This window comes from Mauremys reevesii, linkage group 4 (genome assembly GCF_016161935.1).
Source record: "Mauremys reevesii isolate NIE-2019 linkage group 4, ASM1616193v1, whole genome shotgun sequence".
In the NCBI taxonomy this organism is placed as follows: Eukaryota; Metazoa; Chordata; order Testudines; family Geoemydidae; genus Mauremys; species Mauremys reevesii.
The window spans coordinates 124,352,108-124,485,235 of record NC_052626.1 but is presented as its reverse complement, the minus strand read 5'-3'; the positions used below and the strand labels follow the sequence as shown (position 1 = coordinate 124,485,235).

General features: G+C 55.9%; 1 protein-coding gene across 3 annotated transcripts; it reads right to left on the bottom strand.

The window, feature by feature from the left end:
* Positions 1 to 19,766: 19,766 nt before the first annotated feature.
* CACNA1S (calcium voltage-gated channel subunit alpha1 S) lies at positions 19,767 to 130,800 on the bottom strand. Of its 3 annotated transcripts, XM_039535018.1 has the most exons (44): positions 130,477 to 130,799; positions 119,371 to 119,476; positions 102,517 to 102,656; positions 101,779 to 101,912; positions 100,554 to 100,706; positions 99,766 to 99,971; positions 98,600 to 98,703; positions 97,211 to 97,359; positions 95,998 to 96,079; positions 94,992 to 95,152; positions 94,279 to 94,504; positions 92,546 to 92,753; positions 92,207 to 92,327; positions 91,649 to 91,763; positions 91,396 to 91,489; positions 89,797 to 89,866; positions 88,780 to 88,912; positions 88,346 to 88,475; positions 85,777 to 85,836; positions 77,276 to 77,382; positions 75,986 to 76,073; positions 75,267 to 75,374; positions 74,354 to 74,406; positions 71,031 to 71,177; positions 70,521 to 70,722; positions 66,762 to 66,920; positions 65,618 to 65,728; positions 63,657 to 63,740; positions 59,582 to 59,638; positions 54,118 to 54,246; positions 53,380 to 53,445; positions 52,776 to 52,867; positions 47,483 to 47,642; positions 46,145 to 46,272; positions 44,531 to 44,627; positions 43,027 to 43,129; positions 36,520 to 36,621; positions 36,232 to 36,356; positions 34,474 to 34,602; positions 32,385 to 32,575; positions 24,416 to 24,492; positions 23,138 to 23,232; positions 21,978 to 22,115; positions 19,767 to 21,138 (listed from the first exon to the last, which is right to left on the bottom strand). In XM_039535018.1, the coding sequence occupies exons 1-44, from the start codon at positions 130,635 to 130,637 to the stop codon at positions 20,962 to 20,964; spliced, it is 5,478 nt and encodes a 1,825-aa protein (XP_039390952.1). In that variant the 5' UTR covers positions 130,638 to 130,799; the 3' UTR covers positions 19,767 to 20,961. The 3 variants fall into 3 exon arrangements, with proteins under 3 accessions (XP_039390952.1, XP_039390955.1, XP_039390954.1); XM_039535021.1 differs by lacking the exon at positions 21,978 to 22,115 and having other exon boundaries at positions 130,477 to 130,800; XM_039535020.1 differs by lacking the exon at positions 59,582 to 59,638 and having other exon boundaries at positions 130,477 to 130,797.
* Positions 130,801 to 133,128: the final 2,328 nt, after the last annotated feature.

Sequence of the window (133,128 nt, the reverse complement as noted above, 5' to 3'; positions counted from 1 at the left end):
CCAATGAAGAATAGTCTCCTGTGAAAATAGCCTTTAACGGTTGCCACACCACTGATGGTAGTTCACATTTATAGGGGGCTTTTTGTCCTGAACGTTACACACTTACACATGCAAGACTAATTCCCTGCACTCCTGAAATGCAGCCCCCTCTGGGTGGAACCCAGCAGCTGTTTAACAATGGACAGTAACACCAACACAGACGCTAAAAGGCAGTGAAGAACACCCTGGCTAGTTGAACTAGCAGGGGACTCTAGGTAGGCAGAATGCAATTATCCACAATGGACTCTTACCCGGAGACCATTCCAGCTGGGCACAGGCAGGTCTGGATCAAAGCCATACGGGGAAACGTCCCCCATAGCAACCACCCCAGCAGGAGACCCACCTCCTCCCAAAGCAGAGTGGGGGCCTGGGCTTTTCTGAGGCTGGGTCTCGGGCCAGCTGGCTTCCTCCTTGGTGTGAGCGGTTGCTGCTCTCCCTCTACTGCAGGCTGGCTGCAGACTCAGGCAGATGTCACGGTTACCCTCAGCAGCACGGCTAGCAGGAAGGCTAGAAACAAAACACAATGAAAGCTGAGATACTGGTATCACCACATGGACGGGGCTGGGGAGAGGGAGCACCTTGTTCTGGGCCTCTCTCGCTTAACCCGGCCAGGGGACAAGCACTTGTCTGTCCATCTATTGCTGTTTGTGGGGCACCCTTTGCTGTAGCCTCTCAGCCCCAGCTGGGCACAGAAAGCCGGGGGCAGCTCTGCAGACTCCATCCCAGGGCAAGCAAAGGAATCCAGGCCATGATCTCCTCCCCCAGATCCACGGGCAGCCCAAGGAAGACGGGTGCTGTCAGACAGGAGACAATCCCAGAGGGGATTTTGTTGGTGGGGAGGTGGGGGGGGGGGCTCCAGAGCCCACAGCTTGTTTCTCACAGGATGTAAAGCCTCCTGCTTCATGGTTTAAGCCATTCTAACTCATAGGGAGAAGGCTGTGTAGGCTCTGTAGACTCTGGGCCTGGTCCAATCTGGCAGCGTCTACGTTCCTAACAGTGGCTCATGCACTATCCCAGTGGCAGCCACGTCTACAGGCTCCGTCACCACCCGGGAGATCCCGTTCACACGGCAGCACGATGCGCCCGGGCCAGCTGGTGAAACGTGACCACGAGAGACCGCCAGGCTCAGAACAAAAAATAAACCAATAAATCAGATGTTACGGAGAATCTGGAGGCGAACACAAGAGAAAGAGCGACAGCTGGAGAGATCAAAGCGCCCTGCCGGACTCCACCGCAGAGCCGCTGCCCTGCTCCTGACCCGTTCTCTCGCTCTAGTGTAAGAGAGAGAGAAGCCGAGTGAATGAGGATAAGGGATGTCTGCAGGGGAGTAGCCCCCTGTGGCGTGTGCGTGGTGCTCACACACACCCCAGAGGTGGCTGCATTTTGCAGGTGCCAGCTGTACACAGAGTAGTTGGAAAGCGTTGTGTGTACCTACTTTTATAGAGCACCCAAGAGCTGCCATGTGTAGAGCCAGCACCCCTGAGGGCAGCCAAGAGGACAGCAGCAGAAGGGGATTTTCGGTCAGGACAGTGGGGCAAGCCCCTGGGTTAGGGAAACCCCCGGGGCTGCATGCCATCACTGCTGAATCAGTCTTGTCCCTAAGGCGCAGCAAGGAACTCGGCAACAGACGGGTGTGGAGGAAAGAACTGAAGCAGCCCTGCTATGGCACCTGGCACCCCCAGTGATGTGCCAGCCGGAGACGGTCTCTCCTCTGAGGGACCCGATCCTGGGCTGCTTGCATGCCCCCAACATCCATTGGCTTCAAGGCGAGCTGACTTTGAACATCGGCCTTCCTCACACTCTGTCTTTAGTGGCCAGGGACACTGCTCTCGCCTAGCAGAGCCCAGGGCAGTTGCTGGCCGTTCTCCTACCTTGGGAGGAGCCCCAGGGCTTATTGCAAGCTGCAGTTCTCTGGGCCAGGCACCCTCCATACAACTCTGCAACCCCCTCCCCAGTAACGGGCCTTTCCGGCCTCTTGGCTGGCGCCTGGCAAGGGAAGCCATTTGCAGGGCACAGGAACCAGGGGATTGTGTCAGCCCAGCTACAGTGCTGCTCCTTCTCCAGCTCCATCCTCTATTAACCCTTTACACAGACAGACGTAGCCTGCACAGAGGCTTAGATCCTACGTCGGGAAAGCCCATTGTGATCGCTAGCCTGAGCTCCTCCATAGCACGGGCCAGGGGACTGAGTTGAATTAATTCCTGCCTCAGTAGAGCAGGTCTTTCGGGAAACCAGCCAGTCTCGACTGAAAAATTGCCACTGCTGGCCGGGTAACCCGGGTGCAGACGAGCCAGCCCCAGCTGTGCCGAGGACTTGAAAACCGGCCCCAGAGCCCCTTCCTATTCTTAAATACCTCAGCTGAGCCCAATCCTGCCCGGAGTCAGACACCCACAGTGGGAGCCCCTCCGCACTGCTGTGCTAAGGTAGGGAGGGCACCTGCAGTAGCAGCCAGAACTCCTGGGTCCTCAGCACATGCGCTGCCTTGCGAGGTAAAGGCGGGGAGCAGACCAAGGGCCAGATGTCAGTGGGGATTCTGGGTGCTCAGCCCCTCTGAGAATCAAGTGTCTGGTGTTTCAAGTCACCGAACCCCAGGTCTGTGCGGTGACATACGCTCCCAGACAGCCCTTTGTAATGAGAGGTGCTGGGGGAAGCCCAGACATCAGGCAAAGCAAGCGGGCCTCATTGTTCAATATCACAGCAGCTGGAGGACCCAACCAAGAGTGGGGCCTCCCTGTGCCAAGCACTGCCTGGCCACACAGTGTGAGACAGTCCCTGCTCGAAAGAGCTCACAGGCTAAACTGACAAGACAGGCAAAGGGTGGGAGGGGAAACTGAGGCACGGAGAGGGGAAGTGACGTGCTCAGGGTCACCCAATAGGCCAGTGGCAGAGTCCCCTGTGACTCTTCTGTGTCCCCATCCAATGCGGTGACCGCCAGGCATCCCTGCCTCCCATCACCCCATGTATTTGCTCTGGTTAAGCAGCTCCCCCTCCCTCTTCTTAGCGTTAGCTTTGCAGATGGGCATATTGTATGTGTCTCTTTCTGGGGTACCTCTTGCCATGCCAGGGTTAATTACAGCCCAGCCTCAGCCCCTCAAATTCCTGAAACAACACTTGCTACCTTTATGGCCTTGGGACCCAGCAGGGGGATCAGACAGCAGAGCCTGTCTGCGGGGTCAATCTGGTTCAGATCACAAGCCTTCTCCAAGGCTGTGAGGTAGGCATCAATCTCTCCCCCCTCCTTGAACTGGGGCAGCAGTTTGGTGTCTAGATTCCCCAGAACACTGGCATCTCGGGGCCCTTCTCCACTTACCCCCCTGGCAGGCCCTCTTGGCCCGCCGCTCCTCCAACTCCAACTTGTGCTTCCAATGTTCGGCATGGTCCACCAGCCTCCACTTCTCCAGCTCCAGCTCCAGTCTCCGCAGCATCTCCAGAGAGAAACCTGACTGGGGTCTCCATGTGCTGACTGGGGAGTCAGGTCTGACACGCTCCCAGTCACTACACAGACTGCCCCCACCGCTACTCCCCGGCTCACCGGGCACCCCAGGAGCCCTCCTGGGGTCTGGAGCCTGTTCCTCAGACTGGTCATTCTCTACAAGCTGAGCCATCAGCCGCTCCTTAGTGAGCCTCCCCACGCTCAGCCCTCTCTCCCTGCACAGACCTGCCAGGTCGCTCTTGCGGAGTTGGTTCTAGGCCATTTCCAGGCTGGTTCCGTTCAATACCCTCGTTCGATCGCTGGCAGCCACTCACTGCAAAGCGCTTGCACTTGCAGCCAACCATCTACAGGGTGCATCCGCCAACCATCCTCTGCTGCCATGTTGTCACAGACTCACAGATCGTGCCCACTCGTGGCCCCGTGCAGTCCATGGGGGGTGCCCCTTTCAGTGCGACAGCCCTTCTCGGGGGTCCACTCTCTCTGGGGTCAGGCCCCTCCACCTCCTGAAGCTGCACCTCTCTGAGCCTTAGCACACCTGTCTCTCTCCGTGGGCCCCCTCAGGGAGTCCCCTCACTCTGGACCCCTGGGGCCTCCACCCCCGAAGGGGATGATGCAACCCTGATCTCTAGACCAGAGTGGCTCTCAGCCACTGTAAAACAGGAGGGTTTATTGAGAGTTGAACACAGCCCAGGAAACTCTCAGGGCCTCAGGCCTGGCCTCCCTCAGCACAGCACATCCCAGTCTCCCTGCAGCCAGGTGGGCTCTGCCTGGTCCCCCTCTCCAGCCCAGAGCCGCCCCTGCTTCCCAGCTGGGCATCTGATATCCCCGGCCCAAGCCCCGCCTCTGTCCATTGGCTTCTCTCCAGGTAAACAGGGTCATAAACAGGGTGGCCTGGGCCTCCTCTCCTCTCAGCCCTCCTCTGACCCCCTCTGGCTGGAACCGGCTGGTTAGGTCTCTGGGATCCTCTCTTCGCAGCCCATTGTCCTCCCACTGGCCAGAACCAGCTGTGACTCCTGAGCTGGGTCTGCTGGTCACCAGGTCACCAGCTGCTGAGGTCTCCATCCTCCAGGCCATTGGTCAGGGTCCCAAGTTCCCTCTTCGATCCTCTGTAACAACAAAGTCCCTCTCCCCTCACCTTGTTAAACCACTAATGCCCAGGGACACTGGGTCCCACTCCCTCCACATGAAACCCACTAGAAAACACACACAAAAATAAACCAAGAAAACCCCCCACTTCATCACACCGTCCTCCAAGGGGCCCAACGGGGAATAACTTCTCCCACCTCTGAAATGCAGCCAGCTCTGGGGTGTAACATGGCAGGCAGGGGAAACAGCATGCTGCCCCATAGGAGGGGAAATGTTGCCTGACGACACAGAGCCAACCCCCTTACACTTAAGAGAGGTGCATTATTATTGTCTGTGTTACTGGAGTGCCTCCATTGTGCGGGGGGGCTGTACAAACACACACCAAAGAGCTGGTTTGTGGGCCCAAGCGCCAACAGGCGGGTACAGAGAGAGCCAGGAAGCAATGAGACAATCCTGATCAGCACCATGGCACCTGGTGTGCTACACCTAGGGACCAAATAGCAAGTGTGAAAAATTGGGATGGGGTGGGGGGTTAATAGGCGCCTCTATAAGACAAGGCCCCAAATATCAGAACTGTCACTGTAAAATCGGGACATCTGGTCACCCTGGCTGAGCTCAGAGCTGGAATCATTGTCAAGTGTGTTAGCAGCAGCACAGCAAAGGAGGGAGCTGCAGGACAAGGAGCGGGTTTGTGGGGGTTTTCCGAGAGCTGTTGTGTTAATTTCAAATGATGAATGGCCCCAGACAGTCAGAGGTGTGAACATGAGCCTGTCACCACCCCAGGTTTGGGGTCCAGAGACCTCAGCCTGCTTAGTCCCATGGCAAACGTGCTCGAAAGTTCATGCCAAAGGCTGGAAATTATTGATCAGGGGACACAAGAGAAACAGGTTCAAACCCAAACCCAAAAGCCTTCTGCGATTGATGCGGAGTGATTCTGCAGGAGAAATGATCCAATGTATCACAGGGCATTGGCTAGAGTCGCTTATTCTGTCCCTCTTAGTGGACAGGAAATAGTTCTGCAGCCGGATTGCTGTGAATGGGGGTCACTTTCCTGGCTTTTGACCAAGAGACCGATGCAGAAGGAGGAGAAGAGACAGAGTAGTAAAGGTGGGGCGGTACGGCTTTCCACCACCTTCTCAGGATACAAGTCACTGGCCGATACCTGGGCTGGCAGGTCGGCCTCCCCCCGGCTCACTTCCCCAGACCAGGGTGTCATCCGGCTGGTCTAGTCCCTCTCCTTCGCCGGCAGGGCAGAGCCCGGGGGGGGGGGGGCTGTCTCCTCCTGTTGTGCTGGCGTTGGGCCGTGCCGATGGCCTCGGATCAGGTGAAAAGCAGAGCAAGAGAGGACAGGAGGAAGACGGTGGGAGGTAGAAAGGAACACACAGGGAAAGGGAAAGCCAAGCAGGCTCTCACCTGTATTAGGTGTGGTCCTTGCTGTCCAGCAGCAACGGGCGGCTGCGGATTCCCAATGATCGAGGCTCGCCAACCAAGGGCAGAGCGTCTGCGGTGTCTCTGGTATCACAAGAGAGCTCCTGCCATGCTGGCTGGGGCCATGCCACAAAGCACAAGGGCCCATGCAGCAGAGCTTTTAATGCCCCTGCAGTGCAGATGCGGTTTGGCCTCATTTGCAGGATCCCTTGCCTGGAAAACATTAGCTGGGAGTCAGTTTGTCCATCGCGTCTCTGGGAGAGGAATCCAACCTGCGCTTGTGTAGCGCGTTTTACATGGCCCCAGCCGTCGTCTTCTGCTGGGCTTGGGGTGGGTTTGATTTCTGGGCCCACTTCCAACCCAGACCCCTCACAATGACCCAATCTCCTGAGACCCCCCTCAGAGCTCTCGCCCTTTGCCTCCCTGACAGAGCTGGAGTCGTTTAGTCAGCAGCTCCCTGCTGTCGCTGCGGCATCCAGGCCAGGACGCAGGAGACACCAGAGAGAACCACTGGGTCTGGCTGTGTCCAGCAGCCTCAGTGGAGGGTCTCCTGTGCATCCAGCCCGGTCTCTCCCCTGCCCTGAGGGACACAGCAGTGCTGGGCGGTTGGCACCTATCAGTGAGTGTTGGCTTAGACTTGAGCTAGGCCTGAACCAAGAGCTGATCCCAGGCACATAGACAGTGGGAAGCTTTTTGCTCCCTGCTGACCAGCACAGTGGGGAACACACCAGACCAGGCTGGAGGCCAGCGACCCCCTGAGCCACCCGTCACCCACCTCCCCCACTGAACCACAGCCAGTCCCCAGGGCACCCGATACCTAGGCGCAGAGCCAGCACTTTGATGTCCCTGGGAGGAGGCTGATCCCCTTGGTCACATGAGCCCAGTGAGGCGCTGGGAGGCTCTGACAAAGCCCCATTGTGGGCCAGGAAGTGGGAATGGCCTGTCGGGCAGGGGGAGGAGGGGATCTGGCTGCACAGAGAGACCCATTCCTGGGAGTCAGCTAGAATGAGATCAGCAGGTCGCGGGTGTCCGGCAAAGCTCGTGCTACGGGACGAGCCAAGGGGAGACTCGGCAGCTGGAAGCTGAAGCTAAAGACATTCAGGCTAAACATAATAGGCCCCTTTTCACTGGTAAAAGGCCCTTAGCCAGTGGAACAACGCACAGTTCACCATCACTTGGAATCTTGGGGATCAGCTGGGACGGGCTCAGAAGCAGGCGCCAACTCTGCCAGGAGTTATGGGCTGGATGCAGGAATCACTGGGGGACAGTCTCCATCTGGGGCTGGTCACCGTGGTCCCTTCTGGCCTGAAGCTCTCGGAACCGGTTTCCTGCCCCATAGGACCTGCCCCTCCCCAATTTCTGGGTTAACTCCTGAGCAAAAGGGAGGAGTAACACTTGGAGTTGGACATCCGGCCCCCTTTAATGAGGATACGTCTGAATTACATCCCAGATGCCCCATCCACAAACATGGGCTAGTTCAGCTCACTCCCCACAGGTAGGTCAGGTGGGGAAACCGAGGCACAAAGCGATTGAGGCCATTAGTATTTGTATTTCACCTAGGGGTACATCTACACTGAAGCCCCCTTTCCCCCCATGACAGTAAGTCTCAGAGCCTGGGAAAATGGGCTCAGGCTTGTGGGGTCACGCTCTGGGGTTAACAACAGCAGTGTGGACGTTCCCACTCGGGCTGGAGCCCTCCCCTCTCGCCGGGTCTCAGAGCCTGGGCTCCCGCCCAAGTGGGAACAGCTGCCCCGCTATTAGCTCCATAGCCTGAGCCCGAGCCAGTTGACCCTGGTTCTGAGATTCGTGGCACGTGGTGTTTTCATTGCGATGCAGACATACCCCTGGAGATCCCAGGTGGGAGCACAGGTCCTGCCTGGATGAGCTAACAGCCTGCCTTGACAAGACCCCCCCGCAGTTTGGGAGCCCAGCCCAGCCCTGTTTGGGGCACCTCGGGCGGGAAGTGCCAGGGGTGCTGAGCCCCTGCAATGCCCATTGATTGCAGCTTGAGCAGAGGGCATTTGGCACTTCCTGACTATCAGGCCTCAAGTGTCTCTAACTGGGGCTCCCCAGAACGAAGGCTCTGGCAGTCAGCTGAGAGTGGCTGGCCTGAGATCATGCAATGAGGCAGAAGTGGAGCCCAGGCGTCCTGGCTCAGTCCACTAGACTCCAATTCCCGCTTCTGCGGCACAAGGGAGCCCCTGGCACCACCTGTGTATCATAGACTCAGAGAATCATAGAAGATTAGGGTTGGAAGAGACCTCAGGAGGTCATCTAGTCCAATACCCTGCTCAAAGAAGGACCAATTCCCAACTAAATCATCCCAGCCAGGGCTTTGTCAAGCTGGGCCTTAAAAACCCCTGAGGAAGGAGATTCCACCACCTCCCTAGGGAACCCATTCCAGTGCTTCACCACCCTCCTAGTGAAATAGTGTTTCCTAATATCCAACCTAGACCTCCCCCACTGCCACTTGAGACCACTGTAGAGTGCACCAGGCTGCAGCCTCTCGGCCAGCTCCTCCAGGGCCTCTCACTGCACTTTGCCCCTCACTAGCTCAGTCTTGCACGCCCATTCGGAGCCCCAGGAAATTGTGAGACCTCCTGGTCAACCTCCTGTGGGCGCTGGGCAGGACAACCGGCTGTCACAGCAGGAGGAGGACACTGGGCGGAGGCTGATCCCTCGCTGTGTCACACCTCCACGCAGCGTCCACCGACTCTCTGCAGGCAGTGGCTGTCTGGGGTTCTCTGCTCAGGCACCTGACCCGCAGCCCTGAGCTTCAACCTTTCAGCCACACTCCCAGAGCTGGGTTTTGCCTTTGCTGTTTCCAAAATTCAGCTGTGGCCTAAGTGTATTGGTGCTTCCCCTTGGCAGAGGGAGGGCGGCTGGCCCATCCCAGCACCTGCAACAGGTGTACCCCGAGTCCTTATCCCTTGTGCTGCTGGGATGTCCCAGCCCCAGGGAACGCACAAGGGCAGACAGCAAGACCTTTGCCCCGGAGGGCGTGTTTAAAGCAAGATAAGCTAGGACGCCCCAAAGGAACCCCCCCATTCCCCAGCCCTGCGACCACAGGTCCCAACCTCCCGCAGCCCAGCCCCAGCTCAAGGGGAGGGGAAGCGGGGCTGAGGTTAACCGCTTGTTTCCTTGGCACCAGGCGATGCTCCAGCCCCAAATGAGCTGCAGCGTTTGAGCTTTTTATAGCAGGGAGAGGGCCTCAGGTCAGCAGGCTGGGAGCATCGTAGTCCTGGCCGGCTCTTGCTGCACAGAGCCCCCGCGTTTGCTGGCAACCCTGCATCTCCCCCCCCCCCCGTTAAACATACAGCAGAAGCAGATTAAGGAGCCCCCATTGTTTGATGAAGCCTATTTTGCTCAGGTCCCCAGGAATCCCATTCGCTCTGTTCCATCTTCATGTTACTCTTTCCACCCTGCTCCAATGGCCCCAGCCTCCCTAGGTCCCCTTGCCTGGGCTCGGGTCAGCACACAGACTCACGGACTCACGGACTTTAAGGCCAGAAGGGACCATCATCATTCAGCTAGTCTGACCTCCTGCACATCACAGCCACAGAAACTCACCCACCCACTCCTGTAACAGACCCCTAGCCTCTGGTTGAGTTACCAACATCCTCAAATCAGGGTTTAATGACTCCAAGTTACAGAGAATCCACCACTGACACTAATTTAAACCTGCAAGTGAGGCATGCCCCATGCTGCAGAAGGAGGCGAAACCCCCCCAGGGTCTCTGCCAATCTGACCTGGGGGGAAATTCCTTCCTGACCCCCAAATATAGTGACCAGTTATGAACATGAACCACTCTGAACATGTGGGCAAGACCCAGCAGCCGGACACCTGGGAAAGAATCTGCAGTGTTGTCCTAGCTGTGTTGGTCCCAGGCGATGAGACAGATAAGGTGTGGGAGAGAATATCTTTAATTGGACCAACTTCTGTTGGTGAGAGAGAAGCTTTTGAACTACACCAAGACCTGTAGAAGAGCTCTGTGTAGCTCGAACACTCCTCTCTCTCACCCACAGGAGTTGGGACAACTAAAGATATTCCCTCCCCTTCCCTCTCTCTAAGAAAGAGGCTCACAGTGTCAGCTGGTGTGACGAAGTGGGACTGTTCTTAATGTTTCCTCTGAATACTGTCTGGGTGCCTCAGTTTCCTCTATGCATTTCTTAAGTCTATAGGGGGTGAGATTGTTGCAGAGCAAAGAGCCAGTGTGCATAAATGGCTGACACTCTGTCTCCTGGCAACTAATGGCCGGGGCCCTTCCCTCCACAAGGGGATAGCTAAAGGTGTTGGAGAACAAAGGAATCAGGTGACCTCCTGGCCCAGGAAAGGAACAAAGCAGAGGAGGAGGGGCTGGAGAGGTTTCAGTTTGGAGCTGGCTGGAGACAAGGAGTGAAGTGCAGTCATGGTTGTCTGGCTCACTGTCCCCCAAAATAGACCCGGCTGAGGGGTCCTGTTCTCTGTACCGACAGGGAGGAGTGGTTGATACGCTGGAGGGTAGGGATAGGATACAGAGGGACCTAGACAAATTAGAGGATTGGGCCAAAAGAAATATGATGAGGTTCAACAAGGACAAGTGCAGAGTCCTGCACTTAGGACGGAAGAATCCCATGCACTGCTACAGACTAGGGACCGAATGGCTGGGCAGCAGTTCTGCAGAAAAGGACCTAGGGGTTACGGTGGACGAAAAGCTGAATATGAGTCAACAGTGTGCCCTTGTTGCCAAGAAGGCTAATGGCATTTTGGGTTGTATAAGTAGGGGCATTTCCAGCAGATTGAGGGAAGTAATCATTCCCCTCTATTCAGCACTGGTGAGGCCTCATCTGGAGTACTGTGTCCAGTTTTGGGCCCCACACTACAAGAAGGATGTGTATAAATTGGAGAGAGTCCAGCGGAGGGCAACAAAAATGATTAGGGGGCTGGAACACATGACTTATGAGGAGAGGCTGAGGGAACTGGGATTGTTTAGCCTGCAGAAGAGAAGAATGAGGGGGGATTTGATAGCTGCTTTCAACTACCTGAAAGGGGGTTCCAAAGAAGATGGATCTAGACTGTTCTCAGTGGTAGAAGATGACAGAACAAGGAGTAATGGTCTCAAGTTGCAGAGGGGGAGGTTTAGGTTGGATATTAGGAAAAACTTTTTCACTAGTAGGGAGGTGAAGAACTGGAATGGGTTACCTAGGGAGGTGGTGGAATCTCCTTCCTAAGAGGTTTTTAAGGTCAGGCTTGACAAAGCCCTGGCTGCAGGGCCGGCTTTAGGCCTATTCACACACCCCCCCAAATTTGGGCCTCGCTAGAGGGGGCCCCCGCCCAGTGAGAATCCTTTCCTGGCTTAGAGGCGCCCTTTTTTTTTTACGTGGCGGTGCTCGGGTCTTCAGCGGGCACTTCAGCGGCGGGGTCCTTCGCTGGGCTGGGTCTGGGTGGGTGGGGGGTGGTGGGTCGTGGGCAGTGCTGAAGACCTGGAAGAGAGTGAAAAGCCCCCGCCACAACTGAAGCGCGCCAGGTGAGTGAGAGACATGGTTTTTTTGTTTTTTTTTTTTTTGTTTTTTTGTTTGTTTGGTTGGTTTTTTTTGTAGTCATCCCTGCTGGGGCCCCACCGAAACTGTTTGAATTGGGCCCCGCACTTCCTAAAGCCAGCCCTGCCTGGCTGGGATGATTTAGTTGGGTTTGGTCCTGCTTTGAGCAGGGGGTTGGACTAGATGACCTCCTGAGGTTCCTTCCAACCCTGAGATTCTATGATTCTATGATTCAAGCTCTGTTTTAGACCATGTTCCTGTCATCTAATAAACCTCTGTTTTACTGACTGGCTGAGAGTCACGTCTGACTGTGAAGTGGGGGTGAAGGACCCTGTGGCTTCCCCAGGACCCCGCCCGGGTGGACTCGCTGTGGGAAGTGCATGGAGGGGCAGAGGATGCTGAAAGCTCCAAGGTCAGACCCAGGAAGGTGGAAGCCGTGTGAGCTTCTTGCCCTGAAGACAGTCTGCTCTGAGGGAGAGGAGACCACCAGAGTCCTGACTGGCTTCATAGGGAGCGGTTCCAGAGCATCGCCTGGGGATTCCGTGACAACTGGTGGTAGAGATGGGATGTACTGCACCCGGTGGATGGCACTTCCTGCAGTAAGTGACTGGGGAGCAGTAAAAGGAAGCGGGGATAACGAGGACCAGGCGTGCTGAAGGCTCAGAGAGGTATGGTTTCAGGGAGTGATTAACCACTGACAGTGTGTGACCAGCGAGAAGGACTTTTTCAGTGACAGGGTACCCCGGGGGATTGCAGTGAGCGGTCCCAGGGGTGGAGGAGTCTGAAGCTCGACCCTGGCAAAGAGGTGGTGACCTCAAGAAGGGCTGGCGCACTAGGGGGGTCTTCCTGGAAACCGTGGGGGAGCTAAGAGCATACAGGCCTGTGAGTCCAAAGCAACTTGGGAACAGTGAAGTGATGGCCTATCACCATCTCTTCAAGAAGGACATTGTGATCCTGTGCAAAAAGAGAGGGTTACGCATGCGGAAGTTCACCAAGGCTCAGTTAATCGTGCAGTTGGAGGAGGAGGACCACACTAAGGAGCAGATTCCTGACCCAGATGGGGCTACAGGAGGATCTGGGAGCAGCTGGAGTGGTAGCCAGGCATCCCCAAGAGTCTGGTCCCCGACCAGATGGGGTCTTCACGATCGTGTTCCCCATCAGGGGATCAAAGACGGATGGGATTGGAGCTGAGTCCGAAAGAGTGAGAGGATTGTGAGAGACAGCAAGAGCCTGAGAAAGAGCTGCAGGAGAAGCAGCAGCAGCATGGACTGGTGATGGTGGAGCGGAGAGACATAGGAGACTTTCCAGGTGTGAGTGGGGATAGACCCCAGGGTGCCAGTTCCATAGGGAACCTTGATACTAAATTGCTGCCCCTGGTTAAGGATGGGGGGGGAGATGTGGATGCCCACCGCACTGCCTTTGAGCAGGCTGGCGATTCGAACCAGGGGACCCTGCGGAAAAGCCCCGGTATCTAGCGCCCTTGCTGGGTCTCAAGGCCATAGACGCTGTCAGCCAGATGGGTGGGGTGGTGGACAGGCTCCCACTCCTGGCCCCGGCCTATATGCAGTGATGAGCTGCCAAAAAATTAACAACCGGTTCCCTCCTCCTCACCCCACAAGGGGGTTGTGGCCCACCCCAGGACCCCTGCCCCATCCATCCCTCTTCCCTGTCCCCTGACTGCCCCCTGCCACCCCATCCAATCTCTCCTCTCATTCCTGATGGCCCTCCGGGACCCCGCCCCCATTCAATCCCCCTGTTCCCTGCCCTCTGACCACCCCGACCCTTATCCACCCACCCCCAAACTCCCCTGCCCTCTTCCAACACCCGTCCCCTGCCCCCTTACCGCACTGGAGACCGGGCCGGGGGTGCTGGGTCAGGCCAGAGCCGCTTGGCTAGGGGTGCCCGGCCAGAGTCGGGGCCGGGCCAGAGCCACTCTACCTGGCCAGCTGGAGTCAGGGCCGGAGCCAGAGCTGGGCCAGGACTGGGCTGCGCCGCCAGGACCGGAGCCAGGCTGTGCCGCCAGGACCAGAGCCATGCCGTGCCACTGGGACCAGAGTTGGAGCCAGGGTCAGGGCATGCCGCCCGGCCGGGGCGCCTGGCTGGGGCCAGGGCCAGAGGTGGGCCAAGCCACCAGGGCCAGAGGGAGCTGGGCCACGCCGGGGCCGGGCCACACCGGGGCAGGAGCCGGGGCCGGGCCACACCACCCAGCCGGGACCGAAGCCGGAGCTGGGGCCGGGGTGCACCGCCCCTCCCCGGAGCCCTCCTCTCCCCCCGCCCCACTCACTTGCGCAAAGCTGCCCTTCTCAGCCCTCCCAGGCTTCCCGCGTTCAGGAGAGGAGGCAGAGGTGAACTGGGGCCGGGGCTGGGGGCGGGGCGGGGAGCTGCTGGAGCTTTACGGGTTTTTAAATTTAAAAGCCCTTTTAGAACCAGTTGTACCGCGTGGGACAACTGGTTCTAAAAGGGCTTCTAAATTTAACAACCGGTTCCCGCGAACCGGTGGGAACCGGCTCCCGCTCACCACTGCCTATATGTCTGTGTGGAGTCTCCTGGGCTCAGGCCCCTCGGACGCCCAGTGGGAGCAGAAGGTGGTGGTCACTGGGGAGACCTGCCTGGGGTGGCGAGACCCTGGGACAGAGAGAACTGTTGTCAGGCCCTGGGTGGTGCAGCTGCAGCCGCAGATGCTGAGGGGCTGTGTGACCTGGGTGAAGGTCCCAGGGATGGAACTATTCGCCCTGCCTATGGCCCAGATCCCTGTGCAGACACAGGAGGGGTCGGGCTGGCTGGTAGTTGGGGTTCTTCAGGATATCGGCTGTGAGGTCCTGTTGGGGGGTGACTGGGTCTCTTTGGGACAGGATCCAGGCCCTGCACCTGTAACAGCCGAGGGTTTGAATTTGAATCCAGGGAACCAATTGGCTAAGATGGAAATGGTCAGTGAAAATGCAAATGACCTGGCTGGCAGGGGGGAGGGGCTGCTGGGCTCAGGATACCTGCCTACCTATAACCAGAGCCCTGGGGCTGAGTCGGACAAAGGGATGTTCCCCGGCCCCCTGCACACCAGAGAGGGGGCTCATGCTGGCTCTGATGCTGTGACCAGAGCAGAGAGCTCGCTGCCTGCCCCCTCTGGGACAGCAAGGGCAGTGCTGAGCACGGTGGGAGCTGAGACCCCAGATGAGCGGGGGAACACCCAGGCAGGGCAGGTTGGCTGCCAACCAGGTTTGCCTGGTCCAGACGTGCTGCTGGGAAGTGATTACACAGCAGGGAGGGAGCTACCAGGGACAGGACTCAGGGGGGCTGTGACCCCAGGCCCAGCCAGTGAGAGGGAGCAGGTCCCACTCCCTTCTCCAGCCGCTGAACTCCAGACCGAGCTGCGGAAGGATCCCTCCTTGGAAAAGCTAAGGGAACTTGCTGGCCACAGTGCTGAAAACCCCCTTGGGGCAGGCTGCAGGGACAGAGTCCTGTGGGAGAAGGGATTCCTGTACCAGGAATGGGCTCCCCAAGGGGATGTAGAGCTGTGGGGAATCGGGAGGCAGCTGGTGGTGCCCCAGAAATCCACAGGGTTCTTCCATTCGACCTGCTGAATGAGAGTAGAGTGAGGGGACCTTGGACCTGGAAAGGGAGGATTGGGAGGAGAAGGGGGAAAATCCCTTAGTGGATCTCTTCCCTGAGGTGGGAGCCAATGTCCCCATCAGGTGTTCCCTATTCAGGGTCACTGGGAAAACAGCCCAGAACCTGGAGAGAGAGGTCAAGGGGATGCTGGCTTTAGATGTGATCCAGCCATTCAACAGCCCATGGGCGTCACCTGTGGGGCTGGTCCCCAAGGGAGATGGGTCGATCTGGTTCTGTGGGGACTATCAGAAGCTTAAAGCCATCACCGTGTCCGATGCCTAGGCCTGGGGAGATTCTAGACAAGCTGAGGGGGATGGAGAACTTGGCCCTGGTGTACATCAATGACATGTGTGTCTTTAGCCAGACCTGGGAGGAACATGCGTCCCAGGTGAAGAGGGGGCTGGGCTGCCTCAAGGAGGCAGGACTGATGGTAAAAGCTGAAAAGTGCAAGGTGGAGATGATCAGAAATTGGTCCATTCCCCAAACCAAGTCCAGGCCTGTATCAGGATGGCGGGATGCTACCAGAGGTTTGTACCCCATGTTAGCCCCCTAGCTGTCCCCATCCCTGAGCTATGTGAGAGGGGTAAGCCAGACGAGGTGGTCTGGACCGAGCAGTGCCAGAGGGCTCTCTGTATACTGAAGGAGGCTCTAATCCAGGGCCCGGTAAATCTGGTAAACCCAGACTTTGCCAAGTCTTTGGCAGTGTTCACCAACACCTCAGACGCAGGGCTGGGCACGGTGCTGATGCAAGCAGATGCTGAGGTGAGGAGACACCCCATCGGGTACTTGAGCAAGAAACTGCTGCCCCGGGAGCAGAACTATGTGGCCTCAGAGAAGAAATGCCTGGCCATGGTGCAGGCCCTTAGAAAGCTGCAGCTGTATCTATTTGGGTGGCGCTTTACTGTGTATACTGACCACACTCCTCCGAGGTAGTGGCATCAAATGCAAGGGGCTGAGGCCGAGCTGCGGGAGACAGAGACACCTGTTCAGAGGGCAGTCAAGGTCAAGATGGGGGCTCTTAACCAAGAGAGCCCGAATTGCAGCCCTCCAAACTGGAGCGCTGGAAAAAGACCCAATCCCAGTTTAAACCCCAGGGGTATTGGGGTGGCAAAAGGGTGTGGGCTGCATAAACCTTCCCACATGCAGCCTGCAAGCGCCATCAAGCACAACGGACCCACAGAGGGCCTGAAACTGGAAGGGCCTGGTGTAACTCTCACCAAGTAATGGGAGAGATGATGGGGCATCCATGGGAGCGTTGGTGGGTTTGAACTTCCTCAGGTCACCAGCTAAAGTGACCTCGCTCAGTTCGGTCTCGAAGGCGGGGGGAGATGTGACAAAGTGGGACTGTTCTTAATGTTCCCTCCGAATACTGTGTGGGTGCCTCAGTTTCCCCTATGCATTTCTTAAGTCTATAGGGGGTGAGATTGTTGCAGAGCAAAGGGCCAGTGTGCATAAATGGCTGACACTCTGTCTCCTGGCAATGAATGGCTGGGGCCCTTCCCCCCTGCAAGGAGATCGCTAAAGGTGTTGGAGAACAAAGGAATCAGGTGACCTCCTGGCCCGGGAAAGGAACAAAGCAGAGGAGGAGGGGCTGGAGGGAGTTTCAGTTTGGAGGCGGCTGGGGACAAGGAGTGAGTGCAGTCGTGGTTGTCTGGCTCACTGCCCCCCAGAATGGACCTGGCTGAGGGGGGTCCCATTCTCTGTACCTACAAGCTCTGGTTTAGACCGTGTTCGTGTCATCTAATAAACCTCTGTTTTACTGGCTGGCTGAGAGTCACGTCTGACTGCAAAGCGAAGTGGGGGCCCGTGCAGGACCCTCTGGCTTCACCAGGACCCCGCCTGGGCGGACTCGCTGTGGGAAGCCCATGGAGGGGCATATGCTCCAAGGTCAGACCCAGGAAGGTGGAAGCCCTGTGAGCTTCTTGCCCTGAAGACAGTCTGCTCACAGAGAGGAGACTTCACCAGAGTCCTGACTGGCTTCGTAGGGAGCAGTTCCAGAGCATTGCCCGGGGACTCCGTGACAGCTGGGACAAGCGCTCACTGATTTAAAGAGCAGCTGAGCCCCTAAGGAGAGTTTGCCGGTGGGGGACTCTGCCCTACTGGTCAAAACATGGGCTCTAGCTTCGCTGTTCTGTGTCCCCAGGCCATCTTGCATGAAGACAGGAGCCAGCGCCCCCAGCTAATCATTTCTAGGATGGAAGGCCTCTCTCCAGGAGGTCATAATTATCTGACCAAGTGGCCTTGATCCAAATGGCTCATTCCAAAACTAAGGAGTGAAAAAGCTGCTGGAGCCTCATCCCCATGCAAGGTGTTCTCAGTAGCCTGCAGCCAGGACCAGAGGCAGATTAAGGTTTTGTGGGGCCCTGGGTCAGAGCAGGTGGGGACCCCTTCCCCCACCTCTTCCACCTGTAGTCCCATCCCCCCTGCACTCCTGGTGCTCCTGCCAGGGAAATGGGGTCAGGGTATGGGGGTTTTCCCTACCCCTAGGCAGGAACGCTGGGTGGGCAGAGCAGGTCAGGGGGGTGCCCATTTTTCCAGGGCCCTCCAATTGCCAAGGCCCATAGGCATGGGATCCATTGGCCCAGTAGCTAATCCGCCACTGCCCAGGACTTCAGAGCTACAGAGTGGAGAGAGGAAGGATAAGCATAATGCTACACTGGATTATTATAGATCTCATTCCTTATTGACAGTAGCAGTGAGGCTCAGGCACAGAACTGGGGACCAGGAGGCATGGATTCTGTCCCCAGCTCTGAGACTGACTTCCCTGTGAAAGACCCAGGGCAAGTCACTTCCTTTTGGCATGCCTCAGTTTCCCCCCATCTCAGCCACACACCCTTAAGATCTCTGGCTGGATCATGATTATTTAATCATAGATTATTAGGGTTGGAGGGGACCTTGAGAGATCATCTAGTCCAACCCCCTGCTGGAAGCAGAACCAATCCCCAAATGGCCCCCTCAAGGATTAAACTCACCACTCTGGGTTTAGTAGGCCAATGCTCAAACCACTGAGCTATCCCTCCCCCACTATATATGGAGATATACCTATCTCATAGAGCTGGAAGAGACCTTGAATGGTCATCAAGTCCAGCCCCTGCCTTCACTAGCAGGACCAAGTACTGGTTTTGCCCCAGATCCCTAAGTGACCCCTCAAGGATTGAACTCACCACTCTGGGTTTAGCAGGCCAGTACTCAAACCACTGAGCTATCCCTCCCCCTTCTAATGAAGTTTCACAACTCCCCCACAAGGCAGATGGGTACCATTATCCCCACATGACAGAGAGGGAAACTGAGGCATGGAGCAGGGCGAGTGATTTGCCCATGGGCACATAGTGTGCCAGAGCTGGTAACAGACTCCAGGAGGCCTGGCCCACGGTCCCCTGTTCCAACCGCTAGACAACACTCAGTTCCTACAGCTTGTGTCTGATTAAACACTTCGCAGAGGGAGGGCAGCCACTTCTTAAACCCCAGGGTTGCCCCTTGACTTCTGGGGGAAGATCCCTGAGTTCCATCTGAGCACAGGCCTCATTTTCCCTGCCAGCTCCCCAGCTCTCCATCCCCAGAGAGCCACTGAACGCCTGGCTCCTTTCCCCTCCCCCCCGGGGAACCCCCCTGCTGTCACTTGTCACTCACCAGGGCTTGCCCACAGATGGTCCCTGCGACAGCCACTTCCCGTTTATTAAGTTAACAAATAAACACCATGGCTGAGAGCAGACGGGCTCTATTGATTCACTGTGTCCCACGGGACCCATCATTTGTCTGCATTTTAATCTAGATTAGCCGGCGAGAAACCAGGGACTGGGCTAGCGATGGGCTTGCACTGCTTCAAACCAGAGTGTGCAGCCCGGGGGGCCAGAGGGAGAAGCACTGTCCAGCAGGGGGTGCTGTGCAGCCACCCACACCGCTCACCATGACAGAAGTGCCATCCTGGCAGCACTGGCTGGTCTCTGCCCCTCCTGGGCAATGCTGTCTTGGCTGGGGTGGGGTGTCTCTGGCCTTGTCTCAGATCACACCACGCTGGCAGGACAGCACTGACCCCTGGAAGTCACGGTGGGCCAGACTCTCCCAAGAGCCCAGTCCCCAGCAGCGGGCTCCTTGGGCAAGTTTGCACAGCGAGGGAGAGGACGAATTCAGCAGATCAGCCGTTCGCTACAAATCCCAACCCCGGCACATCTGCTCTCTCCACGACTTTCAAGCCCTATCGGGTTCCTTTCCTGGTACGAATGAATTTGGCTCCGGTTCGTCGCCCTAGAAGGAATGGGGCTAGATTATCAGCTAATTACAGAGAAGCCACATCCTCAGCTGGCCCAGCTCCATTGACGGCAATGGTGCAATGCTGATTTACGCCGGCAGGGACTCCTGTGCTCCTGACCCTCTAGTCTGACCTGCTGTTTAACCCAGGCTGGAGAATTTCAGCCCATTGTTCCTGCCTCAAGCCCCTGCCTTGTGGTTTTTGGAAGGAGCCATCCAGATGCAGCAGAATCCACCCCACTCAGAAAGTTGTTCTGATTGTTAATTTCCACCCCCCCACATACACTAAGAACAGGTGCTGTATCTGAGCTAGATTTGACCCAGAGCACTTATTGCTGCTTTGAAACAGAGTGAGGCAGCCTCACTTTTGAACCCAGCCAGGGAAATTTACCACAAAAGGCACCAAATCTCCTTTTTATTGGGCTGATTAGAACAAAACACACGTGCAATTTTACTCAGCGGCCAGAAATGCCACCTGTCCTGGGTGAAGACAATATGACAGGGGAGATCGACCCAGGGCTTACATAGTGAGCCGGCCTCTTAGGGCACTGACCTTCTTTCTGTCCTGTGTTGGCACAGCCCTGGGCATCACGCGGGGGCTCCTAGGCACTAGGGTAATAGCAATAATAAATCATTGTGGGGCAAGCTGCCCCTCCCAGCTCAGGGTCCAAGCAGGCTCAGGCCGTGGCTCCCGGGACAGGAAGGGATGCTGTGTCAGAGGAAGGGTGGGCTCGTGGTTAAGGCTCTGGCCAGGATTCAGATGTGGAGTCAGTTCCCACGTTGGCCACAGACTCCCCCTGTGACCTTCGGCCAGTCACCCCAACGTTGGTTTGCAAAGGCTCATGTGACAATGAGAGGCGAGACTTCCCAGCACGTCACAGAGAGTGACATAAATAGTGAAAATCTCCCTCTTCCCCTCGCTGGGCCTCATCCCCCATCTGTAGCAGGTGCCTTGTCTAGATGGCAAGGGCCGGCTCTGGCTATGTACATTCAGCCCGATTGGAAAGTGGCCACTCATTCAGCAGGCCTGACTGGAGACACCTGGGGGCTGGTGTTCAGAGGGACGGGCACCCACGGCTCCCACTGGCATTGGCGGGAGCTGCGGGTGCTCAGCATTGCTGGAAAGCAGGCCCCCAAGGGTCTCCGCTGGCCCCTCTGATCGAAGACCAGAGCACTGAAGGACAGAGCGGAGGAGTGCAATCGCAGTGCCAGGGATTTAATGACCCCTCCGGCGCAAACGTTACAGCTCTTGGGAGGGCAGGGGGCACACCCTGCCCACGCAGCACCAGACACCCCTGTAGGAAATGTCCCCGGAGTTCAGGCCCTTGCTGCTCCTCCCCAAACAGCCCGGCGAGTCCTTCTCTGGCTCCCATCTGCCTGGCCCGGGGCAGAGAGCAACCAGTCAGGGCTGTGCGTGGGAGGAGATGGCGCTGTGTTTCCACGGTAACCCTCTCAAAGCCCACAAACGGGCAGCACCTCCCGGCTGGCACCGTTGGCGAGGGGGATCCTCGGTGGTGTCTCACAGGCGGGGGCTGGAGATGGCCTCTAGGAGCCAGGCGTGCTGGGCCCAGGGGAGCTATGCAGGGACATGGCCAAGGCGTGTCAGCGGGTGGAACCGGCCTCCGCTCCCTCCGGGCTTTCCCTTCCCCTCAGCAGCTCGGCCGCAGCCTCTTCCATCACCACCATCTCCAGCTGGCAGGTGGCAGCCATCTCAGCTCTCATGGCTGTCACAAAGGATGGGTCGCGGGCCAGAGTGCCGAGGCCCCTGGAGAGCAGAGCCTGCAGCAGAAGAAAGGGATCAGCACGGCCTGGCTGCTCGGGCTGTGGAGAAACCACCCCTGGGTGCAGTGCAGCTGTGCTTCCCAGCTTAGCACAAACCCGTGGAGCTGGGAACGTTCACACTCGGGAGCGAACCGGGCCTAGAGCAAAGTGTGAGGAGGCGCTCGGCAAATTCCCTGTATGCAGCTCCACCGGTGCCCCTCAATCCCGACCCACAGCCCCTGCTGTCCCAGCCCTGGGCTCCCCCCAGCTCTGCCGGTGCCCCTCCATCCCGACCCACAGCCCCTGCTGTTCCAGCCCTGGGCTCCCCCCAGCTCCGCCGGTGCCCCTCACTCCCGACCTTCAGCCCCTGCTATCCCAGCCCTGGGGCCCTGGGATCCCCCCTGGCTCCACCAGTCCCCCTCAATCCTGACCTGCAGCCCCCTGCTATCCCAGCTCTGGGCTCCCCTCACAGATACAGCTCTGCTGGTGCTCCTCAATCCCAACCCACAGCTCCCTTCCTGCGTCTATCCCACAGCTGGCTTTCTGCCTGCCTTACCGCTGTGCCAGCACCACTACTGATCTCTGCTTTAACCCCATTCTGGTCCCTCCAGGTCCCCCCGTTGCCCTACTTTACCACCCCATGGATGACCTTCGACCCCTCTAACCAGGTATGAGCTCTGCTCCCATCCCATCCGTAGGCTCAGGGCTGGCAACTCCCCCCATCCCATCCTGCTTCTGCCCCCTGACCTCCCACTCCAGGAGCTGTGGCCTCTCGCCTCCTTTCATCGCTCCCCCAGGAACAGTCTCTCCAGCCCCACCCCAGCCAGTCCCCCTGCAGGGTGCTGCCCCACTGCTACCTCCTGGATGAGTAAGGTGGTGGCTGGGGTAGAGGCAGCAGCGTCTCCCTCCCCATTCGCGTCACTGCCAACATCCAGCTGGCACTCGGAGCTCAGCTCCACTCCCTGCTCCTGAGCAGCAGCCTCCTCTCTGGGCAGCTGGGCAGAGAAGGAGCCAAGAGTCACATTCTGAACGTGCTGCAACAGCCTCGATGGGTGGGCGAGGTGGGGGCTGGTCCCTGGAATCGCCCAGGGGCCACCCCCCAGGCTTGCAGAGCAGCTCGGATCCCTCTCGCCTGCCGTGGCATCCGCTAGCCGCCCGGTGGCACCCCTTTGGAGGAAGAGTGCAGCCTCTTCCAGGGCAACGACTTGGCACTTGGACAGCGCTACCTGCACCTGCCCTGCTCCCCACCAGGCTCCAGGAACAGCCGGGCGCCCCAGTTAGTTTAAGGAGATGTGGCAATCGTTGGCGATGGTACAGAACCCGAGGGCCAGTCCAGCAACAGCTGCCTGGCTGGGCACTAGAGCAGGGACCAAGCTCTGAGCTCCAGGATACTGCCCAGTCGCTTGAACTCGGCTCCTGTAGCGTCAATGGCCAACTCCCCCAGGCTAGCAACAGCCCCCTGTCCATAGCCCCAGGGGCCTTCTCCTTTCCTCTGGAGCGCAGGGCGGAAGAGGACAGGGGAATGGGCAGAGGAGCCTTATCTCCTTACATAGCGGAGCTGTGATTACCTGGATATAACAAGGCACGGCTCCCGCCTCCCAGTCCTCCATTCCTCGGTACGCCCATCCCCACTCCTGGCCACCGGTGGCCCTGGCAGAGGCTAAAGCCCTGTGGGCCATTCCAGTTGCCATTGGGAAGAGGGCAGGGGTGCTGGAAATGGGTCTCTTTGTGCCCGAGCCATTTGGGGGGCTTGTGGCTGGACACTGGGATGCCCCCAGCCCCGTGGCCGCATCTCTGCTGCGGATAGGCCAGGAGCGCAGGCTCCGTCCTGCTTCCCAGGGGCCAACCAGGCTGGGGTGGACGTAGCGCACAAGGCAGATGCCAAGCTGGGATCTCCTGCTAGCTGGCCCCAAGGGACCCGGTGCTTCCAGTGCACAGTTGTCTTGGCCAGCCCAAAGTGGGAGGGGGACTAGCCCCCCCCCCCAGATGAGCCACATGATATCCCAGCGCCATTTACCTGCAGCCCCCACCCCGGGCATCCGCCGACACTGGCTGCCCGCTTCCTGTCCAGCTGCCGCCGCCGCTTCTCCAGGCGGAAGGAGCGGTTGTGGCCTGAGGGGAAGGGAACGGGGGTGTCATGTTCGGAGCCCATGGGAAAGACACTGCTGTGGCCCTGAGGCATGTAGGGGGGCAGCTGGGAAGGGGTTGACTAGTGCGGGGGCTGGGGAAGCAGAGCCCTGGTGCACCTGGAGGTCCTGTGCACACGCCCCAGCCAGCCCTGGGCCAGTCCCCTCCCCTGGCGACCCCCCGAGAGGGGCAGAGGGAACCGGATGCGCCCCTAGCTCACAGGGAAGAGCTGAGCATGTGGCTTCCCTTGGGGTACGTCCAGACTACCCGCCGAATCGGCGGGTAGCGATCGATTTTGCGGGGATCGATATATCGCGTCTCATCTAGACCCGATATATCGATCCCCGAACGCGCACCCGTCGACTCCGGAACTCCACCGGAGCGAGTGGCGGTAGCGGAGTCGACGGGGGAGCCGTGGATGTCGATCCCGAGCGGTGAGGACGGGAGGTAAGTCGGGATAAGATACTTCGACTTCAGCTACGGTATTCCCGTAGCTGAAGTTGCGTATCTTACCTCGACACTGCCCCCCAGTGTGGACCAGGCCTTGCCCTTACACCCAGCCCACCCCTGCCCCCAGCAAGGCCTGCACATGGGGATGGGAAAACGAAGATCCTGGATGACCTCTCCTGGAAACCACCATGACCTCCTGTCTCTGCCGGCTGAGGGGGGACTCGGCCTGCAGCACCCCAGGAAATTCAGCCTCCTGCTTCACCTCCCCTTGAGGGCCATGGGGAAAGGACCCCCCCCACTCCCAGAACTGACACCCCCAGGGAAGGAGGTTATCTGCATTCGCTGCTGCAGGGAATGCCAGTGTTGGCTTCTCTTTCTATTGCTTAGCTCATCCTTAGGGCCATGAAGAAACAGCCCCTGCTCCCTGATAAAAGGGGGCTCCCCGGCAGCCTTGGTGAAAAATGGAGTCCCACCCCCACATAAAATGGGGCCCCTCCCTTCCACGCCTTATGGGTTCCCCCCAATAAAAGGGGGGCCTCCCTCCCAACCCTCTGACAAAAGAGGGTCCATCCGCCAGGCCACTTGGTGAAACATGGGGTCCCACCCTATGCCCATTTGGCAAGCCGGGAGTTTCCCCAGGCCATGACACTGCCCCACGAGGACACCCCTCCCGTTAAGGCCAGGAAATGCCTGGTGTGACGATGCTGAAGGTACTGACCCAGGGCAGAGTACGGCCGTGGCTGGCAGGATGCTGGCAACTTCCTCTCCCTCTGCAGCTCGTCCTCGTACTGCACCCTGTCAGGGACAGGAAAGAGCATCAGGCTGGCACAGGGACCACCCCCCAACCACCCCTCCAAGGGCTTCCATTCACAAGCGTCAGTCACCATGCCAGACCCTCACTGCCTCCTGCCCTCTGTCCACCACAGCTTCCCCCTCTACCATCCCTCCCCTTCTTCAGCACCTCTGGGCTCATCCCCTCCCTCCTCTACCCTCCCTCCTCTTCTTCAGTACCTCTGGGCTCATCCCCCCATCCTCTACCATCCCTCTCCTTCTTCAGCACCTCTGGGCTCCTCCCCTCCCTCCTCTACTTCAGCACCACTGGGCTCATCCCCTCCCTCCTCTACCCTCCCTCCCCTATTTCAGCACCTCTGGGCTCATCCTCTCCCTCCTCTACCCTCCCTCCCCTTCTTCAGCACCTCTGGGCTGCTCCCCTCCCTCCTCTACTTCAGCACCACTGGGGTCATCCCCTCCCTCCTCTACCCTCCCTCCTCTTCTTCAGCACCTCTGGGCTCATCCCCTCCCTCCTCTACCCTCCCTCCTCTTCTTCAGCACCTCTGGGATCATCCCCTCCCTCCTCTACCCTCCCTCCTCTTCTTCAGCACCTCTGGGATCATCTCCTCCCCCGCATAATCACCCCCACCCAATCATAATAATAAAAACTGCACAAACACCACTTGTATTAGAGAGAGAACCAATGCCTGGACAGACAGACACTCTAGGTACTGGATGGATGGATGGATGGATGGATGGATCGATGTGTAAGATGGACAGATGGATGGATACATGATAGAAGGGTCTGTCTCGGGATAGATAGATAGATAGATAGATAGATAGATAGATAGATAGATGAGGTGAATGGGGACAGACAGACAGGAGGAAAGCATCACTAAGTGTGAAGAAGGAGAGGTGACTTACCCTGGGTTCTTTTGGCACCTTAGAGACTAACAAATTTATTTGGGCATAAGCTTTCGTGGGCTAGAACCCACTTCATCAGATGCATGGAGTGAAAAAAAGTAGGCAGGTATAAATATACAGCACATGAAAAGATGGGAGTTGCCTTACCAAGTGAGGGGTCAGTGCTAACGAGGCCAATTTAGTTAGGGTGGATGTGGCCCATTCCCAACCACTGAAGAGGTGAATATCAACAGGGGTGAACACAGACTAACATGGCTACCCCTCTGAAACCTGGGTTCTTTGAGATGTTCTGGCTCGACGGGTGCTCCACCACAGGATGTGCATGCGGAGACTGCAGTCGTGCTGGCAGGCCTGCACAGAGTCACACCTTGTACTCTGAAGGATGGAAATGGGGCGACGTATCCGCAGCGGAGGGGAAGGAGGCCGGGAAGGTGGAGCACCATAGGAATGAAGCATCTCAAAGAACTCAAGTTATGTAAGGTAAGTCACCGTCCCTTCTTCATCGAGCATATATCCCTGTGGCACCCCACCGAAGGGCACTCCAGAGCAGTAACTCTGAGAGGAGGGGTATGCCACAGAGGTGAGTCAAGGACTGTTTGGAGAACGATATCACCAAAGGCAGCGTCCTCTCTGGAAGCAGGTGACATGGGACATGCTTGGCACAGGGCTGGCAGAAGACCAAGTCACAGTCCTGCAGATTTCTGCTATGGGAACGTACTGGATGTGGACTGAGCTCCAGTAGAATGTGCTGTCACCGTGGGGGGATGGGGACGCACCCCCGTTCTGTCATAACAGGTTAAAATACAACCTGAAAGACAGAGACAACCCCTGTATGGGCTAGGAACAGGTTGGCCCTTCATTCATTCTGCTAGCAACACAAATAGCCTGGGAGAGGCCCTCAAGGACCTAGTCCTGTCCACAGAGAAGGCAAGGGCCTGTCGAACATCCAGCGAATGAAGGCTTGAGACCTCTCTGGAGGCCTGAGGATGTGGGTAGAACACTGGTAGGCGAATCTCCTGGTTAATGTGATCTTCCAAGGAGACCTTAGGAAGAAAATAGGGCTGGGGACACAGTAGAACCTTGTCCTTATGAAAGGGTGGGATACGGAGTGTCAGCCAGGAGTGCCCCCGCTCTCCAATTCATCTTGTTGAAGTAATGATGCCCAGGAATGAAATTTTGAAGATGATATGAAGGAGAGAGCAGGTGGCCGTTGGTTCAAAGGAGACTTTCATTGGAGCATTAAGAAGCAGGTTGAGGTCCCAGCGGGTCCCAAACAGGAGTACAGAGCCTGGAGGAATCTGGCCGTGACAAAACTGAGAAGCCCTGGATGGGTGACTGGAAACTGTGAGAGCAGCCACCAGCACTCTAACAAAGCTCACGGAGAGACCCTGTATCTTTAATTCCTGCTGGCGGTCAAGTATTTTGGAAAGGGGAACTTCTAGGGCTTGGGAAGAAGAAAGAGCATCAAGAGCGAAAGTGTTTCCATTCCGGAGATAAGTCTTGCCGGTACTGGGCTATCTGCCAAACGAACTGACTGAACTTCAGCCAAATGAGTTAACTCCATGATCGAGGGAGCCATTCGGGAGCCATGCTCTGGGGTTCAGAGAGGACGCATCTGTCATAAGGATCTTTGATGGTGTGCGATGCAAGAATGGGGTTCCCATACAGACCCTCTGTGATGCAGTAAGGAGAGGGGTGGATTGACCTGGGAATGTCATTTAGTTTTACTGGGACTGTCTGCATGGGGGATGGGAGAGCAGGGGATGACTTTAGGTGAGGGACCAGCCTGTAACCTGAGCCAGGAAGGGGGGTGGGGCGAGTCGACACCTTTGCCCAGGAAACTGGACAAAGGGAGAGGGGGAGAGAAGGAGGGGGAGAGAGCCTGCTGGAGGGGTTTTTGGTTTCAGTTTTGGGCTGGGTGGGAAGAGGCAGGGAACCCCAAGTCTGGGGTCTAAGGTCATTGCTCTCCAGAGGGACCTGGCTGAGGGGTCCTGGTTGTACCTACAAGCCCTGCTTGGGACTGTGTTCCTGTCGTCTAATAAACCTTCTGTTTTACTGGCTGGCTGAGTCATGGTGAATCGCAGGAAGTGGAGGGTGCAGGGCCCTGACTCTCCACACTCCGTGACACCCTCTGTGGGTCTTTCTGTCATGTAAGGGGATCCAACACCTTCTGAGGCACTGTAACCTCTTTGGTCAGGTGGTGTCTGTCTGGGATATTTACTGTTCTAAACCACATCCTGGAGACATCTGAGATGGAGTCTCACATAGGAAGTCATGAACGTGCAGGAGGATGTGTCCCAAGAGTGGAAGACGAGCTCTCATGGTTGTTTATGGGCTGAACTGTAGCACCAAGATTAGGCCAGGTAGGGTGGAAGATGTCTCCCAGAATAGATAGGCTTTTGCTGTTGTGGGCTCTCGGGTGGCTACTATGCAGTTTATCCTTTACATTGGAGTTAGTATCAGGGGGTAGCCGTGTTAGTCTGTATCCGCAAAACAACAAGGAGTCCAGTGGCACCTTAAAGAGTAACAGATTTATTTGGGCAGAAGCTTTCGTGGGTAAAAATCCTCACTTCTTCAGATGCATGGGAGTTAGTATTGATTTGTTGTGATTGATGTGAAGTCCTAGTTAACGCCTTGGCCACGGCTGGTTGGACCTCTTGGAGTGATAAACCCCTGATCAACCAGGTGTCCAAATATGGGAATACCGAGACCCCCCATTGACAGAGACCAGCTGCTACTGCTAAGAGGAACTTCGTAAACACCCTCAGCGCTGTGGAGAGTCCGGAGGGGAGAACTTGATGTTGATCGTGGTCTGTTCCGATTACAAAGCAAAGCAAACACTTGTGTGATGGGCGTCCTGTAGGTCGTGGGTGATGAGCCCATGTCCTGGATCCAACAATGGGAGAATGGGAGTGAGTGTTATCATGCTGAACTGTTGTGCTAGAATTTAGTTGCTCAAGTTTCTGAGGTCAAGAATCGGCCTCCTGCCTCCATCTCTCGTGGGAACTAGGAAGTAGTTGGAATAGAATCCTTTCCTGATGAATGCTGTTGGAACCAGCTTGATTGCCCCCCGGAGGAGGAAGGATGGGATCTCCATGATGCTGGACTGAAATTGGTCTCATTGGTCTCATGGCAGACATTCAATGAAGTGTGTACATTCTGAGTATGTGGTAAAGTCCCATTTCACTACCCAGGCCTGAAATTGCCACAACAGAATTGAAGACCAGCTGGTGAGTAGCTCTTTCTGCCCCGTACGTCCAGTCTCTTGGATCCATTGTCTATTGGAGAGGGTCTAGATCGAGTCTGATGGCTCCTTTCATTGGCTGCTAAGGAATTAGTGTGAGGGTGGGAAAAGAAGTGCTCCCTCCCCTTTGGTGGGATGTAGTACTTCTTATCAGATCTCTTTCAGGTGGGTGGAATTGTGCTGGATGGTATGGCACCAGGAAGGATTCCTGTACTGAGACCTGAGAGGCTACGTGATGGCTCAGGTAATGTGGCAGGTGCTGATTGCTGGAGGCTTGGGTGGGTTTTGGCCTGCAGATGCCTGGGCTGTACCGATGAGGAGGCTCTGACGGATCCCATAACAATGGAGTCAGGCTCATCCAAAATGATGAGCTCTTCAGATAACTAAAACCTGGAAGGAGCTGGAGGGCACTGACAGCCGGAGGTGAAAATGTGGACCTTGAGATGGAGACTGCTGCAGTACTGAGGTGGATGCAGGGTCCTGTCTCACTTCAGAGCCGGGGTCAGAAGCTGGTGCCAAGGGATGTGTGGTAGCCCCATGTGGATTATGGTGCCATGGAGGATCAGGTACATGGTTCCGACGCCTCGATACTGGACTCAGTCGGAGCCTCTACAGTAACCCTTAATGGACACGAGGGCTCCTGAGAGTGGGTCTTATGAGGTGACCTACCCCTTTTCTCCTTGTCTCTGCATGGAGAGGATTGCTTTCTCCTCTTCGAAGGCTTCGTCTCCATGGTTCCAGCTGAGGCTGGGCTGATGCCTGAAGGAGCCGGTGCTAATGCCTGGGGGGAAGTGGCTCTCTCCAGAGCTAGAGCACATCCCATTAACAGGACTGCTAGTCTCGTCTCCCTGTTGTTTTTGGTCCTGCCCCTAAACACCAGACAGACCGCACACTTTGAGGGGACGGGGGAGTTCCCCAAACACCGCAGGCAACTCCAATGTCCGTCACTGCGGGGAAAAGACCTGTGGCAAATCTGGCAGGGCTTAGCCCTTGGGGTCAGGGGCAGCTCCAGGCCCCAGCATGCCAAGCACGTGCTTGGGGTGGCAAGCCGCAGGGGGCGCTCTGCCGGCGCGCGAGGGTGGCAGGCAGGCTGCCTCCAGCGGTTTGCCTGCGGGGGTTCCGCTGGTCCCGCGACTTCGGCGGACCCTCCACAGCCAAACCGCTGGAGGCAGCCTGCCTGCCGTGCTTGGGGCAGCAAAATCCCTAGAGCCGCCCCTGCTTGGGGTGTTAGGCACAACAGATTGATCGGCACAAAGAAAGGTCCAGGAGTAGACGGGGAACCCCCTCTCCCAGAGCACAGAAACATGCCAGATGAAATACAAATGAAAATAAATTATTGGGCCGGAAAACAAATGAGAAATGAAAATACGTGAGAAAAGTCTTTCCCGAGGTGGGTGAAAGGTGGGAAGCAGAACACAGCTACCCGCCGAAAACTCGGTCTTGAGCCACAGGTGGCTAAGAAGGAGCTGCGTGGTGGCGGGCTCTCGCCTCCCTGTATCCTGTCTCTCGGAGCCGTCACAGGCCCACCAGCACCACGTCGCAGGCTCCAGTCCAGGGCGCACACATCCTACGGTGGAGCACCCACCGGGACGGATAGCGGAAGGACTCATGAGTGCAACCTTGTTATGTTTGTGGGGTAACCCTTGTCCCCTCATTTCGCTGCCCTCCTGTTTCTGTCTCTCCTGTGTTGTTTTGTCCAGGTGTCCGGCCCCAGGCTAGCACAGTGCTGCAGTCTATCGCCCCCTGCTGGCTGGACCATGCAAAGACATTCCTGGGTCTGCTGCTGCTGAGCTACAGGCCTTAAAGCAGTAGCAGCTGATGCGTTCAGACCCGAGGTTCCCCTCCTCAACCAACCCCTGCTGATGACCCTGCCAGGGTCATGTCATGCTTCAATTACAAGAGCTCTGGGCGGTGGCTGTGTCTTTTCTGCACTCTCTGGAGCTGTCTAACAACATAACATCACCGCTAGGGCCAGAGGGAGTGAAGAAGGGTTTGGGAAACCGAAAGCCACGTACAGATGGGCACAGATGGGCTCAGGCCAAAGGAGTCACACTGCTTATGCCAGCGCTGGGGCCAGCCCTAGGTCCTTGCAGTGTCCATATGGATAACAGTCACAGAGCAGCCCTGGAGGGGCAGTCTGCCAGCAGGCGCCATTCATTGCACCTACAGCTGTCCAGGGCTTCACAAAAGCTGCACATCTTCACAAAAGCTGGGGGAGGGATAGCTCGGTGGTTTGAGCATTGGCTTGCTACAGCCAGGGTTATGAGTTCAATTCTTGAGGGGGCCACTTAGGGATCTGGGGCAAAATTAGTTCTTGGTCCTGCTAGTGAAGGCAGGGGGCTGGACTTGATGACTCTTTGGGGTCCCTTCCAGTTCTAGGAGACAGGTATCTCTCCATTATAAAAAAAACAAAAAACATCTGCTCACAGAACTAGTCTCAGTGACCAGAGCTTTAGCCTGGGTGCCTGAAATCACACGGCCCGATTCACAGTGGCGCTGAGCCCCTCCCCTCCCCTCCCTCTGGTGTCAGAGCAGCTCTGCTCACTGCTGCTCTAAATCGGTCTCTGCTCTGTTGGAGACCCTAAAGTGCCCCACCAATAATCTGGGGCCAGATCTTCCTCTGGGGTAAAACAGCCTGGCAGCTACACCGTGCCTGTTGCTGGGATTAGTCTGACAGCTGGTGTAAACAGGATCTGCACCGACTGTACTGAGATAGCCGATTTCAAAGGCACTGTGCTCCCACTTTTTTAAGAGGTGCTGTATTCTCCTTAACCCTGCGTGTGCCCTTTGGGAAGCACAGTGTAGAACAGTGGTTCTCAACCCGTGGCCTGCGGACTACATGCAGCCCAATTAGTACAAATGGCAATTAGTACCCGTGGCCCGCTCAGCTGTGTGATAGAGGCCGCAAGGCGGGCCCTGGGACCAGGCAGCCGGCTGCCGCCTGCCCTGCCATGCAGTGGGTTCTGGGTCCAGGCAACCAGCTGCCGCGTGGCAGGGTCCAGGCAGACGGCTGCCACTGGGCCCTGTACAGTGGGGTCCTGGCAGGGTCTGGAGTCAGGGTCCTGGCTGCCCCCCAGCCCTGCACAGTGGGGGGTGGCTCGGGGTTCCCACACAGAGAGGGGTCAGGGTTAGGGGTCCCCACACAGCAGCATCCAGGTTGGGGTCCCTGCCCCACACCCCACATCCAGTTCTCTGCTTCTGCCCCCACTCTGTGGAGGGGTCTGTGGATGGGGTGCACTGAGCATAGGGGTTTGTGGGGGGGCTAGATGGGGGGCCCTGTGGTTCTTAGCCTGTGGCCCAGGTAACACTTTGTGGGCCGAACATGCAGGTTGAGAACCACTGGTGAAGGGGTGACACTGCCTGTCCATGGGGAGGCGTGTGCCATGCTCTGTAAACGAGACCTGGGCAATGCAGGCATCTGTTTTTGCCTGAGACGAAGGCAGAAACTGCACCCTCCCATGGTTAAAGGGGAGTGAGGTGGCCCGTGTCTGGCCCAACCTACACAAGAGTAAACATATGCACGGGTGCACACTCACATGTGCACGCACGCACAAGCACCCACAGCTGCACCCGGGCACACACGCTCACAGTCCCCGAGCACCGAGCTTCCCCCTGCTCCCCAAGTCACAGCAGCCGCACAGTCGGGTTCCTCGTTATGGAGACTGTGCCGTTTATACAGACACCACATTCCCTTGTGGCCCCCTCTGCCACGCGCCCTGGGGGGCTGTCTCCGAGCGCCGAGCATTACCGTGCGGCTGTGTTGCTGTTGTTGGCGTTGGTGTTCCTGTCTGGGGGGAAGTCATCGAGGAAGACAGGAGAGTCCAAGTCTTCGCTCCCCACTTCGGTGAACTGCAGGGGTCTCTGGCTGGTCACATGGGGCTGCAGGGGGCTGTTCCGCTCCAGGAAGGAATCAACGTGACCGAACAAGCCACCCGTCCTCTGGAACCAAGAGGGAAGAGGTGAGAGCAGGTCTTGACAGTGGCGCTTCTCGAGGCTTCTCTGCCCAACGGTCCGGATGGGTTTGGACACATGGCGAGCCAGCAAAGGCCTGTTATGGTGGCTGAATTTAAGATCATGCACAGCAGGGCAGCAGTAATAACAGTCCCAGTTCTTACAGAGCTGTTCTCAAAGCGCTTTATAAATAGGGGGCTCAGCTCCTCACTTCACAGGGGGGAAACTGAGGCACAGAGCAGGGAAGTGACTTGCCTTAGGTCACCCAGCAGGTCTATGGCAGAGCTGGGAATAGAACCCAGGTCTCCTGAGTTGCAGCCCAGTCCCAGCCCATCCACTAGGCAGCACTGCCTCTCCTACCAGATAAACCCTCCCATACTCACAGGCAGCTCTGAATGCGAGGGATTCCCTGAGAAGTGAGACTGGGCAGGACACTGTCACAGACTGCTGGCGACCTGGGTTGCCATGGTTATCATTACAACACAGCCAATTGGAAGCTCCCAGCATAGTGAGCTCAGAGGGAATTTCTGTCAGCAGTGTTGGGCCTGTGACACATAGTTGTGCTCCTGGCAGAGGTGCCAATACGCACTAGCCAGTCCATCCCAGGAACGAGCACTCTTCCATCACGTTAATATCCCACTCTGCGGTCTGGGGGGCGGGTCATTATCATTATCCCCATTGTACAGGGGAGGGGAAGGGACAGCCAGGGAGATAACACCAGTGCTGGGATTAGAACCCAGAGATCCCTGAGCTCAGGTCACCAGCCCGCAGCTCCACCTAACACAGGGGTGGGCAAACTACAGCCTGGAGGCCGGATCTGGCCCACCAGCTGCTTTAATCCGGCCCTCAAGTTCCCGCTGGGGAGCGGGGTCTGGGGCTTGCCCCGCTCCAGACAGGGATCAGGGTCAGGGGCTGCTCCGCGCGGCCTATACATAGGGGCAGCCAGGGGACTCTGTTTTGCATGCTGCCTCTGCCCCAAGCACCGCCCCTGCAGCTCCCATTGGTCAGGAACCACGGCCAATGGGAGCTGCAGGGGTGGCGCTTGCAGATGGGGCTGGTCGCACCTCCACATAGGAGCCGGAGAGGGGACATGCCGCTGCTTCTGGGAGCCGCTTGAGGTAAGTGCCGCCTGAAGCCTGCACCTCTAAGCCCTCCCTCCATGCCCCAACCCCCTGCCCCAGCCCTGATACCTCTTCCACGCTCTGAACCCTCGGTCCCAGCCCAGAGCACCCTCCTACACCCCAAACCCCTCATTCCCAGCCCCACCCCAGAGCCCGCACTCCCAGCCAGAGCTCTCAACCCTCCTGCACCCCACCCCCCTGACCCAGCCCGGAGCCCCCTCCCACACCCTGAACTCCTCATTTCTGGCCCCACCCCAGAGCCTGTACCCCCAACCAGAGCCCTCACCTCGTCCCACATCCCAACCCCAATTTCATGAGCATTCAGGGCCTGCCATACAATTCTATACCCAGATGTGGCCCTGAGGCCAAAAACTTTGCCCACCCCTGACCTAACGCCTGGGAACAGAGGAGACGGTGACCCAGGACCCACTTAACCAGTCGGTGATGTGGTTTTCTGTGACTGACACTCTCCTCTGTGATCAGGCCCATCTCCACAGACTGTGGCATCTCCCGTGCTGGTGGCTTTGTGCCCCCTAGCCGGCTCACGTGCTCACACAGAGCTGGGTCCTGCCCAAGCGTTTGGCACCAAGCGGCCATGACAATATGACTATGATCTCGGGCATCATCACTCACCCCTGGCACCTGCTGTCTGGTCCCTATCCTGTCTGCAGCAGTCACCTCTCAGTGTGCTAGGCTCCACATGGGACACAGACGGTGGGGCTGGTAAGTGTGGGGTTAGATGGTGGTACCTCCCACTGTGCTCACCCTGTATATCCCTTCCTCAATCGCTGCCTCCATCATGGCCCTCTCCAGCTCCTCCTCGGCGGTCAAGTCTCCAGAGATCGCTCGGTGGATCTCGGGCGCGGCTTCCTCTTCAATGCTTCTCAGGCCGGCCTGGTGGGAAAGACAGAAATGGGGAGGTCACTCACGGGGCTGCTGGTGGCAGGGCGAGCTTTTCCTCACCGGGCAAGGGGAGAGGGAGACTCAGCAAAGCCCAGTGGCCTGGCAGCTCCAGCTTCCTTCCCCGAACCCTCAGCCCTGGCCCCGCAACTGCCTTCACCGAGCCCAGGCTGCCCTGCCTACTTCCCAAAGGGGGCGCTCTGGTGCCTGCTGGTTCAGCAGCCTCTCCCACGGCGCTAGCTCTGTGCACTGGGTGTGGAGGAAAGGGGGACTTCACACAAGGGGGCTGGAGGAGGGTAAACGGGCCAAGCCATGGGATGGGGGGGTGTCTCTCTAGGGCAAAGGCATCTCTGCCCCTCTCGCAGGGCCATGGGGGCTGGCACATCTCACCTTGCACATGTTGGAATTGGATTTGACACCCAGGGACAGATGATCCTACACTTCGGAGGGAGGCCATGGGAACCCTGAGACATGGCTGCATTCCAGTTTGGACGAGAGAAATGCCCCCATCTCCCCAGGGGAGGAGTCCTCTGTGCTCGGGACATGCCCCCCAGGACCTCTGACGCAGGGAGACTGGACTCCAGTTTGAAACTCTTGCGTGGAGCTGTTTGTTCCATCAGCCAGAAGGGGGCAGGGAGTGACACGAGCCTCAGACCTTCCCCTTGTCCCTGCCTCTTTGTCCCCATTTCATGGGTGGAGAAACCAAGGCAGACAGGAGAGAAGTGACTTGCCCATGGCTACATGAGTCAGTGGCAGAGCGGGGAAAGAACCCAGGAGTCCTGCTGCTCACCACTGTGCTTACTCCTCTAGAGCTTGCTGCCTGTAGAGACTGAGCCTGGGCTGTCGTGGAAGTAGCAGGGCTGCACGAAGGGTGATGCGGGGGCACCAACTCTGAGATTCCATCATGGGAAGCACTTGAAAGCCCAGAGCTCAGTCAAGGCCCCAGTACAAGCTGTGTGCAGCAGAGACCAACTGCCAGGCCCTGAGCAGGCAACCTCCAAGCGCTCCCTTAGGCCGGGCCAGCCTCCTCCGCTTCAGGACTGTTCCTCTTAACATGGGGTCCCCTCACTTACACATTGAGACCTGTTCGGGGTCATCCACGGGCTCTCCCATGCAACGTACCCTTTGTGCAGCCCCATTTCCAGTGTTGTAAGGGACACTTAGACCACTTCCACCCACAGACCATTCCCCTGTCTCCATTTCCCTTTGTTCAGCTCCGTCCCAGTGCTTCCTCTCCAGCCACCCTTGAGAATTCCTCTGCCAGCCTCATACCGACACCTTCAAATACTTAGGCCTGCTTCCCACCTTGCCTGGCATATAACAACACCACCACCTAGCTCCTGTGTAGCACTTTTCACAAGGAGATCTCAATGTGCTTTACCACAGAGGTCAGTGTCCCTATCCCAATTTTACATCTGGGGAAACTGAGGCACAGAGAGGGGAAATGACTTGCCCAGCAGCGCTGGTGGCCGAGCCCGGGTCTCCTGAGTCCCATGCCAGTGCTCTATCCACTAGGCAATTCTGCCTCCTGAGGCCTGCCCTGCCCTTGTGCAGGAGGGACAAGCTGGCTCCTTTATCCAGGCAAGAGGAGCGGCTGGGATCCCCAGACCTGTTTGCACTGACCTGGATAGCAATGGTGTTCTTTTTGGGCCGATACCCATAATACTCCTCCTGGCGCTTCATGAACTTCCTAAAGTGCTCCTGGATGAGGAAGGTCGCATAGAACTTGCCCACGGTCACCTCATCCTCTAGAGGGGAGAAAGCCAAGTGAGGCCATTAACCCTGCCCAGCGGCTATACCAGCCCCCATCCGAGCGGTGTGGGCAGCAGGCGGGGGGGCGGGGAGGCAGAGGGTGCCAGGGAGAAATAAGCCAGGGAGCATGGCAAACAGACCACCCATGGGAAGACGCACCTCCAATTGGTGGAATGACCTGGTCCAAGAGTTTCATGCTAGTTCTCTTCCAGATCTTCTTGATAATGGCCCTCAGCTCCTCATTGGCCTGCTCAAAGTTACCTGTGGGGAAACAAACCACCGATCCTTTTGTTCACAGCCAATGGCTAAAGGGAAAGCCAAGACGCAGTGGGTGAAATCCATCCTGTCAGCGGTCACCCACGCGAAGACCCATCCGTGTTTTCTAGAGCACTCAGGGTTCCGCTCGCAGCTGCGTCTGTGTTCCCACCACTGTGTTAGGTTCATTCAGAAAAAAAACACTGTCTCATGTTATCCTGACTTTGTGGTTTTATCCTGGCACGTGCCTGAAGAGTGGGAGGCAGCAGGATGGGATGACACACCCTGGCCTTGTTGAAATTGGGACAATCCTAGAAAAATGGGAGGGGTGAGCCTAGGGAGGGGGCTCACTCAGCATGCTGTGACGGCTATCTTGGGCTGTGAGCTTGGGCTTTAACATGCTAAACAGGGAACAGTCTCACCTGGCTGTGGATGGAAGACTTTGCCAGCACACCTGGATGCTACTGGAAACAGTTTTGGTAACATGGGAAGTAGTCAGTGCCCTAAGAGAGGGCTGTTAGGGTCACCATGTGGATTAGGCTATTGGTTTTTGAGATACGAAACTGTTGCCTTGGCCATTTATGGCCATTAAAAATGCAAGGGCAGCTTTTTACAAGTGCTGACCCTGACGGCCTTCCCAGCTTCCATCTAGGGTTGCCAGCCCTCCCAGATTCGCCGGGAGTCTCCTGGAATCGGGCTCGATTTCCCAGAGGCTACTGATGTCAATCCGAGAGATTTTAGGCTGCTAAAAGTCTGGCAGCACAGCAGGGCTAAGGCAGGCTCCCTATCTGCCCTGGCTCTGCGCCACTCCCAACAGCAACTGGCAAGTCCCTCTAGCTCCTAGGCAGAGAGGCGTCCAGGGGGGTCTCTGCACGCTTGCCCCCACCCTGAGTGCCAACTCTGAGTGTCCCAATGGGTGCTCCACTGCAGTAGCCCCTGAAGGAGGAGGGAACTGTGGAACTGCCTCTGACCTAGAGGCGTGTACCAGGGCGCAGTGTTCGGGAAAAGTCTGCACCAAAGCCTCGGTTGTCGCTCTGCAAATTTCAGCAGTGGCTGTATTTTTAAGAGTGCCATGGAGGCAGGCTGTATAATGGGCTAGTCTTCTCAAGGGGGGCTGACCGTTAGCAGCCTGGAAACGAGCACGAATGTAACTGGAAACCCACTTTGAAAGTCTCTGGGGGGAGCTTGTGGATCCTTTGGATCTGTCCACAACTGAGATAAACGGTCTGGGAGACTGTCTAAATGGCTTGGTTCTGTCCAAATAGAAGCTAACGCCCCTCTAACATCCAAGCTGTGGAGGGCAGCTTCCTCTCTAGACTGGTGTGGTTCTGGGGAAAACACAGGAAGGTGGATAACTTGGTTAATGAGCGAATCAGAAGATATTTTAGGAATGAACTTGGGATGCGGGCCTAACAAAACTTTATCCTTGAAGAAAACAGGGAAGGGGGGCGGGAAATCAGCCGCCAATGCTCCTAATTCCCCAGTGTTAATTCCCCAATGCTCCTAATTCCCCAATGCTGCCTCTAAGAATGCCACTTTCATAGGTAAGTGCACCAGAGAGCACTTAGTGAGCAGCTCAAAGGGAGATTTCATGAGACAGTTCAAATCCCATACGGGAGCAGGCTCTGCGGGAAAAGGTTAACCAATTCCTTGGTTAATTGTGCCGTCGTGGGATGAACAAAGCCTGAATGAATCCCTGCACAGGGGAATGGAAGGCTGTTGTAGCTGATAAGCGAGCTCTGACAGAACTCACAGAAAGACCTGAATACTTTAAATCCAAAAACAGGGGAGAGGGAAGAAAGAACAAGCAGGGGCGTCTCTAGGTATTTTGCTGCCCCAAGCACGGCAGGCAGGCTGCCTTTGGCGGCTTGCCTACGGGAGATCCCCGGTCCCGCGGATTCGGCGGCAGCCTGCGGGAGATCCGCCGAAGCCGCGGGACCAGCAGACCCTCCGCAGATGAGCCGCCGAAGACAACCTGCCTGCCGCCTGCGCAGTGACTGGCAGAGCGCCCCCCGTGGCTTGCCGCCCCAGGCACGCGCTTGGCGTGCTGGTGCCTGGAGCCGCCCCTGGGAACAAGTTCCATTTTTGAAGGTATTTCTAGTAGAGATCTTTCTGATGTTTCTAATAGGACCTGTTGGATCTCTGTCAAATGGGAAACCTCTATCCCCAAGAAAAACTGAGAAACCAAGCTCGGAGTCAACAGATGGCCAGGTTGGGATGGAAAGTCCGACTGGAGTCCTGGGTCAGCACATAGGACATGGCTGGAAGCTGCAATGCTTGACAGGAAGTGAAGTGAGTCATGGAAGGGTACCAGACCTGCCTCAGCCCAGATGGTGCAACTAGAATGACTCTGGCTTTGTTTCATTTGATCTTGTTCAACGCCCTCCGAATCAACGGTGTCAGAGGAGATGTATAGAGTAGGTCCAAGGAATGAGAAAGGTGTCTCCCAACGACTGATGGCCCAGTCCTCCTCTCAAGCAGAATTTCTTGCACTTTCTGTTGTCGGCAATTGCAAAGATATCTGCTTCTGGAAACCCCCAGGTCAGGAATCTCTGTTTGAGGATCTGAGGGTCCAGTTCCCACTCGTAATTGTGGGAGAAATGTCTGCTCAGATCATTGGCCATGGTGCTCGGCATGCCCGGAAGGTAAGAGGCTGTGAGGATGTGACTGGCTTGACACCAATTTCACAGCTTTATTGCTTTGGCACAGAGAGAAGGGGATCTCCCCCTCCCTGAGCTTTACGTGGAACATGCAGGGTACGTTGTCTGTCATGACCTTCATGGACTGGCCCCTGCTTAAGGGAGGGAAGTGGATACAGGCATTCCTGGCTGCTCCTAATTCTAGGAGGTTGATGTGCAAGAGAGACTCTTGAGACAACCATTTCCCTTGGACAGTGTGTCCCATTAGCCGCACTCCCCATCCCACAAGTGAGGCATCCAAAGTTATGGTGATGGTAGGAGGCGGCTGGGCGATAGGAACTCCTGCACGGACTTTGGACAGGTCCTTCACTTGAGTGAGTCTAGCAGGTGATGAGGGCCAGACACCAGATTGTCTAGACTGTTTGTTTTTTCAGGTGATAGACTATGCTGAGCCAACCCTGGAAGCAGCAAGATGTAACCTGGCATATTGTGTTATGAAAATACAAGCTGCCATATGACCCAGCAGTTGGAGGCAATTTCTTGCTGTGGTCAGGGGGTTATTTGAATCTTAGAATCTCAGAGTTGGAAGGGACCTCAGGAGGTCATCTAGTCCAACCCCCTGCTCAAAGCAGGACCAAACCCAACTAAATCATCCCAGCCAGGGCTTTGTCAAGCCTGACCTTAAAAACCTCTAAGGAAGGAGATTCCACTACCTCCCTAGGTAACCCATTCCAGTTCTTCACCACCCTACTAGTGAAAAAGTTTTTCCTAATGTCCAACCTAAACCTCCCCCTCTGCAACTTGAGACCATCACTCCTTGTTCTGTCATCAGGTACCACTGAGAACAGTCTAGATCCATCCTCTTTGGAACCCCCTTTCAGGTAGTTGAAAGCAGCTATCAAATCCCCCCTCATTCTTCTCTTCTGCAGGCTAAACAATCCCAGTTCCCTCAGCCTCTCCTCATAAGTCATGTGCTCCAGCCCCCTAATCATTTTTGTTGCCCTCCGCTGGACTCTCTCCAATTTATCCACATCCTTCTTGTAGTGTGGGGCCCAAAACTGGACACAGTACTCCAAATGAGGCCTCACCAGTGCTTGAACAGCCAGTTGTTGTGGTAGGAAAGATGATTATTCCCCACCTGCACAGCTACTATTGCCAGGACTTTGGAGAAAACGCTTGGGGCAGATATGCTTTGTTCTGTCTGCTACCTCCTTAACTACTTCAAATACACCTCTTCTAGTTAATACATTTATTTCTGGTTTACAATAGAACCCAGTCGATGTGATTTCTAACTGCGGGGGGAGGAGAAGATGTGCACACCCTCCTCCACACTGAGAGAAGAGGCGAATTTCATATAATTTCGGGTCTGTACTCCAAGGGCAGGTGGACATCTGGGTGCTGTGGCAAGCTCCTTAAGCTGAGCCTTCCCAGAGCGGATCTCTTTGTCTCTCTGTGCAGGTGGGTGTGGCCCTGCCTGTGTGCTGGGCTGCAAAAGGCGTGGGAGCCGAGCCCAGCAAGACCAGGTAAAGGGGGGCCCAGGCTGGCAGAATGGTCTGACTTAGTTAAATCCCAGCACACGAGGTGACATCCCAGGGAGTCCAGCCCATCACAAGGTATCAGGAGAGATGCTGCTATGGTGGTACATAGGGGATCCCCGCACAGATAGCTGAGAATCTGAAGTGGAGTCCTCAGCACAGTCCAGAGGAGGAGCAGATGTTGGAGGCGAGGATGGTTCTCCACCTGGGACAGGTGGTACAGGACAACCCGGGGGTACCGGAGGAAAGTAGGGTCTCAGAGGCCCTGCAGATTTCAGTACCGATAGCCATGTGGTTCCCATTCTGGCTCATCAGACTCCAACAAGTCTTTGGAGAATCTAAACTTCTGTGGTACTGGGTGAACCTGGACTGGATGGGGCTGTGACATGACCAGTGTCAGTACCGAGGATGCTGATTGTTCTCGTGGTATCTGTCTAGTCAATAGTGCTGATGCTGAGCTCAGAGCTACCAATGTTGCTGTCAGGGTCACATGTTTAGGCACCAGAGGTGGTATTGAAAAATCTGTTTATGCTACAGACTTTTTAGAGGCAGAGCGTTTAGGGTCGTTTCTGTAGCAGTCATGCTTGGATGATATGGTGGACGACTTTGGCACTGAGGAATGCTTGGTATTGTGGGTCTTTGAGGAGCTCGGGGTCTTCAATGAGCTCCTGACACTGGAGAAGGATGGAGCCTCAGCGATGCCCTTCCAGGACCAGCCTACTAGTTGGAGCCAGAGCGAGGAGGGACTGGGAACCAGAACCAAGGATCAGAGCTTTAGTCCGAAGCCAAGGGGCAGAACCGGAGTCAGGAAGGAGGAGTCAGAGTCCAGAGCCAGAGTAAACTGGGTTTAAACAGGAATCAGGCTGGGGCAGGGCTGGGAGTGGGCAGAACAAGGCTGGAGCAAGATACGCCTGGGGTGACTGCAGCTGTGGGCAAAGCATTGAGCAGCCAGTGACCTGCTGCTGCTGCTGGGCTTACAAGCGCACTGGCTGGTTGCCTTCAGCCAGTCAGGCGGTCCTGCTGCAGCCCGTCTGGGCTGGCTATGCCTGGAGACTAGCTAGTCCCAGGCTCAGCTGCAGGCCCTCATTCCTGACACCTGGGACATGAGGTCTCTGAAACGGTCGATCTTGATGGTGACTGAGGGTCGTTTGAAGTGGGCCGTCCAGGAGGAGAGCCGGAACTCCGCTTGGGAATTTTAGCAGTGCGCTCTGTGTTCCTACCCGCAAAGTCCTAGGTGAGCGGGGTACAGCGATTGAGGGGCACTGTGCTCACTTGGCTGCGGCTGTACAGGGGTCTCTGGGCCTGGACCCTGGGCTGGTTGGATGGCAAGCTCCATCATGGGGATCCTAAGCTGAATCCCCAGGAGTTTTTAGATCTGCTTTTAAAAGCTGAGCAGATCTTGGAGCTGGCTGGAATTGTGGGCGTGTCCCAGACAGTGGATACACTGGGAATGTCCATCACTGACCGGGGTCGATTCCCAGAGGGAAAGGCAGCGCTTGCATCCCCGGCACACCAGGTTGATGACAATCCCCAAGGCAAACCCCGCAGGAAGGGGGGAGGGAAAAAGGGGATATTAAGCAGACCCTCCCCAAATTAACCGAAGAGGGACAATTATAAAATAAAGGAGAGAGGCAAGTAAACTAAACTAAACCTTGAACTAGGAACTTGAGGCTAAGCTAGAGCAAAGCGGAAGCGGGCAAGTGAGATGCTCTGTCTCAGGCCAGTGGGTGGTTGAGAAGGAACCGAGGGCAATTTGCCCGGGCAGCTCTATATACCCTCAGTACGGGGCCCAGGGATGTCTGGAGTGCATGCACAGGCTGAACGGGCACTCCTAGCAAACATCTCCAATCAAAGCTGCTCGGGGTGGAGCACCACTAGGGACACTCCTCAAAGAAGAAGGCAGCATTCTGTGCATGGGTGAAAGGATCCCTACACAACCCTCACCTACCTCACATGGGTGTGTTGTGAGGCTAAATTATAAGGGGCCAAGTTCCCAACAGGCGTAACTCCTTTGAAGTCAAGTCATGCTGATTTGCAGCAGCAAAGGATCTGGCCCTCGGTGCCCAGATGAAATGCACCAGGGTAGCCGATATTACTCACATCACACGCTGGTGCTGGGGAGGGACCCCTGTATGGGTGGGGCTAGGGAAGAATTCTGGAGGCAGTCTCTATAGATGCACCAGCCAGCGCTATGCTGGCACGGCGTGGCACCAAAGCAGACAGAGCCTATCCCTCACCTTCCGTCTTGATCTTGAGGGCTGTCCGCACCAGAGCGAAGAGAGTGGCATTGAAGGTGACGGTGCCATCGCTGTTCAGAGGCATGTTCATGCACACCAGGCGCTGCACAACAAACAACAACTGCGTTCACCCCCAGGCCGGGGCATACTTCCCATGCACAGGGCCGGCAGCAGACCCCTGCAGGACCGCTCAGGTCAGGCCTAAGGGAGATGCTGTGCCACGACAATGGCAGCACAGTCTGAGAGCTAGGGAACCAGAGAGACCCTCCTGGTCCATCTGTGTCCAGCAGCCCCCTTAGAGAGAGTCCACTTTATATTCATGCCAATGGAGATCCATCTCTATTGCACGGCACTTGTGCAAAGCATGCTCTCCAGAGCACAGCTCACCAGTCAGCAAAGACAGACCACGGAGGCATAGGCTGCATGGGAACAGTCAGGTTAAAGGTTATAACTCTTGGATGGGTTGGGCTATTCGGAAGGCTGCGTATGGCGGGTGTGGCCTCACCAGTGGAGATGTCGAAGGTGAGGGAATTGGGAAGACATAGAATCATAGAATATCAGGGTTGGAAGGGACCTCAGGAGGTCATCTAGTCCCACCCCCTGCTCAAAGCAGGACCAAGACATCCTTCTATCAGGGATGGGATGGGATCAGTGAAATCCATCCAACCACAAAGGCAGCAGGGTGCACTAGAGGATCCACTAGAGAGCCTGTCCAACCCAAAGGATTCTGGGATAAGACCGCATGGCCTCTTGATAACATGCCATTTCACCCAGTGCTCCAGAATCCACAGCTGGTTTAAAATGGTTCCATGATTGACAGCTGCCTTGAGCTCCGACCCAGGAACTGGGTGTTTTTGTTAACGCTTTGATGGCATGAGTCAGAAATGTCTCCCATGCTCTGTGGAGAATGAGCAGGTGCAGGAAGAAGTGCCGCCCACTCTCCCTGCTCCCTCTGCAGCCCCCGGCTTTTGGAGAGCTGCCCCCTGCGGGCGACGGGACACGTTCCCCGCTGAGGAGTTCGGACTCCCGCCATAAGAGCTTTCATGCAGCCACAGCAGGACCCACCGAAGCTGAAGAAGGGCCTGGCCCCCAACCCCAGACCTGAACACGGGGACACTAGAGCTGAGCTGTGCAGCTTGGACCCATCTCTAGCTGAGGTTTGTGTCTGACCAAGAGCTTCGAGGTGTTCTCAGAGGTGGGGACCTCTGCCTTGTATTGGACTGACTGTACCATGGGGGATTATAATTCAGGAAACCTGAAGTGTGTCAGCCTCCGCCCGTTTAAATTGTCTCGCTCCCCCGAAAAGCCTCCTTCTCCATTAAACACTTGATATCAGATCATGAGGATACTCAAAACCAACCCTGGGTTTCTCCCCAGCCCCTTTCGGTGGGAGCTGAGGAACCCAGAGGCTGCAGGGTGTGCTGGAGGGAGGGGGCTGGGACTGGGATAGAGCCATCCAGCATGTCAATCATGGAACCTTTTCCCTTTGCAAAGGGGTTGTTACCTTGCAAGCCACGCGGTGCGGACAGAACTTCCCAAAGCCCAGGGGAGGCTGGATGCGTCTCAGCAGGGTCACCACATCCAGATGTTTGATTCTTCCCCTGCAGGAGTCAAGAGACAGCTGTGCTTTACCCATCTGCTCCAGTGGTAGAATTGCAAACCCTGGCTGGAGGTGGGGGGTTAATTGGCTTGGGGGGCAGGAGCTCAGGGTCCAATCTGTGGCTCAGCCACTGACTGCCTGTGTGACCTTGGGGAAGTCACTTAGGCCCAGGTTTTAATGGTATCAGACGTTGCTCCACTGCGTGATGCAACACCGAACTGATTCAGGAGCCAAAGGCTCATTTCCAAAGGGATATAGGTGCTGGCAATGGGATTTTTGGCTCTTCAAGGCCTAAATCTCTTTTGAAAATGAACCTTAGGCTCCTAAATCAATTAGGCATTGCAAAACTCAGTGCAGCAATGCCAAAAACCTTGAAAAATCTGGGCCTTAAATCTGTCTGTACTTCAGTTTCTCCATCTCCAACATGGACACTTCTGTGCTGCACAGACTGGTGCAAGGGTAAACTCATTAATGTAGGCAGGGCCCCCAGGCACTGCAGAGATGGGGGGCAGAGAAGTAGGTCGGTAGACAGATAATTTTGGAACCGATGGGGTTCATATTGCAGGCCATTAGAGAATGACACTACAGTGCTGACATATTATGTCACTGGGGACTGGATGCTTCAGGGGACAGGAAAGCTCCCAAGTCTAGAATCCAGCTGGGGGCAGTTTAGGGACCTGCATTAAATGAGTTGGTGTGTCTCAGGCCAGTTCTTAACAGCCACTGTTATAACTAGCACCTCGGATGATCATCTCAGCAGGGTTTTAGAGCCAAAAGAGCCCACTGTGCTCATCCAGTCTGACCTCCTTGTAGGATACGTAACATATAGCATGTATATTTATGGTGTTGGGACATTGTCTGGCAGGGAGGGAGAACAGCTGGGCGAAAAGATGAGCCAGCAACCTGATCAGCTTAGCAATTGGGTCAGCAGTCCAATCAGGTGAACATCCTGGTCAGCAACCTGATCAGGTAAACAACTGACTTAGTCAACTAATCTCGGCTAGGAAGGAAAGTGTTTATACATTATATAATAATGTAACTTTGTAACAATGTATTCAAGGCGAGCGCCTGAACCTGGGGGTGCGCCTGTTGGGCCCTGTTTCGGTGGCCTGATCACTCTCTGAAGCAGTGAAGAAACGACATTCTTCTTCAAGCCCAAGGGCCTGTCTGTGAACCTGTGCATTCTGGGTAGCGGAGAACAGAACCGGTCAACGTTCCTGTATAATACTGGCCAGAGAACTTGCCCCAAATAATTCCTTTTGAACTTGTGCACATCCTGAAAAATGTACAGGATTGATTTAAAAATTGCCAGCGCTGGAGAATCTGCCACAGTCCTTGGTATTGACGCTACCCGTGCTATGGCTGAGCTGTGTATAAACAGGGGACTTCAGTCCCACAGGCTGCCAATCCAGCACCTTCCAGCTGTGCTAACTTCTCTCAGCCTTTTAAGGAAATAATCCGCTGGCCTCCCTGGCTGCCACTCAGACCCAGGCCAGCCACAGACCAGTGCTCACTCACTTGGCTTCCGGGTCGTATTCTGCCCAGATTCTTTTGAATTCGTCCAGGTGGTGTGGACCCAGGATGGACCAGTCCCGTGTGAGGTAGTCAAAGTTGTCCATGATGACGGCGACAAAGAGGTTGATAATCTGGCAAAAGAGGAGCATACATGAAGGGGACCAGATATGGTGCCAGATCCTCAGCTGGCGCTAAGAAGCTCCCGTTGAAGTCAGCTGAGCATCGGTCCCACAATGCACCAGAGAGGGCAGGACGTGGGGTCTCCAAATGTGAAGGACTTATATAAAATGACAGCAGGGCACCAGGCCGTGCGCTATCTTCCCTGTGCTCTAAACTGCTACTGGTTGGTTTCCTCTGACAAATGACACACTTTGGACAAAACTCTCCTCTCCAACCTGCGTGCTAGATCTCAGCCCCGATATCCTGACTCAGACATTCTCTGTCTTCTCCCTGGGGGACTCATCGTGCAGGGACCAGGCCTGCTGTGTGGATTAGGGAGAATTTGGTCCTTACATTGATACGCAATGGGCAGCCAATCCAAGCCGGAGAGCGTTTCACAGCCTGTTTAGTAGAACTACTGCATGGAGAACACACTAGAGGGTCATTTTTATGTGCCTCGCGCTCGCCAGAGCAAGACCCAACCCAGGAGCCATGTGCCCCACAGGATCCCAGGCTGAAAAAAGAGGGTGAAAAGGGTCAGTGGATGGATCCCCTCATGCAGGGGCTGAGTGGGGGCCAGGCAGAGAGGGTTTCCTGAAGCCAGCAGAGTCTGCAGCTACCGTCGGGCAGGGAACAGACCTTAGCTCCCTGGAAATATTTCAGACCCAGCCAGTAAAACCTGTGACAACCACAGGTGAATCCTCCCCTCGCCCCCACAAGACAGATGCTGACATTTGTCCTCAATCCGCATGGCAGCCCATTCATTTCAACCCCTTCCGCATGACTGTGAGTGGCCCGGTGGCTTGCCAGGGGGTGGGCTCTGGAGGGTGGAGGACAACGCCTCCTGGTGACTGAGTTCTGGAGCAGCACTGGTGGTTTTCTTCCCAGCCTTCCTTCTGCCACTGGCAAATGGAGCGTGCTGTAACTCAGCCTCGCAGGAAGGGAGGTGGCAGCTGCACATTGCAGAACACTCTGAACCCTTCAGACCCTGTCTGGACTGCTCTGGGGCTGACCCAGACCAGGAGTGCCACGGGAGAGCTCATGAGAGAAAGCCTTGGCATTTGCTCTCTGGCTGGTCCCTGGCTGGCACAATCCTAGGCCTCCACTTTCACCCTTCTCCTGTTAAGGACAATGAAGGGACCAGGAGCTAAACACCAGGGGATCCGGAATCAGGGGCCATACCAGGAAGGCGCAGAGCATGTAGAAGCTGATGAAGTAGAAGTAGGCGAAGCCTGTGCCACAGGTGTACTCCTCCCCTGGGGCGTAGTCAGACTCGGGGTCACACTTTTTCCCGTAGCTGCTGGCCAGCAGGATCTCCTGCCAGGCCTCGCCTGTCGCACACCTAGGGAGAAAGGGAGAATGCCAGCTAGGCTCTGCAAGGAAGGGCTGCCCTGCCCAGGAAGTATGGGATGAGATTAGCTGGAAGGGAGCAGGAGCTCATGGTTACAGCAGGGGCTGAGAATCAATATTATTGGGCGCTAGTCCCAGCTGTGGGTGGGCAGGGGACTAGGTGTCCAGACTCCTGGGTCCTAGCCCCCGCTTGGGGAGGAGCGTATGATGCAGAAGGTAAAATGGGACTGAGTCAGGACTCCTGGGTTCAATCCCTGGATCTGGGAGAAGAGTGATGTCTAGCGGTTAGAACAGAGGAGTGACAGTCAGGGCTCCAGTCAAAAGTATTTCAATTCTGAAACATCAAATGTTATCGCACCACTTCATTTCCACAATGTGGAAACAAACATAACCTAAGCTGATAAGGAATTAAACATTTTTAAAGTTTTGATTCGAATCGTTTGGAAACGTTGCCATCAGGACTGGTGTTGAACTCAACACGTTCCTACAAAATTGCAATTTCAGCCCAACAGCGTCTTTGGGTGGTGAAAAACTAAAACTTTCTGACCTGCTCTGCTCCAGCTTGGCCTTGCATTCAGCACCAAGCCCATCTGACCTCTGACCTGTGAGTCAGGCACCACTGATGGGCTGGGGCTCTGTGGGCATCCCCAACAGGGCTCTTGTGTCTTCTTTGGGCGAGTTCTGGGGAACCCAGAATGGCCCCGAAGGCACACGCAGGCCACAACCTGACCCCACAGTGTATTTTCCCTGCAACCTGTTACAACCATAACCGGCTGGTCAGCGAGCCATACTTCCCCCTCTGTGCCAGGTCCCCAGCGGCTAGGATGAGCCTGTGCCAGCTGCGGGACTTATGCCGAGATCCTCAAAGGTATTTTGATGCCAGGCTGTGTGCCTGGCATCTTTGAGGCTCTGGATCGTAGCCCCGTGGCACAAGCTCCATGTTCAGCTCTGGAGGTGCTGGGTCCAGCACCTGGGGATGGCCAGGATGACAGTGCCAAGATGGTTACACCTCATTGTTGCTTCCGTGGAGGGAGACCCAGGGCCTTGTGTTGCACCACCATGGACTGGTGCATTGTGATCCAGTGCAACCTCATGGCACATATGAGGGGCCCTTTAATGAGCTGCGGGAGTGAGGGGCTAGCCTGGGGTCTTCACTCAGGGAAGTCAGGGTGGCTTCCCCCAGCAGTGGCTCTGCATTACAAATGGCCCCAGGCTGGCTGTACCGGGCACCCCCAGGGGATGGAATGAGAGTGGGGGACCCAGGGCCTTCACCCCCGTGCTCCCTACGATTCACCAGGACTCTCAGCCATCCAGTAAAGCAGAAGGTTTATTTAGACGACAGGAACACAGTCCAACACAGGTCTTGCAGGCACAGATAACCAGATTCCCCGGTTAGGCCCATCTTGGGGGGCCTCACAGCCCCCCCCCCCCGGGGATCAGAGCTCGGTCTCCCTGCTCCTCTCTCTTCTCCAGCCCACCTTCTTCTCCCAGTCCTCTCCGGCCCCTCCTCTCTCCTCCGCCTCCTTCCTTTGTCTCCCCTGGCCAGAGGTGTCACCTCCCCTCCCCCAGGCCAGGCTCAACTCACCCTTTGAATTCCTGCATCTCACCTAAACCTCTGGCTCTCCCCTCCCCCGCACAGACAGTCTGTGCTTCCTACTTCTTCACACCTCTTCCCCCTCCGAGACTGAACTGAGCGGGGTCACTCCAGCCAGTGACCCGGGGAAGTTCGGACCCACCTACAACCTTATGCCGCCCGCGCCCTTTCCCCACCCCAGTACCCCTGGGGTGCACCCTGGGCTGGGGCCTTCTCCCCACGTTCCCGTCTGCGGGGCTGTGATTCGGGCTCTCTCGGTTCAGAGCCCCCCTTCTGACCCGGGCCCCCCTCTGGACAGGCTCCTCAGGGCGGGGCGAGGGCCTTACAGCCATCTCCCCCCTGTCCCGGGCCTTCCCCCCCCTCCGGCAGGGGCCACAGGAGCGGCAGTGCTGCCGGACATGGGCAAAGACCCCAGGCCAGTAATAGTTCTGCAGCAGCCGCTGCTGGGTACGCCAGGCTCCCTGGTGCCCTGAGGGGGGAATGTCATGGGCCTGGCACAGCAGCTGGCGGCGATACTCCTGGGGTACCACCAGCTGCCTCCTGATCCCCCCTGACTCCATCTTCCCTGGGGGAGCCCATTCTCGGTACAGGAGCCCCTTCTCCCACAGGAACCTTTTCCGGCCACCTCGTCCCATGGTCTGTCCCCCCCCGAGGCTGGCCAGGTTCCTTATCCTCCGCAAGGAGGGGTCTTCCCGCACCGCGGCCTGGTACTCAGCCGCTGGGGCAGGGGCGGGGATCTGTCCTCTCTCACCGGCTGGGTCCGGGGCCACAGCCTCTCTGGGCCGTGTCCCTGGGCGTTCCCTCCCCACCGGGTCAGGGTTCGGTGTCTCGGCCAAAGTACTTTCCCCGGGGTCGGGGTGCAGAGCCCTGCGTCGACCCTGACTACGGTTCACGGACAGGGTACCCTGGGTGTTACTTGGCCAGTCCTCGAGGTCCCCCCCCATTAACACCTCCGTGGGCAAATATGGGTGCACTCCCACGTCCTTGAGGCCCTCCTTGTCCCCCCACTTTAGGTGTACCCTCGCGACAGGCACCTTGAATGGGGTCCCGATCACGCCCCTCAGGTTCAGGTAGGTGTGGGGCACCATCCGATCTGAGCCCACCACCTGCGGCCGGGCAAGCGTCACCTCTGCGCCCGTATCCCAGTACCCAGTGACCTCCTTCCCGTCTACCTCCAGGGGAACAAGGCACTCGCTCCGGAGGGGTAGTCCCGTGCCCACCCTGTAAACCCCAAACTCAGGGCTGGGAGCATCCAGCCCCTCGGAGGGGCCGACCCGGGGCCCCCCTCCCTCCTTCGCAGGGGGTACGCGGCCCACCCCCCTTTCCTGCGAACGCTGCCCCTCATCCGGCTGGGTCTCTACCCAGTTGACCCGGTGGGGGGGTTGGTCTGCTCAGTTTGTCCCGGAGCTTGGGGCACTGGCCCCGTACGTGGCCCGGTTGGCCACATTGATAGCAGCCCATGTCTCGTGGGTCCCCTCGAGGGGGATGGCTGGACCTGACGCCAGATGCTTCCCTTTGGTGGGGGCCCTCCCTCGGCTCCTTCTGGGAGGTCCCATGGTGACTCTCTCTCTGCGTTGAGGCAGATCTGCTCCTTCGAGACTCCTCCCTGCCATCCCCTGCCCGACTGTCCATGTATTGGTCGGCCAGCCGGCCTGCATGCTGCGGGTTCTCCGGCTTCCGGTCCATCAGCCACTGCTTCAGGTCCGACGGGCACTGCGCATACAGGTGCTCCAGTACGACTAGGTCAAGCAGGTCCTCTCTAGTTTGGGCCCCAGCCGTCCACTTGCGGGCGTACCCCTGCGCCCGGTTGACCAGTTGTAGGTATGTGACCTCCCGGGTCTTACGTTGACCCCGGAACCTCTTCCGGTACATCTCCGGGGTCAGCCCAAACTCGCGGAGCAGGGCCTCTTTGAACAGGTTGTAGTCCCCCGCCTCCTCCCCTCTCATTCGGCTGTACACCTCCACGGCGGTGGAGTCCAGTAAGGGGGTGAGGCGCCGGATCCTGTCTGCGGGGTCAACCTGGTGCAGCTCGCAGGCGTTCTCAAAGGCCGTCAGGAAGGTGTCTATGTCCTCCCCCTCCTTACGCGGGGCCAGGAAGTTCGTATCGAAGCTCTTTGTAGGCTTGGGCCCCCCCTCACTCACCGCAGCCGGGGCCTCCCTGTTGTTCAGTTGGGCCATGGCCAGCTCATGTCTGCGCTGCTCCTCCTTCTCTCTCGCCTCGAATTCACGCTGGCTTTGTCTTTCCTCATATGCCCTCAGCTCCTTACGCTCCTCCATTTCCATCCGTTTGATCTCTCTCTCCAACTCCAGCCGCCTGAGTTCCACGGAGGCCGAGCGTTGCCGGGCCGATCCCCTGCTGGCCGGGGGGGTCACGGTGCCCTCCGTAGCTGGGCTCCTCCTCCCCCTCCCCCTAGGCCTAGGGGTGGGGGGTCTCGAGGAGCCCTCAGCGGCCGGCTGCCCACTCCCAGCGGGTCCAGACACTGGGGCCTGCGCTGCATCTGCCCGGCTGCTTCCCTCAGAGACAGGGACCGGTTCATTCCTGCGATCTCTCTCCTCCAGCCGGGCAATCAGCTGGGCCTTGGTGAGCTTCCCATGGCGCAGCCCCCCCTGCTTGCACAGCTCCACCAGCTCACACTTGCGCTTCTTGGAATACATCTTCCTGCTGGCCGCTCGCAGGCTGGGGTGTTCGCCGCTCCCCACGGGTTCCAGGGGGACCCCTCGTGTGCCAGTCTTTGAGGTCACCCCCTCTCTGCCAGGGTCGAGCTGCAGACTCCTCCGCCCCTGGGCTCGCTCGCTGTGATCCCCCGGGGGGCCCTGTTACTGCAAAGTCCTGCTCTCTGGCCACACTCTCCCAGGGGTGAATCGCCCCTTCGTTTTCCTGCTCCCCAGTCACTTACTGCAGGAAGCGCCGTCCACGGGGTGCCGATCCCACCGCTGCCACCAGTTGTCACGGAGTGTGGGGGACCCAGGGCCTTCACCCCCGTGCTCCCTACGATTCACCAGGACTCTCAGCCATCCAGTAAAGCAGAAGGTTTATTTAGACGACAGGAACACAGTCCAACACAGGTCTTGCAGGCACAGATAACCAGATTCCCCGGTTAGGCCCATCTTGGGGGGCCTCACAGCCCCCCCCCCCCGGGGATCAGAGCTCGGTCTCCCTGCTCCTCTCTCTTCTCCAGCCCACCTTCTTCTCCCAGTCCTCTCCGGCCCCTCCTCTCTCCTCCGCCTCCTTCCTTTGTCTCCCCTGGCCAGAGGTGTCACCTCCCCTCCCCCAGGCCAGGCTCAACTCACCCTTTGAATTCCTGCATCTCACCTAAACCTCTGGCTCTCCCCTCCCCCGCACAGACAGTCTGTGCTTCCTACTTCTTCACAGGGGCTAGCCTGGGGTCTTCACTCAGGGAAGTCAGGGTGGCTTCCCCCAGCAGTGGCTCTGCATTACAAATGGCCCCAGGCTGGCTGTACCGGGCACCCCCAGGGGATGGAATGAGAAGGGATGCGGTGGGATGAGGAAGGGGTGGGGCCTACACAGACCTGAAGAGCAGCAGGACGGCTTGTGGGAAGGTCTGAAAGTTGTTGTTTCGGTTGATTTGGGTTCCATCCACCAGGGCGATTTTCCCAAACATCTGTGAATGACATGCTCAGGTCCCAGCTGCCCTGCAGAGGCACGCCCTGCCATAGGCATCCGTCGCTACCCTCCACCCCACGCGCCCGCTTCTGGCCTCACCACTGCACCTGCTGGCTCCTTTCCAGCCAATAGCCCGGAACCTCAGGGAAAGGGCTGGCCTGGCAGGATGACCTTGTGGACTGGGCACAGCGCTGGGAGTCAGGGGTCCAAGGTGTGTTCCCAGCTCTGCGACTGACTTGCTGTGTGAAGCCGGGGGAGCCTGACAGCTCTGTGCCTCAGTTTCCCCATCAGCGGACTGGGGATAATAACAGTGGCCTCCCCCTGGCAGGGAGGCAGCTGGGGCTTGATTCATTAGTGACTGCAGAGCACTCTGAGCCCCCCGTGGTGGAAAGACAATGGGACTGTACCTGTCGTACAGCAGGAGCGCCCGAGGGGTGACCCCTGCTCCCTGGATCCTGGCTCTCCCACGCCCTGCCAGCCGGGGCCCCAGCACTGTCCCTGCCTCCTTACCTGCATCCCGATCACAGCATAGATGAAGAACAGCATCACGATCAGCAACGCCACATAGGGCAGGGCCTGTGAGACAAAGGGTCCAGGGCTCACGTGGGAGTGGAGGTGAGAGGGAGCAGCCTATCCCCGCTGTGGACCCCGCCTGCTGTAGGAGTAGGAGTTCGCCGGGCTGGAGCTACCAAGCTCTGGTGCCAGCCAGGGGTCCAGCGGGGCAGCTGGCAGGAGAGTGAGGCTGCCCGCTGCAGCTGGAAGCTGCCACTAAAAACATCCGTTCTCCAGCATTCCTGCTGCTGTCGCTCACTCCACAGCCTGCACAGGGAGCTCCCTGCCCCTGCAGCTGGGACAAGCACTGGAGGGGGCACAAACAGGCGCCTACGACTGAGGTGCTGGAGAGCACCCTCAGCGCCCCTCCAGTCCTGAAGTTCCTGTCCAAGGGAGCTGGTGATCTTACCCATCTGGTCTGCGGAATATGGGGCCAACTGAGGCTCTGAGACATGCTGACACCAATATGAATGAGCATCTGGGAAGCCCTTCTTGGCTCCTCCTGAACTCCTAGATGCTTGGGTAACATACACATCAAGTGCGTGCTAGCTAGTGACCGGTCCATTTCGAGGTTAACAGCCTGCTGCTGCTACCGGCTAATGGAGCTCTTGAGCAGTAGAGGCCTGTGCTTTGGGGCTGAAGGTCCCATCCTCAAAGCCAGTTGCCCAGCCACACTGGGGATTGGTCCATACGCACCTGGAAGGACTTGATGAAGGTCCAGAGCAGGGTCCTGACTCCTTCCCCCCGGCTCAACAGCTTCACCAACCTCATCACCCGGAAAAGTCGGAAGAAGGTGATGGAGACGCGGGTATTGTCTGCAGAATCCTGCAGGCAAAGCACGTCCCTTAGCGGCTCGGTGGGAACAGAAGCCCCAGAGAGGGGAGGGTGGGAGCAGGCCCAGGAGACCTGCTGAGCTCTTCGGGGCTGCTCGGCCACAGGGAGGAGCCACCGCTGTGCAGAACTGGTGGCATTTCCCCCACTGTTCACCACTACAGCCCAGGCATCTCTTGGATCTGCAGCCCCGCTCAGGGCTCTCCTGCACTTGGGTGTTATGTGTGTTAGAGTAAGCCCACTTGCTGGGCCGGCTCAGGGGAGCTGCATGCTGTAGTGAGGGTGGAGGAGTGCTACCAAGTCAGTACATGCCAGCGAGGATAATCCAGAAGAGAGGATCCCTCCCCCATGCTCAGCTCCACCGGCAAGGGTTACATGATGGATGGATCCCTCCTGCTTCACCTGGGGCTCTGGTTGCCGAGAGCCCCCTGGCTGCAGCAGGTCTATGGCAGGAGGCAAAGGGTTTGAGCTGGCTGGGAATGTTTGGCTTGGGGTCATGGAGCGGGGCCAACCAGGGTGGGGTGGGAGGAAGGGAAGGAAGGAATAGGGTAGGTTAGGGTGGGGGAGACCTTCGAAAGACGATATTGCTGCCCCAAGTCCCCGTGAGTCCCTCCCTGTCTGGAAGGAAGTGGGGATCGGAGCCCTCCCGAGGGGAAGATGCAGCAAAGGAGGCTATCAGGAGAGAAAAGCTCTTGGCAAGAGTGGGAACTCTCCGTTCCGCGACAAGGGCCACAGACGCACAACTGACAGCACGACACCCGCTTGAGTAGCCAAACGCTGCTCGGCGGGTGCATCCCTGGGCCCGAGACCTGCAGTAATAACACCTCCTAGCTCTTCGCAGCAGCAGATCTCAAAGCAATTGACAGATCAGTCTTCACACCTCCGGGCGGTAGGGCAGGGCTAGGTTCCACAGGGATCTGAGGCCCAGCGTGGTTGGCCCCAGGGAGCCTGGGGCAGGGAATTGAACCTGGACCTTCCGTCTCCTTGGCTAGAGCCCTAACCCCGTCTTCCCTGAAGCTCACATGCTGCCTTCCCCATCACGAGCCCCAGGTGTCTGCGTCTGATCAAAGGCTCCCAATAACTTTTGGAACAAGCTGAGCAAACACTCCATAGTGCTGATCAGCCAGGACACAGCTTGTGGGGCAAAGCCCGCTCCCCGCCCATGTAAGCTTTGTCTTGTTTCATTGCACCATCTTGTTCAGTAGCGTTTGCTGGGGAGGAGCCAGGAGCTGCTGTGGCTGGCACACTGACTCACTGGGCAGCATGGGGCAGAGGGGGGAGCAGAGACCTGACCTGCCTGTACGTACAGCTCCTTGGATTCAGCAGAGGGGATGTGCCAGGCACAGGCCCTGGGCATGAGATCAGAAGATCATAGTACAAGATCCCACTCCCCACAAGGCAGCTGTGGCCTAATGCTCGATGGGAGGAGCCACGAGTCCTGGGTTCTAATCCCGACTCCACCAGCAACTTGCTGGGTGACCTTGGGCAACCTGACCTGCTCCGTGCCTCAGTTTCCCCAGCTGCCCAATGGGGATAGTGACATTTGGTCACCAGGCTTTAACACCACAGTGGTGCCAGTGCCAGAGGCAGCGGTCCAGCAAAAACAGCAGGGTCATCTCCAGCCGCTCCAGGTTGCCACACTGAAACCCCAGCTGCCCAGGGGCTGGCTCGCTATGGGGGGAGCTCTGCAAAGGAGAGAGTGGGTTTATCCAGGGGGGCTTAGTGAAGTGTCCCTAATTCTGCTCTCCAAAGGGCTCCGAGTCTGAAAAATCAGCCTGTCGCCATCCCTGCCCCAGCTCCATCTCGGCCCCAAATTGCATCCCAGCCTCCATCACCCCATGGCTAGTGCAACTGCCCTCTCTGGCCTCCTGCGGCTGCCTCTCCTCATGCTCCAGCATGCTGCTGCCCACCTAGAGCAGTATCGGCACCAGCAGCAAAAGCTCTGCCAGGTCTCTGCTTTAAAACACCCCCACTTTTTCCAGCCGAACTGATGGAGTTTGTTTCTCTCTGTTCCCCTCCATCTGCCCACCACCAGCTTCCTCGGCATCCTTCATGACTGCTGGCACGAGAGCCTTCTCCTCTGCATCGCCAGCTGCCAGAAACAGCCTCCCTGCACTATTCCGCTTCACTGAGCTTTGATCGCACGTCACATCTCAGCTGGAAAACATGCTTCTCGCTTGCCTGCTCCTCCCTTCCTTTCGCTCTCTCGCCTTCTTTCCTTTTCTCTTTCCCCTTTTCTTTCTGGCTTAATTTATAAACACTGCCTGCCATCTCCCCTAGGGGTGTGTGCAGCCGCTCTAAACACCTGCACAAGTAACCCGACTCAGTGACACGCCGCCAGCTCCAAAGAACTCGGCACTGCCCCGAGCCCAAAGAAAACTAGCCAGCACCTGGGCAAATGCCTAATAGCCCGGGGCCCCATTGTACCAAAGAGGGGAGGGAAACTGCAGTCAGGGCCCCTGCCCACCACTAAGGATGCCCAGACTCTTGTCCCCCCAGCATTCAAAGCTGGGGGCTGCCAGGGACTGTCTCAGCTGATCTCGGATGTTGGGGTGGAGTATGGGGAGAGGTGTCTGAGCCAGCTAGGAAATCGACTATGTCAGGGGTGGGCAAACTTTTTGGCCCGAGGGCCACATCAGGAGTGCACAATGGTATGGAGGGCCGGGTAGGGAAGGCTGTGCCTCCCCAAACAGCCACGCCTCCAACCCCTATCCGCCCCCTCCCACTTCCTGCCCCCTGACTGCCCCCCTCAGAACCTGCCACCTATCCAACCCCCCGGCTCCCTGCCCCCTATCCGCCCCCTCCCACTTCCTGCCCCCTGACTGCCCCCCTCAGAACCCCCGACCCATCCAACCCCCCCTGCTCCTTGTCCCTTGACTGCCCCCTCCTGGGACCCCTGCCCCCTATCCAACCCCCCGCTCCCTGTCCCCTGACCACCCCCTCCCAGGACCCCCCCGCCCCTAACTGCCCCCCTGGATCCTACCCCCTTATCCAACCCCCTGCTCCCCGTCCTCTGACTGCCCTCCCAACCCCTATCCATCCCCACTCCCCGACAGGCTCCCTGGGACTCCCACTCCCAACCTTCCCTGTTCCCCATCCCCTGACGCACCCCCCAGAACCTCTGCCCCATCCAACTGCCCCCTCCTCCCTGACTCCCCCCCGGGACCTCCCACTCCCTTACCCAACCCCCCTGCTCCCCGCTCCCTTACCAGCAACAAGAGCTCGCAGCCGCGACACCCAGCCAGAGCCAGCTGCGCTCCCCACGCTGCCCAGCGGGAGCGGTGGGCCAGAGTGCGGCCCGCACGGCAGCTTGGCTGCAGGGGAGGGGGGACAGCGGGGAAGGGGCTGGGGACTAGGCTCCCCGGCTGGGAGCTCAGGGGCCAGGCAGGACAGTCCGGCCCACGGGCCGCAGTTTGCTCACGTCTGGGCTATGTAGAGCTTCACTTGTGGGGCGGGGGGAGGTAAAAGGGCCCACGTGACTTAGGAGCACAAGTGCCACATGGGGCGGTCGGGACTTCTTCAAAACCAGCATTGTCCAGAAGCTCGAATCCAGGGCTCTGTCCTGGCTAGACACTGGGAAAGGCTCCTCTGGGCCTGAGCCATCACTGGGGGCATTGCATCCTCTACCATCTAAATACCTAGCGGCTACACACGTGCTAACCGGGGGGGGGGGGGGGCGGGGACTGCATGGAAACCCCCCGAGAAAGCTCTCAGCACAGTGAGGCAACCACCCCCTGGGATCTAGAGGGAGCCAGTCAAGAGCAATGCCACTGACCCCTCCCAGCCTCCATCCTTGGTGCCTGCTATCAAAGGCTGCATACAGGTCTCCAACAACATCACCTGCCTAAGTTCCCTGTCAGCTGCGCGGCCACGCAGCAGCCTATTTAGTGCCACACAGGCGCTCAGGCAACCCGCCTGGGGACCTGCTGTGGGAGGAGCGCCCCGCCAGCCCCAACCTAGCCCGGCCCCCAACCTGCCATGTGGCTGGGGTGCCCCTACCCCGGCCCAGACCCAGCAGCAGCCAGGGTGCCCCATCCCAGCCCAGACCCAGCCGCGACCCAGTCCTGCCAGGGTGGTGGCACCATCCCCACCCCAATCCTCTGCCCCAGCCCTAAGCCCCTCCTCCCCGGCCCCACCCCAGAGCCCGCACTCCCAGCCAGAGCCCACACACCCCTACACCCCAACCCTCTGCCCCACCCCTGAGCCCCCTCCCATACTCTGAACCCCTCAACCCCACCCTCACCACATGAATTTTGTTATGTGCATCAATATGAAGATGATGTGTCACACGTCACCTCCATATTGGTGCACATAACAAACTTCATTCCACACATGGGTGGGAAAAATTAGAGGGAACACTGCTTCTGGGACTCCTAACTTTTCTCCATCACCAGGAGATCAATTACCACCAACACCAGCACAAGTTCTGTACCATACACAGCCGAACAGGGACTGAGGGAACCCAGAGCCCAAGGCAATGTCAGGCCAGGAGGGAAACTAACCTTCCGCAGAGAAAGGAAGGTTCGAGAAACGTATCCCTGCAATTGCACCAAATCACATTGTAAGAAGCTGTGCGCATACAGCTGGGGGGAGAGCAGGGGCGGCTCTAGGTATTTTGCCGCCCCAAGCATGGCAGACAGGCTGCCTTCGGCGGCTTGCCTGTGGGAGGTCCCCGGTCCCGCGGATTCGGCAGCAGCCTGCGGGAGGTCCGCCGAAGCCGCAGGAGCAGCGGACCCTCCGCAGGCATGCCGCCGAAGGCAACCTGCCTGCCACCCTCATGGCGACCGGCAGAGCGCCCCCCATGGCTTGCCGCCCCAGGCACACGCTTGGTGTGCTGGTGCCTGGAGCTGCCCCTGGGGGAGAGACCTTCTACAAACTAACGTTGCGTTAGATGATACAATGAGCAGGTAGCTCGACTGTCGTGTCCTGTCTGTACAACAGCCAGATGCAACTTTAGTTAAATGGTTCTGTCTCTGGTTGAGTTTTGCTGTATTTCATGGACGAAGAATGGATGGATAGAAGAAAAGTGTCATATGGATGGATGGGTCGGGGGGTAGGGAGGGGTGGATGGATAGATAGATGGATGGAGATCACATTTCAATGGGAGGTAAGAAGATCTCTTGGAGGTTGGGTGTGTTTCACTCCCAGACCATTGGTGTATTTAGCTCCTACCCCCACTCCGCTATGGGAGAGTCACCCTGTGCATTTGCAGAGCAGCTCCCTGGATTCACACCATGCAATCCACGCAAACACAGCAGCCGAGTGCAGCAGAGAAACAACTAGAGGAAGAAAAATAGACCCACTGCAAGCACATGCAGCTGATATTTACAATGCCATTACAGCCTCCGCTTAGGCAGTACAGTCCGCCACTGGAAGCAAGAAACGTCTGTCGAGAGAACAAGAGAGTCAGCAAGAGAAACTGTCAGAGAGGCAGGAAACAAAAGAGAGACAGAGAGAGAAAGAGAAACAGGCGGCTGGGTTCCAGAGACAGCCAGACAGGGACACAGATCTTTGGAGGGAAGGGTAAGATGGGAAACAGAGAGAGAAAGAGACACAGAAAGAAGACAGGGTAGGATGGCCCAAAAACTAACATACAGAACAATGCAGATCTGAATCCAGGCCCGTCCCCAGGGCAGTTTGAAGGAAATATCAAGCTGGGTAAGACTGGAAGAGAAATGTTCTGACTTGGGAACCTAAAGATAGGGACTAGGGGAAACATCTGCAAAAGTACCAGAGCAACTTAAAGGCCTAAGCCCCCAGTGACGTTCAATGAGACACAGGCCTTGTCTACACTAGAAAGTTGTTCTGCTTGAACTGTTTCAGGGTAGTTAGAGCAATACAACCCGCCCTGGTGTGGACACAGTTATACGGGTGTAGAAGGTGCTTTATACAGGGATAGCTATTCCCATATGGAAACGGGAATACCAGTACATGGCAGCATATTGGCATTGGTATAGCTAAATATTGGTCAAAAATTCATGCCTGTAGCCAACATACACAACAGTTACATTTTCAAGTGTAGAGCAAGTCTTACGCTCCCAGGTGTCTGAGCCACTTTTGAAAATGAGACTTCAGCTCCTAATTCACTTCGGGTTCGTCTTCACTACCAAGTTAATGCAGGCTCTTTCTCGGGTGTTGCTCTGACCCTGGCATGTGTCCACACACAAAACCCTCTCACCCAAGTGTGCTGAATTCGTTAATTCCTAGACTGTAGCTATTCCTAGAGCCCTGCACGGATACAAACTTTGTATCCACATCCGATCCGCAAAAATGGTCCGCGGATAGAGAGCAGATATCCGCAGATCTAGCTATTTCCATTCCCTGGCTAGGACAATTTGGGTACAATTCTCCCCTATGCCTGGAATACAGCTACAAGCACCACTCACAGCGTCACACCAGGCCTAAGTGTTGTCTAACCATCATGCTGGCCCTGTGTGCAGGAGTGAATTTCACTCGTAAGCCCTTACCCACCATGCAGTGATGTCAACGAGTGTATTTCGATTGACTCAGTGGGCTTTGGCTCACGGTCACAGGGCATGATCCGGAAATGGTGCTTAACTTTAAGTCCCATTGGAACCGCTTGCATGTGCTTAAATGTTTTAGAAGCATAGAATCTCAGGGTTGGAAGGGACCTCAGGAGGTCATCTAGTCCAACCCCCTGCTCAAAGCAGGACCAAACCGAACTAAATCTAAATAAATCTTCTATGAGATTCTAAGATTTGCTGGATCGGGACCTGAGTGACTCAGGAAAGGGCTTCAAATAGCAAGGCCTTCTCCTCCCCATCTTGCACGAGTCAGCGAACAGCCATACACAGAAACAGGAGAGAGAAAGGAAGCAGAGAGAAAGCAAGAAAGGACAGACTTAGCAAACCAGCGTTAACATTTTTCTGGGAGGAAACAACCGCCAGGGACGGCTTTGTTACAGGTGAACTTTCACCTCGCCCCGGAACACGAGGGCAGCCCGTCCCAGTGGCACCGCTGGGACCCAGTTGGCAGTTTCATGAGGGTGCTGTCTCCCTAAACCATGGTGCTCCTGGGGTCTGTGCGCTTGGGCAGGAAGCAGCATTCCAGAGCCAGAGGCAGTGCTAGCCCATTGGGCCAAGCAGGAACATTTTGAGGGGCCCCCACACAGCGCATACTAAAAAAGCCAGTAGGGAGCCCCCATCAGCTGCTCGGGGCCCTAAGCAATTGCTCAGTCTCCAGAGCAGACAAAGCTACAGACTCCAGGTGAGACGGGTGCGAACACATACCCTGATGGGCAATGACCACTTGCAATGACCCAGAAACCCCAGCTGCCAACGGCAGGCAGAGAGGAGTACTTACTGGGTAGGGTTGCTGCTCTCCAGCTACATGTCCAGCTTTACTAAGCCTAGTTCCCCCTAAGCAAAACCTCCAGCACGGTCCCTAGAACTCTGGATCCCTTAGCTCCTGGTGGCCAGAGAGAGGATCTCCCCTTACCCCTGGATCTTTGACAGTGGCCACGAGGGGGGCTGTCAAGGTGCATGCATGGGAGTGATGTCAAGGGGGAGATGAGGGGTGGGGGGATCATGGGGTGGCCGAGTGAACCCTCTGGAAGGAGACCAAAAAACCAGCCCCGAGGTCTCTTGTTGGAGGAGGGGATGTGGGGTGATTTGGGCAGCATGCCCAACCCGTTAGTGTTTCTCGATACCCACTGAATGCCAAGCTCTTTCCAGGGGGAGGCCAGCGCTCCAGTGGATCCCTTCCCAAGTAACAATGGGATCCGGCGCCCGGGTGCCCTCGTGGCTGAGAACTGCTGGGGAGGACACAGCCCCCCAGAACGTGTTTCAAGGCCCCCCAGGCAGACTGAGCACTCTGTGGGCACAGAGCCACTCGATGGCAGCTCGGCGCTTGGGGAAAGGGGCTGGTAGCTGCTGCTCTGCCTGGAACTCCTGACAGCAGCTGGCAACTGCCCAAATGAGCAGGCAATTTGGAGACCTCTGCAAGCTCCCTAACGGGTTTGTCCTTCGTGCTGGCTGGGAATGGTGACAAAGTGGAGGGGCTGACACAGTGCCGGTCATTAAAGCTGGGGTGGCGGTCCTGCTCAGGAGGGCTTTTGGTTGCTGTTAGCTGGTGGTGACATAGGAATGGAACCAATGACCCAATACCTGGTAGGGGTGGCTCTGAAGAGTCCTGCTCTCTGGAGTTCGGCAGCTCGCTCAGCAAGGAGACAGCCAGTGCAGTCGCCCCAGGAGAATGGAGCCAGCCAGAGGGCTCCTCTGGGCTGTAGAGATGGCAATGCACCATGCAGGACTGGTGTGATTGGGGCTGGGAAGCTGTGCCCGAGAACAGGAGAGGACGACATTTCATCTCCTCCGGGACGGATCTCCTTGCCGATGGTTCGCTCTCAGATGCGGGGGAATGGCTAAGTGCTACTCTGGGACACAGCACAGAGAGTGGGGACACTCTGCAGTGACAACTGGATGGGCTTTTTTTATTAGTGAGGACGTGCTAACCTCACTGGAGTGTTCACTTCTGAAGCTACTTCTCCGACTACAGCTGGGTTGATTGTACGTACCGCACACTCGATGTGTGTATGGAGCCAGTTTCCGTGCCACGTGCTAGCAACCAGGTACACAGCTCCCACCAATGCTCCATGCACACCTCTTTGACAATGCTCCTGTATGCAGGCTGCTCAGTACATACACACTGCAGCGTACACGTGTGGTATCATGTAGACGGTATATACCGAATATACTCCGGTGTATATTGGATATACAGGCACACATATACAGAGTAGGCACCGGGTATATGTGGCAATCGTCATACGCACTGACACACTCCAAGCACACGCAGCAGGTCACTGAAACGGTGCCTGACCCTCACGGAGTGCAGGGCAGAAACTTCTTATAGGGACTCTTTCAGCCCTCTCTATGGTGATCTCAGGCCAATGAGCTGATTACTAGCCATCTGAGCATGTGTTTAGAGAACACGGGCAGGGCACGGTGTGGGTGCAGCCTTTGGGGAGTACTGGCATATGTCACTGCGAAGTCAACTTGAGGTTCTTGTTCTGTCCCAGGACAAGGGCAGTTTCCACAGGGTACCTTTCCAGGCAGAGTCAGGAGGAGGGGTGGGGTGAGGGCCACTGAGGCTGGGGGGCGGGGGTCCACCATGGCTGTGTAATGGCTGAGGAGAGATCCCATCAGCACTGTCTCTTAAACAGAGAGGAGAAGGTTAACCCACGTGCCCAGGCCCCTGCCCCATTCTCCTTCTGCCCAGCCCAGGTCGCTCCGCCAGCCGGACCGGTGTCCCGCGCAGTCCTGCAGGAACCCGGGCCTCCCACGTGACAGTGGGATGCTGGCAGCCTGCCAAGGCCATCACTGCTGTGACATCACAGTCCTGCCCATGCTCTCGGACACGTTCCCTCCCCCCACTGCGGCACTTACATCGATCTCGCTCAGGATGACATCGATGATGCTACCGATTACGATGAGGAAATCAAAGACGTTCCAGGGGTCGCCGAAATAGCCCTGAGATTGGAGAGAGCAATGAGGTGGGAATCGGGGGGGGGGGGTGCGAACAGGGGGAAACGAAAGGAAGAAGCTGAGGGTCAGACAGGGACGATTCCTCTTGAGGGGTTATAAACTCCCTGCGGAGAAGACCTGCTGTTCCCGAGCTCAGCGCACTTTCTCCTTTGCAAACCGCTGCCCCACTCACCGCGCCAGAGGGAGAGTCTCCGTTTGCCCATGCAGAACACAGCTTGCGGGGGCAGGCTGACCCCCATGCCCCGAGATGGAGAGAGCACTGCAGAGCTTGGATTTAGATCACCTTCCATGTCTACTCTTATCCACCGGCATGGCAGAACCCAGCACCCACTTAGCTCCTGGGGTCAGACCTTCCCAGCTGATTGTGCTGATGCTTATTCTGGGCGAGTCCTCAGCATGCCAGGGAACCAAAGCTCCTAACCCTCAACAGGCCCAGCAACAGTGTGATTGTCCATCAAGGGAGCTCGAGTCAGGGCTGGGATGGCGGGGAAGACATGGCTCGCGGGTACAGGGGAGGTGTGTGGCCAAGGAGCTGCACTGGGAAACATCCCCTGCAGTGCACCTGCCCCGGCCCACATCACTGTGTATGGGTCGCAGGCAGCGGCTCTTGAGGCATGCACTACGCGGGCTGCCTGGGGCTACATGCACATAGGGAAGGCAGGGGGGTGCTGGAGGAGGCTGTTCTTGCACTGGGTAAGTGCCTGGTGGGCATGGATCTGTTTGAACCAAGTGGCAGCAAGACAACTTGTGACTATCCCAGGTTACGCTCAGAGGGATGACCTGGAGGGGGCTTGGTTCCCAGAGGACCATCCACATTTGCGGTTCTCCATCCCCGAGGGCTGGCATTGGTGGGGTAGGGAAAAGTGGCCATTGGATGCCAAGGCAGCCCATGGAGCAGCGACTCACGTAGCTGAATGGCTCGTGAGGTTGGGCAGGGGAGGGATTCCTCTCCGGGCACATTGACAGGGACCGCGGAAGTGACTGGCCGTCTCTCAGTGGGCATCAGGGACATGCCTGCGGGGTGTGGCAGGGCGGGGGGCTCTGCCTCGCCTCTCACATGGCTCAGTGGCTGTGGTGGTGGGAGACTTGGGGCTCTCCCAGGGCCGCTCACACGCAAGCCTGGTTTGATGGGGGGTCCGGAGAGCTCCAGGGAGGACCACTAGCCTCCCACCCCCATTGGAGAGACACGCAGGACAGTGAGAGCAGCAGGGTGGGGTGGGAGTGTTGGGCAAACAGGTAACTGGAGGAAGGGCTCCCCCTTGTGGCCTGGATTGGCCCTGCTCCTCCCCTCAGGAGCTGCCAGGTCAGCCTGCAGCCCTTGCCCAGGTGACTTCAGTGACACTCTCCAGGTGAGTGACTGGGCGTGAGTGGGTTTCTCTGGGGCCCCAGGCTCCAAGGGGATTGTGTTCCCAGGACACCACATGGGGAGGAAATGCCATGCCCACCGCTTGGGGTGAGCCCCTGCCCTCCTCCAGATTCACACCACCTGGGCCCCTCTCCGTACTCGCACTCGCCAGTCAGGAATTGGGGTCTGCAGCAGAGCCAGTCTCCAGGCAACCCAGCAAGCACAGCTGGCCTGCAGCAGGCTGCCTATGGATACCGCGCCTGAGGGGTGGGAAGAGCCAGCAGACAGGCTCTTAAGCTCAGCAGCGGCAGCAGCCACAGTCCAGTGGGTACTCAAAGCATTTGCCCATGGCTGGGATAGCTCCTGCCTTGTCTCAGCCCAGGTAACTCGGTTCTGACCCTGGGCTCTGACTCCTGCTCCAACCACTGGGCATGGCTGCCCACATCCCGGTCACGTTATGCACCCCCCAGCACCCCTCCCCACACTCACGGCGCCCAGACTTTCACCCCACCCTCACCTTGACTTTGAAGGCCATGAGCTTGAGGAACATCTCCAGAGTGAAGAGGATGGTGAAGGCCACGTTCAAGTTGTCCGAGATGTGGTTCATCTCAGCTGACTGGTTGTAGTGCTGGGGAGCCAGGAAGAGGCACAGGTTAGCCCACTGGGCTATGGGGAGCAGGTATGGGGCTGGGGTCTCAGATTCTGGACCAGGTGTGAGAGCCTGAGACCAACATACAAATCTAGAGCTCTGGCAGGGTCAGAATGTGAGCAGAAGTTGTGATGCTTTCCCCCGTTCCACACGCAGCTCTGCCAATAGTCCTGCCCCCTGGCCCCCTCCCTGTTCCAGCCCTGGGTCCTGCCCCAGGGCCGCCCAGAGAATTCCAGGGGCCCGGGGTCTTCGGCGGCGGGGGGCCCCCGCTCAGGGGCGGCTCTAGACCCCAGGGCGCCGAAGACCTGGGGGGCGGCATTTGGCTCCGGTTGAGCTACCGCAGGCATGCCTGCGGCAGGTCGACCGGAGCCCGGGACGAGTGACTGCGGCGGGTGCCGTGGTCCCGCGGCTCCGCTTGACCTGCCACAGTCATGGCTGCGGGAGGTCCTGCCGAGCCGCGGGACGAGCGCCCCCTCCGCAGTCATGCCAGCAGCAGGTCCACTCGTCCCGGGCTCCGCTTGACCTGCCGCAGTCATGCCTGCGGGAGCTCAACCGGAACCGCCGGGGCCCCAGAAAACACTCGTGGGGGCCCCTGCAGGACGCGGGGCCTGGGGCAAATTGCCCCTCTTGCCCCCCCCCCTGTGGGCGGCCCTGTCCTGCCCCACAGCTCTGTAGATGTTCCTGAGTCCTGATCCGCAGCCCTGGGCGTCCCCACACTCACACATAGCTGTGCCACTGTCCCTCCCTCCTCACCTATAGCACCCCTGGCTTTTCCATAGGAGGGGCCTCCCTGGAGCAGTGATGCTGAACTGCCAGAAGTATCCCAAGCCAAGATCCAAACCCAGACATCCAGGGGCACCCGACCAGTGGCCCAGCCTGAGTCTCACTTTGATGGCTTGCTAGTCTGCTACCATGAGCAGGGTGGTCTCGGACACCCCACCCCCAGGCCCCATGGACAGTGATCAAAGGTTGCCACCCAAAAGCAAGGTTGTTAGCTTTGCTCCCTCCTTACCTGCATGCCCAGGCAGATGGTGTTCAGCATGATCAGGAAGAACATGAGGTACTCGAAGTAGGAGGAGGTCACCACATACCAGATCTGGTACTGATAGGGGTTCTTGGGGATGTAGCGTCTCAGAGGGCGGGCTTTCAGCGCATACTGGACACACTGGCGCTGGGGGCGACAGGAGGGAAAAGGTGGCACTATGGGCAATTATGACTACAGAGGTGGCACTGTGGGGAATTATGAAACACTCCCAGCTGCAAAACCTCCAGCTCCGCTCCCTGCCCCTCTCCCCTGCAGAGCCAGGCCAGACCCAATTTCTCACTGCGCAGGAAATCCTGTGTGTGACGAAGTGGGGCTGTTCTTAATGTTACCTCTGAATACTGTGCGGGTGCCTCAGTTCTGTCTCCTGGCAACTAATGGCCCGGGCCCTGCCCCCCTGCAAGGGGATGCGAACGGTGTGGGAGAACAAAGAGGTCAGGTGATCTCCTGGCCCAGGAAAGGAACTCAGCAGAGAAGGAGGGGCTGGAGGGGGTTTCAGTTTGGAGGTGGCTGGGGACGAGGGGTGAGTGCAGATGGGGTTGTCTGGCTCACTGGGCCCTAGAATGGACTCAGCGGAGGGGTCCCGTTCTCTGTACCTACAAGCTCTGTTTTAGACCATGTTCCTGTCATCTAATAAACCTCTGTTTTACTGGCTGGCTGAGAGTCACGTCTGACTGCGAAGTGGGGGTGCAGGACCCCATGGCTTCCCCAGAACCCCGCCGGGGCGGGCTCGCTGTGGGAAGCGCACAGAGGGGCAGAGGATGCTGAATGCTCCAAGGTCAGACCCAGGAAGGTGAAGCCATGTGAGCTTCTTGCCCTGAAGACAGTCTGCTCCAAGGGAGAGGAGGCTCCCCAAAATCCTGACTGGCTTCAACAGCATCAGCATTTTCCATAGGAGAATTTCATGGAACAACTTGACCAAGCAGTGAGCCTATCTGCACTACCTTGGAACTGACAGAGAGGTCACAGCCCCTGACAGTTCTAAGCCTCCACCGCAGATCAGCGGCTGCTTACTGGGTACCATGCCTGCAGCGGCACTTGCCCTTGTTCCAGTCCCTGCTCTCCTCCAGCTTCAAATTTCTGGCTTCGATCCCCAGCTCTGCCCGTGGCTTACAACTCCTTCAGCTCTGGCATTTGGCTTCTGACCCTTGGCTCATTCCTGGACTTTGCCCCCCCTGGAGCCAGCTCTAACCAGTAGGCTGAACTCTCACTGCCACCACTAGGCCTGACCGCCCATGGCCCCATCGGTGACAGTGTCTCTGCTGAGTCCACGATTTTAGTGTTTAGCAAAGTGATGAATTGAAGCTCCCGGGCTTGTCAGTGGACGGTGTCGTGCAGGTTTCCTCTGAGGAGGTGGAGGACGGAGAGGTCTGAGACGCAGGGCTCGCTTTGTGAGAGGTGCTTGCCCACAAGTTACGGGGTGTTTTTGTCTTTGCTCAGTGCAAGTTCATTCGAGAGTGAAGTGATTTTCTGGTTTCACCCCCATTGTTATTAACCCGGGTGGGAAGCCGGAGCCCCTTGCAGTCCCAGGCAGGAATGGGCCATATAGGACCATTTTCTAGCTTTTCTTGGGTGGGGAGAGGGCACAGGGGGCAGCATGAATCCTGCATGACAGTCGTGGCGGGGACTAGCACCACTGGGAATGCCGGACATCCCTCATGGGGTGTGGCTGGGAACCAGCTGCGAGGCCAGTGTGCAACAGTGGGAGCATTTTCTGCACCTTCTTAAAGGGAGCAGCAGGTCCCACTCCTGAGGGGGCTCCCCAACCCACCGCCACTCCTTGTTGGCAGGCCACCGCCAGTCACTGACCTGTAGGGTGACCAGATCTCAAGAGTAAAATATCAGGACACATGGTGGGGGGCACTCCAGAGGCATAGGGGAGGGGAGTGCACAACCCTTGGAAGCTGTGAGGGGGGGTGCACAGCCCCGGCTCTGGCCCCCTCTGCAAGCCATGGATCAGGGATGCACGGCCCCAGCTCCGGCTCCCTCTGCAAGCCGTGGGTCAGGGACGCATGGCCCTGGCTCTGGCCCCTGCCGCAAGAGGGGGTCACAGGGCTGGTGCAGGGGGTTGGGGTGCAGGAGGGTGGTTCGGGGTGCTGACTCCAGGAGAGGATTTGGGTGTGGGAGGGGGCTTAGGGCTGGGGCAGGGGCGCAGGCTCCGGGCGGCACTTACATCAGGCGGCTCCCCAGCAGTGGCAACATCTCCCTCTAGCTTCTAGGCAGAGAGGCGGGTTAGGTGGCTCTGTGCACTGCCTCACCTGCAGGTGCTGCCACAGCATCTCCCATTGGCCGCGGTCCCCAGCCAATGGGAGCTGCGGAGCCGGCGCTCATGGAAGGGGCAGTGCGCTTAGCCCCCCTGGCCATCCCTGCACCTAGGACCCAGAGGGAGATGTTACCACTAGCCATCTGGGTAGGGATCCTACCAGCTCTGCATCAACCGGAGGCCTGGTAGCCCTACAATATTGGGACACATGGGGTCCCGATCATACATTGGTTGGGACGTGGGACAGAGAGTTAAATATCGGGAAAGTCCTGATTTTATCGGAACGTCTGGTCACCCTACTGACTTGGGGCAGGCCCCCACTGCAGCCCAAAGGGTCGATATTGTGCTGCTCCCACATAGCCAATATGCTAGTGCGGTGGGGCGGCTTCCCCACACAGGGAGGAAGGGTTAAAGCAGGCCAGAGAGAGCCTGTGCAGAACCCTCCCATTAGAGGAGGGCTCACTAAGCGAGCCAATCAGGAGGTGGCTTGTTGCAGTAGCCAATCAGGGCCAGCAGAAGCCATATATAAAGGGCTGCTCAACAGAGCAGAAGGCATCTCTTCCTGGCCTGCTAGAGAGAAGGACTGGGTGCTGAGGAGCACCGTGGCTAGAGCAGTGCTGGGCAGGGGAGCAGAGCAGAAGGAGCTTCTGGCTGACCGCTACCAGACTGAGGCCCCGGAGGAAGGGCAGACAACATGCTAGGGCTGCCCCCCACTTGCCCTGAGGGAAGTGGCCCACACAGACTGCAGTTTGCCCCTGGAGCAAGGGACTAGACTGGTGACTGCAGCAGGCCACGGAGGCGAGTGGCTGGACTATAGACTGCCAGTCCCCCCAAAAGGGGTGGGAGACAGCGGAGAGAAGAGGACGCCAGGGAGCGACATGGGTCACAGAGTGGTGGAGGCAGCAAAGCGAGAGTAATGGCGAGCGAGACACCACCGGAGGAGGCCGCCCTGTGGAAGGATTTGAGCTAATTCCAGAATGGCCAGCAGGAGGCGCCAGGGTGGTGAGTCTCGTTCCGTCAGTGCAGCCTGGCTTATGGGAACCATCCTGGGCTCCCAGTGTGGTGGCCAAGCCTGGATGTGTCGGTGAAAGTGTCAGAGAGCAGACAGAGAGAGGCACAGAAGAACAGGGGGGTCTCGTCTTTCAACTCTGCAGTTGGACACACCCTTGTGCCTGGACTCCCAGCCTCTCCTGCCTGGGCTCCACTGCACCTTGGTCTTGCCTTGTTCACACCCAGCTAGGGCACCCCGGCTCTCGTCCGGCTGGCACTCATCCCGCACGCTTAGCCACGTCCAGACCCTGGCACCTAGCTCTGGTACAACTGGCTCCTCGCACCCAGAGCCTGGGCGTCCCTGGAACCGGGGGTTACCCAGGTCATGGGGGCTGGGGTGGGAGGAGACTGGGGGGTCGGAGGGAGGTCTCTGCAGGGTGGGGGAGGTTCCGCGGGAGGGATTCCACGGGAAGTACCTGGTTCTTGTCCAGCTCACAGTTCTTGTATTCGCTCTCGCCCTGCTCCTGGAAGGTGACGATGACGAAGCCGACGAAGATGTTCATCATGAAGAAGGCGATGAGGATGATGTAGATGATGAAGAAGATGGCAATCTCCACTCGGTAGTTGTAGATGGGGCCCATGTCCTCGGTGTGGGTGTCGATGGCCTTGTACAGCAGCCTTGGGTGGGGGGCCAGCAGAGAGCATGCAGTTTACCAGGCTGCATGAGTGGGGAGGGAGGCTGCAGTCCAGCTGAGCTAAGGCAGAGAGGTCAGGACATCCCAGACAGCTGCTTCCCCTTTGACTGCACTGGCACCTCTGTGCCCCTGATTGGGGGTGGGAGGATCTCTCTCCACCTTCAGGAGAAGTCCCCTCATGTGGCATTCCCCAGCCAGGCAGCAGCGCCAGTGGGGCGCTAGGATCTCCCCCCGTGCAGCCTGACCCAGTGCCCGGCCCCCATGCTGTGTGCTCCCCCCCGGTGGACTCACTGTGGCCAGCCCTCGAAGGTGGAGACGGTGAAGAGCGACATCATGGCTGAGAGGACATTGTCGAAGTGGAAGTCATTGTGCACCCACTGGCGCTGGTGCAGCTTTAGCTGCATGGGGCTGCCGTCCAAGTACACGATGAAGTAGCCCCTGGAACGGGAGGCGGCGGTGCATTTATAGACGAGGGATGAGCGAGCGGGGAACTGGGCCCAGAAACTCTCCAGTCCCCTTGCCCATGACACACACGCGCGCCCGCCTACTGAAGACTCCCTGCTGCTCAGAGCACGGTACTATCTCACCAAATCAACCTGGGGAACTCACAGCTGCAGGAAGCCAGAGGCCAATGCTGGTCACGACAAGCATCATGGCCGAGTATGTGAGTTCTGACAATAACAGGAATCAGCACTCATGCAATCAGGGTGTGCTGATGAAGGATCACCTGTGGATGCCAGGGCTACAACCCGTCTACAACCCACCCAGCAGCTTCACCAAGATCCACCCTTGGTGCCTCTCCCTGGAGTACCTGGGATGAGTTGGCAGCCTGGATCTACAGGCTGGAGCAGCTTGGCAAATCCCTCCACATGCATGGCAAATCCTGCCGTCCGGGATGAGCTCTGCTCTTTCACAGCCAGGGAGACTCATGCCCCAGGGCAGCCGCCTATAAACCCAGACACATACTCCACCCACCAGGGTGTCTGAAAGGGGACCTGCAAAGGTGACATAACACCTGGGAACATGGGCAGAGCATGACTCCTCCACTTGGGGAGGCTGCATGTGGCCAGACCATGACCCTGCCCCTGCTCCAGCCAGGAGCAGCGCCAGGATTTCTGGCGCCCTAGGCAGAATTCGGGGGGCGGCATTTTGTGCGCTCCCCATGGGGCGCGCTGGAGCTTCCGGTTCCACTCCCATCGCACCGCCGAAGAAGGACCCTCCGCCAAAATGCCGCAGGCAACAGCGGCAGTCATTGAGCTGCTCAATTGCCTGCCGCTGTTTTCCGCGGCACGTCAGCAGAAGGTCCTTCTTTGGCGGCGCGACGGGAGCGGAACCGGAAGCTCCCGTGCGCCCCACGGGGAGCGCACAAAATGCCTCCCACCGAATCCTGGCGCCCTAGGCGACCGCCTAGGGTCGCCTAATAGAAGCGCCGGCCCTGGCTCCAGCTCCTGCCCCACTCATCCCCGTCCCCACCCGCACCTCTTCGCCCCCTCCCCTGGGGTCCCCCTGCCTGCTCACCAGCTTCTGGCCGCTCACCCCTCGTGCATGTGTGTGTTTCTTCACCCCCCTCCCGCAAGCGGACCGGGGACAGGAAGAGGAAGAGTGGGAGCATGAGCTCGGGGTGGAGTGTGGGCAGGACCACAGCCGGGGTGCCCACCCTTTCAGCAGCGGTGCGCTCCAAAGGCAGCAGGCCAGCTGTTTGGGGAGGCTTAGCCCCCTCTGTCCTCTTATACCCACCACCCATGCCTGGGGGGCCGCCATCTTCTGCTCCTGCTTTTGACGATGAGTGAAGAAGACCTGAAAGAGCTTTTCCAGGTCGTTCCATAAAACACAAGACGGACCCAAGCTTAGGGTTGCCAACTTTCTACTCGCACAAAACTGAACAGCCCTGCCCTGCCTCCCAGGCCCCGCCTCTGCCCTGCCCCACCTCCCAGGCCCTGCCCCCCACTCACTCCCTCTGTCACTCGCTCTCCCCACCCTCACTCACTCCCTCTTTTCCACCAGGCTGGGGCAGGGGGTTGGGATGCATGAGGGGGTGAGGGCTGTGGCTGGGGATGCAGGTTCTGAGGTGGGACCAGAAATGAGGGGTTTGAGGTGCAGGAGGGGCTCTGGGCTGGGAGATGGATCCGAGGGGTTCAGAGTATGGGAGGGGGTTCTGGGATGAGGCAGGGGGCTGGGGGGTGGGAAGGGGTACGGGCTCTGGGCTGGGTGTGTGTGTTCCAAAGTGGGGCCAGAAATGAGGGGTTCAGGGTGCGCGAGGGAGCTCTGGGCTGGGGCAGGGAGTTGGGGGGTGGAGGTGCAGACTCTGGGGTGGGGCTGGGGATGAGGGGTTTGGGGTGCAGGAGGGTGCTCTGAGCCGGGATCGAGGGGATTGGAGGACGTGAGGGGGATCAGGGCTGGGGCAGGGGGTTGGGGCGTGGGAGGGGGTCGGGGTGCAGGTTCCGGGTGGCGGTTACCTCAAGCAGGGGCGGCTCTAGAAATTCCGCCGCCCCAAGCAGGGCGGCGTGCCGCGCCGCTCGCGCCGCCCTTCCCCGGTCCCGCGGCCGGGGCAGAAGTGCCTGCGGACAGTCCTGTGGTCCCGCGGCTCGGACGGAGCTCCCGCAGGCATGCCTGTGGATGCTCCACCGGAGCCGCGGGACCAGCGCACCCGCCGCAGTCATGCCTGCGGGAGCTCAAGCGGAGCCGCGGGAAGAGAGGACCCTCCGCAGTCATGCCTGTGGGAGCTCAAGCGGAGCCGCGGGAAGAGAGGACCCTCCGCAGTCATGCCTGCGGCAGTTCCGCTCGTCCCGGGGCTCCGGTGGACCTCCCGCAGGCATGACTGCAGAAGGTCCACCGGAGCCAAATGCCGCCCTGCCAGGACAATGCCGCCCCACGCGCCTGCTTGGCGCGCTGGGGTCTGGAGCCGGCCCTGACCTCAAGCAGCTCCTGGAAGCAGTGGCATTTCGCCCCTCTGACTCCTACGTGGAGGCGTGGCCAGGTGGCTCTGCGAGCAGCCCTGTCTGCAGGCAGCCCCCCCTGCAGTTCCCATTGGCTGTGGTTTCTGGCCTATGGGAGCTGCAAAGCTGGCACTTGGGGTGGGGACAACATATGGAGCCCCCTGGCTGCCCCTACACATAGGAGCCAAAGGGGGGACATGCTCCTGCTTCCAGAAGCCATGGCAGGCAGGTAGCCTTACTTATCCCCACTGTGCCGCTGACCGGATTTTTAATGGCCTGGTCAGTGGTGCTGACCAGAGCTGCCAGGGTCCCTTTTCAACCAAGTGTTCCGGTCGAAAACCGGACACCTGCCAACCCTGCTAGTGCCTTAACCGTTGGCCTAACCTTTCTCTGGCTTACGAGCCCAACTCCTCCTTGGCCCTGGCCATTCAACACTCCCCTCGGCTCTCTGCCCCGGGCCTAGAGCAAACTGCCCTGTGCTGCAGGCTTTGCTCTGCATAGAGACCCACGCCTGGGCTCCTCTGCTCAGCAGGCTCCCGGAAACAGGCTATGAGCACAAGGGACAACAAACCAGGACTGGGTCCTCGCCTTCCCCACCAGTCCCCCCTCATGCAATGACACCCCCAGTCCCCGCGCTCTGGCTGCGATGTGCATGCAGTGACGACAGGGGGCGCCTACCTGCATTCCTCTTCTGTCATCTTGGCTGGATCCGTACAGCTGCTAAACTTCCCCTAGATTTAAGCAGAGAGCAGAAGAATCAGGGATTGTACCGTGACCCACAGGGGGCCTGACTGATAGACCTGGGGAGCAAGGACAAGGGCAGCTGCTGGCAACTGCAGTACATCCTGACCTGACCCCACGGCTTGGCCCTGACCCAGAAGGCCGCCTCTCCGCGGCCCATTCCAGCCTGAAAGGGGGCTGGTTAGTGCCAGCTGTGAGAGTCTGGGCCCTACCCCCGCTGGGCCTTTCCTTAGAGGTGGTTAGAACCCAGCCAGATGTGCCAGCCCTCAACTCTCCCTGCGCAGTCAGCAGCACCGACAACCCCTAGGAGCCCTGAAGGGCCCGAAGGCCAGACCATGGATGCAGCAACCCAAAGCACTTCTAGCCAAAGAGTCACGTCGACCTCATCCATTCGCCGAACAGCACAAGCACCTGCCTGCAGTGCCATGGGTGGTCAGGAGGAAACATCTGTGATCCTGCAACACGGTGGGGAGCTGGAGCGGGCGCGGGAAAACCGAGTCACAGGTGGGGAAGGGACTGGCCCAAGGCTACCCGGCTGGTCAGCGCCAAAGCTGGGAAGAGACTCCCAAATTGGCTGACTCCCACTGGGCCATGGGGCTAACTTACTTGGGCATAGACTATGCATACACTGCCCTGTTCTGCCTGCAGCGTGCTGGTACCCCCAAGGGGATGGCAGGGGATGGTCCTCGGCTTCCTTCTGAATTTATGCAATGGGAGAATCCCCTCTCTTAAAGGAAACAAAGGGGAGCCACTCCCTGGTGCTTCCCTGATTCAGCCCCACTCCAGCTCTCCTCAGGACAGGGAGGGTGGGGGGTACCAGTGCTGGGTTCTGGCTGGGAGGGACTCTCACCTTGAAGAGCTGCACCCCGATGCAGGCGAACATGAACTGCAGCAGGGTGGTGACAATCACAATGTTGCCGATGGTCTTGATGGCCACGAACACACACTGGACTACGTGCTAGACAGAGAGAGAGAGGCCAATGCAGAGATGGGCCAGGCCTACAGCACCATGACCTGCTGTGAGTATTGGCCATGCCTGTGTGCAGGGGAAGGGGCCGTCCCAGACATGGATTGGGGACCTGGCACCACACCGGTGTGCAGGGGACGCAGCCATCCCAGGCACGGACAGGGGACCCAGCACCACACTGGTGTGCAGGGGAAGCGGTTGTCCCAGACACAGATGAGGTACCTGGCAAACACTGGTGTGCAGGGGAATTGGCCGTCCCAGACACAGACTGGGGACCCGGCACCACACCGGTGTGCAGGGGAATTGGCCGTCCCAGACACGGACGGGGGACCCGGCACCACACCGGTGTTCAGGAGAAGCGGCTGTTCCAGATGCAGCCAGGGGACCTAGTACAATACCAATGGGTTGCCTCCCAGCTGCCCACAAACACCTAACTAAACACCCGGGTGAGAGTGAAATCAGGTGGCCTGAGCCCTGGGACGTGCAGTCCTGGGATACTGCTCAGATGGCCCATGATCTGGCAGGCCCTGGATTCCTATGGTAGATCTGAGGGGGTTGTGTCCAGCCCCTATGGAGGGCCCTTGTCCCCACCTTGCTCTCACCTTCAGCCCCTTCGCTCTGTTAATGGCCCGCAGCGGCCGCAGGACTCTCAGCACCCTCAGGATTTTCACCACGGAGATGGCGCTGGTCCTGGGGAGGGCAGGGGGAGACGGGGTGACTCAGCCAGCTTGGGGCCTGGCCAGACAAATCAGCTCCTCACAAACCGTCGGGAGCCAAACCAGCCTGCAGCAACGCATCAGGGGAGAGCCAACACCTGTGCCCCTCCAACATGGGCAGGGGAGCTGTACCCGCCAGGGACAGGAGGGGGCAGACTGGGGGGACAGGCAGGGGCAGGAGCGAGCGTGCTGGAGGGCAGGGACGGCTCCAGACCCCAGTGCACCAAGCGCGCACTTGGGGCGGCGTCCCGCGGGAGGGCGGCAGGCGGCTCCGGTGGACCTCCCACAGGTGTGCCTGCGGAGGGGCTGCTGGTCCCGCGGCTCCAGTGGACCTCCCGCAGATGTGTGCCTGCAGGGGCAGGCTGGGGGGTGCAGAGTGGCAGGGGGTGCACTGTAGGGCAGGCTGGCAGTGTGCTGCAGGGGGCAGGCCGGGGTGGGCAGAGCGGCAGGGGCTGGAGGACAGGCCGGGAGCCATGCTCTGGCAGGGCCAGGCTGTCATGTGTTCTGGGGGGGAGAGCAATCCAGTTTGACAGAGCTCCCCAAGGGCAGCACTTCCGGGCACTTCCCACCATTCCTGTAAGGGGCAGGCAGCTGCACAGTACATCAGTAGCAGAGTTGGGCTTAGGCCCCAGGATCGCTGACATCCCTGTCCTGAGCCCTAGCCCCTAGGCCACATTCCCACCACCGTGAGGAACAGAACCAGGAGTCCTGAAGGAACTTGGGGGGGGAGGAAGGCAATTCCAGATTGAAGTGGGTGCCTGCACACAAAATCCTTGCGTATTCAATTCAGGGCATAGGCCTCTCCTCCCGATTCTCAGGGGTTGTTTATTTCCTTACTCCCAACAGCTTGGCTGGATGACTGTGTGGCACTGAATAGTATGTGAATGCTAATACAAGGGGAATCAACCAACTCACATGCTTCTGGGCACAGGATGATTGGCACAAGGATCAGGAGGGAATTACTCCCCACCCTCCATCTACAGCCCTGCATCTGCCCAGGTGCATCCCTACCATCTGCAGCATCAGTTACTGGTCATTGCTGGAGGTGAGATACTAGGCTAGACAGACCAATGGGCTAACCCATCCTACGTCTCTATTGCCAACATAGATGGCAGCATAACAGATGGCCCTATCCTCTGCTGAACAGGCAGACCTGTTGCTACAACGGGCGCTTACTGAATTCCCATGGAGATGAGGGAGACAGCAACCACCAGCAGATCCAGGATGTTGAAGTAGTTCCGGCAGAAAGACCCCTTGTGAAGGAATGCACCATATGCGGTCATCTGAAGGGGAGCAGAGGGGAGTTAATGGGAACGGGGCAGATCACCTCTGATCCCCTTTCTTTTTAGTGACTGTTGCTCATGAAAGAAGCCAGATTGGAGCCCTGGAAACTTAAGTCCTTTCTAGAGCCGCAGAATAGGCACAGTAAAGGAAGCTTATCATGTACCACCGAGCCAGCGAGCCTCAGCCCCACCCCACAGGAGTCTCTCCAGGGAGTTCATTCTCCACCACCCATTCTTGGCCCAGCCGCCAATTGTTATGGTGCTTTTCTCAAGCAGACATCTGTGGCCTAGGAACTGGGCTGACAGCCACTAAACAAATGCTTCCCTGGGCTACAGACTGGCCACAGTAGAGCACAGCCAGCAGGGCCTTCTCCGACTGCTCCGTCTAGGGCGGACTCAGGAGCAGAGCTGGTCAAAACTCGGTATTTCTGTTTCGGGGGAAATTTCGACACATCATCATTTGGTTTTGTTCCCGACTGGAACAAAAAAAATATTTTTAAAATATCCCATGAAATGGAAGTTTTGAAAAATGTTGGTTCTGGAACACTTTGAATTTTTGTTTTATTTTATTTTAATTTTTTTTGTTTAATATTTTTGTTTTTATATTATTTAATGACATGTCTGTGGCATGCACTACTACTACTGGCGTCGTACAATGACAATCGTTTAATTATTTCATTGATTTTATTTTAAATATTTAATAACGGGTGCTTCAATCTAGCAGAGAAAGGCATAATATAGTCCCATGGCTAGAAGTTGAAACTAGGCAAATTCAGACTGGAAAGAAGGTGTAAATTTTTTACAGTGAAGGTAATTAACCATTGGAGCAATTTACCCAGGGTCATGGTGGAGACTCCACCACTGACAATTTTTAAATCAAGAGAGGATGTTTTTCTAAAGGTATTTCCTACATTCTATGGTCTGTGTCACATAGTAGGTCAAACCAGATGATTGTAATGGTCCCTTCTGGCCTTAGAATGGATTAATCTGTGCATTTTTAAAGCAGTTAAGGGCAGCTGCTACTTAGCACTGATTGAAACATCTTCTCTTCTCTTCTAGGTCAAAACGTCTCCTGTTTGCAGTGTAACTCCAGTGTCAAACTATTTCATTACAATACAAACAGGAGACATTTTGATCTAAAAGAAAAGAGAAGCTGGTTCAATCCATGCTAAGGGGCAGCTGCCCTTAAAGAGTTTTAGAATAAAATATATTAAAATAATATTTCTACTAGGGCTGTCAAGCGATTAAAAAAATTAATATTGATTAATCGCGCTGTTAAACAATCATAGAATACCATTTCTTTAAATCTTTTTGGATGTTTTCTACATTTCCAAATATATTGATTTCAACTACAACACAGAATACAAAGTGTACAGTGCTCACTTTATTTTTTATTACAAATACTTGTACTGTAAAAAACAAATGAAATAGCATTTTGCAATTCACCCAATACAAGTATTGTAGTGCCATCTCTTTATCATGAAAGTTGGACTTAAAAATGTAGAATTATGTAAAAAAAATAACTGCATTCAAAAATAAAACAATGTAAAACTTTAGAACCTACAAATCCACTCAGTCCTATTTCTTGTTCTGTCAATCGCTCAGACAAACAAGTTTGTTTACATTTGCAGGAGCTAATGCTGCCCGCTTCTTATTTACAATGTCACCTGAAAGTGAGAACAGGCATTCTCATGGCACTGTTCCAGCCTGCGTCACTAGTTATTTACATGCCAGATGCGCTAAAGATTCATATGTCCCTTCATGCTTCATCCACCATTCCAGAGGACCTGCGTCCATGCTGATGATGGGTTCTGATCGATAACAATCCAAAGCAGAGCAGACCGACGCATGTTCATTTTCATAATCTGAGTCAGATGCCACTAGCAGAAGGCTGATTTTCTTTTTTGGTGGTTCGGGTTCTGTAGTTTCTGCATCAGAATATTGCACTTTTAAGACTTCCGAAAGCATGTTCCACACCTTGTCCTTCTCGGATTTTGGAAGGCACTTCAGATTCTTAAACATTGGGTTGAGTGCTGTAGCTATCTTTAGAAATCTCACAAGATACCTTCTTTGCATTTTGTCAAATCTGCAGCAAAAGTGTTCTTAAAATGAACAACATGTGCTGGGTCATCATCCGAGACTGCTATAACATGATATATATGGCAGAATGCAGGTAAAACAGAGCCAGAGACATACAATTCTCCCCCAAGGAGTTCAGTCACAAATTTTATTAACGCATTAGTTTTTTAACGAGCTTCATTGGCATGGAAGCCTGCCCTCTGGAATGGTGGCCAAAGCACGGAGGGGCATACGAATATTTAGCATATCTGGCACGTAAATACTTTGTAATGCCAGCTACAAAAGTGCCATGCGAACACCTGTTCTCACTTTCTGGTGACATTGTAAATAAGAAGCAGGCAGCAGTATCTCCAGCCAATGTAAACAAACTTTTTTGTCTGAGTGATTGGATGAACAAGCAATAGGACTGAGTGGACTTGTAGGCTCTAAAGCAGGGGTTTTCAGCTGGGGTTCAGGACCCCCTCAGGGGGTCACAAGGTTATTACACGGGGGGTCGCGAGCTGTCAACCTCCACCCCAAACCCTGCTTTGCCTCCAGCATTTATAATGGTGTTGAATATATAAAAAAGTGTTCTTAATTTATAATGGGGGTCGCACTCAGAAGCTTCCTATGCGAAAGGGGTCACCAGTAAAAATGGTTTGAGAGTCACTGCTCTAAAGCAAGGGTGGCCAACCTAAGCCTGAGAAGGAGCCAGAATTTACCAATGTACATTGCCAAAGAGCCACAGTAATATGTCAGCAGCCCCCAATCAGCTCCCCGGCCCTGCTCCCAGCGCCTCCCGCTCACTGGCAGCCCTGCTGATCAGCGCCTCCCGCTCCCTCCTTGCACCTCCTGATCAGCTGTTTCATGGCATGCAGGAGGCTCTGGAGGGGGAGGGGGAGGAGTGAGAGCACGGCAGGCTCAGGGGAGGGGGCAGGAAGGGATGGAGTGGGGACAGGGCCTGTGGAAGAGCCAGGGGTTGAGCAGTGAGCACCCCCTGGCACAATGGAAAGTTGGCGCCTATAGCTCCAGCCCTGGAGTCGGTGCCTATACAAGGAGCCGCATGTTAACTTCTGAAGAGCCGCATGTGGCTCCGGAGCCACAGGTTGGCCACCCCTGCTCTACAGTTTTGCATTGTTTTGTTTTTGAATGCAGTTATGGAACCAAAAAAATCTACATTTGTAAGTTGCATTTTCACAATAAAGAGATTGCACTCCAGTACTTGTATGAGGTGAACTGAAAAATACTATTTCTTTTATTTATCATTTTTACAGTGCAAATATCTGTAATAAATAATATAAAGTGAGCACTGTACACTTTGTATTCTGTGTTGTAACTGAAATCAATAGATTTGAAAATGTAGAAAAACATCCACAAATATTTAACAAATTTCAAGTGGCATTCTATTGATTAACAGTGTGATTAAAACTGCGATTAATCATGATCTTTTTTATTTTAATTGCATGAGTTAACTGCGATTAATCAACAGCCCTAATTTCTACTATTATATTATGACATGTCACAGTAATAGGGAATATTATGGGTGTACATTAATGGCAGTTGCTAGTTCGTATTGATGGAAACATATTATGCACTGTTACTCCTGCCATGTTATGAAATAATGTAAAAATGAAAAAAGAAAGGACATCAAATTCTAAACAACATTTTGAAAATTTCCAAACCTCTTATTCTTTTGTTTTGAAATTTTTTTGCTGGGATTTTTGTCAAAATCAAAACAATTTCATGACAAATTTCAGTTTGGAGAAACTAATGAAAAACTTTTTGAGGAAAATGTTCTGACCAGCTGTACTGAGGAGGCCGCCCAAGTAAGGCCTGGTCTACACTACGCGTTTAAACCGAATTTAGCAGCATTAAACCAATTTAACCCTGTACCAGTCCACACAATGAGGCCCTTTATATCGATATAAAGGGCTCTTTAAACCGATATCTGTACTCCTCCCTGACGAGGGGAGTAGCGCTCAGATTGGTATTGCCATGTCGGATTAGGGTTAGTGTGGCCGCAAATCGACAGTATTGGCCTCCGGGAGCTATCCCACAGTGCACCACTGTGACCGCTCTGAAAAGCCATCTGAACTCGGATGCACTGGCCAGGTAGATAGGAAAAGCCCCGCGAACTTTTGAATTTCATTTCCTGTTTGGCCAGCGTGGAGAGCTCACCAGCACAGGTGACCACGCAGAGCTCATCAGCACAGGTAACAATGCAGTCTCCTGAGAATCGAAAAAGAGCTCCAGCATGGACTGCATGGGAGGTACTGGATCTGATCGCTGTATGGGGAGAGGATTCCGTGCTAACAGAACTCCGTTCCAAAAGACGAAATGAAAAAACATTTGAAAAAATTTCCAAGGCCATGATGCAGAGAGGCCACACCAGGGACTCAGTACAGTGCCGTGTGAAAGTTAAGGAGCTCAGACAAGCCTACCAGAAAACCAAAGAAGCAAACGGAAAGTCCGGGGCAGGGCCAAAAACATGCCACTTCTACGCTGAGCTGCATGCAATTCTAGGGGGGTCCACCACCACTACCCCACCCCTGTCCGTGGATTCCGAGGTGGGGGTGGTAATCGCAGCCATGGCTGAGGATTCTGCGGACGGGGAAGATGAGGAGGAGGAAGAGGAGGACGAGCTTGCAGAGAGCACACAGCACTCCGTTCTCCCCAACAGCCAGGAGCTTTCTCTCACCCTGACGGAATTACCCTCCCAGCCCTCCCAAGCCACTATCCCAGACAATGAAGCCATGGAAGGGACCTCTGGTGAGTGTACCTTGTAAATATAAGACACGGTTTAAAAGCAAGCGTTTTTTAATGATTAATTAGCCCTGAGGACTTGGGATGCATTCGCGGCCAGTACAGTTACTGGAAAAGTCTGTTAACATGTCTGGGGATGGAGCGGAAATCCTCCAGGGACATCTCCATGAAGCTCTCCTGGAGGTACTCCAAAAGCCTTTGCAGAAGGTTTCTGGGCAGCGCTGCTTTATTCCATCCTCCATGGTAGGACACTTGACCACGCCATCCATGTAGCAAGTAATCTTGTATCATTGCATGACAAAGCCTAGCTGCGTATGGTCCCGGTGATTGCTGGCATTCAAGCAACATCTGTTCTTTATCTCGCTGTGTTACCTCAGAAGAGGTGATATCGTTCATTGTAACCTGGTCGAAATTCAGGAATTTAAGTAAGGGAACAGAAATGGCCATTCCTACTGGGCGGTTTGCTTGTGGCTTAAAAGAAATCCTTCCCTGCAGGTAGCCAAGGCGGGGGGCACGATTGGTGCTGAGCTTTTCCGTGTTTCGCTAGCAGGGATCTTTCCTGCTACCAGCCATGTGGTTGTGGGGAGGGGGAAAGGCTGGTGTTTAGCAGTGGTCTTCCATGATACCAGCCACGGGGTGGTTTCTGCTGCTGCATGTTAAGAAGCAGCACTCAACAGGCTTTGCTTGCTATTTGGGAAAGGAGGGCTCTGGATAGATGAAGGCTGCAGAAGACGAAAGACAATGGCTTACCATGGCTGCATGCAAGCCGAATTCTGATGCCTGGACCTGCGTCTGTGATCTGTAACACTAAAGCCGCAGGCACTCAATATTAAGATGCAAAATGCGACCTTGTAGTGAAAACACATGTGCTATGTAAGGTGAATAGTGTTGTTCACCGTGAAAGTGTATGACCATTGTTCTCTAAAATGCATCTTTTTAAATACTTCTCTCTCTTTTTTCCCTCCCTCATGAAGCTGCAAATTTTTCAAGCCTCCCTACTCCGTCCCGAAGGCTATCTCAGATAAGGCGGCGGAAAAAAAAGATGCGAGAAGAAATGTTTTCAGAAATCATGGAAGTGACCTGCAATGAAAGAGCTCATCTGAATGTGTGGAAGGACGTGGTAGCAAAGTACAGGAAAGATGCCAGTGACCGTGAGGACAGGAGGGACCAATGTGAGGACAGGAGGGACGAACGTGAGGACAGGAGAGATGCTCGAGATGAGAGGAGAGATGCTCGAGATGAGAGGTGGCGGCAGGAAGATCAGTGGTGGCGGGATGCAACTCTGGGGCTGCTGCATGATCAAACTGACATGCTCCGGCATATGGTGGAGCTTCAGGAATGGCAGCAGGATCACAGAGTGCCGCTGCAGCCCCTGTGTAACCCCCCTCCCCCCTCACCATGTTCCTTAGCCTCTTCACCCGGCAGACGAGTAAGAACTCGTGGGGGGAGGCTCCGTGCACCCACCCAATCCACCCCAGTGGACAGCCCAACCAAAAGACTCTCATTATTATGAAATTTTTTTAGTGGCCTTTTCCTTCCCTACTATTCTCCTCCCAAACCCCACCCGGGCTACCTTCTCAGTTCTCTCCCTCTTTTTATAATTAAGTAATAACGAATACATGATTTTTAAATGAGAGTTACTTTAATTCCTTAGAAAGCAAGCTGTGATCTAAGGGGGGGGGTGGCTTCCAGGGAATGAGTCAATCAAGGCGGGGGGTTTCATCAAGGAGAAACAAACACAACAGTCAGACTGTACCCTGGCCAGTGATGAAACTGGTTTTCAAAGCTTCTCTAAGGCGCACCGCTTCCTGGTGTGCTCTTCTAATCGCCCTGGTGTCTGGCTGTGCGTAATCAGCGGCCAGGTGATTTGCCTCAGCCTCCCACACTGCCATAAAAGTCTCCCCCTTACTCTCACAGAGATTGTGGAGCACACAGCAAGCAGCAATAACAATGGGGACATTGGTTTGGCTGAGGTCTGAGCGAGTCAGTAACGTGCGCCAGCGCGCCTTTAAATGGCCAAATGCACATTCTACCACCATTCTGCACTTGCTCAGCCTGTAGTTGAACAGCTCCTGACTACTGTCCAGGCTGCCTGTGTATGGCTTCATGAGCCATTGCATCAGGGGGTAGGCTGAGTCCCCCAGGATAACGACAGGCATTTCAACATCTCCAACTGTTAATTTCTGGTCTGGGAAGTAATTCCCTTGCTGCAGCTGTTTAAACAGAGTAGTGTTCCTGAAGACACGAGCATCATGAACCCTTCCCGGCCATTCCACGTGGATGTTGGTGAAACGTCCCTTGTGATCCACCAGTGCTTGCAGCACCATGGAAAAGTATCCCTTGCAGTTTATGTAGTGGGTGCCCTGGTGCTCCGGTGCCAAGATAGGGATATGGGTTCCATCTATCACCCCACCACAGTTAGGGAATCCCATTGCAGCAAAGCCATCCTGCACATTTCCCAGAGTCACTACCTTTTGTAGCAGCAGCTTAGTGATTGCTTTGGCTACTTGCATCACAGCAGCCCCCACAGTAGATTTGCCCACTCCAAATTGATTCCCGACTGACCGGTAGCTGTCTGGCATTGCAAGCTTCCAGAGGGCTATTGCCACTTGCTTCTCAACTGTGAGGGCTGCTCTCATCTTGGTATTCTGGCACTTCAGGGCAGGGGAAAGCAAGTCACAAAGTCCCATGAAAGTGCCCTTACGCATGCGAAAGTTTCGCAGCCACTGGGAATCGTCCCACACCTGCAACACTATGTGGTCCCACCAGTCTGTGCTTGTTTCCCAGGCCCAAAATCGGCGTTCAATGGCTAGAACCTGCCCCATTACCAGCAGGATCTCCAAAGTGCAGGGGCCTGCAGTTTGACAGAATTCTGTGTCCATGTCCTCATCACTCTCGTCACCGCGCTGCCGTAGCCGCCGCCTCCTCGCCTGGCTTTGCAGGTCCCGGGTCAGCATTGACTGCACGAGAAGGCGCGAGGTGTTTAAAACGTCCATGATTGCTGTCTTCACCTCAGCAGGGTCCATGCTTGCCGTGGAATGGCGTCTGCACAGTTCAACCAGGAAAAAAGGCGCGAAACGGTTGGCTGCTGCTGCTTTCACGGAGGGAGGGGTGAGGCTGTACCCAGAAGCACCAGTGGCAATGTTTTTTGCCCCATCTGAACCCAGAATTCCAATGGGCGGGGGAGACTGCGGGAACTATGGGATAGCTATGGGATAGCTACCCACAATGCAATGCTCCGGAAATCGACGCTAGCCTCGGTACATGGACGCACACCGCCGAATTAATGTGCTTAGTGCGGCCATGTGCACTCGACTTTATACAATCTGTTTTACACAACTGGTTTATGTAAAATCGGAATAATCCCGTAGTGTAGACGTACCCTAAGTGGCACAGGCTGGCCAGCGAACCCCCAGTGTCTGTCTGTGTGCAGCAGCAGTCTCAATCAAAGATTCCTCATTCACTGCAGCCACTGCTGTCGCCTGCCTCTGCTCTGCCCCAAGCAGCGGCTCCCCCTCGCCGCTGGCATCACCCCATTACACACCGTCTCCAAAAAGATGGGGTGTGACTTACCTTCAGGACTATTTCAACTGTGAACACGGAGGTGAAGCCGATGTCAAAATATCCCAGAACCTGAAGATAAAAATCAGCAGAGGTTTTGGTAACTCGGGAGACCAGATGTTATTTGAACGTCCGACAACCGGGAGCTTTGGCAGACAGACGGCTCACTGCCCCGCTGAATGGAAACTGCACACCTGGTGCTAATAATAAATACAACAATAATACATACATGCTTTGCACTGTGACTGCTCCTTTCGCACCAGCATCTTTACAACACTAATGAATTAAGCCTCCCAGTCCCACAGCACTTAGGAAAGGATTATCCTTGGCAGAGCACAGCAGTCCAAGGGTTAGAGCCCGGGAGCCAGGATTCCTAGCTACTGTTCCCATCTTTGGGAGGGGAGAGTGTTCATAGAATCATAGAAGATTAGGGTTAGAAGAGACCTCAGGAGGTCATCCAGTCCAACCCCCTGCTCAAAGCAGGAACAACCCCAACTAAATCATCCCAGCCAGGGCTTTCTCAAGCCTGATCCTCAAAACCTCTAAGGAAGGAGATTCCACCACCTCCCTAGGTAACCCATTCCAGTGCTTCACCACCCTCCTAGTGAAATAGTTTTTCCTAATATCCAACCTAGACCTCCCACACTGCAACTTGAGACCATTGCTCCTTGTTCTGTCATCTGCCACCACTGAGAACAGCCGAGCTCCATCCTCTTTGGAACCCCACTTCAGGTAGTGGAAGGCTGCTATCAAATCATAGAATCAGAATCTCACCTTGTTCTGTCATCTTCTACCACTGAGAACAGTCTAGATCCATCCACTCCAGATGAGGCCTCTAAGTGGTTCAGAATTGATGAGGTGAGACTGACTGGCCTGTAGTTCCCTGGATCTTCCTTCTTCCGAACCAGGGCCTGTGATCTGTTGTTCATACTTCTAAATTTAATCCAGAGACCCACCTTTTCTATCCCCTCACTCTTCTTTTCTGCAGACTAAATAAGCCCAGTTCCCTCAGCTTCTCCTCGTAAGTCATGTGCCCCAGCCCCTGATCATTTTCATTGCCCTCCACTGGACTCTCTCCAATTTGTCCACATCCTTTCTGTACTGGGGGGCCCAAAACTGGACACAATACTCCAGATGTGGCCTCACCAGTCAGTGTTCTAGTGGTTAATGCTGGTGATTTAGGGTCAGGACTCCTGGGTTCAATTCCTGGCTCTGGGAAAGGACCATGGCCTAAGGTGTCAGGATTCCTGGGTTCTTTTCCCAGCTCTGTAAGCATCTAGCTGGGTGACCTTGGGCAAGTAATTTCCCCTCTCCAGGCCTCAGTTTCCCTATGTGTAAAATGAGGTTAGTGACAGTGCTTTGGGGTCCTCAGATGAAAGGCTCTGTACATCCAAAGTATTACAATCCAAGACAATTTAAAGGTGGGGAAACTGAGGCACGGGGTGATGTTAAGTGACTTGCCAGTGATCACACAGGCAGTTTGTGGCAGAAGCCAGGAGTCCTGATTCCAGTTTTTTAGAGAAGACCCATTTTACCTCAGCTGTGTGCCCCATGCTGCTGAGGTTTCCATGGAAACCTGAGCCAGCAGTCCAGTGATCGAGAGGCCCACCAGTGGGCTCAGGCCCCTGCAATGGCAGGGATTTGTTTTACTGAGACATACCCAGCTGGTCCTTGTAAGTGATCTGTGCCCCAAAGGAAGGCAAAACCACGCAGCCCCAAGATGCCAGCCGGTGTGACCTGGGGGAAAACTCCTTCCTGACCCCAAATATGGTAATCGGTTGGACCCTGAGCACGTGAGCAAGAACCAGCCAGCCGGGCACCTGAGACCGCGAATGCTCGGTGTCACCTCTGCACCCTGCCCAATGGCCCACCTCCAGCCATGGAGTTCTGATGAATAACTCCATCCGCACTCGTGGGGTCTCCGAGTGCTTCACAGGGCAATGGACTGCTCTGCAGGCGTCCCTACCGCTCCCTGCACCACAGGGGCCAAGCAGCTCCCAGTGGGAAACGAATTTAACCTCACAGGGCAGCTTTATTATCCCTCTGCTACAGACTGGGATGGTGAGGCACAGAGAGGAAGTGACTTGCCCAAGGCCACAAAGTAAAGTTAGTGCCAGGGCTGGAATGAGAACCCAGAATCCCCTGCTGTAGCCCTGGAACAGGCTTTCCTTCCAGAGCCAGGAAAAGAACCCAGGACTCCTGATTCCTCATCCCCTGCACTAAACTCTCCTTGGACACAAGCATGCTGAACCGTTGTTCTAGAACTACACAACTCTCCTTGCAGAGCCAAGCACAAAACCCAGGAGTCTGGAGTCAGAATTTCCTCCTCTAACCATGAGCTCCCCCTTTTCCCTGCTATAGCCAGGAATAGAACCCACGGGTTCTGTCTCCAAATCCCCTGATCTAACCACTAGACAGCCCTTCTCTCTAAGAGCCAGGAAGAGAACCCAGCTGTCCTGATTCCCAGGCCGCTGTTCCAAACTCTCCTTGGGCACGAGGCAATAGCCTGGCAAGCAGCTCCCCTGAAGCTGCACGTTTCTGGTGGCTCAAACTGCTTTCCCCAACAGCCCAACCTGGGCACCTGGTTCCTGAAGGACTCAGGCCGGATGGGATCCTCAGCTGCCAGAGAGACGCTGCTGAGCAGGATGAAGAGCAGGATGAAGTTGGTGAACCAGGTGGCGTTGACAATTCGGTGGCACAGCACTCGGATCCTGGGGAAGGGAGAGAGGGGAGGCAGGCAGTCAAAGCATTGTCAGCTCCAAGGGGCTGAGTGACAGCCCAGGTTAGAGCTTGGGGAGTGGTGCAGCTGGGGAGATCCCTGCCTCAGTCTTGGGAGTGGCACCCCTCACTCTGTGTGCCTGGCATGCTTCTACTGTGGGCACAGCTGGCTCCAGAGGCTGTAAATGCCCATTACAGCTAAAGGTGTTACTTTGTAGCTCAGTCGGGAGGTCCCAGGTTCTATCCTCGCTGATCACTGCTGGGTTTCTGACAGATGGGAGGAGAAGCAACACCTACTTGTTGGTTGGGCTGAAGATGAAGAAGGCGCTGGCTTCGGGCATGGGCACTGCTTTCTCCTTGAGCTGCAGCTCTGCCAGGGGGCGTGGCCGAGGGCTCAGGGGGATTTCGGGCTCATCTTCCTCATCGTCACCTGTGGAGCAGCCAGAGGGAGGGAAATTTTGAGCTCGCATGTTGGGGTCATTCACTTATCGGCAGCCAAAAGAAAAAAAAACCTAGCAGAACCTGAAACTTAGAGGTAGGGAAGGTTTACTTGGCCCCTCTCTGTCCTGGGAAGCCAATGAGGGATTGTTTCCTTAACCATCCGGAGTTGGGGATGATGAGACCCCCGTGGTACAGCTGCAGGGTGAGTCAGCAGAACAGCTCTGACCCTCCATGCGGGGATCAGGAACCTGACATCTGGCCATGTTTCCTTTTATGCCAGGCAGAGAGAGTGTGGCCACCACAGTTAGATGAAGGGCTGTGGCTCCCCTTGCACCCTGAAGCCCCTGGGTGTACTCACACTCCCGCTGTGGAGCAAGATGCTGCTTGCCATTAGAGACCCATAGGACAAAACCCTGGGGTATCCCCCAAGGTCCTGACTTCAAATCCTCCTGGCCAAACCCAGCTCCCACTGCTCTGTGTGTGTGGGGGGGGTCCCCCATCTTATGCCTCCTAGTGCGCCCCCTAGTGGGCAGCGGGACTCGCCCCTCAGTGAAGCAAGTAACACCCCACAAGCAATGTGCAGAGGCATGTGCAGAGACTGGTATCCTCCCCAGAGAGAGCTAGAACTCCCTGATCACGCCCCCACCCTCACACACAGACCAAGCGCTGCAGAGAACTGCACAGAGTTTATTCCAGCTCAGCGTCTGCTGGAAAAAAACCATGTGGCTTTCTGCATCATAATAAGCCTCTAGCTGAGCTGCACTCTTGGGACCAGAGCCCTCCAATGGGATTTCTCTCTGCAAGCCACCCCAACCCTTTCCCTCGCTCCCTCAATCTCTCCGGCTGGCGGCAAGGATCAAGCCAGAGCCTTACCTGGGAAGTCAGCAGAAGGGTAGGGGTCTTTGATCTCATTTACGTTTGATTCAAACTCGTCCACTTTTAACTGAGGAGAGAGAGAGAGGCGACTAGCTGAGCATCCCAGAGTCGCCACCCGTGGCACTGCCAGGGCTCTGCGTGCCAGCCTTCCCCAGGCCAGCGGGACAGTGCTGCACAGCGAGGGGCAGGGAGAGCTCCCCCCTGATCTCCCATTGGGGCAGGAGCCATCTGTTTGTTCTGTGTTTGTACAGTGCCTGGCACAATGGGGCTCTGACCCACGACGGAGGCTCCTAGGCAGAGGCAGATTAAGGTTCCTTTGGGCCTTCGGCTAGAGCAAGTAGAGGGCCTTCCCCACCCCTTCTGCCTGTGGCCCCACCCACAGATGCACCCCTTTCTGCCCCTTCCCCTGGGGCCCACCCCTGTTCCACCCAGGGTCCTCCCCATTCTGCCTCCCCAATGCAGCCCCACAACCCCTTTTGCTCCTTTCTCCACCCCCCACCCCCCACTGTGCCCCAAGACCAGAGAAGCTCTGTGTGGGACAAGGGTCTGGCTGCTGTGGGGGGAGGGGAGGGAGAGGAGATTCCCCCACCCAGCACTTCTGCCATGGAACAGGGTCAGTGCATGGGGCTTTCCAGCCCCACCCGCCCGGCAGCCGCAGCTCCAGGCTTTCGCTGCCACCAGCAGATTTTTTCCGGGGGGCCCCCCAGTTGGCTGGGGCCTCGGGCCCGGTGGCTAATTCGCCACTGCTCCTAGGCGCTACCACAAAAGAAATAATTCATAATAAACAACACGAGGCAGGGGAGCCAGGATCACTGGCCAGTTGGACAAGGGCCTCTGCTGGGCCCTACGTGTGTGTCTGTGAACATGTGTGTGGAGAAAGATCTTGGGCTTGGCTACACGTACAAATTTGCAGTGCTGGGTGTGTTTTTACACCCTGGAGAGGGTGTGAAAACACACCCTCTCCAGCGCTGCAAATTGCGGCGCTGCAAAGCGCCAGTGTGGTCAAAGCCCCAGCGCTGGGAGCGCGGCTCCCAGCGCTGTACGTTATTTCCCACACGGAGGTGCAGTACGGACAGCGCTGGGAGAGCTCTCTCCCAGCGCTGGCGCTTTGACTACACTTAGCGCTTCAAAGCGCTGCCGTGGCAGCGCTGCCACGGCAGCGCTTTGAAGTGTAAGTGTAGCCAAAGCCCTTGAGTGGAAACTCCACCGAGGCAGTCCTTTGGTACAGGACCTTTGATTCTGGGCCCGTGCCCACTGAGTCTCACTCCCCGTCCCCCCGACACATGTTTTGGGAGGGGTCAGGGAAAGCAGGCTCGCTCGTCAGAGGAATGATCCGGGCCTGCAGGGCGTACAGAATGGACGTCTTGCTACAAGTCTCCAGAGATGGATCTGCTGAAGCTCAGGATTTTGTCCCCAGTCATTCTGTGGACCCTGGGGAAATCTCCCTCCCTCCCTCCCTCCATGGCCATCCACCTTTCATGCACGACAGGACAAATAATGGGAAGACATTACTGCTCGGTACCATACTCCTCAACTGCTGGGGAAAGTTCCCCTAGACATTTGGCCAGACGAGCTCAGAGGGGTCGCAGCACTGACCTTGGCTGTGGTAGGGATTCCTTCGGCCTTGGCTTTCTGCTCCAGCTTCTTGGCCAGCAGGAGCTTTTCCTCCTCAGATTTCTCTGGATAACTTCTGGACGGGGAACCGAAAAGGAGAGGTGGGGAGTGAGGCCACGGCACAGATGGCAATGAATGTTACTGAGATGATGCCCAAGACCAGCAGCTCACATTGATTTGCAAGCCCTGGGCCCTTGGGGGTTCCTGCTTTTAAGCAGCAGAGAGCAGCACTGACCTGGACATTTTCCTCCGCTTCTTCTCCTCGGCTTTGGCTTTCTGGGCCGAGGTCAGGCTCTCGGCCTCGGCCAGATTGTCCACAGCGATGGCCAGGAAGACATTGAGCAGGATATCTGAAAGGGGGTGGGGCTAAGGAGCTTAGGGAGCATGCTCATATGTAAGGAATCAGTCCCTTCCATGGCCAGGGCTTAGCGAGAGCCTGTGTGATGACACTAAGCAATATACACAGGCAGATGGGGAGAACCCCATGCTCAGCAACGAGCCCTCTGTGTACCCATGACAGCTGCCTCTTGGCCGTCACCAGCAAACCTCCATTGGTGTCAGAGGGGGATCCGAAGCCACGAGACCAAGAGAGCCACCCAACTGATTTTTTCATCCCTTTTAACCCCCACTCCTGTTTCACCATTTCCTTCACTCCTTGTACTATGATGTCTGAACATACCATACCCAGCCCCATAGCCCTTCCCCGATGTGTACTTGAACCTAGGTATGGCTGTGCCGGACAAGACAAGAAAACGCCCAGCTGTTACTCCCCAGCTGGCGAGAAAGAGGATACAGTTCCCACAGACAAAGAGGATGATGAAGTAAATGCAGACCAGCACGCCGGGGAAGGAGGGCCCTCCATAAGCCATGATCCCATTGTACATGATTGAATTCCAGTCTTCCCCGGTCAGGATCTGCGAGACAGGGTGAGTGAAAGAACAGGTCAGGTAGAACCATTCCACTGGACCAGAAAGAACAGAACCCAGGAGTCCTGACTCCTTGTTCCCTGCTCTAACCACTAAGTCACACTGTCCCCCAGAGCCCAAGAAAGAACCCAGGTATCCTGACTCCAGCCCCTCCTCTGTGCGTTAGACCAGCGGGATTGATGCCCGCTGCACCCCATGCCCCATACCTGGAAGACACTGATGAGTGCCTGGGGGAAGTTATCAAAGGTGCTGCGCCGCACCTCCATGTCTTCAAAGTCGTACTTCCCGCCGAAGAGCTGCATCCCCAGCAGGGAGAAGATGATGATGAAGAGGAAGAGGAGGAGGAGCAGGGAGGCGATGGAGCGGACCGAGTTTAGCAGGGATGCCACCAGGTTGCTCAGAGAGGTCCAGTACCTAGCGTGAGGAGAGGCACACAGGCTGCTTACGCCGAGGGGCACCGCTGGGGTGCACAAGCAGATATGGGGGGCAGGGTGATGAGGGGAATGCCCTGCTCATTCGAGGGGGACACTCCATCATCTCACCTCTGCTTGGCCAAATGTCTCCTGTGTGATCCTGGGACCAGGTGTTAGACAGGAGATGATAAGAATAATGCCTCGCTCTTCTGTCGTGCTTTTCATCAGTAGATCTCAAAGTACTTCGCAAAGGACGCCAGGTTCCTTGTCCCCATCTCACAAGTGGGGAAACTGAGGCACTGGGCAGGGACATGACTTGCCCCAGGTCTCCCAGTAGGCCAGTGGCAGAGCTGGGAGTAGAAGCCAGGTCTCCTGATTCCCATTCAAGTGCACTCTCCACTAGGAAACACATCCTAGTACTCAGTTCCTGGCTTTGCCACAGATGTCTTGTGCGACCATGGGCCTGGCACTTAGCCCCTCCGTGCCTCCGTTCCCCATGTATGAAACAGGAATAAGGATGCTACCCTGCCGCACAGGGGGCATGAGGAGGAATCCGTTGCTCTGATGTTATGGTGATGAGGGCAGATCTGGGGGCCAGGTGAACCCCATGCCGAGCTTCCTCCCATTTTCATTATTGCCACCAAATATCCCAACCTAGGGAAGTGAGGTTCATGAATCCTGTGGCATTCTCTGTTGTGTCTCCAGGACCCCTCTGGCAGAGCGGGCTCAGGCTCCTGCTCCGGGTAGCTGTGAGAAGCCTCTCTGGGTCCCAAAGGATGGGCTGAGCTGTTGGTTTGTCTCAGGGCAGGAGGGCTCAGACCCTGCACTCTCCACACCCTCCTTCCAGCAGGGCCGCAGGTAACTACTCAGAGTGTGGTTTGCCCCATCACTCACAGGACAGCCTGATCAGCTGGGGGCTGATGGGGGTGAGTCAGTGTCAGATCTAATCTGACACTGATTAGAGCCCCGGAGTTCTATGTCCGAGCCCCCCTCCTCCCCTGCTCTGACCCACTAGACCCCACTCCCCTCCCAGAGCCGGGGAGAGAACCCAGGAGTCCTGGCTCCCCGCCCCCTGCTTTGACCCACTAGACCCCACTCCCCTCCCAGAGCCTGGGAGAGAACCCAGGAGTCCTGACTCCCCGCCCTCTGCTCTGACCCATTAGATCCCACTCCCCTCCCTGAGCCGGGGAGAGAACGCAGGAGTCCTGGCTCCCCGCCCCCTGCTCTAACCACTAGACCCCACCCCCTCCTGTGGCTGGGGTAGAACCCAGGAGTCCTGACTCCTAGGCCCTTGCTCTAACCAGTAGACCTCACTCCCCTCCCGGAGCTGTAAACAGACACTAGATATCCTGACCCTGGCCACACAGAGGCCAGAGAAATCACCAGTTCCCCTTCCTCAGCCTCCGGCAGCTCATAGTTGTGGTGATGCCTGAGGCCTCAGAAGGGGTAAGGACAGCTCTGCTTCCCAGTGCAAGCCCCCCTGCCTGTACTGCCTGACCCCAGGCCCTGGGGAGAGATGCCCTCACCTGGTTATCTTGAAGATCCTCAGCAGGCGAATGCACCGCAGGACGGAGATGCCCAGGGGCGACATGACGTTGATCTCCACCAGGATAATCTCCAGGATGCCGACACACACCACTAAGCAGTCGAAGCGGTTGAAGAGGGACATGAAGTACTGGCGCAGGCCCAGCGCGTACATCTTCAGCAGCATCTCGGCCGCAAAGAGCGCCAGCAGCACCCGGTTGGCGCTGTCTGCAAGCAGTGAACCCAGCCGGTCAGCGCTCTGGACCCAGGCGGCAGATCCCCCGCTGGCCACTAGCGGCTGCTCGTGAGACCACATCCTCCTCCGCCCTCTCACTACGCCCCCTGCTGCCTCCCTCTCCCCCAGCCTACGATCCTGGGGCAGCGCAGCAGGGAGGAAGAGGAGGCTGACACACACTTACCTGCCCAGCTCCTAGCCCTGAGCAGTGGCAGCAGAAAGTTCCCTTCCCCACCCCAGCAAGAGGTTGGTCTGTGCACAGGAGGGGAAGCACAAGACCGGGAGGAAACTACATGTGCATGCAGGCACGGGGGTGCACGTGCACTTTTGCGTGTGTGGGGTGCACAGGCGCATGCACGTGTGTGCGTTGGTGTGTGGGTGTCTATGTGGGTGTTCACGTCTGGGCAGGCATGTGCGCACGCACGCCCGTGGATGCACTGAACCGGCAGCGGCTCCCCAGCCCTGGGCCGCCCTGCTCACCTTGCACACGGGTCAGCCACTCGGGCTGCCAGTGATGCTCGGACGCGATTGACAGGGTGTTCAGCGAGATGAGCAGGATCACCAGCCAATAGAAAAACTTGGACTTCACCACCTCGCGGCACTTCCTGCGGAACAGGCGGTTCCATCGCCTCCACTGCCGGCTAGAGAGACAGCCCAAGAAGGGTGACTTCGGGGCTCCCTGCCCCACCAGCACCCAGCCCCAGAGGGCAGAGTCATTGCAAAGCGCCCTGCCCACCAGCTCCTAGGGACCCACGCAAATGCAGAGGAGAGGGGTTCTGCAGGCAGGGATACCGCTTTGCCCCTCTCTACCACCTTTCCTCCATCCCAAATTATTACCAGCACAGGGTCAAAGTCCACACTCAATCACCACGCCAAATGGGGATGCACCAGGGTAAAAGAGGAGACGCTGGTGCGTTAATGAACAAATTGTCTCAAAGCCCTGGGGAAGTGTGCTTCATTTATCCCCATTTTACAGATGGTGAAACTAAGGCACTTGCCCAAGGAATAGAACCCAGGTGTCCTGGCTGCTCGCCCAGCGCAGTATCCATGAGATGCCTTCCCTTCCGCATGGTGGCCGGTCCTGTGCATGCTCTGGAGAGGACAGTGCCCCTTAAAGTGCGCTGGCATCACCTGCTCATCGGTCAGAATGACCTTGGATTTCCTGACACCACCCACGCAGTTCCCGGAGCCCTGGAGTGTGCTGGGTGGGAGGAGGGATAGGGGAGAGGAGCTTGACACATGGTCCCCCAAAGGAAGAGGCGGGATAACACCTGAACTAGCCTTTTTCCAGAGCCGGACATAGCACAATCCACCTTTGTGTGGGCTGCAGTGAACATGGTGTATCCACCCCTAACAAAAACACCCGCTCTTCCAATAGGGGCTCTTACAACAGGATTGATTCCAAGAGCAGGAGAGTCGAGGTCAGGCAGGAGATAGAGTGAGACAGAGAGAGAGAGAGAGTGTGTGTGTGTGTGTGTTTACTCACAAGAAGAGAATCCATTTGTTCATGCCCTCAATTTCATACAGGCTCTCTGTCTCTGAACCCCCTTCCTCTGATGGCAGCATCCCTATGAAAGAGAGAGATCTTCAGTGAGCTGGGGACCCCCTCAAGAGACATATGGGGACATCGGCAATGGATTCCCACTGGGGAGCCTCCCAGAAGCACATCTGGAAGGGGAACTCTAAGGGAATGTCCACACTGCAATCGGAGGTGTGATCGCAGCTTGTGCAGACGCACCCGAGCGAACTTTAATCTCGCTAGCTCCGATACTGGAGCGGTGAAATCAGTGCATAATTACTAACGGGGCTATTGCTTCTTTACCCACTCTGGTGACCGAGCTGGCTAGATGAAAGTGATTGCAGAGTAGGTACACCCTGAGAAGCACATCTGCAACGGAAGGGTTCCCATCTAATAACTCCCTAAGAGAGACAAACCTCCCCAAGAGACACGTCTGCGCTCAGTAGAACAAGTTTGGGAAGGAGGGGGTTTTTGGCATCATAATGTGCGAAGAAACAGAGTGATACTAGACACCACGGGAGTATAACCGGTGGCAACAGAGAGCAGGGGACCAGCGATGGAGTTCAGAATTGTGATCATTACATAGAGCTCCACAGCTGTGTAAAATGCCCCACAGAGTAAACAAAGAGCCAAGGGATCATATCCAAGCAGATAACAGCATCCCAGGGAGGCAATAGGGAAGAGGGTCAATAACTTTCTTCTAGAGCAACTTTCACTTAAGGTTCTCAAAGCCCTTAGCAAATGTGACTAATTTCAGCCCAAAATGGGCAAATGTTAGTACATCCCACTACACGTGGGGAAACTGAGGCACGGATTGGTGAAGTGACGTTCCTGAGGTCACCCAGTAAGTCAGTGGCAGAGCCAGGAACAGACTGCAGGCTTCCCGAGACCTTGGCCTGTCCTATGCCATAAGACTGTCTTTCCTCTCCAAAACTCTTCATCTCTGGTGGGTCTGAAGCAGCTTCTAAACCTTGAACCTGGTTAATGTCAAGGGAGGGGTAGCCTCCCTCAATGAGTAAACTAGGAGCAAATGCAAACCTTCCCCCCGCCTTCCCCGCCCCCCACTCATCCCACAGACACCTCCCCTCCCCCCGGTGGAGGATTTAACCATTCTCCAGAAGCGAGAGGGAAGCCAGGCCTGGGCGTGTCCTGCCTGGCTTTACCCAGGTGAGGATGGTACCTTCTCCCCTGGCCCGGTGGCTATCCATGACTTCGGCATGGGTGATCCAGTCCATGTAACCCTTCAGATCCTCCTCCAGCTGCTGCTTCTCCCGCAGCTTCTGGAACGTGCCCCGTGACTTGGCCTTCTCACGCTCCTTGGTGAACTCCCTGGAACAAACCCAGATGGCTGGCATGAGGCCAATGGAGAGGGGGCTCTGCGGGCAGCTTCAATCCAGGCCTTGCTCATGAGACACACTCATCAAGTGTGTGCCACATCCCATTCTAGTGGCTAGTCCCCAGAGAGGATAAGAGCCTACTACTGCTGCCAGCTAGTGGAATTACTCCTTTAACTCAACTGAAGACTGAGAATGGATCAGTCCTGCCTTTTACCTTTGTTATAGAATACAAAATTGGGGGGGAGGGGAGGAGGAGGAATACAGACCTAATAACAGGAAATGCTTCCCTATTCCTCATTTTTTTATCATCCTGTGGAACTCCTTGCCACAGGAAACCACAGAACCAACTACTACAGCTAGATTGTAAAGAGGGCAAGTTAACATTAGGAGCACTAACGGCTGTCCCCACTGCTGCTGTTGAGGCACACAGGAGTATCCGATACTGGAAAGCCTTGAAGAAATCATAACGGAGTGTCAGAGCTAATGGGGAAGCTCACACAGCTGGAGGGTGCAGAGTGATTGCCAGCTGTGCTCACTTTCCCATGCTCTCCAGAGTAAAGGTGACCCGTCAAGGGGGGAAAACATCAGGCTTGGCCTTTTTTTGCTCCTTTCTGAGGGATAAAGCAGGCCTGGAAAGGACAGGTGGGTTTGTTTTCAGTGGTATTTTACCCGTTTGCTTTAATTCATGTCTTGGCCACGCTGGAAGACTTGAGGACTAGTAAGATTGTGACACTGCAGGGACCAAGGAAGTGACACCTGGTTAACTGAGAAGGGAAGGGAATTTTACAGGAACTATTTAAAACTGCCGTTGGGGCAGGGACTGTCTTTTTGTTCTGGGCCAGAATGGGGGCTACTAGGTGCTACCACAATACAACTGAACAATTACAATGTGTTCATTGTCTGGTTTTGTTAAGGCTGGGGAGAAAAGCTCTCTGCATTAGGAATTCTGCCATCCTGTCCCTTCAATTAGGGGCTGAGAGCGCCCCTGCTCCACATTCCTGAGTCATCCAAAGAGTCCTCCAAGAGAAAAGGGAAGCCAAGGCTTGATAGCCTTGGTAGCCAAGGTACCAAGGAAGAAGGGAAGAAGAAAAAAGAAGAAAAAGCCTGAAGGGGTTTTTTAACCGTCCTGTTCATATCCCCAAACTCACTAAGGACCCAGCCCCTCCCTCGGGGCAGACCCCTGCTGGGACAGAGAGAAAGGAGGGTGGCACCGTGCAGCCCACATGCCTTACCCGCTGAGCACGCCCAGCACCAGGTTGAGAACGAAGAAAGAGCCCAGCAAAATGAGGCTGACGAAATAGATCCAGGGCCACTCATTCCCGATGGCGTCATTCACCTGAGCAGGACAGAGGCAGATGAAGATCCAGGGGGAGAACCAAATCCACCTGGCTCAGGTAAGCCCATTGCTGGAGTAGCTGAGCGCCTCACAGTCTTTACGCATGGGGAACTGAGCCACAGAACGACTAAGAGACTTGCCCGAGGTCACAATGAGAGTCTGTGGCAGAGCAGGGAATTGACCCTGGTTCTCCCAGGTTTCAGACTTGTCCCTACTCATTGACCAGCCTTCCTCCCAGGAACCCAGTGGTTAGGGCACTGGTTTAAGGCTTTGAAAACCCAATTCCCTACTCTGCCACAGGCTCCTCATGTGACCTTATGCAAGTCACTTAGCCTCTGGGCCTCAGCATCTGTGCAATGAGGATAATAGCACTGTCCTGCCTGCCTCCCGGGGGGGAGGGGTTAACGATGGTGAAATGCTTTAAGATCTGCTGGTGAAAAGCACTGTATAAGAGCTAGATGGTGGTATTATTAAAAGCCACCAGATACAACATCAGACGCTGGCCCAGCACACTGTGTCTCAAGCTGCCCTCATCCCACACTCCTGAGAACAAAGGATGCCCAGAAGGGTAACACACCAAGTGCTCTCCAGAGGCAGAGGCGGGACTGGGACTCAGCTCTGCAATTCCCAGCCTGTCCCTGAGCCATCACACCATCCTTCCTCCCCTACCATTCTTCGTGGCTTGAAGGGCAAGTTTATGGTCACTTATACCTGAGCTCCAGAGCTGTGGAGCCGTCCGAGGACTCGCTCCCACTAGGCTCCTGTCTTTTAAGGCAAGGGTGGGGTTCATTTGAGAATCTCAGCAGTACTTGGACAGGGACTCTCTTGGGTAGGCAGGGTTCAAACACTCTGCTGCACTGGCGGGTGTCACCTTCTCCCTGGGAGCTCATCACTCAGTGGATACATCACCCAGTAGCTGCAGAGTCTGCGGAGCTCGCTGTCCCAGAGGGATTCCCACCCTTTGGGAAGCCCAATCCATTTAGTGCCATGTTCTTGTTCAAAGACCGTGCCAGCGTCTCCTCCCTCACAGCCAGCAGGCTTAGGCCTGAGGCCTGCACCTACCCAGTAGAGGACTTCTGTCCATCCCTCCATGGTGATGCACTGGTACACGGTCAGCATGGCAAAGCCAAAATTATCAAAGTGGGTGATGCCGTTGTTGGGCCCCGGCCACCCGCTCCTGCACTCGGTGCCGTTCATGGTGCAGTGATGCCCGTGGCCGGTGCTGGCGCATGGGGATGGCTTCTCCATTTCCCCTGTGGCAATGACATCTGAGGGTGAAACGGAAGCACAGAAGTCAGGCTGAGCAGAGGAGAAGGACAGCTACCCTCCTGCTGCTGCTTGTGCCTCAGTCCCTGGCCCCAACCAGAGGAGGGCTCTGGTGCAGTGCAATATACCTCCTAGCCATACCATATAGCCTTATAATGCCCCCAGCCATGCCATAACCCTCCCAGCCACGCCATATAGCCTTATAACACCCCAAGCCATGCCATACACCTCCCAGCCACGCCATATAGCCATATAGCGCCCCCAGATATGCCATACACCTTCCAGCCATGTCATATAGCCATATAACACCCCCAGCCATGCCATACAGCTCCCCACCATGCCATATAGCCTTATAATGCCCCCAGCCATGCCATACACCTCCCAGCCATGCCATACACCTCCCAGTCACATCATATAGCCATGCCCTGCTCCTGTGCTGGCAGAGCCAGTGATGACACTCAAGGCTGGGCTTCCCTATGCTACTGATGGATTTACTCCACAGACACACCCCACAGCAGCAATGCCACATTCCCCTTTCCCCGCTCTGCCCCCCGGCTGGTGGGAGGGTCGCCCACGTTCCAGACCTGTCCCGATGTAGTAGCAGGTCTTGTGCATCTTTCCCTTGAACAGCTCCTGCCCAACGATGGCATAGATGATGATCATGAAGAGGACCAGCAGGGCGATGTGAAACAGGGGCACCATGGCCTTGATGATGGAGTTCAGGACCACCTGCAGGCCTGCAGCCGAGAGAGAGAAGGGGAACAGGTCACGCCCCCTCCCCTCCTGACTGGCAGCACAGCAGCATCTCACAGACACACTGAACTGCTTCGCCACCGCAGCACATGGCAGGGAAGAGAGGGAGGGACCTGGGCCCAGCTCTCACTGGTGTCTTAACCACTAGGCCATCCTTCCTCCCCAGCATATGTCCCTACATGTCCCAGGAGGGGGTCTGTGCGAGAAGGAAAGCCCTGGTGACTGAAATCTCTCAATCTTATTACAAGCAGCAGAAGCTCCAGGCCCCCTCACACTGCACCAGAGGGATCGGGGAAGGCTGAGTCCCCGCAGTTCATCTTCCTGGGAGATGGTCTCAGGATGGGGGCATCTGGCTCCTAGACACTGGAGTGACCCCCACCAGCTCCTTTCACAACAGGCTATGGTGGGATTGGCGCCTGCTGGGTCCTGGTGGGTTATGTCTCCGCGAGGGGCACTAGCATGGGGACTATCTAGACGAGGGGTGGCCAACCTGTGGCTCTGGAGCCACATGTGGCTCTTCAGAAGTTAACATGCGGCTCCTTGTATAGGCACCGACTCTGGGGCTGGAGCTACAGGCGCCAACTTTCCAATGTGCCAGGGGGTGCTCAGTGCTCAACCCCTGGCTCTGCCACAGGCCCTGCCCCCACTCCACCCCTTCCTCCCCCCTCCTCTGAGCCTGCCATGCCCTTGCTCCTCCCCCTCAGAGCCTCCTGCATGCTGCGAAACAGCTGATCAGGAGGTGTGGGGAGGAAGTGGGAGGTGCTGATTGGTGGGGCTGTTGGAGGGTGGGAGGTGCTGGGAGCAGGGTCGGGGGAGCTGATTGGAGGCTGCTGACGTATTACTATGGCTCTTTGGCAATGTACGTTGGTCAATTCTGGCTCCTTCTCAGGCTCAGGTTGGCCACCCCTGATCTAGACTTTGCTGATCAATTGGAATTCCGCCGAGACCCAGCTGGAGGCTGGCCACAGACCCATGCGAAGGGGAAGCCTACTGCAGCTGCCATGACCCTAGCCTCCCGCCAGCGAGCCGCCTGCCATCCAGGCAGCTTTCACCCACTTGGCACTCCCGACACCAGGCGCAGGGGTCTCAGCACGCGGAAGGCTCGCAGGGCTTTGACGTCAAAGCCGCCCTTCCCCGTCAGCGGTGCGCCCTGCATCACATTGATCTGCTCCACAACCACCGTGACCAGCCTGCCAGAGTGGGTGAGGAAGAGAGTGGGACAGGGAAGAGAGAAGAAAGGGGAGGAGGGGGGCGAGAGAAGGAACATGGAGAGGAAGGGAAAGGGGGGAAGGAGACAGTAAAAAAAAATAAAATCCAAGCAAGGAAAGTCAATCTCACCCTGTACAGGCCGGGCCGGGGAAGTTCCCACCACGGCCCCTGCCAGCACAGCTAAACCATAACCTCATCTCAGACCGAGCCCAAACGGTTCGGTACGGCTTTTTTCCCATTTTTCGGCATGGCCAGTGAATCGAACGATCAATTATTCTCCCAGCTCTGATTTAAAGCCAGTCCGTGTGCAGAACCTGTAGGTCTCGAAGGAGGACGTAAAAGTGGAGAGGGCATGCGGGTGAGCTCAGGGGAGTCGTCTCAGGCAGAGGGGTGCCGTGTGGGAAAAGGCAAGTGAGCCTCCTTCAAGGGGAGTCACTAGAAACGCTCCCACCGGCTTCAGCTCCAACTCCAGATGTCGGGCCTGGTCACGCTGTCCCTACGGTGATCTCACAACCCGCCCCAAGAACAAACAGGACATTTTCTAAGAAACTTTCTGCCCACCCTGCCAAACCAGCCCTCCTTTACCCCAAAGAGACAATGGCAAAGTCCAGCACGTTCCAGCCGTTTCGGAGGTAGGCGTCCGTGTGAAGTAGAAACCCATAGGCGATGATCTTGAGTGTGGCTTCAATGGTAAAGATGATCAGGAAGACGTACTCTATCTTCTCCTATGAGCGACGAAGGGCAGAAGGGAACCAGTAGTGAGGTGGGTAACAGACCAGCGACGCCTAGTGAGGGGGAACGACACCACAGCCCTAGGACTACCCACCCCCAGCAATCATGCAGCAAAGTGCAGCTTGTTTATTGCAGTATTGCCAATGATTTTATAGTGAGTGATGGGATTTCACGGGGGTCTGGAGCCTGTCTGGCACTGATGCAAGAAGCTAGAGCCCCCTTGCAAAGTTTGGTCCTGCTGGAAGCTGGCAGAGCCAGCACTGGCTCCGTTCCCTCCTCCCATCCTGTGAGAAACATGGACAGAGCAGGACCTCTGCTCTTTGCTCCTCCAGCACCTGGCCTGGGTAGGGACAGAGGGAGCCATCCCTAACCCCCCAGCCTGGGAAAGGGGAGATGAGAGGTGACCCTACTACATCCCCCCCAGGCCTGGGAAATGGGGGTGAGGAAACCTAGAAGGAGCAAAGGTGAGGCTCCGGGGGCTGGACTGAGGGGTTGGGGACCGATGGGTGGGACTGAACTGATGAGGGGATGGGGAGGCTGTGAAAGAGAAGACTATTTAAAATAAAAAATGATTTATTTTTAGTTATTTGGACAATTATTAATTAAAAATCAAATTATTCATTGTAATTACTGGATCATATACATATGCATGTAGTTCTCAAAATTATACAACAACAGAAGATGGTTTAAAATATTTTTGAAATGCTTTGAATGTGACTGATTTGATTTTTAAAAAAAAAATCATATTTAGGGATTATGAATGTAATTACTGCACTGAGCTAAGGAAAGCTCTGAAAGGGGCTTGATGTTGTAAAGAGCTTCTTGTGTGTCAAGATCTTTACAGCTCACCTCATTATTCAAAAATCGTTGGAAAACGTGCTGCACAGAGAGAATGCTTTGTGTTTCTCCGCTGTTCATTGCTCGTTTGCCAGCTCCATGTTACAGGCCTTGTACAGTCTATTTCTAAATGTGTGTGAATTAGGTTTTTCTATCATATTGTAACTTTGTCACACGACAGAGCTCTCCACTGAGGTTATACCTGTGTACAAGAACTTCCCATACATCCTCCCCTTTTTCCAGCCAGCATGGATGCCTTCCCTCTACAGCAGTGGTTCCCAAACTGGGGTTCGTGAACCCCTGGGGGTTCGCGAAATGTTGCAGGGGGTTCTCGGGAAAAAATTCCCTAATGGTGGACAGAGCTGTCCCTAGGGACCGCAGGGCCAGCAGCCCGGAGCCCCTGGACTTCCAAGAGCTAAGCAGATCAAAGCAAGCATAATCTCACACTGAGATTTAAACTTCAAGACTCCTTATAAGAAATGCAAAGGGAGGTAGATAGTTTTTGCTGTTTTTTTTAAATTAAATAGGCAGCTAGTGTTGTTCTTAAAATTATTATGAAGAACAAGTTTAAGCTTTGTTGTAATGAGCGTTGATTGCCTGGACTGTTCAAGACCTGAATGCTTGTGTAGGAGGAACTCTGAGTTGGCTTCTTAAATCCCTTCATGCTGTTTCAGTCTGATACTCCTTGATGAAACCTACGAGCCTTGTATTATAACAGGCTTATTCAAAGTGATACAAGCGACGAAAGTGAGATCTTGGAAGAGTGTTGCCATTCTCATAATGTAATAAAAATACTGTCATGGTAAATAATAATTAATAATACATAGTGTGTAATCAGCATGTCCTAAAAAACAATTTTATATTTCCAAGATCACTGCTTTTCTAATTTATACTCAGGTAAAGGAGAAAATCCCTGGAAATATTCATTTTTAGGAGGGGGTTTGTGAGACTTGACATTTTAGTGAAAGGGGTTCATGGGTTGTTAAAGTTGGGGAACCACTGCTCTATGGCAGCTCTCCATTTTGGAATGGATACTTTTGAGGGGCTATCCATCCTCATAAGGAGATACCATTACCAGAAGCATGACTATTATATTGAAATGAACCTCTTGCTACTGAGGAGTAGCCCAAACACAACATCTTCTCCTTTCGAATTCTCCTGAAGGATGTCTGCCTACTTGCAGCCTCCATTCAGGCAGCCAGGGAGAGGCACGTGTTCAGTAAAGGTTGACTTGGCAACCGGACATTATGACACACACACACACACACACACACACACACACACACACACACACACACACACACACACACACACATACACACACACACACACACACACACACACACACACACAGAGTTCGGAAGGCAAAAGACACATTGAAAAACAGAGTATGATGATTTTTTTTTAAAATCTCACTGATTGTGGGGCCAAGCACAGGATTTTAGAGGATGTGAGTCGGTCCTGCTTTGAGCAGGGGGTTGGAGTAGATGACCTCCTGAGGTCTCCTCCAACCCTGATCTTCTATGATTCTTGATCTCTTTTAGATTCATAGATCCATAGATTGTAGGGCTGGAAGGGACCTCGAGAGGTCATTGGGTCCAGGCCCCTGCCCTCATGGCAGGACCAAATACTGTCTAGACCATCCCTGATGGACATTTATCTAACCTACTCTTAATTATCTCCAGAGATGGAGATTCCACAACCTCCCTAGGCAGTTTATTCCAGTGTTTAACCACCCTGACAGTTAGGCACTTTTTCCTAATGTCCAACCTAAACCTTCCTTGCTGCAGTTTAAGCCCATTGTTTCTTGTTCTATCCTTAGAGGCTAAGATGAACAAGTTTTCTCCCTCGTCCCTCTTGAGGTTGGCAATACTGCTATTGGGTGAAAATCACTAATTCATGTATCCCCTGCTGTTAAGAGGGAAAATGGAGCAAACCAGTTTAATACTCTTTGAGAGAAGCCCCCCACTCTCTCACTAAGCATCCATAGCCTCCCAAAAACTCTGTACCCAGCTTGCATTTCTCCCACAGCCTACTCCCAGGTCACCTCCACACCTGCTACTCCTGCTCATGCACAGCCTCTTACGCCTTGGGGGAATTCTGCTCCGCCACGCAATGCAGAATTTTGCATAATTCCCTGTTGACCCTGCAGAATTTCCGACTGCCACTAGGGGCCGCTGGACTCTGCAGAGCGGAGCACTTTGATCCTCATTCTCCTAGGGACGGGGAGGGCCTTGCAGACCCAGCCAGCTCTGGCAAAGGATGAGGAAGGGCAGGGCTGCACCACACCATGTCCCCCGGTGGGACAGTAAAGAAGCTAGAGGGAGTAAAGGCTCTGGGAGTGCTGATGTCTGTGCTGGGGGCTGCACCGCGACTGGGCTCTGGGGGGAGGGGTGCTGGTCTCTGGGCTGGGGGTGCTCCGCGTCTGGGCTCTGCAGGGAGAGGGTGCTGGTGTCTGGGCCAGGGGGTGCAGCGTGGCTTGGCTCTGGGGGGATGGGAGTTGTGACAAAGTGGGGGGTTTCTTGGGTTTTTCCGTGTGTTCCAATGCGTTGCATGCAGAGGGAGTGGGACTCAGTGTCCCTGGGCGTTACTGGTTTAACAAGGTGAGGGGAGAGGGAGTTTGCTGTTACAGAGGACCAGAGAGGGAACTTGGGACCCCAGCCGATGGCCTGGAGGATGGAGACTCCAGCGACTGGTGACCCGCAGACCCAGCTCAGGAGTCGCAGCTGGTTCTGGCCAGCGGGAGGATCCCAGTGACCTAACCAGCCGGTTCCAGCCAGAGGGGGCCAGAGGAGGGCTGAGAGGAGAGGAGACCCAGGCCACCCTGTTTACAACCCTGTTTACCTGGAGAGAAGACAATGGACAGAGGCGGGGCTTGGGCCGGGGATATCAGATGCCCAGCTGGGAAGCAGGGGCGGCTCTGGGCTGGAGAGGGGGACCAGACAGAGTCCACCTGGCTGCAAGGGAGACTGGGATGTGCTGTGCTGAGGGAGGCCAGGCCTGAGGCCCTGAGAGTTTCCTGGGCTGTGTTCAACTCTCAATAAACCCTCCTGTTTTACAGTGGCTGAGAGTCGCTCCGGTCTAGAGATCAGGGTTGCATCATCCCCTTTGGGGATGGAGGCCCCGGGGGTCCAGAGTGAGGGGACTCCCTGAGGGGGCCCATGGCGAGAGACAGGTGTGCTAAGGCTCAGAGAGGTGCAGCTTCAGGAGGTGGAGGGGCCTGACCCCAAGAGAGAGTGGACCCCCGAGAAGGGCTGTCGCACTGAAAGGGGCACCCCCCATGGACTGCACGGGGCCATGAGTGGGCACGGTCTGTGAGTCCGTGACAGGAGTGCAGGTGTCTGAGCTCTGAGGGGCCCCACACAATTCCCTCCAGCACCCCTCAACTGGAACTGGGTCGTCATAGGGGTTTCTTTAACTCTCTACTCCTGGGGGAACCTTTTTTGCCGTTGTCTGTATTGTTGACATACTTCTTGACAGGTATTTTGAAATAAATTACCAAAATAATTGAAACTGAAGTGATTATATTGTGTCATTTTGACAAATAAAATATGCAGAATTTTTAAAATTTTGGCACAGAATTTTTAAATGTTTGGTGCAGAATCCCCCCAGAAGTAGCCTCTGTCTCCCTCCTGAGCCTGGCTCCCTCTGATCCATTCCACCGTGATTTTGTCCCTCTTTATTAAGTACCGTTGAATATGATTTCTGAGTCCCACACCCCCACTCTAGCCAGTCCCCCAAGCTGGGTCCTCACCCCCACTGCGGCCAGTCCCCCCAGCTGCCCTCAGCCCCACTGAGGCCAATTCTCCCATCTGGGCACCTCACCTCCACTCCGGCCAGGCCCCCCAGCAGAGCCCCTTTCCCCGACTTCAGCCAGTTTCCCATCAGTGGGGCCCCTCGCTCCCATCGAAACCCAAACTGAGCCCTGGTTTTGCCCATGGCTGTGCTTGATGGGTTCGAGCTAGGGTGACCAGATGTCCTGATTTTATAGGGACATTCCCAATTTTTGGGGCTTTGTCTTATATAGGCACTTATTACCCCTCGATTTTTCACACTTGCCATCTGGTCACCCTAATTCCAGCTCCCTTTGTGTTGTGAGCTCCTCTTGCCGCTCGTGGCAGGAAACTGAGGTTTGGCAAACCAGGGGAAGGGGAGAGAACCCCTAAACTCCATTTGGGCAGAGAGGATGCTGCCCCGCTCCTCTCCTGCCTTCGTCCAGAGGCTTTGCTGTCTGGCACTTCAGCTGACTCAGCGCAGCTGCCTGCGGCCATCAGGGCCCAGAATAGTCGCTGCGTTTTGCGCCGGGCACAGCAGTGCCTGCTGCCTGTCCATCACCCCAGCTGACGCTAATCACTGCCTGTTGCTGGGGCCTCTTCCAGGTCAGGATTTAAATACTTTAGAACCAGCCAGATATTGGGGGCGGGGGGTATTTATATTTATGTTTTTACATTCACACCCCACAATAACAGGGCAGGGAGATTCCTCACTTTCTGTTTGCTCTGGGGGCCGCTGAAATCCAGATCCTGCCTGGAATTACACCCTGAATGCTCTTCGGGGCCAGACTCTAAGACAGGTGCCCATCTCTTGCTGCCATCAATAGGGGTGCATGCCAGGTTTGGCCCACACATATCTTCCTAAGTATTCATTTGACTGGTAGATCAGAAAATGCCAGAACTGAAAGAGTGAATTCACCCTAACAGAAGATGGGACCCAGGATTGAAATCTCCTGCCTCTAGGTGCTGTGCAAGAAATCAAGCCAAAGCCCATGTAGGTCCCTTTTCACCTCCACACAGACAGCGAATATGCCAGGTATCACTGTATAGCTAGCAGCCCCATTCCATATTGTGACCCGAGAACCTGGTAATGCCAACCAACAAGGAGGTACAGAGCGGTACAGGTGTACCCTGAGGCCAGTATGCACTTTCTCATTCACCCAAGAATGTCATGAGATGTCTCCTCTGAAAGCCAGTGTCACATTGGTTATTGATATCATTGTGAGATATATGTACTGATACTATGTAAGGAGTTAGAATCATAGAATATCAGGGTTGGAAGGTGTGACACAGGGAGCCGAGTGGATTGACCTGGGAATGTCTAGTTTTAGTGGGACTGTCTGCATGGGGGATGGGAGAGCAGGGGATGACTTTAGGTGAGGGACGAGCCTGTAACCTGAGCCAGGAAGCGGGTTGGGGCGAGTCGACACCTTTGCCCAGGAAACTGGACAAAGGGAGAGGGGAAGAGCAGGAGGGGGAGAGAGCCTGCTGGAGGGGTTTTTGGTTTCAGTTTTGGGCTGGCTGGGAAGAGGCAGGGAACCCCAAGTCTGGGGTCTAAGATCCTTGCCCCCAAGAGGGACCTGGCTGAGGGGTCCTGGTTGTACCTACAAGCCCTGCTTGGGACTGTGTTCCTGTCATCTAATAAACCTTCTGTTTTACTGGCTGGCTGAGAGTCACGGTGAATTGCAGGAAGTGGGGAGTGCAGGGCCCTGACTCCCCCGCACTCCATGACAGAAGGGATGTCAGGAGGTCATCTAGTCCAATCTCCTGCTCAAAGCAGGACCAAAGTATATATACTGAAAACATGGTCTTTTAGAATAGATTAAGGTGTGGTGGAAATCTATGAAGCCTGGGCTACAAACTTAAAACTGCCTTAACCAAACAAGAGCACTCCACCAGAGACACAGATCACATCAAGGAACAACCCCACACTGGAACCCATATCATCAGACATCATCGAACAGTTACAACCTGTACTAGATGGGGACCACATCCTGAAAGAGCTTTCCTAAACTCTTTCTTCTGGCCTTCAAACAACCCCCCATGCTCTCCAAACTCATCATCAGAAGCAAGCTCCCCACAGACCAGGACACACCGACTCAAAGTGGCACCAGAACTGCCAGAACAACAGATGTAAAACCTGCAGACATAGCTCCACTGCTTCGATGACCAACACACCACACAACACACCTTTCGAGATCCATGGGTCCTACACGTCTATCACAAGTGGTGTACCTCACAAGTGCCCAACAACTATGTGGGTGAAACCAAACAATCACTACACTCTTGAATGAACTTGCACAGTAAAATGATAAAAAACAAAAACACGCAATCACCTGTGGGCCAACACTTTTTACCAAACGACCATTCCGTATCTGACCTCTTAGTTCTCGACCTCACAGGAAACCTGCACGACGCTTTCGAAAGACAAGCCTAGGAGCTTAAATTCATAACATTGCTAGACATCAAAAATCACCATCTTAATAAAGACACTGGATTTATGGCGTATTACAACAATCTGTAACCCACTAACCCCCCTTTGTTTGTCCCATGACTGCAGAGGTGGTAACGGGCCACTTCAACTTGAATGGTCCCTTAGAATATGTGCGAGACTAGGTGGGTGAATGTGTTAACTACTTATGCTAAACCATCTGTTCCCCCTTGTATTTAGTACAGAGTACCTTTCCCAGACCTGAAGAAGAGCTCTGTGTAGCGCCAAAGCTTGTCTCTCTCGCCAACAGATGTTGGTCCAATAAAAGATATTACCTCACCCACCTTGTCTCTATAGTCTTTTTAGCAGAGCAGAGTCCCCTCCCCGGGTCTGCTTTTTACAAGTCTCTTTGGGTCTGTACCACATGTAGCAAGGAAGTACTGTCTTATAGACCAACACTGGTTAGCGATGTGGCACGTTTGTCTCTTAGCTGTCCAGTAGGACACCCCTCCTACTGCCAGTGGACTACTCTCCCCTCTGCCACAGTATTCACGCTGGCAACACACAGGGGACAAGGCAGGGAGGTAGGTGATACTGCAGGCATCGGGGTTTCCAGGGTAGGATTTGTAACCCCTTTGGGGTTTAGAGACCCCTTTAAATCTTTTTCCTAGGGGGGAGGGGGAGAGTGAGAATAAAGGAGGGGAAACTCCAGGGGGGGCTCTGGAGGTGGGAGGAAGAGAGAGGCAGCAGCCTGCAGGCCCTCGCAAAGGAAGCAGCAGAGAACCTGCCTGAAGCCTGGAAAGGACAAGGCGCTGAGCGGGGACACCCCCAGGACAGGAGCCAGGAGGAGCACTGGGCCAGGGAGGAATCGCCTGAGAAGGACAGGCCAGAGCTGGACCTAGTATCAGAGCTGCATGGGGCTGTGAGTACTGGGGCTTGTGACTCTGCACTGGGAACAAGGAGGGAGGCTGCTGGCTAGTTAAGTGGGGAGGTGGTCACTCTGTGGGGCTTTGCAGAGAGCGGCAGAAGAGGGCACCGGAGGGGTTTGCTGGGGAGAGTTCACTGGCGCCGAAGACGACCAGGAGCACCCAAGACTCACCACTGGACTGCAACTTTGCTCAGGGCCCCTGAACTCTGTGTGCAGATGCATTGCTCAGTGTCTGCCCCTCCAGACTGTGCTCCCACTGGGCCCGTGGGGCCTTGGCTTGGATGCAGCCCTGTTTTATTGCTCCCCCTATATTGCCCCTTGTTGTTTTTCTCCTCTCATACCTCTGTAAATAAATACCTCCCTTCGCTATATCCATTGTACTTTTCCTGTGGGTGTGTGTGTTCACTCTGGGGGGTTTGGAACAGGTGCCCCTGGGGTGGAAGGGATTTCTCCTGCTGCATTCCTGCACGCGCCTTCTCGGCCAGAGCTGCCTGCAGAGCAGACTCCATCTTGGCCACGAGTGCGCTAAAGTTACAGATGTATGCAGGGATTTGCTCATACATGGGCCATAGCGCAGTTAAATCTGGCAGCCAGAGTGCTGACCTGCAGGATCCAGACATGCATGGATAGGATAGACCCTTACACCTCTGATACCCATTCGTCCTACATGCCAAGTACACATGGTAAGCATCCTTCCTGCCAGGCCAACATGCTCCCTGGGTGTGTGAGTCACACCAACCTGCCAATCTGTGCCAGGCACCTCAGCTCAAAATGCCCCTCTAGCACTGACACCAGTTCAGATATTGGGGAGGGGTGTAAATTCCAGTCCCCTCTCGTCCCACTCCCTCCTCCTGCAGGGACCCTGGGTCTCCCTCGGCCAGCAAGTCTCCCCGCTTTCTTACCCACACAGCGTATGACCCAGTGCTGCCAGGGGTCAAGTTCTTGGTGGACTCTCCTGTGTTCCACGCACAGCAACAGACGCCCTGTGTGCCAGGTCACAACGCCATCTATCGGTACGGGGGGGCGGTGGGCCAGTGCAGTGAATGGCATTGCAACCCCCCAGGTTGCCCAAGGGCATCCAGCAGCGCAGTGGCAGAGCTGAGTCTCCTCACGCCCAGCCCATTGCCTCACCCACTAGACCACACTGCCTCTTGGGCACCTAGTGCTATAGAGACTGATGCTTTGGAGGTTAGGAGTGTCTGTGGACAGCATGGTCCTGTGCTCCTTACTCAGCCCACTGTCAATCAGGTGTGACACCAATGGGATTAGGTGTGAATGGGGCGTGAGAGGAGAACCAGGCCCTTGCTTCTTTTCCTGGAGCCTCAGCACCCAGGGCTGGGAGGAGTCTCACATGCAAAGCTAAGGCAGGCCCTGGAGGGGAGACCTGCAGGGATTTTACAGACTCAGGATAAAGAGAGGGCCCCTCAGCCCAGCTGTCGGGGGCCAGTGGCCCACAGCGAACAGAGTGGTCAAGAAGATGGGCCACTGCTTTTCCCAGCTATGCCCTCCAGCCCTGCTCACATCCACGCAGAGTGCTCCTAGCCCAGAGGTGGGCAAACTACAGCCCACAGGCCACATCGGCCTGCGGGACCATTCTGCCCAGCCCCTGAGCTCCTGGCCGGGAAGGCTAGCCCCTGGCCCCTCCCCCGCTGTCCCCCCTCTCCCGCAGACTCAGCGTGCTGCGCCGCTGGCACTCTGGCCCGCTGCTCCTGCCGGGCAGTGTGGTGGCATGGCTGCAAGCTCCTGCCGCTCTGAGCGCCATGGTAAGGGGGCGGTGGGGGGTAGTTGGATAGCGGTCGGGGCAGTCAGGGGACAGAGAGCGGGGGGGGGGGTGGATAGGGGGTGGGGTACCGGGGGGTTAGGGATGGGGGGTCCTGGGAGCGGGTGGTCAGGGGACAAGTAGCAGGGTGGGTTGGATAGGTGGCAGGTTCTGAGGGTGGGCAGTCAGGGGGCAGGAAGTGGGAGGGGGCAGATAGGGGGCAGGGGCCAGGCTGTTTGGGGAGGCACAGCCTTCCCTACCCAGCCCTGCATAAAGTTTTGCGACCCCGATGTGGCCCTTGGGCAAAAAAGTTTACCCACCCCTGTCCTAGCCCGTCACTTGGGCCATCTTGCCCCTCTCTTTGCCTCCCTCATCTCTACTGCATCGAACATAAGCTAACTGTCGTCACTGGCAACAGCCCCAGGGCCTCTCCCCACCCTCCCTCTCACCCACTGCCAAGATTCCAGACGGCGACTCCTGCCTCCGACTGGACCATGGCGGCAGCCTCCATCACGCTCCTGTTACATTTTCTAACAAGCCCCTTTGTGCTTTCCTCTCCCGCTGGGGCAGAGCTCCCTGTAAACACCCGCAAAGCTCCCTCTCCTCCTTCACATCCCTCCGCAACACTCTCTTTTGCCAGGATGCCAGTGGAAAAACCTAACAGCTTAAACTGTCAGCTCTCCGGGGCACAGACTGTCTTTGTGTTCTGTGTTTGTACCGCACCAAGCACAGTGGGGTCCTGGGCCATGACTCCGGTTCCTAGGCGCTAGGGTAATACAGATAATACATAACAACAGCTGCGAGGGGCCAGTCGGGGATGCAAGCCTTGGGATCGGACACTGGCTCTACGACCCCTCCGGATTTGCACCTCCTGGGGTTGCTGTGGGCCCTCACTGATCCATTCTCCAGGGCTGGGGACTCAGACTAGGGTCCTGGGCTTGCCTCTGTCTCTGCAAAGGCTCTGCAGGGCATTGCAGCTGGAATGCTGGGTGAGCATGAGGATACCCATGAAATAACGCACCTGACAACCGCTGCCAGTGTCTGTTGGGGCCACGTATTGGCTGAATAGGCAGCAGCGGCTAAAGAGCTGACCAAGGGCCCCCCAAATTATTTGCCAAATAACTCATGTGACAGACCCAACAAGAGCTGTGTAATGGATGGATCTGCAGCTATACTGCAGCTCCTGGTCTGGCATTGCCAAGGGGCCGTGGGTGATGGGAACAGGGACTCCCTCGCCAGCCAGTGCAGAGCTGTCTCAATATACAGGCTCTGCTCCCAGCTCTCTAGGGCCTGGCGTGGCGGGGATGTGGAGCATGTCAGGGGGTAACCCGAAAGCACTGCACTACAGCTATTCTCTGCTTCCCTGGGCCCATAGGGAGGCATTCGGAGCAGAATGCAAGTCCACAGAGCCCTGAGATTGCTCTAAGTTCCACTGGGGGCCAGGGTGGCTCCTGAGAACACAGCGGGTTTCAATCCCCTGCTCTGAGTGCAGGAACGGATGCACCAGGCATTAGGCCCAGAGCACATGGTGGACGTTTTTCCAACGGCGCCCGGGAGGCAGGCACCCGGGGGGAGTATTTCCAACCCAGACAGCCTCTCGCTGCTAGGAGACCCCGGCTGGAAGGCTGCCTGTGCGAACGGCTCCCTACGCAGATCACGGGGGGGGGGGGGGGGATCTGCGTCCAGGGGGCTGGGGAGGAGAGGGTATGGCTGGGGAACACGTAGAAAAGAGCTGAGGACAGGTTCCTGGCTTGTACACTCAGCTTTCCCCAGAACTCCAGCCCCCTCATCCACTGCTCCTCTCCTCCCATAAACAAGTGACGGGGCCTTGCTTGATGAATACCAGGGCTCCTGAGACAGGCTGCAAAGCAGCAATAACTCTCCCTGGGAGCTGAGCGAGTGGAGGTGCCACTTCCGACAAGGAGCCTTTCCCTTTATGGACTCCTTAGCTCCCAGTCATAAACCTTGCCGCTTTTCTCCATCAGGGCTGAGCTCTGTAACCCTGCCAGCGGGGCCTTAACTCTGGGACCTACGCAGGACCCCCAGCCATAACTTAGCCGCCCGCTCAGATCCCCGAGGTAGGCTGCAAGGACTGTCAGCTACCAGTTATTTATTCACTTTAAAAGCAACAATAGCAGCTCCTGCACATGCCCCTGGCTCTGACACTCTATCATCTCCGGGGAGGTCTAAGCAGGCAGAGGAGCGTGCGGATTCCTTTTCTTGTTTCAAGGTTCATGGGACTGTAGTGGCTGGATTGAGATCCCTGGAGATTTCGCTCTTCTGTATCCACACAGCAGGTGCAGCAAACTTCCCTCTCAGTTTGTGTGTGTGTGTGTGAGAGAGAGACCACTGCCCTCTACTGGATGCAATCAGAACTGCTCAACTGTGTGCCCAAGGCCCTACTCTGCTTACAGCTAATGGAGATTTTCATTTTGCTCTGAAAGTAGGGGCCTGGGCTTTCTGGAGCAAGATGATCTGAATTAGGAGCCCACCGTCACTATGAAATTCTAAGCGCTCACGGTGTGAAACAGAGGGACAACTATGCAGTTCTTAAGTGGCCAAACTGAGGGGGGCACAGAGGAACATTTGGGGGGGTCACAGCACAGAGGGCGGGGGGGGGGAATGCCACCACGCCCTGCTCTGCCCCCAGATCCACTTTGGCTCCAACCCCAACCCCAGCTGAAAGTCGGGCCCCAGCCATGACCTCGCTCCCGACCCGGCCATGGCTCTGCTCCCAGCTGCAGCCCCAACTCCGGCCTTGGCTCCAGTTCCTGGGGACGTGACGTGGACAGGTTCCACTATGGGTAAGGCGGGGGGCAGAATGGAAAAAGTTGAGGAACCACTGATCTAAAAGACCATCAAGCAGGGTTTTCCCCTAGAAAAGGCTCTAGAGCTCAGGGCCGCCCAGAGAATTCAGGGGGCCTGGGGCAAAGAAATTTTGGGGGCCCCTTCTATAAAAAAATTGCAATACTATATTCTCCTGGGGGCCCTTGCGGGGCCCACAGCAAATTGCCCCACTTGCTCCCCCCCATGGGCGCCCCTGGGAAAAATAAACCTTCCGCATTTCGGCACAAACCCAGTTTTGAGAAAACTTCTTTACAAGGTATCACTGGTTTTCAGCATCAGCTAGTGCTAAAAGGCACTAATGCTCATTAAAAGGGTTGGACAAATATTTTCCATCAAAACTTTTTCTGGATCGAAAACTAGGAGGTTTTAAATCATAGAATCTCAGGGTTGGAAGGGACCTCAGGAGGTCATCTAGTCCAACCCCCTGCTCAAAGCAGGACCAAACCCAACTAAATCATCCCAGCCAGGGCTTTGTCAAGCCTGACCTTAAAAACCTCTAAGGAAGGAGATTCCACCACCTCCCTAGGTAACCCATTCCAGTTCTTCACCACCCTACTAGTGAAAAAGTTTTTCCTAATATCCAACCTAAACCTCCCCCTCTGCAACTTGAGACCATTACTCCTTGTTCTGTCATCTTCTACCACTGAGAACAGAAAAAAATCACGGACAATGTCTGCTTTCCTTCAAAATTTGTTGTGGTTTTTTTAATTGAAAAGCTGAAATTAGTGTGCCAAAACCTGAACATGGTTTGAGGTTTCAGAAGTGTGTGGCCAAATATTTGCTGCTTGCTGTGTTTGATTGTTTAAAGAAACAATAACAAAAATTCTGCTTAAAAAAAATCCAAAACTTTTGAACCACCTCAGCTTGTAACCAAACACCTGAGCCCATCCAGGAAGAGATTTTTCCAAGTTTCTGATACTCTGCTGGCTTCCTTGACTCATATCTATCTCCATAACTTTGGGTTCATTTAGGTTAGAACATAAGAACAGCCATACTGGGTCAAACCAAAGGCCATCCTGCCCAGTATCCTGTCTACTGACAATGGCCAATGCCAAGTGCCCCAGAGGGAGTAAACCTAACATAATGATCAAGTGATCTCGCTCCTGCCATCCATCTCCACCCTCTGACAAACAGAGGCTAGGGACACCATTCCTTACCCATCCTGGCTAACAGCCATTAATGGACTTAATCTCCATGCATTTATCTGTTTCCTAGAGACTGGCTCCATGGGGTCCCTCACAAACTGGAGACGGTTACTGTGGGTTTTTCTTTACTATAGCTTATGTACATACTCCACGAACTGAGCATTTGAGCTTGTTCCAGAATCTGGGATGAGCCTATGTTGGCAAAACTGAAATGCTCAAAATAGCACATGCATGTGAATGGACACAGGGTGCTAAAATTAAATTAATCCAGGGGTTGTCAAACTGGAGGTCAGGACCCCTCAGGGGGTCACGAGGTTATTACTGGGGGTCGTGAGCTGTTAGCCTCCACCTCAAACCCCGCTTTGCCTCCAGCACTTATAATAGTGTTAAATATATAAAAAAGTGTTTTCAATTTATAAAGGGGGGGGGTCACACTCAGAGGTTTGCTATGTGAAAGGGTCACCAGGACAAAAGTTTGAGAACCACTAAATTAACCCCTCTGAAGCCTCAGGGAATGCGGGGGAGAGGGGGTCTCCCTTGGTAGGGTTGGGAAGGATATTGCTCTTCTCATGTGATTCCCTCCCACCAGTGGCTAATTTTAAATGAAGCTACCCTCCCCTGAGATGAATCTCCCTTTGGCACTGAAATTACATATAGACTATAATTTGGCATTTGAGAAGTGAAAGGGATGGTAGCCCTAATGGAAAAGCTAACAGCTTGGCTCTTCTGCAAGCCTCAAACTGCTGAATGAGCTTCAGGGTAGGGAAGGCTGTGCTACCCAAACAGCCTGGCCCTGCCCCCTATCCGACCCCCACCCACTTCCTGCCCCTGACTGCCCCTCTTAGAATCCCTGACCCATCCTGCTCCTTGTCCCCTCACCGTCCCCCAGAGACCCCACCACCACCACCCTAGGACCCCACCCCTGCTCCCTGTCTGCCCCAACCCCTATCCACCCCCGCGCTGAGTCCTGACAGACCCCCGAACACCCACAATCCAATCCCCATTCCCTGCCCCTGACCGGCCCCCAACCTCTGCCCCTCCCTGTGCCCTGACTGTCCCCAGGACTCCCTGCTCCTTAGCCAACCCCCCTGGCCCCAGCCTCTTACCCCCGGCTCCCTCCTCGCCTGGAGCCTCAGCATGTCGCTGAACAGCTGCAGCGTGTCTCTGCCGGGGCCTGAGCTCCGCCCCGCTCAGAGCCACGTGGGGAGGGGGCGGGGCTGGGAGCTCCACGCCGAGCGGAGGGAGCTGAGCTCAGCCTGGAGCTCGCAGCCCCGCCCCCTCACCACGCGGCTCGGAGCGGGGCGGGGCTCAGGGGCCCCACTGGGGCCATGCTGCGGCGCTGTCTGAGGACGCCGCTTGATGCGCTAAGGCTCCAGGAGAGGGGCGGAGGCGGGAGTCTCAGCTGTTCTCTTGGGGGCCCCTGCGGAGCCCGGGGCAAATTGCCCCACTTGCCCCCCCACTCTGGGCGGCCCTGCTACAGCTAAAGCAAATATGGGAAATGGTTCAAATAAAAGCCTTACTTTACATTGCAAAGCCTTTAATTCCCCCCCTCTACCCTTTCATCGCCACCCCCCCCGCCCCGTGTCCTTAATAAACCATTAAAACGATTTTAAAGATGGTTGCTAGAATAGGAGTCATGACCAGCAACTTGACATGAGCCTCTGGCCCACACAGAACGGTTACAAGCTTCACCACCAGCCTTCATTTAAAATGAATTAATCACAACCCCCCAGCTAAGGAGTAGCCCCCCCTCCCATAAATTAGCACCACGGGGGCAGAGGGTTGTACTGGGGGCTGTTTGTCGGGGTTGGGTGGAGAGACAGAGAGAGGAGCAGAATGAGAGACAAGAAAGAGAGGGATGCTGAGCAAAGAGCTGGCAAATCATGGTGGAAAAAGCCTAGAGAGGGCTTGTGGAGTGCTGGCTGCATGGGTGCTATGAGTGAGGGCACTTTGGTGCCTCCTGTGTTCAGGGACAAAGGACTTCACAAGGATGGGACAAACACACAAGACTGAATCAATTGAAGACAATCTCAGATTCCATTGTCAATTTCTGCTCTCAACTGGAAAACCCGCAGGACCCCCAAATTTGAGTAGCTGCTCGGGTCAAAGGGGATAACGGAGCAGTTTAATGCTGTTAACAGTCAACAGAGATGTTTTATTAACATAGAATCATAGAAGATTTGGTTTGGAAGAGACCTCATGAGGTCATCTAGTCCAACCCCCTGCTCAAAGCAGGACCAACCCCAACTAAATCATCCCAGACAGGGCTCTGTCAAGCCAGGCCTTAAAAATCTCTAAGGAAGGAGATTCCACCACCTCCCTAGGTAACACATTCCAGTGCTTCACCACACTCCTAGTGAAATAGTTTTTCCTAATATCCAACCTTAGACCTTCCCCACTGCTGCTTGAGACCATTTCTCCTTCTTCTGTCATCTGCCACCACTGAGAACAGCTGAGCTCCATCCTCTTTGGAACCCCCCCTTCAGGTAGTTGAAGGCAGCTATCAAATCCCCCCTCACTGTTGTGCAGACTAAATACCCCAGTTCCCTCAGCCTCTCCTCGTAAATCATGTGCCCCAGCCCCCTGATTATTTCAGCCCCCTAAACAGCTTCTTTCTTGTGGGGCCAGCCACTCCTATCCCAATGCAACAGGGAGCAGAGGCCTGTATCTTGGTGTTGTGGGTCCCAGCTTCCTTTCCGGCTTATGGACTCAGAGGCTCAGGTGTAAATTTCACAACTACATAACTGGAGACCATGCAGCTCACGTGCTGGTGGCTTGGAGAGTGAAATTTCAGTGCCAGGCAGGCGCTAACATTCGTGGGCAAGGGGCTCAGCCCCTTCATGCTTCCTCGACTTGATGCCCTGGCTATTTTTAAAAAGGTTAGTCTGGAGCACAAGTGAAAGAAAAAGGTTTGCCTCAGAGGCTTTGCCGTGAGTGAGGCGGTGCCAGGCAGGTTTGTACAACATGAGGACAAGGCTGTCTCTTACCAGGCTGGAGTTGGAAGCGTTGGTATCATCCTCCGGCATGGGCAGGTAGACAGCCAACGCCACACAGTTGGCAAAGATGGTCATCAGGATAATGATCTCGAAGGGTCTGTGGGTGGGCATTAAGGAGAAGCACAGAGCTGAGGCGCAGTCCCTGCGTACGCACCAATTAACGGTAACCACATCAGCTGGTACAATGCCACAGCACCGGCCATATTTATACAGGAGAGGTACAGGGAGGGACAAGCCGTGGGGCTGGGGGCACTGGCAGAGCTGCGGCGGGGAGGGGACAACCCAGGGCTGCAATAACACGGGGTGCAGTTGCCATCAGACCTGCCAACACTTCCACAGTTTCAGAGCCTCTTACAGATCTGGGGCACAGCCCATCAGTCTAGAGGGAAATCAGCCTCCGATTGGCTGCCTTCCCCACCTCTTGGGGAAGGCTCCCCCATCCTCTCCTGTGAACGGGGATGGGCTCCTGCCTCCACTTCTCCCCATCTCCTTCCCACCCTAGGGTTGCCAACTTTCTACTCGCACAAAACCAAACACCCTTGCCCCGCCTCCTGCCCCACCCCTACAAGGCCCCGCCCCCACTCACTCCCTCTGTTGCTTGCTTTCCCCACCCTCACTCACTCGCTCATTTTCACCAAGCTGGGGCAGGGGGCTGGGGTGCGGGAGAGGGTGAGGGCTCTGGCTGGGGGTGCAAGTTCTGGGATGGGGCCAGAAATGAGGGGTTCAGGGTACGGGAGGGGGCTCTGGGCCAGGGCAGGAGGTTGGGGTGCTGGGGGGGGTGAGGGCTCTGGGGTGGGGCTGGGAATGAGCGGTTTGGGGGTTAGGAGGATGCTCCGTGCTGGGACTGAGAGGTTTGGAGGGCAGGAGGAGGATCAGGGCTGGGGCAGGGGGCTGGGGCTGGGGAGTGGGTCAGGGGAGCAGGCTCCAGATGGCACTTACCTCAAGTAGCTCCCAGAAGCGGTGGCATGTCCCCCCTCCAACTCCTATGTGGAGGCACAACTAGGTGGCTGTGCATGCTGCCCTGTCTGCAGGCACCACCCCCGCAGCTCCCATTGGCTGTGGTTCCCGGCCAATGGGAGCTGTGGGGGCGGCACTTGGGGCGGGGCAAGCTGGGGTGGGGATGAAGAACCTCTGCATAAGGAGCAAAGGGACATGGGGAGCCAGGGGTAGATGTGGGGCTGGGGGAGGGGCTCAGCAGTGAGGGGGAGCTGAGGAAGATTGGACAGCTAGAGGAGCTGATGGGGAGGCACAGAGCTGATGTGGGGAAATGTGGGAGCACATTAGTAATTGCTGTGGACTGCTGTGACCCAGTGACCTCTTGATGCCAACTGGCACAGCAGGTGCAGGGGGCTTTACAGGGCTCTCCTGGGTCAGTTCTATGCATGTTAATACTCCAGAAGATGGTCTCCAGGAAAAGCCAGTGGCCCGCTGGTCATCGCAATCATTTTGAGATGTGTGCATGGGTAGTATTTAAGGAATTATGTCTCTATACTGAAAATTATGTTCTTAAAGCCTCGGGAGCTGAGGCAGGTAACCAGGAGGGGACATATCTCAGACAGGTTCCTTTTGGGAAGGGGTTACAGACACTTATCTCTTCATCTGGTCCTTGTCTGTATTGTGTATGGTCCCTTCACAGCGGGAGTGTAGCTTGTGGCTCAGTATGCAACTAATCTAGATTACAAAATTGACAAGAGACTGCAAAATCTACCAGTCCTCGCCCACAAACAGCCCCCCAACTTGAAGCAAATACTCACCAGCAACTATACACCACACAACAAAAACACCAACCCAGGAACCAAACCCTGCTACAAACCCCCGTGCCAACTCTGTCCACACATCTATTCAAGGGACACCATCATAGGACCTAATCACATCAGCCACACCATCCAAGGCTCGTTCACCTGCACATCTACCAAAGTGATATATGCCATCATGTGCCAGCAATGCCCCTCTGCCATGTACATTGGCCAAACCGGACAGTCTCTACGCAAAAGAATAAATGGACACAACTCTGACATCAGGAATCATAACATTCAAAAACCAATAGGAGAGCACTTCAATCTCTCTAGTCACTCAATAACAGACCTAAAAGTGGCAATTCTTCAACAACAAAAAAACTTCAAAAACAGACTCCAAGGTGAAGCTGCAGAACTGGAATTAATTTGCAAACTGGCTACCATCAGATTAGGCCTGAATAAAGACTGGGAGTGGTTGGGTCATTACAAAACCTAAACTTAATTTCCCCAATACTAATTTCTCCCTACCGTTACTCACACCTTCTTGTCAACTGTCTGTAATGGGCCACTCTCTTACCACTTCAAAAGTTATTTTTCCTCCTGTTTGGTATCCTGCTGTTAATTGATTTATCTTGTTAGACTGATCTCACACTTGGCAAAGCAGCCATCAGCCTTTTATGTATTTATACCTGCTCCTGTATTTTTCACTTCATGCATCTGATGAAGTGGGTTCTAGCCCACAAAAGCGTATGCCCAGATAAATGTATTAGTCTCTAAGGTGCCACTCCTCGTTGTTTTTGCTGATACAGACTAACACGGCTACCACTCTGAAACCTACCAGGAGGAGCAATTAGCACCAGGGGGTCTGGGTTCCGAATAAAGATCAAAGGACTGTTTTGAGATAGCCTGGGCTGCAAAAGAGACACGGGGGGCTCCTTTACTTAGGATGCAAGCTGCCAGCATGACTTGTCTCATGAAACAAGGATCACAGGCTGTGAAAGGTTGGAAGGAGTTTGGGGTGAGCATTGCTCTGTATGACATGAAAGTATCGAGTCTAGGATCTGGAATGCGTGCTCTGATTTTATGTTGCATGTAACCGTTGGTTTCCAATACGTGCCCCCCACAGCACGTCTCCCATGCTGGGCAGCAAGACAGGATGGATAACACAGCAGTTCAGACAATAGAGCTCCTCTGTTGCTCTGCTGTCAGGGGAGGGAGGGAGCGAGCCGAGTGCAGAGACCCCCAGCCAGGACTGCGAGGAGGAGGAGAAAGACAAGCCCTAGCTGCAAGAGAGGCCACTCGGCTGCTGAGTGGCTCCTGCCCGCTAGATTATCCAAATAAAATCCATGTCCCGCCTGCTATTCGGATAACGAGGAGCGTCCTGTACGTGCTACATGATCTGCATCAAATAAACTGCTGCGTGTGTCCCTCTGGACACACCCAGTGTGTGCGAAGCAGGGCAGCGATCGGAGGTGGGACTGGGGAGCTGTGGGGAGTGTGGTGTTGTACAGCTGCTTTGGATGCAGCGAACCTGGGAACACTCAGTGAGCGATTGGCACACTCCAACCTCTGATGTCCCCTGGAGGGCCCAGTGTCCTCTTGGCATGTGCCAATTGCTAACCCTTCAGTGACAGCAGGGCCTGCAGAAGCCTAGAGGGTAGGGCCTGGGGTGCCAGTGGAGGTGAGGAGCTGACTCCCGGTCAGGGGCGGCTCTATGTATTTTGCCGCCCCAAGCACGGCAGTCAGGCGGCTTTCAACGGCATGCCTGCAGGAGGTCCGCTGGTAACACAGATTCGACGGCATGCCTGCAGGAGGTCCGCTGGTAACACAGATTCGACGGCATGCCTGCAGGAGGTCCGCTGGTAACACAGATTCGGCGGCATGCCTGCAGGAGGTCCGCTGGTAACACAGATTCGACGGCATGCCTGCAGGAGGTCCGCTGGTAACACAGATTCGGCGGCATGCCTGCAGGAGGTCCACTGGTAACATGGATTCGGCGGCATGCCTGCAGGAGGTCCGCTGGTAACACAGATTCAGCGGCATGCCTGCAGGAGGTCCACTGGTAACACAGATTCGACGGCATGCCTGCAGGAGGTCCACTGGTAACACAGATTCAGCGGCATGCCTGCAGGAGGTCCACTGGTAACATGGATTCGGCGGCATGCGTGTGGGAGGTCCGCTGGTAATGTGGATTCGGCAGCATGCCTGCGGGAGGTCCGCTGGTAAGGCGGATTCGGCAGCATGCCTACGGGAGGTCCGCTGGTAACGCGGATTCAGCGTACCGCTGCCGAACTGCTGCCGAAGCCATGGGACCGGCGGACCTCCTGCAGGCATGCTGCCGAAGGCAGCCTGACTGCCGCCCTCATGGGGCAACTGGCAGGCTGCCCCCCATGGCTTGCCACCCCAGACACACACTTGCTGCGCTGGTGCCTGGAGCCACGCCTGCTCCCGGTGGGCAGAGACAATGCTCCTACATGCAAAGGGCAGGTGGTAGTGAGGTGCCTCCCAACCCCGGGTACCTCTGTAAAGCATCACATCTGGGCACAGAATTCATTCATTTGCATTTAGGGAGAGGCTGGAAGTGTCCCCACCCCCACCCCAGGGAGCATTTCATGCACTTTTGTCCAAGTTTGCGCAAATTCAAACTCTGCTGCTTTTTGGCCCCAAGGCGTTGGCAAGTCTGGGGGCTGCAGGTCAGGACTGAGGGGCAGTGGCAGAGCGGTGTTTGGGGGTCTCCTGGCTGGGATAGCAGGGGAGCTGGAGGTCAGGGCTGGGTGTGTGGGGTTTGTCTAGCACCTACCTGCCCACTCTTTGTCCCGGGACTGTTCTCAGCTCCCTAGTAACAGAGACAGGAAAAGCAAAACAAAAGCAGGGTCTTGCATAAACATTTCCACTTGTTCCTCTGCCGCAGCAGGACCCAGAGCCCCGGGAAGTGGGGAGGGCCGGGAAATGATGCTCGCCGGGCAATTTGCAAGGGGAATCAATCCAAATGCTCTCCAGCCATTTAACAGATCCAGTCACCCCTCTGCTCGACAGCCTGGGGGGATGGTGCTGGGGGTTTGCTCCCCAGCGGCAGGGCCGGTGCAACCATTTAGGCGATTTAGGCGGTCACCTAGGGCGCTAGGATTTGGGGGGGGCGGCATTTTCTTTGGTAGCGACCACGGAGGCCGGATCTTCGGCCACCCCAGTTGCCGCCGGCATTTAGGCAGAGGGAGCTGGGGCAGGGGAGCGTGGGGAGGGCCGCCTGCAGCAAGTAAGGGGGGGCACGCAGGGTAACTCCCCGCTCCAGCTCACCCCTGCCCCACCTCCTCCCCGAGCACGCCGTGGCCGCTTCACTTCTCCCGCCTCCCAGGCTTGCGGCGCCTAAGCAGAGAGGGGAGCTGCCGCGGGGGGCGGGGGAGGGTGTGCCTCAGGGCGGAGGTGCGAGGGGGAGGGGAGGGCGCAGGGTGGAAGTTTTGCCTAGGGCGTGAAACATCCTTGCACCGGCCCTGCCCAGTGGCTGCCCATCGTGCGCCTGCCGTGTATGTGGAGGTGGATCGGAGATAGCGGGGGAGGCTGGGGGAGAGGGTGTCACAGGACACACAGCTCGTGTCCCTCTGTCATCCCACCCACAGAGCGTGCTGGGTTTGCTTTCATGGGGCCAGGCTGAGAACAAGGCGGTGAAGATTCAATCCGGGGGAAGCAGCATGGCCTGGCTAGGGGACGAGGCAAAGGCCTAAGACATGTCAGCTGCTACAGACAGTGACAGCCGGAGAGGCCCAGCCATTGGGCTAAAGATCACATCACACCTGAGGTCACTGCGCGGCTGGGGACCATCCACAGTGATGACAGGCTGGGCCCCGATGGCCAGGAGGCCGCGCTGCTCCTGGGACGCTCACACTGCAGGGGACTTTAGCTGTCGACTGATCCTCAGAGTGGGGCTCCCCAGGGCCGGGCTCCCCAACAAAGCACTTCTCCCCTCCCTGGGCCCAACCCGAGTCTCTGCCTGCCAGGGCACCTGCCTGATGAGGGCTGTGGGGAGGGGAGGGGGGATTGATTGGAGTCAGCTTTCAATTACCAGATGCTGGCCTGTCTGGCAGCAATTTCACACGTGCTCCTGCACCCGAGGGTAACAGCGTAAAGCATAAGCAGCGCTGAGGACAAGGTCTGATGCCCCCGTCCTTAGTCCCTTCCCTCTGGGCTCCATTTATTGTCCCAACAACCACAAACTCACCCCAGGAAAACAAAACTGCCCCAGCTGGGGCTTTCTACCCAGCCACAGCGCCTAGGGCCTCTCTCCAGTGGCTCCTGCAAGCAACTGTCCTTTGCTGCAACATCTCTCTGCAGACCCCACGTCCCTGCCCCTCCTTAGCATGAACTAAGCACCTGTCTCCCCTCAGCTAGGTCTTATCAGTGAATAGGGCCAGCTGGCCACAGGCCTGCAGCCCTTAACGGGGCAAGCTGCCCTGTTACACAGGCCAAATGAACTCCCGCGGCTCTTTAGATATCTTTGGTAAAGGGAGCCATGCATATCCGCGACGACGTCTTTCGACGACGAACCAGCCCCTTCTCCCCGTGGATTAAATCTCCTGGCTGTTCAGCATCTGCCTGCTGCCTAGACCTCCCGGAATCAGCTGACAAGGAGGCAACTGGCTGCTAAAGATGATCCCTCTGCTGCCTTAATTTTAGTCGCGTGCCCGAGGTGGATATGCTGGCAGTCCGTATATTTTACCCCACACTTTACTGTCAATCACCATCATCATCAGCCTCCCAGAGTCCTTCCGTCCCAGGCTCTCGGGGCTTGAAAAACTCAAGTCCCTTCCCCACCGTCTCGTTTCCCACATTTGCTCCCTGGAAATAACACTGCTGCCTGGCACCTGCAGAGGGAAAGTGCTCATGAATTGTTACAGCGAATGAAACCTCTCCTTCCCTCGGGTTATTCTCCCCTTCTCCAGAGGAGTTAAAGGAGGGACACAGGGATCGAGTGACCCGCCTGAAGCCACACCCAAAGTCAGCGGCAGAAATGGAAACAGAATCCAGGAATCCCAACTCCTAGTCCCCTGCTTCACCCACTGCATAGGCTGCCTTTTGTCCTGCAAGGATGGAAGGAGTCTGGGACCGTTCTCTGTGCCTCTGCCATTTGGGGATGTAGTTCCCTCCCTGATACTCCCTAGAGAAGTATTACCTAGTGGTTGGAGCAGGGGCCGGGGAGCCAGGAGTTCTGTCCCTGATTCTGATCCTAACCTGCTGCATGTCCAGGTCTTAACCCATCTGCAGCTGAAGTGCCGAAGGGTGCCAGCCTGGCCCCTTTTGCTAGCAGGAAATGCAGCCAAGTTAAACCAATACAGCAGTTTGGGATCCTGTGGGGGGAAGGTTCCTCTCCTGGCTTCTCTCCATTTATGACTCCAGCCAGTGGCGGCTCTAGGAATTTGGCCGCCCCAAGCACGGTGGCATGCCGCAGGGGGCGCGCTGCCGGTCGCCGGTCCCGCGGCTCCGGAGGACCTCTTGCAGACGTGCCTGCAGAGGGCCCGCTGGTCCCGCGGCTCCAGTGGAGCATCCGCAGGCACGCCTGTGGGAGGTCCACAAGAGCCGCGGAACCAGCGGACCGTCCACAGTCATGCCTACGGAATGTCCGCCGGAGCCGCCTGCCACCCTACCGGTAAAATGCCGCCCCAAGCGCGCGCTTGGCGCGCTGGGGTCTGGAGCCGGCCCTGACTCCAGCAAAGCTCTTTGAGAGCATCACCTCAGCCCTGGCAGCAGCAGCAGCATGCATCACAAACCCATCTCTAGCTGCAGCCTAAATCACACCAGGCCTGGAAATTTGCTGGTTTTTATAGCCAGGTTCTCTGGGGCGTGACAGGGAACAAGCTCCGCTGGGCACCGGCTAAGCAACCTGCCTTCTGAGCATTGTGAAGCGAGGGTGGAGTCCAGGTGCCATGTATACCAGTAATGGGGCACATGGCCCCACACCACTGCCCCCAGTGCCCCAACACTCCCAAACCCACCTCCGTACACCCCCAGCATGCTCACAAAGCACGGTCACAATTAATCCTGTACCAAGCAACCGGCCTGACCTTTGAGCAAATGCTACCATGAGTGGGCCAGAACTAGGCCACTTCCTCTCGTTGCAACCCCAAAGCAGCGAACCAGGGGCATTGTGGGTATAAATAGAACCTGCTGCATTGTGGGTACCAGTGTAACCAGATGCAGAGGAATCTCTCTCACACACATGCTGTCCCCTACCCTGTTTGCAGTGACTGCTTCTTTGACCTTCCTGTTGATGCACCAGTGTCTTTCCTCCTTCCAGTCTGTGTTCAAGAGCAGGTCCATTCGCTCTCATGGCTACAAGGGATTCAGTGGTTACGGCAGTGACCTAGGAGTTGTAGGCTCTAGTCCCAGATGTGCCACTGATTTGCAGGCTGACCCTGAACTAGTCACTTCTGCTTTCTGCGTCTCTTGTCCCATGTGTAGCTTGAGGGCACTACTTCTGTTGCAGTTGTGAGAATGAATTCATTAAATGTTTGTAAGGCAGTGAGAGAGCCTCGGGCAAAGGCAGCCCAGAGCATTGTTATTATTAAAAGGACAAAAAAAAACCACCAGGTCCCAGAGCCCTTTGCATAGGGAAGGATGGGGCTTGCTTGCTCCTCATGGAAATGCTGCCACTTCTGGGGTAGAACACTGCATGGCAGGGAGGGAGGAGGAGTCACTAACAGCTATTATGCAGGATGGATTTCAGGGAGGCAGACAGTGCAAAACTGGAGTGTACTCAAGACAAAGGCCCCATGTGCCATTTCTTCCAAAAGGTACCACCAAGCCTTCAATGGCCACGCCCCACACTTTAGGTCTGATCCAGCAGCGTGGGGCACCCGGCCGGGTTCAGTGCTTCAGGACTGAGTCCGTGAGAGAAGCGCCACCTCTCGAGTCACTAACACCTCTTCCTGTGGCACCTGGGATGATCTCCCAGCCAAGCTGTGACTAGACCCAAACATGCTTCATGTTCCAGACCTGCAGCCCACAGTACAGGGATCCTGATGGCCAAACTGCTAGCGTGTACCCACAGGATAACCCTCTCTTGATTCACTGATTTCTCCTGGAGTGAGATTGTGCCCTCAAGTCAAGAAAGGACCCAGGCGATGTGCCTGATGGCCAGAATGCAGCCTAGTACACCTGGGTTGAATCTGGGCCCTTCAGGATCCCAAAAGCAACAGCCTCTGTCATTTGAGCTAATGGAGTAGAATCATAGAATCTCAGGGGTGGAAGGGACCTCAGAAGGTCACCTAGTCCAACCCCCTGCTCAAAGCAGGGTCAATCCCCAGACAGATTTTTACACCAGTTCCCTAAATGGTCCCCTCAAGGATTGAACTCACAGCCCTGGGTTTAGCAGGCTAATGCTCAAACCACTGAACTATCCCTCCTCCTCCCAAGTTATGGAGCTCCAACAAGTAATGGAGCTTGTTACATATTTAGTAATTGACACAGTTGGAGCTAGAATACTATTGACTGCCAATGAGATTTTGGTTCCTAAGTGCCTAAGTCCTTTTTTAAAATGATATGTAAGGTTCTGAGCACAGCCAGTTCTGGGCCTCGGGCTATGAGCTGGAAGCAGCGGCATCCTCCTAAACACTTGTCACTGGAGTGGCTGCCCTGTAGCACTCTCTGCAGGCCAAACCTGGCACTGCAGGCACTCCCTGCCTCAGTTTCCTCCTCTGAGGTGTCCCTCAACCCTCAGCCTTCCCCACCCAGGTTGGAGGTGGCGATGGGGCCCAGCTCTCCAGCCAAGTCTCTGACTAAAACTTCACCCCTTCCAGGGTAACAAGAATCCAAACACACAAAAGGGTCTTCCACTCTCCATGGGCTCCTCTTCAGCCCCCCAGGGTTAGCGCCCAGCCCCTCTAGGGTGCCAGGGATAGCTCAGTGGTTTAAGCATTGGCCTGGTTAAACCCAGGATTGTGAATTCAATCCTTGAGGGGGCCATTTAGGCATCTGGGGCAAAAATCTGTCTGGGGATTGGTCCTGTTCGAGCAGGGGGTTGGACTAGATGACCTCCTGAGGTCCCTTCCAACCCTGATATTCTATGATTCCCTGCTGCAGGGTCCTGATCAGAGGTCAGAAGGGCCCATTGTGGCCATCTGGTCTGACCCCCTGTATCACACTGGGCCTGAACTCATTCCTCTTTGAGCTAGAACCAAGCTTTTAGCAAAGCCAGGATCAGAGAGGGGGGAGCCTAGGGCAGTGATGGATGGAGAGGGAGAGGTGGAGGGGAAAGACAGAGATGGTGGTGGGGAGAGAGAACGAGGAAGAGACAGGGAGAATGAAGGAGAGAAAAAGGGAGAAGGAAAGAAAGAGGGAGAGAGAAGGGAATGGTGGAGGGGCAGAGGGAACCATCCATCTGTGATGTCAGACAGCAGCTGCGGGCAGCGGGCGAGTGGCTGACTCACTCTCTGAGCTATTCCAAGCAGCTTGCAGTGCCCCTCTCAATTCCTTCCTCTCCACGCACACTTTACTTTCCCAGTTTGACATTTTCTCCCCTACAACCCGCTCCAGGCGGCCTCCAGCTTTTTCTCTTTCCTGCCTCCGGAGCAAAGTGCATCCTTTCTCCACCACACCCCGCTCCCTGCCCCGGCTTCTCCAATCATCCGGCATCTTCCTGCCCCCGGCCCCTGCGTTTCAGTTCTCTCCGCCTAGCCCTCTCCCTGAACTGGTTGATCCTCTCGCATTCCTTCCCCAAAATGGTTTCTGCCTTCCTTGGATTCCTGCCAGCACCATGTATATATCTTCCCTCCTGAAGTGAAAGCAACGTCTCCCTGTCTGCCCCGTTCCCTGGCTGCACAACACCCTGGAGAGGGGAACCCTTGGGATTATTTCCCATGGCCCCATCTTCGCTTGGTACCAAAGAGACTGAACAGAAACCGCAGTGTCCAAACCGCCTCGGTTTCTCTCACCCAAACAGCCCCCCTTCCAGTGAACACATCAATTACCATTGTCCCAAGAAAACACAGGCCAGATCCTGATCTCCCTGACTCCGGCTTCATGCCACTGAGCGCAGCAGGGTCACAGAACCGGGCCCCTCAGCTATATTTAGCCTTTCCTCGGCCTCCCCTGCTCTTTCACATCACCAGCGAGAGGGTACAAACAGGCCATCAGGAACAGGAAAACCAGATCCACCACTCACCGAGTTTAAACCTGTCCACACCTGCCAAATGCCCCCAACATTCTCTCCTGTGTTGGGCACACACTTTCCTCTCGCTCACCGCTGTGTTGCAGCATTCCCTCCGCATGCTTTCAATTCCCCCTTCGTGCTTTGCCAGGTCTCGGTCTCCCATGTTTCTAGACACCCCCACGCAGGGCCCGTCTCCCCTCCCCACCTAGACGGAAAGGATACTTCCATTCCACAATGCCAATGCAGGCTTTCCGCAGCGGGTGCTGAAGGGTTAAGCAGAACAGAGCCCTGGCTGGCCGGGGGGCTGCTGGTGGCACCGGTTTCTTTGACTTTTCTTTCTGTTGCTTTTTCTTCTGATCATCCTGGGCAGAAGCAGGCTCCATGATCTTCCTACCCTAGCTGCCTCCGCCAGCTGTTCTTCTCCCCCCGCCGTCCTCTCCTCCCACAGCTGAGACCCCCGTCCCCAGCCCGAAGCCCCTTCTGGTTCTCTTCTGCCAAGCCAGTCTCCTCCGTGCAGAGCCGGCGGCGGCGGTGGGGGGGGAGGGGGCTGGAAATCTCACTCACACATACACAAATGCACCAGGCATGAGTTTAAAATTAGACCCCCGCTCCCTGGTGCTGTCAGAGTTCCTGAGACAGCAAAAGAAGCCCAGCAGCTGTTGCTTATCCCAACGCCGGTAACTGCTTCCCAAGCTACGGCTCCAGTTTGGGAGTGAGGGACCCACGTCAAGAGGGAAATACTCCAAGAAAATCCTTCTTCAGCTCTCTCCTTGGCCCTCTTCCCCATCTCCCTCTGGCTTCTGAAGCAGCCCAAGGAATCATCAGGCTGTTTAAACAACACAAGCCGCCTGCTTTGTCCGACTGGGCCCAGGGTGCATTTCGCTTGGGTTGGGTGACTGCTGCAGATAAATCCTGCCTCTTTTGCAAATGCATTTGCCTCTCCTGTCTGGTGTTCGCTTTCCAGTAATCCTGCCAGCCAGTGCATTTGTTGGGACAAACATTCCCCATCAAAGCAAATGTTGTTATTAATCGGAATCAGGGAGTGTGTGGAAACCCCTCTGTGCTAGGTGCTGCACATACATGAGAGAAAATCCCTGTCCCAACAAGTGTAGAATCTAACCAGACACGAGTGGGAGGAAGTTAGAGTTCTGATCCCCACTTTGCAGAAGGGGAACAGAGCAGGAAGGGCCAGATCCTCAAAGGGATTTGGACACCTAACTCCCACAGAGTTCAGTGAGAATCAGGCACCTAACTGCCTTTGCAGATCTGGGTCAAAGTCCCACAGTAGCAGAGCCAGGAATGGAACGCAGCTCTCCGGAACCCTATGCCAGGTCAGGAACCCTGAGAGTCTCCTTCTGCATTGCAGAGTAGCCACAGAAAGCACGTGCCGAACTCGGAGCGTTTGCCCCTGGATCCTGACTGTAACTAGCAGGCACTTCTTCGAGGCCTGCCCAGCAGAGGGGTGCAAAGGGGGGTCAGCAGTGCCGTAGCCCCATCCAGAGTGAGGAACACAGCCCATGTCTCCTGCTGCCTCCGCGCGGCTGCTGGGGAAATTCAGTGGTTAAGCTCTGGAGCAGGCTCCCAAGGGAGGCTGTGGAACCCCTGTCACTGGAGATTTTTAAGAACAGGCTGGACACACACCTGTCAGGGCTGATCTAAGTTTACTTGGCCCTGCCTCAGCACAGGGGGCTGCACTTGGTGACTTCCCAAGGTCCCTTCCAGCCCCACATTTCCAAGATTCTACAGGGCTTGTTCTGGATTTCACCCCCTAAGAGGGTCTAGGACTGACTAGCACCAATACCCAACATCTTGTCTTTCCCCTCCCTCGCATCGCTGCATTTTACACTGACCAATCTGCCTGCATGTCCCCTAGGGAAATGTCTACATACAAACAGTTAAATACTCCAGGAGATGTATTAGACTTTGCACTGCTACAGGGGCCTTCACCCTGGATGTGTTTTACAAACATTTCTAGATAATACCACCGAGCACCTACAGAGAGCCTTGTATCTGCAGATGTCAAAGGTCTTTAGAAAGGTGGGTCAGACGTATTATCCCCATTTCACAAGTTGGGAAACTGAGGCCTGGAGAGGCAACGTGCTCAGAGGCATGCAGCCAACCCACAGCAGAGCTGACAAAACAACCATCTCTTGCACTTCTAAACCCTGCTCTGCAAGCACTTGACAAAGAAAGAATGTATCAGTGTCCCTATTTTACAAGCAGAGAAGCTACAGGTCCACATGACGGGGGGACAGGCCCCACACCAGCCAGCAGGCCAGGGACAGAACCCCCATTCCTTGCCTTGGAGCTGGAGCGCTAACCACTCTTCCACCACCCTGCTACGGCTCATATAGGGTGACCAGACAGCAAATGTGAAAAATCAGGACAGGGGGTGGGGGGTAATAGGAGCCTATATAAGAAAAAGACCCAAAAATCAGGTCTGTCCCTGTAAAATCGGAACACCTGGTCACCCTAGGCTCATATCATCTCAGGATCATGTCATCTGCCATGGAACTGCCTGTCTTGGGAGCATCCCAATTCAAGGGCCAGCAGCCCCAGTGCGACACAGTCCTGAAGGAGAATCCCATAGCTACATGCCTGCTAACCAGTGGGGGGAGGGGAGACGCTGCACATTGCTGCGTGCTCTGGGAGAACCAGCTCAGCTGTAAAGGGGTAAAATTAGCAACATTAATTCCACACACGCACACACCCCCCGTCATTTCCTGCATTTTAGGGTCAAATATTCCTTCTCACGCCCCAAATGATGAGGTCCCTGGAGGTATCATGGACTGCATTCACCACATCTAACTAGTCCTGAGTGGGTCCCCATTTTGCCCTCCCTCCTTCTCCCACTAAACACTGCCCCCATGTCAC

Bases quoted from the DNA above. Each gene is read 5' to 3' on its own strand.
- CACNA1S (XM_039535018.1), bottom strand. From the start codon at position 130,637: ATGGAGCCTGCTTCTGCCCAGGATGATCAGAAGAAAAAGCAACAGAAA. The intron at 100,707-101,778 runs GTGGGTGAAAGC...TCTCGGCTGCAG, and splicing joins CCTGGTGTCGGGAGTGCCAA to GCCTGCAGGTGGTCCTGAAC. The intron at 22,116-23,137 runs GTAAATGGCGCT...TTCTCTGCCCAG, and splicing joins GCCCGGGGTGGGGGCTGCAG to CTGCCCAGAGAGGAGGCTGC.